The sequence below is a fragment of the Bubalus bubalis genome, chromosome 8 (assembly GCF_019923935.1).
Source record: "Bubalus bubalis isolate 160015118507 breed Murrah chromosome 8, NDDB_SH_1, whole genome shotgun sequence".
Taxonomy (NCBI): Eukaryota; Metazoa; Chordata; class Mammalia; order Artiodactyla; family Bovidae; genus Bubalus; species Bubalus bubalis.
This window is the reverse complement of record NC_059164.1, coordinates 65,823,267-65,936,367: the sequence shown is the minus strand read 5'-3', so window position 1 is coordinate 65,936,367 and position 113,101 is coordinate 65,823,267. Positions and strand designations below refer to the sequence as shown.

General features: G+C 40.3%; 1 protein-coding gene and 1 long non-coding RNA gene across 4 annotated transcripts; one reads left to right on the top strand and one right to left on the bottom strand.

Moving 5' to 3' along the window:
- The first annotated feature begins 633 nt into the window (after nt 1–633).
- On the top strand, nt 634–66,968 carry PLEKHA8 (pleckstrin homology domain containing A8). 3 transcript variants are annotated; one of them, XM_025291247.3, is made up of 15 exons: nt 634–1,072; nt 11,799–11,873; nt 24,792–24,908; nt 25,995–26,150; nt 27,706–27,830; nt 33,187–33,345; nt 34,412–34,452; nt 36,505–36,662; nt 38,932–39,091; nt 39,441–39,526; nt 43,060–43,118; nt 43,492–43,622; nt 44,271–44,341; nt 55,604–55,665; nt 61,135–66,968. In XM_025291247.3, exons 3-15 carry the CDS (start codon nt 24,887–24,889, stop codon nt 61,330–61,332), a joined length of 1,428 nt encoding a protein of 475 aa, XP_025147032.3. In that variant the 5' UTR covers nt 634–1,072; nt 11,799–11,873; nt 24,792–24,886; the 3' UTR covers nt 61,333–66,968. The 3 variants fall into 3 exon arrangements, 2 of the variants coding, with proteins under 2 accessions (XP_025147032.3, XP_006055723.3); XR_006552824.2 differs by lacking the exon at nt 11,799–11,873 and adding an exon at nt 44,778–44,814 and having other exon boundaries at nt 636–1,072; nt 61,135–61,187; XM_006055661.4 differs by lacking the exon at nt 11,799–11,873 and having other exon boundaries at nt 635–1,072.
- A 27,579-nt stretch (nt 66,969–94,547) lies between these two features.
- On the bottom strand, nt 94,548–109,158 carry LOC123334741. Its single transcript, XR_006552823.2, has 3 exons — nt 109,052–109,158; nt 108,792–108,923; nt 94,548–94,669 (listed from the first exon to the last, which is right to left on the bottom strand). It is a non-coding gene; the product is annotated as an uncharacterized LOC123334741 (long non-coding RNA).
- Nucleotides 109,159–113,101: the final 3,943 nt, after the last annotated feature.

Genomic DNA, 113,101 nt, shown 5'->3' with positions numbered 1-113,101 from the left:
ACTGTTTTGTAACCTGCTTTTACCACAGAATCTATAGTTAACATTTTCCTTAGTCAAATATCCTTAGCATTGAACTTTCTCACACTTTAATATGCATGGGAATCCCCCCTAGAGATCTTCAGGAGTTTGCGGCCTTGCATCAAGATCCTACAATTCAGACAAGCTCCCAGGTGCCTTCAGTGCGGCTGTACACGGACCACACTTCGTGCAGCGGGGGGTTTAGAGTTTAAAGATCTGTTTATGCTCCCTGGTCACTCACAGTGTTCTATAGTGAAATTCCCATCATCTCCTTACGCCCTATGGTTGGGTACCCCCTCAATATCCTTGAAGTGTGTTGGATCAATTAGCCTTGAAATAAGACAGACTCTGAAGACTAGAATCCAGCGGGCACCCTAAGGGGCCACGGTGGCTCCCAAACATCGGGAGGTGGAACCCATCTATGGTACCATAGAGTCAAGTCTGTGTTCCCCTTTGTCCCAGAGGCCTCCGGAGCTACTCCCTTCTCACCCTCCCTCTAGTCGCAAGCCTCCCCGCCCGGACTCATTTTCCCTGCGGGCCTCTTTCACTAGGTCAGCCACGCCGGCATCTCAGCTAAACTCCGGGGTGGATTTTGGGAACCGGCGCGCAGGCGGTGCACTGGGCATGCGCGAGCGGGCCCTGAGCCCGGTGGGTCGAGCACTCAGGTAGTGCGCCGTGGCGCGGGCAGCGACCGGCTACTTCACTCGCGACACTTTGGTGACTTCAGTCGCCCCTCGGACCCACCCAGTACCTTGGCCTCCTTGAGGACAGCGCGCCGCTTGCGGCGCCTGGGACCACCGGCCGGCCGCGCTCTCACGTGCGGAGGCCGCCGCAGTGACCCCGCCCCCGGGCCCAGGATGTGAGGCCGGCGGGGCGTCCCCGCACTGGGCCCGGGCGCCGGGAGTGACCGGCTCGGCAGCGCCGGGCGATGGCCCTGCTGCCGGTGCTCCTCGCCTCCTGGAGCCTGGAGCAGTGACGGGGCCGGCGGGCGAGGGCGAGGTGGCCGCGGGCGCCATGGAGGGGGTGCTGTATAAGTGGACCAACTATCTGAGCGGTGAGTAGGGGGCGTGCCAGGGTTCCTGTCCTTTGTCTGAGCCGAGGGAGGGCGGCGTCGGGACTCGCCTCTTGGGTGTCGGGGTCACGGTCTCTCCTGAGATCAGAGAGGCCTGCGTGGACTGGGAATGTTTCCCCACAGCAGTTCTCTGTCTCCCGTGCGGTACAGACACAGCCCCCTGTGGGGGCTGGGTGGGAGCGGCAGCTCTCCTCACTTCCGAATCCTGAGATTTGGGGTGACTTGAAAGGCACGATGCCCTCGGTGTCAGCGGGAGGGAAATGCTTATTCCGACTGTGGGGTCCTCTGGGAGTCTCGAATTCTGGCGAAGGAGCTGGTCTCGAGAAGGTTTCACATGAATGCGAGCAGAGGTCAAAGGTTCTTTTTCAAAGTCCCCATTACAAGCACTTTCCTTTTGTCACTTGCAGAGTTACCTGAGTGCAGACCAGGGTATCTGAGTCTCAGCCCCAAAGTATGCACGTTTTTGGTTTTCTCACCGAACATTTCTCTTTGTTTTACTCGGAAATGACCGTAAAATAGGATGCAAATATTAGCAACTCTTTTCTTGCCCCGCTGAACAGAACGGCTTAAAAATAGTACCCCACCCCCTTTTTCCAATTTGTGGAAGTACTTCATATCTTGAGAAGGTCATAACTATTTTTCAGCTGTGAATATGATTCAGAAGGAGCATTTTCATAAATGAGTATATAAATAAAAGCCTTCTGTGCGCTGGAAACTGTGCTAGGCACTTTTTTGAAATTAAACTTTTTATTATGGAAAATGAGGTAGGCAGGCTCTTACAGTTTTAACAGCAATGTATTTGAAATGAGAAATATTCCCAGTGATTCTTAAGTGGTGGAGGTGTATTTTCCCATCCTGTGGAGCCTAGGATTTTTTTTTTTTTTTAGGGTTGTAGTATGATTCTCTGGGGTGTTTTAAGGATGTTTGTGTCTGGGAGGATCAGTTGGCAGTAGTGACTTTGATGAGGTTATAAAGCACAGCTGAAAGTGCGCCTGTTGGTGGCACCCAGAATCTCTTCCCTATGCATAGTGTGATTACAAGTGAATTCTGTTTATTTTTCTTGTGATCATTAGTAGAAACTGAGTGAGAAGTGTTGTAGAAGACCTGCTGTTTGCTTCAGGGACCTTCATTTGATATATTAGATGTAGATACCTCATGACGGGGTTTGGCTGAATGTTAGGGAGGATGTTTGATCAAGTGATTTGCCTCAGAGGTATCTCTAAGCTCTGAGATGTAGGTTCTTATGCCCCTGAGTGAAATTAAGTCACTGGTCTTGGTTCTTTCACCCCTTTCCATAACACGTGCCTTTTAACTTATTTCTTTGATCCTCAGTGCTCTTTTTTTTTCCGTCTCCCTTTGCCCTCTTTTTTTCCCTCTCCTTTCTTGCTCTTCTCCTCCAAGTTTACCTCTTTTACCAAGTTTAGTCTGTTGTTACTGTACCTACTTCCTGCTCATGAAATGCCCTTTTCCCCCTGGCTGTCTTTATGTATCCTTCAAAAAAGCTAAATTTCTCTGGAAGGATCTTTGAAATCTTTATCATGTGGTGCCCGTACCATCTGTTCTCTTGGAAAAAGTCTACTTTTTTCTGCCCCAAGTGAGAGAAGTTAATTTTGTGAGTGATGCCATCATAGTGAAAGCCCTAAAGAAAAGAAACATTGGAGCCATTGCCGGTGGCTGGCTTTACATTATGCTGCTTGTTCCCCTGTCCCACAAGCCACCTCATTGTGGACACACTGTGCATAAAAGCCCATCACACCACGGGGGACTTTTCCTGGGTGTGTATGCGTGCGTGCGTGCGTGCGTGTGTGTGTGCGTGCGCGCTCAGTTGTGTCTTTGCAACCCCATAGACTGTAGCCTCCCAGGCTCCTCTCTCCATGGAATTTTTCAGGGAAGAATACTGGAGTGGGTTGCCATTTCCTACTCCAGAGGATCTCCCTGGTCCCAGGATCAAAACCGCATATCTCACTCACGTCTCCTGAATTAACAGGCAAATTCTTGACCACTGCGCTACCTGGGAAGCCTTCCTGAGGTATATTTAAAATTACCGTCCAGTGCATTCTGTTTCCTTAGGAGATACATTTACTCTGGAAAGGAATGGTAACAACCTGGGCGAAGCAAATGCATCCTAGTTTCTTTCCCTCGCCTGTGCAAGTTAGTCTCCCCAAAAGAGCATCCTGTGAGTGTTAATGACAAGTGCTAATGAAGACACCATTAATTTTCTTCTCTTGAAGCTTTTTTTTTAAAGTAACATTTTTTTTCTTATGGTTTTGCACACAGTAATTTAAAAATACATGTAATATCTGTCTAACTTTTTGTTCATTTTGAGTTTTTCTCCAAAGAGACTACTTAACCCATTTGTGTATTTCTGTCATGTCCACAGCTTGATACAGGATACCTTATGTCCAAATCTGAGTGGAGAATTAGCAAATCAGTTTATCAGCCAATCCTTCCAATCCTTGGAGGATGTTGTTAATTTCATTCACCAGCTGCTGTGTGCTGGGCCCTGTTCTGGGCATGGGGCAAGCAGTGTTAAGACAGACACTGTTCCTGCCTTTCTTAAACTTAGAGTCTGGTGGGGGAGACAGGCATTCATTGGATAAGTGGTTAGAAGCAGGTGCTCAAGTGTGTGTGATTTGAGAGGGGAGGAAGGGAGAGGCAAGTCTGGGTCATTGGGGAAGGCTTCTTTAGGGAACTATCTAAGCAGAGCCTGAAGGTTAAATAAAAGCTGGGTAGGTGGTGAGGCCAAGGCAGAGGTGCAGTTGGAGGCTGTAAGGAGAAACTTTTTAGGCACGGGAATATCAGTGTGAAGGCCGTAAAGCTGGATAAAGACTGGTGAGTTTAAGGAAAGAAGACCCAAAAGTCTGGAGAGTTGAAAAGAGGCTCCAACAAGACTGCAGAGATGGGAGGCAGGCCTGAAATTGCACAGCCTCATAGGCTGGGTTAAGCACTGCAGAGTGATTATTCACGCACGTGTGTGTTTGTGTGCTCACGTACATGTGTGAGTGTGCATGTGTAAGTAAGAAAGAAATGATGAAATTGTTTAAAAGCTTACTTTGGCTACATTTGTTGTATTTTGCCAAATACTATAGTTATTTTGTGAGCTTCTCTTGCCTCTTGAAACTGTTTAGGTTTCAATTACTGAAAGTTGTAAACATCCATCAAGACCTGAGAATAGCTGTATCTTAATGTACTGCTAAAATACAGAAAGAGAAAAGAAAAGTCTCTTTTACCTAATATAGTAGGCACACTCAAGTACCCTGTGCTCCATCAGAGAAAAGGAGAAAAGGAAAAGAAAAGGAGTGTCTGTGTATTTTCTCTAACATTATTGAGCTACCCAGTTTTAAGCAGCAGAACATTGGGTATTCTGGGATTTAGTGTCCAGCCCTATCTTCACATATTAGAGGATTAAACCAGAAATGGAAAAGGAATAGATTAAACATTTCACAAACATCTCTGTTGTATGAGACATAATGCTAGGCCACTGTGAGTTTGTTATTTGTATCTTTCAAGCCCTAAACGTTAGTCGAGGGGCATTATACCTGCTTGGTTATTCGTTAATGCTCCATAATAGAATGCTACTTGAGGAGTCAGAGAAACCTGAGGTCTGGTGCCAGCTCTGTCACTGCCAGGGGCAAAGTCACTTTATCACTCTGAGCTTTAATATCTTCCTCCATAAGAGTGATGAGATTTACCCATTAATAATTGTAACAAGAGTAAAAAGACTTCAACACTTCTGATGTTCCAGACACTATTCTAAACATTTTGCACAGATTAAGTTACTTAATCTTTGCAGCAATTGTAGGAAGCAGTTGACTTGATTATTTCCAGATGAAGACATTGAGGCACAGAAAGATGGGGGAAGGGACTGGCCCAAGGTTACAGAGTTAGTAAGTGCCTCCAGCGTCAGTGCTCCATTCATTACATAATACTTGCACAGGTCCTTCCTGCTTGGTCATTATATAATTCTAGCTGATTCATAATGTACCTATATTTAAAGTATGTTGGCCTGGAATAGCAGGCTCTATTTGGGAATGGGAGGTGGGGAGGAGTCTGGGAGCAAGGAGGACTGTGCCTGGTGTTGTGCACGTGTTTTGTCACTCAGAAATTTTCAGAACTGTGCTCTGAGCTTTCTGCTTTCAGTTTTAGTTCGCTTTCCTGCCCACTCAGCACACAGGAGGGCTGCTGTCATGAGCTCTAGCCAGCTGCAGGCTTCTTGGGCCCCTCCAGTGCGTTAGGGCACAAGCACATTGCAGTCCTGCATTCCAAAAATAACACAAGCTTGCATCACGCTCGCCAGATGATGGTCTGCGAAGGTGCTATAGTCTTGCTTATCCCCCCAGGTAGGAGGTGACGCTTGTCCATGTATGTTTGTGCTGGGTAGACAGTACTAAGGAGTTATCTGGAGTGTGAGTGATCCAGAGCATGGGCTCACAACCACTAGTCAACCTTTTTTGTTGTAATTATTTTAAAATATGTTTACCAAGATAGTAATTAATTAATCTATCGTGAATTTCACCCATTTAAAGTATACTCATCAGTGTTTTTTTTAATATATTCACAGAGTACAACCATCACCACAATCAGTTTTAAAACATTCGCCTTATCCTGAAGAGAAAACCCACTTGTGACCGTTCCCACCCCACCCCCTCTTGCCCTTGGCAGCCACCAAGGTTGTATACATTTGCCTGTCTTTATAAATTTTTGTCAATTCCAGACATTTCATATGAATGCAATAAATGCAATCGTACATGATGTGGTCTTCCTTTACCTAGCATAATGTTTTTTTGCTAGGTTCATCATTGTTGTGTCATGCATCAGTACTTTATTCCTTTTTGTTAAATAATATTCTACTATATGGAAATATCATTTTGATTATCTACTCATCCATTGATGAACATTTGGATTGCTCTTTTTTTTTGGTTAATATGAGTAATGGTGCTGTGAACATTTGTGTCAGATTTTTGTGTGGATGTGTTTTCATTTCTCTTGAACATTAATCAAAAGTAGAATTGTTGGATCATATGGTAACACTTTAATGGTTTGGGAAACTGCTGAACTTTTCCAAAGTGGCTTCTCCGTTTTATACTCTTGTTAGTAATGAAAGAAGGTTCTCATTTCTTCACATCCTCACCAATACTTGTTATTGTCTGTCTCATTATATCCATCCTAGTGAGTGTGAAGTGATCAGCGTGGTTTGATTTGCCTTTCCCCAGTGACTAATGATGTTACTCATCATTTCATGTGCTTATTTAGCCATTTGTGTATATCTTCTTTGGAGAAATGTCTATTCATATCCTTTGCCCATTTCTTAATTGGATTATTTATTTTTTCATTATGGAATTGTTAGGGTTCTTTATTCTAGATACAAGTTCCTTATCACATATATTATTTGCAAATATATTTTCCTGTTCTGTAGATTGTCTTTTACTTCCTTATGGTATCATTTGCAGCACATTTTTTAATTTTGATATTTATCAATTTTTTTGTTTATTGCCTGTGCTTTTAGTGTCAAATCTTAACACTTTGCCTAACCCTAGGTCCTATTTTTTTTTCTAGAAGTTTTTTTTTTTTTTAATAGTTTTAGCTCTTCTTAATCTCCATGAGCTTCAGCTTTGTGACAGCAAGAATAATAGCCATACTTGGTTTGTTATAAAGATGAAATGGATAGCATATATGAACCAGCCTGGTACATAGTTCACTTAAGGATAGGTTAATTGGATAGTAGTTTTGATTAATGATGTCAGGAAAAAATCAGTTTGTATTGCCTGTGTGAAAATTGTGGTTTCTCATGGTTTCTGAGAATATATGTATCCTGAATTCCTTAAATTGTTCTTTTGGAAGTTGGAGGGGTATAAATTATAAAGGAAAAGATTCAAATAAACCGTCAGAATTTTGGAATTGACTCTGCAGTCCTATGACAGTCATCCTTGCGGATGAATGATTATTGCAGATCACGCAATTCTGTGTACCACTTGTCTCTGTATTTAGCTCCCAGCGAAAATTAATCAATAATTTGTTAAGGAACATAAGAGATGTGAAACTGTTGCCTCACTAGCACTCTACCAGAAGCAATATCTGTCTTCCCCTTGATTTGGATGTGTGATGTGATTGGATATACTAAGAGTGACCCATGGAGTATTATGTGATTGAAGTGGTTTATGGATGGAAGAAGCCTGGGGCCCATTGTTCTCGGACTGTACTCTCAGTGTTTAATCCTTACCACTTCCTGTTACCCTTTTGTCTTATTTAGAATTGAGCAAAAAAGCTCAATTTTGCTTATCCCCCCAGGTAAACGGTGACACTTGTTCATATATGTTTTGCCTCCTCCAGGGGATCTTCCCAACCTCGAAATTGAACCCAGGTATTATGCATTGTAGGTGGATTCTTTACCATCTGAACCACCAGAGCAGCCCCAAGAAGATCGTGGTCTAGTGGAAATCTTTCTCAACTGTGAAAGTGCCCTTCCAGCTAAATTTGTGATTTTGCGCTTTAAGCTTTTATATGGTTATTCTGAGGCTGTGGCTTGACAGGCCTTAGAGGGAGGGACCACATTGCATGTAACGGGTCCTTTGGAATAGTTATATGTTACCGATCACTTTCAGGGAAAATTTCACAGAAGAGAAGGGACCAAAGGGTGGTGAAAATGCCCATCCAGCTAAATTTGTGATTTTGACCTTTAAGCTTTTATGTGGTTATTCTGAGGCTGTGGCTTGACAAGGCTTAGAGGGACCGCATTGCATATAACTGGTCCCTTGGTGTAGTTGGATGCAACCAATCACCCTCAGGGAAAGCGTCACAGAAAAGGAGGGACCAAAGTGTTGGTGGGATTGGCTTGGACAGGAGGACGTGTGAGAGAACAGAAGAGACCCTCAGTGAAGAAACCAGCAGGACTAAAAAGGAGGGTTCTTTTCTGGGAGCAGAAGGATATACTGGGGTGTTGTTAGTATTAGATTAGATTATTAAACCAAACCAAGCCTGAGAGTTTCAAATTGGTGTTGTAGGGAGTCTCTAGGGTATAGTAGAAAACTTGCCAATTTAAAATAACATTATGTGTCTTTACTGAAAGTAAACAAGAAATTAATAACAGGAAGATGTAGGAACTCCCCAAACATTAGGAAATTAAACAGTAATACATCAAAATAACTTATGGGTCAAAGAAGTCTCCAAGAAAATTAGAGGATATTTTCAATTTAAATTGAAAACATAACAGTGGTTGGTCAGGGGTAAAGGATTGGGGGAAGGGCTTGGCTAAAAACGAGTAGCACAAAATAATTTTAAGAGTAGGATAATGGAATTTTTCTGTATCTTGAGTTGTTAGAGGACTATGTGTTTATCGAAACACATAACTTAACCAAAGAATAAATTTCACTATGCATAAATTTTAAAATACTAAAAAATTTAAGTCTTTAATGGAGTGCAGTTTTTAATTAAAAAATTTTTTTTGAGTGATATGTTTGGATGAACTACTCATCACAAGACTGCTGAGTAAAAAATACGGGAAACGACGGTATGTTTTAGTCAGATGTATGTTTGACTCACAAGTAATCATTTGATTTGGATTTTAAAGAAATAAGGAGATCTCTAAAATTTTTGATTTAAAAATGATGGCTGTTATGAAATAAAAAAGGAATATATAGTTATAGTGCAGAATTAACTTGAGTTATACCCTTTTATGTCCAAATATAAGTGCATGTTTTTAAAGAAAAATTGTTCTAATTGAAAAAAATATATACCATTCATTGTTACTTGAACTGAAAAATGAATTGTGCAAATAATTACTGTTGATTAAACATAAAAAGCCATTTGCACTATGTGAGAAAAAACCAAGCTGATAACAGTTTTGCAATAATGATCTTCAAATTTTTAGTTTCTTTGAATGTTTTATAGTTTTCAGGGTATGAGTTTTACACTTCTTTTGTCAAGTTTATTCTTGTTTGTTCTTTTTGATACTATTATAAATGAAATTATTTTCCTAATTTTATTTTCAGATTGTTCATTGTAATCGTATAGAAATACACTTGATATATGTATATTGGCCTTAAATCTTGCAACTTTGCCAAACTCATTGTAATAGTTTTTAAAGTGATTCCTTTTTAAAATATATATATATATACACATACATACATACACACACACACATTAGCAGGTCTGAGAACAGAGGTAGATTTGTTTTTTCCTTTCCAGTCTGAATGATTTTTATGTAATTCTGTACCCTAATTGCCCTGGCTAGAACCTCCAATACAGTGTTGCTTAGAAGTAGTGAGAGTATCTTTGTCTTACTCCTGATTTCATGGGAAAAGCATATGGTCTTTGGTGGCTTAGACTGTGAAGAATCTGCTTGCAATGCAGGAGACCTGGGTTCAATCCCTGGGTCGGGAAGATCCCCTGGAGAAGGGAATGGCAACCTACTCCAGAATTCTTGCCCGAAGAATCCCATGAACAGAGGAGCCTGGTGGGCTACAGTCCATGTGATCACAGAATCAGACAAGACTGAGAGACTAACATAATGTTAGCCTTGGGTCTTTGTAGATGTCTTTATCAGGTTGAAGAAATTCCCATTATACCTAGTTTTTTTTAAAGAATTTTTATGAAAGAGTATTAAATTCTGTCAAGTATGTTTCCTACATTTAGTGAGATAATCATGTGATACCTTTTTAGAAATATTTTATTTACAAAAAAATCCAGCTCAGGTTTGAAGTAAGAAGTGGACTTCTATTATTCCATGTAACTGGAAAGTCCAGAAGTCTTGTTTGTAGGTATGACACAGTCTGACTGAGGTGTTCAAAAACTGTCATCTAGATTTGCTTCCTTTTCCTGACTCCCTCCTGTGCTTTCACCCCCTTTCCTTGTCCCGGTAAACCGTGTTTAGGTCCATGCGATGGCACAGTGCCTGCCAGCGGTGGCCCCAGGCAAACACCTTAGAGACCAAAGAGAAAGGAGAAATAGTCTCCATTTCTTTCCTCCTTTCCCCAGTCCCAGCAAAAGTCTCAGAATTATTTCTGCTTGGGCCACTTGCCTGTCTTGGAACATAGCTCTGAGGAAAGAGGATGTGAAGCTCTAGTTAAGCCTGAATCACATGCCCACCTTGGGGCTTGTCAGCCCCATTGAAACTACATGGATAGAGTGTAGAGAAGGGGGTTTTCAGTAACAGAAATGTAGGAGGTGGATGCCTGGTTGCCAAAAGTAAATGTCCACTTTACCTTCTACAGTGAAATAATCCAAGATAATACAAAATGTGTGAAATTGGCATTTAAATAACCCATCCCTGGCAGCAGTAGCTTGTAGGTTCTAAAACTTTTCCTACTTGCTGAAGTTTCTCAGCTAATCTTCCTAGCAGGGAGTATGGCTGACACAGCATTCCATCTCCAGAAGCGGATGGCAAAAAAAGGGAGTGGGGTTCCACGGAAGATAGTCTAATGGTAATTGAATGAATCAGGGGCTGGTCCAGACCCATAGTTTTTAACCGTTCTTTTGTTACCTTGAATATTTTATTATTTTCAAGTATATTAAACAGGGTTTTCCAGAGAAACAGAACCGTGTATTTCCATATGAGGAGTTTTATGATAGAAATTGGCTCATGCAGTTATGGAGACTGTAAAGTTCTAAGTCTGCTCTCTGCAAGCTGGAGAACTAGGAAGGCTGGTAACTCAATTCAGTCAGAGTTCACAGGCCTGAGAATTGAGGGTGGTGGTCACATCTCAGGTAGAGAGCAGGTTCACCCTTCCCCTGCCTTTCTGTACTGTTTAAGCCCTCATTAGATTGGATGCTGTCCACCTGCATTGGTGAGGGCAATCTTTACTCAGTCTGCTGCTGCTGGTAAGTCGCTTCAGTCTACTGATCCAAATGCTACTATCTCCCAGAGACCTCTTCACAGACACAACCACAAATAACGTTTTACCAGCAATCTGGACATCGGTAGGCCAGTCAAGCTGATATATAAAATTAATCATCACTGTAAACCAAGATAACAGCAGATTAATTTAAAGCAGGAAGTGGATTAATGGCCTCTTCATCATCCATGCCTCTTTTCTCATGCAGTTCATCTATCATTCCTAAGGTATATACGGGCTTCCCAAGACAGGACATCTTGAAAGAGTGTGTTCTCTACACTACTCTGGGCTCTCTATTTGTTATTTAGTTCCAGAGTCATATCTGACTCTTGCAGCCCCAGGGACTGTCACCTTCCAGGCTCCTCTGTCCGTAGGATTTCCCTGGCAAGAATACTAGAGTGGATTGCCATTTCCTTCTCCAGTGGATCTTCCTGACCCAGGGATTGAACCCAAGTCTATGCGTTGGCAGGCAGATTCTTTACTACTGAGCCACCCAGGGAAGCACGATTTCTCCATTGCTCTGCCATTAAGTCTTAGTAATGGGAATGAGACTTCTCTGGTATCCTAACATGCCTTCTGAAATTCTAGAAACTTTATGCTTTAAAGAAAAGTTTTTCTTGGTCATAGTTTTTCTAGTTACAAACTACAGAATAAAATAATTGAATCCCTTCTATTGTTGTTATAACTTTTCCTAGATAAATAGGGAACCTGTTACAGAGAAGGTATAGTTACAGTTACTGTTATCATTTACAAGCTACTTTTAAAATATACTGTAGCTGTGCTGTGTGTGTGTGTGTGTGTGTGTATTTGGGCTATTTAACAGTTTTCAAATTCCTGTAAGATAAACCTAGTCTATACCACATTTTTTCAATTTTTAGACATTTTTCACATTCCAACAGCTCTGAAGCCAGGAAGCATCTGGGAATGAGATCATGTCACTGCTTAATGGGCAGGTAATTCTTTAAGTTTTTTTTTTTTATTGAAGGAGAATTGCTTTACAGAATTTTGTTGTTTTCTGTCAAACCTCAACATGAATCAGCCATAGGTATACATATATCCCCTCTCTTTTGAACCTCCCTCCCATCTCCCACCCCAACCCACCCCTCTAAATTGATACAGAACCCCTGTTTGAGTTTCCTGAGCCATATAGCAAATTCCCACAGGCTATCTATTTTACACATGGTAATGTAAGTTTCCATGTTACTATTTCTGTACATCTCACCTTCTCCTTCCCTCTCCCCAGGTCTATAAGCCTGTTCTCTATGTCTGTTTCTCCATTGCTGCCCTGTAAATAAATTCTTCAGTACCATTTTTCTAGATTCTGTATATATGAGTTAGAATACGATATTTAGCTTTCTCTTTTTGACTCACTTCACTCTATACAGAAGGTTCTAGGTTCATCCACCTCATCAGAATTGACTCAAATGCATTCCTTTTTATGGCTGAGTAATATTCCATTGTGTATATGTAACACAACTTCTTTATCCATTCATCTGTCGATGGACATCTAGGTTGCTTCCATGTTCTAGCTATTATAAATAGACCTGCAGTGAACAATAGGATACATGTGTCTTTCAATTTTGGTTTCCTCAGGATATATACTTAGGAGTGGGATTGCTGGGTCATATGGTGGTTTTATTCCTAGTTTTTAATGAATCTCCATACCACCTTCCATAGTGGCTGTATCAACCAACAGTGCAAGAGCGTTCCCTTTTCTCCACACCCTCGCCAGCATTTATTGTTTGTAGACTTTTTGATTATGGCCATTCTGACCGGTGTGAGGTGATATCTCATTGTAGTTTAGATTTGCATTTCTCTAATAATGAGCAGTGTTGAGCATCTTTTTCATGTGTTTGTTAGCCATCTGTGTGTCTTCTCTGGAGAAATGTCTGTTTCAGTCTTTTTCCCACTTTTGATTGGGTTGTTTGTTTTTCTGTCAGTAGTTGTGTGAGCTGCTTCTGTATTTTGGAAATTAATCCTTTGTCAGTTGTTTCATTTGCTATTATTTTCTCCCATTCTGAGGGTTGTCTTTTCACCTTACTTATAGTTTCCTTTTCTGTGAAAAAGCTTTTAAGTTTAATCAGGTCCCACTTGTTTACTTTTGTTTTTATTTCTGTTACTCTAGGAGGTGGATCATAGAGGATATCATTTTGATTTATGTCAGTGAGTGTTCTGCCTATGTTCTCCTCAAAGAATTTTATAGTTTCTGGTCTTACATTTAGGTCTTTAATCCATTTTGAGTTTATCTTTGTGTGTGGTGTTAGGAAGTGTTCTAATTTCATTATTTTACATGTAGCTGTCCAGTTTTCCCAGCATGATTTATTGAAGAGGCTGTCTTTGCCCCATTGTATATTCTTGCCTCCTTTGTCAAAGATAAGGTACCCACAGGTGCATGGGTTTTTTTTTGGACTTTCTCTCTTGTTCCATTGGTCTATATTTCTGTTTTTGTGCCAGTACCATACTGTCTTGATGACTGTAGCTTTGTGGTATAATCTGAAGTCAGGAAGGTTGATTCCTCCAGCTCCATTCTTCTTTCTCAGGACTGCTTTGGCTATTCAGGGTCTTTTGTGTTTCCATATGAATTGTGAAATTCTTTGTTCTAGTTCTGTGAAAAATATCATTGGTAATTTGATAGGGATTGCATTGAATCTGTACACTGCATTTGGTAGTATTGTCATTTTCACAATATTGATTCTTCCTACCCAGGAACATGGGATATCTCTCCATCTGTTTATGTCATCTTTGATTTCTTTCATTGGTGTCTTATAATTTTCTGTGTACAGTTCTTTGGTCTCCTTAAGTAAGTTTATTCCTATTTAATTCTTTTTGTTGCAGTGGTGAATGGGATTGATTCCTTAATTTCTGTGTATGATTTTTCATTGTTGGTATATCGGAATACAAGTGATTTCTGTGTACTGATTTTGTATCCTGCAACTTTGCTAAATTCACTGATTAGTAATTTTCCGATACTATCTTAAGAGTTTTCTATGTACAGTATCATGTCATCTGCAAACAGTGAAAGCTTTACTTCTTCTTTTCCAATTTGGATTCCTTTATTTCTTTTTCTTCTCTGATTGCTGTAGCTAGGACTTCCAGAACTATGTTGAATAACAGTGGTGAAAGTGGGCACCCTTGTTTTGGTCCTGATCTTTTGTTCCTGGGGGAATGCTTTCAGTTTTTCACCACTGAGAATGTTTGCTGTAACCTTATCATATATGGCCTTTACTATGTGAAGGTAGGTTCCTTCTATGTCCATTTTTTAAAGACTTTTAATCCTAAATGGGTGCTGAATTTTGTAAAAGGCTTTTTCTGCATCTATTGAGATTATCATATGGTTTTTATCTTTCAATTTGTTAATATGGTATATTACATTGATTTTGCATATATTGAAGAATCCTCACATTCCTGGAATACACCCATCTTGATCATGATATATGAGTTTTTTATGTGTTGCTGAATTCTGTTGCTAAAATTTTGTTGAGGATTTTTGCATCTATATTCATCAGTGATATTGGCCTGTAGTTTTCATTTTTTGTGTTGTCTTTGTCTGGTTTTGATATCAGGGTGATGGTGGTCTCATAGAATGAGTTTGGAAATGTTCCTTCCTCTGCAATTTTTGAAAGAGTTTTAGAAGGACAGGCATTAGCTCTTCTCTGAATGTTTGATAGAAATCTGTGAAGCCATCTGGTCCTGAGCTTTTGTTTTTGAGGAGATGTTTGATCACAGCTTCAATATTAGTGCTTGTAATTGGGTTGTTCATGATTTTTATTTCTTCCTGGTTCAGTCTTGGAAGATTGAACTTTTCTAAGAATCTGTCCATTTCTTACAGGTTATCCATTTTTATTGCCATATAGTTGTTCATAATAGTCTCTTATAATTATTTGAATTTCTGCATTGTCTGTTGTAACCTCTCCTTTTTTATTTCTAATTTTGTTGATTTGAATCTTGTCTCTTTTTATCTTGATGAGTCTGGCTAAAGGCTTGTCAGTTTTATTTATCTTCTCAAAGAACCAGCTTTTAGTTTTTTTAATCTTTACTATTGTTTCTTTCATTTCTTTTTCATTTATTTCTGCTCAGATCTTTGTGACTTATTTCCTTCTACTAATTTTGGAGGTTTTTTGTTCTTCTTTTTCCAGTTGTTTTAGGTGTAAAGTTAGGTTGTCTATTCAATGTTTTTCTTGTTTCTTGAGGTAGGATTGTATTGCTATAAACTTCCCTCTTAGAACTGCTTTTGCTGCATCATAGGTTTTGAGTTGTTGTGTTTTCTTTGTCATTTGTTTCTAGAAATTTTTTGATTTCGCTTTTGATTTCTTCAGTATCCTGTTGGTTATTTAGAAACGTGTTGTTAAATCTCCATGTGTTTGTGTTTCTTACAGTTTTTTTTCTTGTAATTGATATCTAGTCTCATAGCATTGTGGTCGGAGAAGATGCTTGATACAATTTCAGTTTTCTTAAATTTACTGAGGTTTGATTTATGACCCAAAATGTGGTCTATCCTGGAGAATGTTTCATGTGCACTTGAGAAGAAGGTGTATTCTTTTGCACTTGGATGGAATGTCCTGAAGATATCAATGAGATCCATCTCATCTAATGTATCATTTAAGACTTGTATTTCCTTATTAATTTTCTGTTTTGATGATCTGTCCAAAGACAGGTGTGAGTGGGATATTAAAGTCTCCTACTATTATTGTGTTACTGTCAGTTTCTCCTTTTATGTCTGTTAGTGTTTGTCTTATGTATTGAGGTGCTCCTATATTGGGTGCATAGATATTTACAATTGTTATGTCTTCTCTTGGTTGATCCCTTGATCATTATGTAGTGTCCTTCCTTATCTCTTATAATCTTCTTTATTTTAAGGTCTATTTTGTCTGATATGAGGATTGCTATTCCAGCTTTCTTTTGCTTCCCATTTGCATGGAATATACTTTTCCATCCTCTCACTTTCAGTCTATGTGTGTCTTGAGGTCTGAAGTGGGTTTCTTGTAGACAGCATATATATGGGTCTTGTTTTTGTATCCATTCAGCCAGTCTGTATCTTTTGGTTGGAAGATTTAATCCATTTACATTTAAAGTAATTATTGATATATATGTTCCTATTGCCATTGTCTTAATTGTTTGGGGTTGATTTTGTAGATCTTTTTTCTTCTCTTGTATTTCTTGGCTATAGAAGTCCCTTTAATATTTGTTGTAAAACTGATTTAGTGGTACATGATGCTGTTAACTTTTGCTTGTCTGAAAAACTTTATTTCTCCATCAATTTTGAATGAGATCCTCGCTGGGTACCATAATCTTGGTTGTAGATTTTTCCTTTTTGATACTTTATATCCTGCCATTCCCTTCTGGCCTGCAGAGTTTCTCCTGAAAGATCAGCTGTTAAGCGTATGGGTTTTCCCTTGTATGTTACTTGTTGCTTCTCCTTGCTGCTTTTAATATTCTTTCTTTGTGTTTAGTCTTTGTTAGTTTGATTAATATGTGTCTTGGCGTGTTTCTCCTTGGGTTTATCCTGTATGGGACTCTTTGTGCCTCTTGGACTTGATTGACTATTTCCTTTTCCATGTTGGGGAAATTTTCAATGATTATTTCTTCAAAAATTTTCTTATACCCTTTCTTTTTCTCTCCTTCTTCTGGGACCCCTATAATTCTAATGTTGGTGTGTTTGATATTGCCCCAGATGTCTCTGAGACTATCCTCAGTTCTTTTTATTCTTTTTACTTTATTCTGCTCTTCAGAAGTTATTTCCACCATTTTATCTTCCAGCTCACTGATTTGTTCTTCTGCTTCAGATATTCTGCTATTGATTCCTTCTAGAATATTTTTAATTTCAGTAATTGTGTTGTTTGTCTCTGTATGTTTATTCTTTAATTCTTCTAGGCTTTTGTTAATTGATTCTTGCATTTTCTCCATTTTGTTTTCAAGGTTTTTGATCATCTTTACTATCATTGTTCTGAATTCTTTTTCAGGTAGTTTGCCTATTTCCTCTTCATTTATTTGGACTTCTGTGTTTCTAGTTTGTTCCTTCATTTGTGTAGCATTTCTCTGCCTTTTCATTATTATTTTTTTAATTAATTGTGCTTGAGGTTTCCTTTTCCCAGGCTTCAAGGTTGAATTCTTTCTTCCTTTTGGTTTCTGCCCTCCTAAGGTTGGTCAGTGGTTTGTGTGAGCTTCTTATCGGGTGAGATTTCTGCTGAGTTTTTGTTCGTTTTTCCTCTGATGTGCAAGGCTGAGTGAGGTGGTAATCCTGTCTGCTGATGATTGGGTTTGTATTTTGGTTTTGTTTATTGTATGGATGAGGCGTTCTGCACAGGGTGCTACTGGTGGTTGGGTGATGCAGGGTCTTGTATTCAAGTGGTTTCCTTTGTGTTAAGTTCTCACTATATGATTCTCCCTAGGGTTAGTTCTCTGGTAGTCTTGGTCTTGGAGTCAGTGTTCCCACTCCAAAGGCTCAGGGCTTGATCTCTGGTCAGGAACTAAGATTCCATAAGTGGTTTGTTATGGCATTAAGGGAGAGTAAAACAAATACCAAAAACAAAAAACCAAAGATGAACCCCAGACAAATGGCAGTTAGAAAATCAGGCAAATAATAATTAAAATAATGGAATGTACACATATACATATACACCCATGAGCAAAGTGAAAACAGTTAAAAAAAAAAAAAAAAGTATAGTAGATTGACCTGGCTAACAAAGTAAATAAAAAATTATATTTACTATTTAAGAACAAAACTAACTAAAGCACAGACTGGAAAACAAAACTAAAGCAAGGTGCCAAGTTGGTAATAAAGCAATGAAAATAAAACTAAAAAATATGTTGAGAGGAAAGGAAAGAAAGAAAGAATAGATATGCAACATTAAATAGAGGTAGACGAAGAGGATTTATATACATTAAAGATTAACTGCAAGAGGAAAAGAACAACAGGAAAGGCAAACAAAGGAGTAAATGTAGAAAAAATATAATAGGTTTTTCAAAAAAATTAAAGATTATAAAAAAGAAAAAATAATGGAAGAAGAAAGAAAAAAGGGGAAAATAAAGGAAAACTCCACAGAACTGCAAAAGCCCAATGTAGAGGCAGAGGCTTAGAGCAACAATAAAAAGTGTGACTGAATATATGCATGTACATATATACCCATAAACAAAATCAAAACAGTCCAACAAAAATAAAGTACAATAGACTGACCCGGCAAACAAAGGAAACCAAAAATTATATCTACCAGAAGAAAACTAACTTAAGCACAAACTGTAAAACACAACTAAAGCAAGGTGCCAATTGGGAATAAAGCAATGAAAATAAAACTAACAAATATGTTGAGAGGAAAGGAAAGAAAGAAAAGAAAGAATAGGTACGTGAAGTTAAACAGTGGTAGATGAAGAAGATTTATATACATTAAAGATTAAGTGCAAGGGAAAAAGAACAGTGGGAAAGACAAAGGAGTAAATGTAGAAAAAATACAATAGGTTTAAAAAATTAAAAATTAAAATTATAGAAAAGAAAAAAACAGAGAAAGAAAAAAAGGGAAATAAAGGAAAACTCCACAGAACTGCAAAAGCCCAATGTAGAGGCAGTGGTTTATAACAACAATAAAAAGTGTGACTGAATATACACATACATATACACCCATGAGCAAAATCAAAACAGTCCAACAAAAATAAAGTAGAATAGATTGACCTGGCGAACAAAGGAAATAAAAAATTATATCTACCAGAACAAAACTAACTAAAGCACAAACTGGAAAACAAAACTAGAGCAAGGAGCCAATTGGGGAATAAAGCAATGAAAATAAAACTAACAAATATGTTGAGAGGAAAGGAAAGAAGGAAACAATAGATATGCAAAGTTAAATAGGGGTAGATAAAGAAGATTGTATACATTAAAGATTAAGTGCAAGGGGGAGAGAACAGTAGGAAAAGCAAGCAAAGGAATAAATGTCTAAAAACTAATAATAGGTTTAAAAAATTAAAATTAAAGCAAGAGAGAAAACTCCACAGAACTACAAAAGCCCAACGTAGAGAAGCTTAATCATGCCAATGAAATCGACAACTGCAACAGGGCGGGGGTGGGAGTTTGGGGGAAGGAAAACAAGAAAAAAATCCAAAAGAATATACAGAGCAAGTCAAAACATAAGAATAATAAATGTTTTTCTTAAGTCACTGTGTCAGAATCCTTTCCCTCACTGGGAGTCACAGTCCACCTCACCTCCCTAGGATGTCCTCCAACACTGTGCTGATCTCTGGACCTGCTGTGGGGGCAGCTCAGATTCTAATCTGGTCCTGCTCCTGTGTGTTCTTGCCTCCAATGTCCACAGCTATGAGAACTAGCACGTTTTCTTTTGTGGGAGCTCACAATGATCTTTTATATATTCCAGAGACACAGAGTCTGCCTAGATGGTCATGTGGATTTAATCTGCAGCTTATACAGCTGGTGGGAAAGTTGGGTCTTCTTCCTTAGCCACACTGCCCCTGGGTTTCAATTGTGATTTTATTTCCACCTCTGCATGTGGGTCATCCACTGGGGTTTGCTCCTGAGGCTGCCCTGAAAGACTTGGGTTTGCCCCTGTGAGGGCCAGATGTGGAGGTGGTGCAGCTGCTTGGGTCACAGGGGTTCTGGCAGACCAGGTACTCAGGGGAGTTGGCAGCTAGGGCAGCAGAAAATATAGTGCTCTAGAAGGGTATGCAACCAGTATTGGGCAATATGCTCCAGTATTCTTGCCTGGAGAATCCCCTGCCCTGACAGGCCACAGTCTACAGGGTCACAAAGAGCTGGACTCGACCAAAGCGACCCTTCATGCATAGACTCAAGACTTTTTTTGCCTGTGGCAGCTCTGCCCCAGTGAGAGTTGAGCGTGCAGGTGGTGCAGCTGCTTGGCTTGCGGGGACCCTGACGGCACCAAGTGTGCAGAGACAGGGACTGCCTCCGCCGCAGGAGTTACGGCCCTATCAGAGTCTTTTTTTTGAGTCCCTTGTAGCTGGCGATAAGAAGGCGTCTTTGGCCAGTCTTTCTCCATAGCTGCTCCCATTCAGGCACTTAGAGGACTCCCGTGCCTGGGCTCCTTCTCTGTTCGGTGCGTCAGGCACATAGAGGGGACCCCTTGGCTGGGGTCCTAGTCTGTAGATTGGCGCGTCAGGCACTTAAAGGAGCACGCTGGGTGGCGCTCTGCTCTGTAGTTCAGTGCATAGGCCAGCCTCTCTATTGTTCAGCTGCGGATGCTGGCCTGTGGGGAGAGAGAGGCCGTGGTGATGGCTCCACCCGCTATGCGCAACTCAGCAATATCGCCTTGCTTCTATGGCTGCCAGGCTTTCCTCCACCGGCATTTCCCACCACAATCTCCTCCTTCATATCCCCTCGATCCGTCTCTCCGCAGTCAACATCAGCTCCTACCCTGGGGTCGCTCCACAGTCCCCAAGCCCCAGCTCCCAGCTGCTGTGCCTTCCAGAAGGCCCTCCTCCCTGTCCGCGGTAAGTATGGCTGCGGCAAGACTGTCTGATTCTCATTCCATTTAGGCCGCCGCGGATCAGCTGTTTCACTCTCAGCGTTAATGTTTCTCCTCTGACTCAGACAATTGCCCCCTGCTTCAGTTCCCCCACCTGCCGAGGGCAGGTCCAGTCCTACTAACTCGCCTGCTTTTCCCCCTAGTTCCTTCATCCTACCGAGTTTTGTGTGGGTCTATATATTCTTTCCCGCTGGTCAGGTACTCCTGTCTGCTCTCAGCTGGTGTTCTGCATGCACGTCTGTGTCTGAAGGTGTATTTCTGATGTATATGTGGAGAGAGAGGCACTCGACGTCCACCTACTCTTCTGCCATCTTTTTCTCCCTAAGTTTTTTTTTTTTTTAATTGAAGTATAGTTGATTTACAAGGTGTTAGTTTCTAGTATACAGCAAAATGATTCAGTTATATATATATAATATATATATACTTTTTCACATTATTTTCCATTATAGGTTGTTAGAAGACATTGCAAACAGTTCTCTATATGACACAGTAGGACCTTGCTGTTTATCTGTTTTCTATATAGTAATTTGTATCGGCTAATCCCAAACTCCTAATTTATCCCTTCCCCGCCCCCTTTCCCCTTTGATACCAAAAGTTTGTTTTCTATGTCTGTGAGTCTGTTTCTGTTTTGTAAGTAAGTTCATTCATTTCATATTTTAGATTTCACATGTAAGTGATATCATATGGCATTTGTCTTTCTCTGTCTGATTTACTTCACTTGGAATGATAATCTCTAGGTCCAACCATGTAGCTGCAAATGGCATTATTTCATCCTTTTTTATGCCTGAGTAGTATGCCACTGTGGAGAAGGAAATGGCAACCCACTCCAGTGTTCTTGCCTGGAGAATTCCATGGACAGAGAAGCCTGGTAGGCTGCAGTCCATGGGGTCACACAGAGTCGGACATGACTGAAGCGACTTGGCAGCAGCGGCAGCAGCAGTATGCCACTGTGTACGCGTACCACATCTTTATCCGTTCATCGGTCGATGGACGTTTAGGTTGCTTCCACGTCTTGGCTGTTGTAAGTAGTGCTGCTGTGAACATACGGGTGCATGTATTGTTTTGAATTAGAGTTTTTTCCAGATATATGCCCAGGAGTGGTTTTATTGGATCATATGGTAACTCTTATTTTTAATTTTTTAAGGAACCTCCATACTGTTTTCCATAGTGACTGTTCCAATTTACATGCCCACCAACCCAGTGTAACAAGAGTTCCTTTTCTCCACACCCTCTCCAGTCTACAGTTTATTATTTGTAGACTTTTTAATGGTGGCCATTAAAAAGGAGAGTGAAAAAGCTGGCTTAAAACTCAACATTCAGAAAACTAAGATCATGGCACCCGGTCCCATCACTTCCTGGCAAGTAGATGGGGAAACAATGGAAACAGTGACAGACCTTATTTTCTTGGGCTCCAAAATTATCGCAGATGGTGACTGCAGCCATGAAATTAAAAGACGCTTGCTCCTTGAAAGAAAAGCTGTGCCCAACCTAGACAGCATATTAAAAAGCAGAGACATTTCTTTGCCGACAAAGGTCTGTGTAGTCAAAGCTATGGTTTTTCCAGTAGTCATGTATGAATGTGAGAGTTGGACAAAAAAGAAAGCTGAGTGCCGAAGAATTGATGCTTTTAAACTGTGGTATTGGAGAAGACTCTTGAGAGTCCCTTGGACTGCAAGGAGATCCAACCAGTCCATCCTAAAGGAAATCAGTCCTGAATATTCATTGGAAGGACTGATCCTGAAGCTGAAACTCCAGTACTTTGGCCACCTGATGTGAAGAACTGACTCACTGGAAAAGACCCTGACTCTGGGAAAGATTGAGGGCAGGAGGAGAAGGGGACAACAGAGGATGAGATGGTTGGATGGCATCACTGACTCGATAGACATGAATTTGAGCAAGCTCTGGGAGTTGGTGATGGACAGGGAAGCCTGGCGTGCTGCAGTCCATAGGGTTGCAGAGAGTCGGACACGACTGAGCGACTGAACTGATTCCGACCAGTGTGAGGTGGTACCTCATTACTGTTTTGATTTGCATTTCTCTGATAATTAGCGATGTTGAGCATTTTTTCATGTGCCTTTTGTTCATCTATTATGTCTTCTTTGCAGAAATGCCTATTTAGGTCTTCTGCCCATTTTTTGATTGAGTTGTTTGGTTTTTGTTGTTGAGTTGTATGAGCTATTTGTATATTTTGGAAATTAAGCCTTGTCAGTCATATCATATGCAAATACTTCAGTTTATCTTAAAATTGATGGTATCTGATGGTTAATTTTTTGTGTCAACTACCTGGGCCATGGAGTGCCCAGACATTTGACTAATCATCATTCTGATTAGTTGTGTCTGAGGGTGTTTCTGGATGGGATTAACATTTGAATTGGTAAACATAGTAAAGTAGATTGCTTTTCCTAACGTGAATGGGTCCCATCCAAAGACCTAAATAGAACAAAAAGGAGCAAGGGGTAATAACTCTTCCTGCTTGACTGTTGAGCTGGAACTTTGGTCTTTTCCTGTTTTTTCACTCTCGCTGAAACATTGACTCTTCTTGGGTCTCAAGCCTCCTGACTTTGGACTGGAATTACAAGTTGGCTCTCCTGATTCTCTAGCTTGCTGACTGCAGGTGTTGGAATTTCTCAGGCTCTGTAAGGCATGAACAAATCCCTTATAATAAATTATGTGTAGATATGACTACATATTATTGGTTCTCTTTCTCTGGGGAATGAAGACTGATGTAGCTGAGGTCCGAAATTTGATAAAATATAATTGACGGTACGTTGAATTACCTCTACTTGAGAGTCATGGTGGGTTTGGAGAATGTTTCACACCAAACATAATCATGGAAGTTGAGTTTAAATGCAAAGATGCTGCTGTTCTATACCAGGATAGCTTTCTGGCAATGGAGAGTCAGGGTTTGGGAGTTGTTAGGCCAGGAGGGACAGTGTCAGAAAGACAGTTTTCTTCCCAGCTCTGTTGTATACTTCCTTTGTGACTTTACGTAGGTCACTTAATCTGTCTGGGATTGGTTTCCTTTTCTGTGAAAGAGCTGGTTGGACTAGGTGATTTCAAAATCCTTTTTCATTTCTTAGTCTTAGCAGTTGATTCTTCTGTTTCAGTGAGGGGAGATGCATAAGATGTAAATAATGACTTGCAGAGGGCTCCAGTATCACCAGTAATATCCAACTCCTAGAGTGCTGATTGATCAGTTTGATTTATTGAATTGTAATGTTTATGTCAAGAACAGTAGCTTTCAGGTTTGTTTGCATAGAATTTGAAACCAGGGCCAGGAAGCATCACTTTGTGAAACAAAATTTACAAGTTCATCCCAAGAGGTTTTCCATCCAATAATTGACTTGTGTGGGTGTTGAGTTAAGGCCTTGGGACTCCTGACATCCAGTAAAGGGTCTAGGTCCTTCCCTGTCAGTGGTTCCCTGACATTACTATTTTGACATCAATAGATGACTTACGTATGTACTTGGTGTGAACCTGTTCCCAATGGCCCATCAGGTGTGTACCTGAGCCGCCCTTGGGGCCCTGCCCAAAGTCCCTACCAACCTTCTCTCTGACTGTATCAGCTATAGAAGAGTCCAGTGAGAGAAATGTATCCTTAAAGGGCTGTGGCATTTCATAGAGAGAGGAAAAAAAAATCTGACAGAGGAGACTGACAAGGCTTATGCAAGAGATAGTCAGGGATGACATTTTAGGAAGAAGTCCAATTTGAGCGAACACTCTGAAGCAGGAATACAACAAGTGAGTTTGGTGTGACTAGAATATAGGTTGTGTAAGAGGACTAGATAAGACGTGAGTTTCCACTGAATACAATTTGTCCTCTGAAATTCTCTGAAGTAAAAATAGTTAAGCTTGTGAATGTTTTAAGATTATTCCATTTCAGTGGATCAAAACCAAATAGTAAATTAAAGTTATCTTTTCCTAGAAATCATATGACCCCAGGCAGGCCTGTTAGACAGCACTTTGTGTAATGTTGAAAGATCAGTTACAATCCTTTGTCTCATTTTTAGGTTCATAATAATTTTTCTTAACCAGAAGGGGAGAGAGCAAGTGTGTTAACAATAATGTTTGGAAAGCAATAATCTTTAATCTTAGAAAAACTAAAAACCAAAGATTACTAGTACTGTATTAGGGGGAAAAAGAAATAAAAATCATCAGTAATCCCATTACTTAGAGAATCATCACTATATTTATTGCTGCTCCTTCCAGACTTCTATGCAAAAATGAGATCGGATATACAGATCTCTTCTAGCTTCTTTTTTCCCTTAGAATTTTCCCCCAGAAGGTAATAAGTTCCTTGGAGCTGGAACCCAGCATCCTTTGTTAGGTCCTAGTCTGTGTCCTGGGAAGCAGTAATTGAGACCGTGCTCTTGCTTCTGTTTGCAGGTTGGCAGCCTCGGTGGTTCCTTCTCTGTGGAGGGATATTATCTTACTATGATTCTCCTGAAGATGCCTGGAAAGGTTGCAAAGGGAGCATCCAGATGGCAGTCTGTGAAATTCAAGGTGAGAAGCCAAGAGATTTGCAGGGTTTAATTTTCTGTTTCTCCCCCAAGATTAAAAAAAACAACAACATTGGTTTCTTAGGCCTTTCTGTGCTGCTTCCAAAGTATAGACAAAGATACGTTATGTTTCCCCCCTCAAAATAAACCTTGCAAGTAAGACCTAAAACTGCAGGCAGTTTTTACAAGAAGATTGGTTAAGAGGTAGTGAAAATAAGTGAGAGCAGTGTGTTTATTAATCACACGTCTAGTATCATTTCATAGTCTCCTGCTCACCTGGCACTTGAGGCAATTTTCTAACCTTGTGTTTTTATTGTAACATCAAAACACTTCTGTGTTTAAATCAGGACACATATCTACCTTCTCACCACCACGACCATACTCTAAACAAGCAAACACCTAACAGACTATAAACAGCCTTTACTTCTTGGTTTTAGGAATCTTAGGATGTGCTGGGAGGGTGTGGCTCAGAAACCGATTAGAACGGAATTAGGGGCACAGGACTTGGAGGGTGAAGGAGAGTGTGGCTTGCTTGTTTCTTCTTCTAAAGGCTCTAAGGGAATTGTCACATTTTTTACATAATGAGTGAAGGAAGGTAGAAAAGGAAAAGTACTGTGTTCTTGATTGCTTTCCAGTTGTTACATTTTTAATATGACACTTAAAGGAAGGTAGAAGAGTAAAAATACTCTGTTCAGTTGCTTTCCAGTAACCCAAGGAGATAAAGAGCACATCCTTACTTGTTTGCATCAAGCCTTTTTGGCTGCATAGCAGCATGCTTTACACACACACAGGCCAAAAGAGAGATTTTTCCTCTCTCTGCTTCTAAAAGATCCTGAGGAAATTTAAGTACTTCTTTTTTAGGCCAAAGTCTTGGGTGAGACCTTGGAGCCAATTGCAGAGTTTTCCTTCTTCATCAGCAGAGACCTCTAGGAAGAGATAAATAAACCAGGAGAAGTTGTGAGGGCTGGCATCCTCTTTTGGAAGAAGTCCTCAGTGACTGGCCCCCGTAAAGCTCAGAAGTTTGGGTAGAGTAGTGGCTACCCAGACAGGGCTCTTCTGGGTTTCTGACCTCCCTCTGCCTTGCTCCCAGTTCATTCTGTAGATAACACACGCATGGACCTGATCATCCCTGGGGAACAATATTTCTACCTGAAGGCCAGAAGTGTGGCTGAGAGACAGCGGTGGCTGGTAGCCTTGGGGTCAGCCAAGGCTTGCCTGACAGACAGTAGGACCCAGAAGGAAAAAGGCAAGTATTGATTGTCCTCTGGCTTGGGAACACTGGGAATCACCTGGTGGCATCTCTGGGTTCCCATATTTGTTAGCTTGCTTCTGACCACCTAGCCACAGCCAGCTTTTTATGTCATGCAAGTGCTGTACATCTCAGTGGAACTTAAACAATCTGTACCTGACCCTTCTCTCTTAGCATGTCGTAGTAGAAAGAGGGCAGGTTTTGGAGCCAGACACAACTGGGTTCAAATCATGGCTTTGTAGGGTACTGGCTTTGTGACCTTGGCATAGGACCTCTCATCTTCAGTTTCCTTATGTTTTAGAAAGAGGTAATTACCTACCTTACAAGAATTACCATGAGGATCAGTGATGATATAAAACTGCCTAGTACTTTGGCACAAAGTTGACCAAAAGTCAAGTAAAGGGTAGCTGAGCCAGAGAAGCCTTGGATCTGAGTGTTTGTTGCAGTAACACCCCACTTTCCCCTCCTTTTTCCTGGGGTGGATGGCTGCTTAATTGTCAGGTTCCTGCTGCTTAATGCTCATTAACTCAACATCATCAGGTCTCCTGAGTACCATGGCATAACTTTCTATATGTCCTAGGTCACGAGTGCCAGAGCTTACTGCCTGAGCTCTGCCTTCCGACCCTGTATCCCCGAGTGTACACCTGGAAAGATTGGTAGGAGAGAGAGGGGCCTCTGGGAAAAGTGTTTCAGGGACCTTTCTCGTGACACATAATGGCAGATGTGCTTCACTTTTCAGGTAGACACAGTAAGATGGCCTCTTGGTTGGTTTTAACGCTGAAATACTGGAGTGGGTAGCCTATTCCTTCTCTAGCAGATCTTCTAGATTCAGGAATCGAACTGGAGTCTCCTGCATTGCAGGCCGATTCTTTACCAGCTGAGCTACAAGGGAAGCCCTTTTAATGCTAAGTCAAAAGCAAATTCTTGACTCTGTGAGCTCTGACTCATAGCAGGTAGAATGTGCTGGCTTTTTCACAGAGAAGAAAACAGAGGCAGTAATGACTGTAGCCGAGCCCTCAGTGCTAGGGTGGGTGGAGTGCCGATCTAGTGAAGAAGCAGCAGGCGTGCAGAGGGCGCCATTTGCCTTTCCAGGCAGCGTGCTGGACCAGTCCTCTGACTCATGAGCTACCTTCTTAGTGGTAATTGCATGTTACAGACCACTACTTCCCAGTTTTGAGCACCATGTTAGCAGGCAGATAGCTGTGACCCCAGTTTACAGATAGAAAATCTGTGGCAGAACTGAGATCAAAACTCTGAACCTTTGACTCTGTTCCCAGTTCTGACACAGTTGAATCAGAGGTATATGTCTCCTTCTTCCTGTACTGGTGATTATTAAATATGTTGGGTCAAGAAATAATGTAGATTACTTCAGAAGGCTAGGAATCTCCTTTTTCTGTTTTTCTTGCTCCCATAACTTCAGTTATATAATATCTGTAGCCCATAATATAAACATCTGACTTTAAACATAGATTATATTTTATCTATGTAGTATACTAACTAGTATATCAGTTATTTATTCTGATAATTACATTTTCATCATTTTGTTATTTAGAGTTTGCTGAAAACACTGAAAACTTGAAAACCAAAATGTCAGAACTAAGACTCTACTGTGATCTTCTTGTTCAGCAAGTAGATAAAACGAAAGAAGTGACCACAACTGGTGTGTCCAGTTCTGAGGTAAAACACCGTTCGTCTTTGAAAAGTAGCACCAGATGTTGCTTACCGGTGATGCACATTCTTACATAATCCATACCTTGGAATGTACTGCTTTCCACAGGAAAAAAGTGATAGACTTAAACAGAGAAGAAATGTATGCATTTCAGCATATGGAAGCATATAGTTTTCCTTCCTGGGAAGAATTCAGGATTAATTGATAACATTTGGAACTTTTAACTTCAGTACTAATGTACTAGAATACGTGTCTTCTGAGTTTGCATAACTTTTAAAAATACAGCCTTACCTGTCTGACAGCACCGTTTCTGTGCTACTGGTATGGCCCCTAAGATGACAGCATCTTGTGTGTCTGTTATGCGTATCTGTTACCTCTGTTGAGACTGTAACAGGGTTTATTTCACCGGGGTAGACGTTCTGCTTTAGTATAGACTAGCGCTTTCAAAGATTGAGACACAGCTTTATTTCTCTCCATCATCAGCAAGGATTGAAATCTTTATCACTTATTAATGAAATTATTATTTTCTCATTCTAAAACATGTATTAAAAGATGTATCTGGTGTTAATCTATGTATTGAATGGTTCACATTAACCAGAGAGAGGTCTCTGCTCTGCTCTCAAAGAAGCTATCTGTGCCTACAAAAATGAAGAATCTGCAGATTATAATTAATAGTTTTAAATTACTTAGGTAATATAGCACTATGCTACTAATAGTATATGTGCTCTAAGTTTTTCTAATAAAAGTGTTTTAGCTCACTTTCATTCACTCTTTGGGGTGAGGGGAGCTCTGTTACTAATTCAGCATGTTGTGTACAAGACACTATGCTGAGGGAGGGCAACGGGAGGACCACCAAAACACTTCAGTCCTGCTTCTGGGATGTTAGAACCTAGAGCAGTGATTCTCCAGCCAGAGCAGTTTGCCCCTCAGGAGACATCGGGCCATGTCTGAGACAGTTTTGGTTGTCACTACTGAGGGAGTGCTGTTGGCATCTAAGGGAGGGAGGTCAGATGGCCAGATGCTGCTTGATATCTGGAAGGGACAGGAGAGCCACTCCCCCTCCATCTCCTCCTCCAATAATTAGCCAGCCCCAAATGCCAGTGGAGCCAAGGAAGAGAAGCCCTGGTCTAGAGGGAAAGGAGAAAGTGAATGCGGCAACTTTCAATTCAGAAGTGTTTATAGTAAGTGTTTGTATTAGTAGTAAGTGTTTATAGTAAGTGCCTCAGAAACTTGCTGATGAAACTGTGGCTATGGTATTGTGATTCATTGTTGTTGTTCAGTTGCGAAGTCATATCTGACTCTTTGCGATTCCATGGACTGCAGCCGGCCAAGCTCCTCAGTCCTTCCGTTATCTCCTGGAGTTTGCTCAAATTCATGTCCATTGAGTTGGTGACACTATCTCACCATCTCATCGTCTGCCACTTTGTTTTCCTTTTACCTTTAATCTTTCCCATCATCAGGGTCTTTTCAGGTGAGTCAGCTCTTTTACATCAGGTGGCCAAAGTATTGGAGCTTCAGCATCAGCCCTTCCAATGAATATTTAGAGTTCATTTCCTTTGAGATTAACTGGTTTGATATCCTCCTTGCAGTCCAAGGGGCTCTCAAGAGTCTTCTCCAGCACTACAATTTGAAGGCATTAATTCTGATGCCTTCAGCTTTCTTTATGGTCCAGCTTTCACATCTGTACATGACTACTGAAAAAACCATAGCTTTGACTATATGGACCTTTTTTGGCAAAGTGATGTCTCTGCTTTATAATACACTGTCTAGGTTTGTCATAGCTTTCCTTCCAAAGAGCAAGTGTCTTTGAATTTCATGGCTGCAGTCACCATCCACAGTGATTTTGGAGCCCAAAAAAGACAATTTGCCACTACTTCCACTTTCCCCCTTCTATTTGTCATAAGATGATAGGACTGGATGCCACGATGTTCATTTATGAATGTTGAGTTTTAAGCCAGCTTTTTCATGCTTCTCTTTCACCTTCACCCTCATCAAGAGGCTCTTTAGTTTCTCTTCACTTTCTGCTGTTAGAGTGGTATCATCTGCATATCTGAGGTTGTTGATGTTTGTCCTGGCAGTCTTGATTCCAGCTTGGATTCATCCACCTTGGCATTTCACATGATGTACTCTGTGTAGAAGTTAAATAAGCAGGATGACAATATACAGTCTTGTCTTAATCCTTTCCCAATTTGGAACCAGTTCTAACTGTTGCTTCTTGACCTGCATACAGGTTTCTCAGAACAGGTAAGGTGGTTTGGTATTCCAATCTCTAAAATTTTTCCAGTTTGTTGTACACAGTCAAAGACTTTAGTATAGTGATGCAAAAGTAGATGTTTTTCTGGAATTCCCTTGCTTTTCTCTATGTTCCATTGAATGTTAGCAATTTGATCTCTGGTTCCTCTGCCTTTTCTGAACCCAGCTTCTACATCTGGAAGTGCTTGTTTCTTATACTGCTGAAGCCTAGCTTGAAGGATTTTGAATATAACCTTACTAGCATGTGAAACGGAGAAGGAAAGCACCCCACTCCAGTACTCTTGCCTGGAAAATCCCATGGACGGAGGAGCCTGGAAGGCTGCAGTCCATGGGGTCGCTGAGGGTCGGACATGACTGAGCAACTTCACTTTCACTTTTCACTTTTATGCATTGGAGAAGGAAATGGCAACCCACTCCAGTGTTCTTGTCTGGAGAATCCCAGGGACAGGGGAGCCTGATGGGCTGCCTTCTATGGGGTTGCACAGAGTCAGACACGACTAAAGCGACTTAGCAGCAGCAGCAGCAGCAGCAGCAGCATGTGAAATGGGCACAACTGTATGGTAGTTTGGAGATTCTTTGGCATTGCTTTTCTTTGGGATTGGAGTGAAAACTGACTTGTGGCTCAGTTGATGAATCCACCTGCAATGCAGGAGACCTGGGTTTGGTCCCTGGGTTGGGAAGATCCCCTGGAGGAGGGCATGGCAACCCACTCCAGTTTTCTTGCCTGAAGAATCCCGATGAACAACAGAGCCTGGTGAGCTACAGTCCATGGGGTCGCAAAGAGTTAGACACAACTGAGCAACTAAGCACAGCACAGCACATAGCCACTGCTGAGTCTTCCAAATTTGCTGACATATTGAGTGCAGCACTTTCACAGCATCATCTTTTAGGATTTGAAATAGCTCAGCTGGAATTCCATCACCTCCACTAGCTTTGTTCATAGTAATGCTTCTCAAGGCCCACTTGACCCCACACTTTAGGATGTCTGGCTCTAGGTGAGTGACCGCACCTTCGTGGTTATCCAAGTTATTAAGATCTTTTTTGTACAGTTCATCTGTGTATTCTTGCCACCTCTTCTTAATCTCTTCTGCTTCTGTTAGGTCCTTACTATTTCTGTCCTTTATTGTGTCCATCCTTGCATCAAATGTTCCCTTGATATCTCCCATTTTCTTGAAGACATATTTGTCTTTCCTGGGTCTCCTGCATTGGCAGGTGGATTCTTTGCCACTGAGTAAACAGGGAAGCCCTATTGTGGTTTATAATAAGAAACGTATGTTTGGTCTTTGGTTTTTGGCACAGAGTTCCTAAAGTAACCATTGGAATTAACTGCGCTGCAAGTGATCAAGATGTCTTTTGTTATGTTAATAAGGCAGCTATTGAAAAGTGCCTAAAGGTGGAGGTTCTGGTTGACAGTAGACCCTACCAAGTAGAGTTGGAACTTTCTTTCCTACCCCCTCACCTCCTGGGAGGGGAGAGGGACTGCAGGTTGACCTCAGTCACCCTGGGCCAATGATTTAATCAATCGTGCCCATTTAATGAAACTTCAAAGCATGGAGTTTAGAAAGCTTTTGAGTTGGTAAATAGTGTTGACTGGGAGAGTGGCACAGTCAAGGGAGCATGGAAGCTCCAAGCCTGTTCCCACATGCCTTGTCTTGTGCATCTCTTCCATCTTGCTGTTCCTAAGTTATACCCTTGTATAATAAACCAGTGATCTAGTAAGTAAAATGTTTTTCTTAGTTCTGTGAGCTGCTCTGGTAAAGTAGTCAAACACAAGGAGGGGGTTGTTGGAATCTTCAGTCTATGCTAGGTCAGTCAGTAGCACAAGTGACACCCTGAACTTGCCATTGGTGTCTGAAGTGGGGGTAGGAAGCAATCTTGTAGGACTGAGCATGTAATCTGTGAGACCTGACACTACTTCCAGGTAAATTGTGTGGAACTGTAGGACACCTGGCTGGTGTCCCAAGAATTTCTTGGTGGTATGGAAAAAAAATCACACATTGTAATGGTATCTGAATCATAGTGGTTCATAACCATTAACATCTCACTTGTTAGAAATAATAAATTAAAGAAAATATAGGGGTCATGGTTAAAGAACAAAATTCAACTGAGTAAAATTTAAAGATCTTACTGGCTTTATTCAGCAGTTCATGAATTGAGCAGCATCCAGTCCATCCAGATAGAAAGGAGCGGTGAAGAGCTGTACCAGGCTAGAGATTTCTGTGGACCAAAGTGAGCAGGAACAAGGAAGTCATAGTGGATATTTCCTAAATGGTTAAAGCAAGGTTACTTTTCTTATATGGAGCAAAGGGAAGTCTTGGAGCCAGGTCAGTAACTTGCACTGAGCAGGCAAGCACTGATTGGTTGACCTAGGCCTGCTTTTTCTGGGAGGCCCAGCATAGAAATGTGGCTACATTTCTGGTTTGCTGATGTGAGGCTTAGCATGAGTGACTCCATCTTGGGCCAAATCTGATAGCTTTAACACCACTAAGATGTGTTTACCATACTCTCTAATCTAGGGGTGGCCTGTTTTCTGAACAACTTATTAGTATCAGTATCCAGTATCACCCTGAGAAAGTGAAATGACTTGGAGAAAAAAATGATTTGATGCTCAAAAGAATTCCAGTTGTAAAAACCTATTAGACTCATCTGTACTGAAAGCCAAAAAGCCCATTCTGAAAGCAAACAATGTCATAATTTGGTTTCTAATGCTTCTCTTCTGGAAGCTCTTTTTTTACTCAGAAAATGTTTCTCCATTGATCCCACTTGTCGTCAGTCCATGTGACTCTGGTGTCTGCCACCTCTTATAGACAAGAAACTCCATGCTGGCTCAGTGCCTGACATATTGCTGTCATATAGAAGTTGTTGCCTTCAGCTGGAGTGTTGGGTGAGCATGAAGGGCAGGCTGAGGGTAAGGCTTGCGTATGGATAATAGATAAATTAGACTTGTTTAGTCTTTTTCTTTTATAACTGGTACACATATTTGTCCAGCAAAATAGATGGGATTATTATTATTGTTGTTTTGTGGTGGATAAAACCTCTAAGACTATTCCGCAATTGAGCTCTTTCCTTTTTAGCAAAGTAAAGGCATCTTCCACCCTGGTTATTTCATAGGAGGGAATTGATGTGGGAACTCTGCTGAAATCAACCTGTAACACTTTTCTCAAGACTTTGGAAGAATGCATGCAGATTGCAAATGCAGCCTTCACTTCTGAGCTGCTCTACCGCACGCCTCCAGGGTCACCTCAGCTGGCCATGCTCAAGTCCAACAAGGTAACAGACCAGCTCAACTTGGCTGCAGCAGGGCCTAATGGAAAGTTAAGAAATTGATAGACTGAGCTGCTATGTAAGGAAGGCAACTGATGAGATCCCTTTGGCAACTATAGTGGACTTTGCTTTATGTGCACTTTTATATCTGCCCTCAGTCTCTCATATCCCCTCAGGTACTGTTGGCAGTTTTACCACCTAGACATGTCTGTCTCTCTCTCTCTGATGTAGCTGCCCTCTTTTCTCCAGCCTCCTTGTCCAGTGAGTCTTGTTGAGATTGGTGGTAACCTTGTAACTAACTGTCTTCTGCCTACTCTTCCAGGCAGTCTGCAGTATTTCTATTCATGCAGTGTAAATTGGACCACCTAAAACTTTGTGATTCCCTTGTTACCTACAGGTTAAAGTCAAAATGTCTTAGCTGCTTCCCACATCACCAACCTTTTTTTTTTTTTTTTTTTTTTTGTCATAACCAGGTTTAAACCTGTTAACTGTGTATAGCTCCCGCACTTCTTTGGGCCATTTCTCAGTACCAAGAATGCCCTTCTCACATGTCTTTCCCTGGTTAGCTTTTACTCATCCTTCAAAATTTAATCTCTTTCCCTGAATGCCTTAGTTGGGCGAAGAGTTCTTCCTCTACACGTACCCCTGTTTTAGCCTCAGTCTGTATTGAAATTACCTTGAGGGCAAGCACTCTGTACTGTGAATCTTTATACTTCCAGTGTTTGGTAAAACGCTGTGTCATAGTTTGGCATTTAATAATATTGCAATGAGTGTGATTGTAATTACAAGAAAGCCAAGCATTTCAATATCCAAGCATTTTAATATCGTATTTCGGTCCTTCAAAAGACCATTTTTCTTTTTCTTGGAAATTTGAGTACCCTTATTTGAATAACTGTGAAAGACTGGTTGGGTTCAGTGACTCCTTTCTTTTGGCAGGACCTAAAATGATTCCTCTTGAGTAGGGTAGTGTGTGTTATGATCATATTTACCACTCTCATATGGGATAAAACCCTAAATATATTCTATTGGGAGTTTTAACATGTGAACTTTCTTTTCTTTGCTTCTTTTAAAGATGAAACATCCTATTGTACCGATTCATAATTCATTGGAAAGGTACAGTAACAGTTTTTGTTTTTTATTCTTTCTAAAAATATAAAAATAAGGATATCGGTATTCCTTGTTTTTTTTTTTTTTAAATAATATTTTTATCATGTGGTGGTTTTTCTCATGGGTTGAGATGATACCAAGGGAAACAGTGTCTCTGATTTTCCTCTTTTGGGTGAGCCTGAAGCAATGCAAACTTTAATTCAGCACTGACTACTAGTGAAGAGGTTTGCATTTCCCCAGGATATGGATCTTATGTGTTTTGTCTAGTAACTTTTCATTTCTCTGGTGCCTGAGTGTTGGAACCTCCTCTCTTGTGGAGGAGCTGAGCATTGATTTAAATGTGTTTCCCTGGTAGCTCGGACGGTAAAGCATCTGCCTACAATGCGGGAGACCCAGGTTTGATCCCTGGGTCGGGAAGATCCCCTGGAGAAGGAAATGGCAACCCACTCCAGTATTCATGCCTGGAAAATCCCATGGACTGAGGAGCCTGGTGGGCTACAGTCCATGGGGTCGCAAAGAGTTGGACACAACTGCGCGACTTCACTTCACTTATCAGAAAAGACAGTGGTATTTTGTTTAAAAATAAAAAGATAGCTTTACAGGTTGGAAAAAGAATGTAATATAAAAATCTGAATTATTGGAAAAAAGTACATATTTACACAGTTGTGTTCCAGTTATTAAATAAGGTCTTTACTTGGTTATTATTTCATATAAGCATTTCCATATTTTGACATAGTCTGTGGATCTGTCTTTTCAAGTTTTAATTTAGTATTTCATCTCTTTATATACTCTTTGCTTCTTTAGTACAAAGATTGTTCCTCAGTTTGGTTAACAATTTTCTCTTGATCTAAATATTTCTACAAGGAACATTTTGTAGATTTTTTTTCTTTTGAAGTATTTCATCAATGGAGAAGGCAATGGCACCCCCCTCCAGTACGCTTGCCTGGAAAATCCCATGGACGGAGGAGCCTGGTAGGCTGCAGTCCATAGGGTCGCTAAGAGTCGGACACGACTGAGTGACTTCACTTTCACTTTTCACTTTCATGCATTGGGGGAGGAAATGGCAACCCACTCCAGTGTTCTTGCCTGGAGAATCCCAGGGACGGGGGAGCCTGGTGGGCTGTCATCTCTGGGGTCGCACAGAGTCGGACATGACTGAAGCGACTTAGCAGCATTTCATCAATATATACTCATATTTTTAATTACTGAGTTGAAATATAGTGTATTTTTTACAAAACAAATGGTTTTTCTGGAATCACCACATAGCTTGGACCTTTTCCCTTTATTCTTTTTTTCCCCCTTTAATTTTATTAGCATAATACTGGCAAGAATACTGGAGTGGATAGCCATTCCCTTCTCCAGGGGATCTTCCTAACCCAGGAGTCAAACCCCGGTTTCCTGCATCTGAGGAATTCTTTACCATCTGAGCCACCAGGGAAGCCCCCTAGAAGAAAGTGTCTTTGTTCTAATTTGGCTGAGTTCAGTTATTTATAAGGTGTTATGATTGTCCCTTAAACAGAATCAGCTATTTCACTTGCATGTTGAATAGCCTTTTCTGTTACCCTGAAGAGCAACAGAGTCTCAGGATGTATTGTGTCCTCCCAAGTTTTTTCTGTCTTCCTGGAACACAACTTGTGGCTTCTAGTCAGTTAATTGCTAGGCAAACAAATGGCAGTAGTCAGTGATTTGAGACCTGAGAATAGAAAAAACCTCCCAGGGAGAAGCTGAGGAAAGTGAGAGAAGTGTTAAATGTGGTACCTGTAGAAAAGTTGTTTGAAAACCAAAGAGCTGTCAGTGAATATTTCCTGTTGCTGGTGGGGAGCAGGAAGTTTGAGTAAGCTTAGGGTACATAAAGAGCCATTCAGCCTGGAGTCAGGCCTGCTCCAGTACAGGAGGGTGGGGTGAGAGATTTGGCTTGATTTCACAATTCTGTTTTTTAATCAGTGTTAAAAGAAATTGGTAATTGTGAACCCTTTCTTCCAACCCTCAGAATAAGATCATCTGTGCAGTGTATTTATAACCAAGTAATTGGACTTTTTTCCTTTTAAAAAATTTTAGGCAAATGGAGTTAAACAGTTGTGAAAATGGATCTTTAAATATGGAAATAAATGATGATGAAGAAATCCTAGTGAGAAACAAGAGCTCCTTATGTTTGAAACCTGCGGAGACAGATTGCAGCATATCAAGTGAGGAAAATACAGATGATAATGTAACAGGTAAAAACAAAAAAGATGTGAACCAAACTATTGACTGAAAGAATCGTGGAGGTTTGATTCATTATCCATGATGTGATCCTTGTTAGGGATTGACCTCAAGACAGTGTGCCAGGTAGCTCCTGAGGCAGATGTTGGTTAGATAACACAGGTCACATGACACATTCTGCCATCCTGTCTGACCCCCATGTTGAGAAAGCAGAGTGAAGAGGGATTTTCCCACTCACTGTTCTTAGCTGTGATGTTCATGGGCTTCAGTGAGCTGTAGCTGTCTGTGCTGACTTGTAGAGAGCATGAGTGTTAGAGCCTTCTCAGAATTTCAGTCCTTTGAACATAGACTATAATGTGAAACTCAAGGGTCTGCAACATTATGGAAATTCAGCTTTCCATGCTCCTGATTTCTGATGAGGCTTGAGGATGACAGAATTCACCAGCCACCATCAGATTTTCACCTGGCCTTTACTGTGTTCATCAAACCAAATTTCAAATTTAAGTAATAACCTGTAGTTGAAAATGCTGCCCTTTTGGATTTACTAATTTCATTGTCTCTAATCACTAAAACCAACTTCAGATCAGTCCATGACAACCATCTTAGAGCTTTTAATTGTGTTATAAGTAAGTATTAAATAGTTTGAAAATAAAATTTTTTAGAAAGTTTTCTCCTCATCTCCTCTGGTGAGTAGGGGAAAGAAAAGATGCATCTTTATAGCTGTTAATCTGCACCTAGCAGTCCATACATCACCGAAGTCTTATCCCTTGAGTAAATAATAAAGACAGGAGAATTTCAGTTAAGACAGTACTCTGGTTTATCTGACTCAGTAACTTTCTTCTAGGAACCTGTCCTCAGGGAATAGTCGATCTAAGGACAGGGATCTGTGGACAGGGAAGACCTCTATGATGTTATGGTCACTTCTCCTGATTCGTGAAAGTTGTGTTCTATACAGTTACTGCAGACCCCGAACTAGCAAATATTGAACCGTTGCTCCTGGGGGAAACACATGGTGAGGTTCTTGAAAGCTTCCCAGGTGACACTAGTGGGAAAGAACCCATCTGCCAGTGCAGGAGACGTAAGAGGCACGGGCTTGATCCCTGGGTCAGGAAGATCCCCTGCAGGAGGACATGGCAACCCTCTCCAGTTTTCTTGCCTGGAGAATCCCATGGACAGAGGAGCCTGGGGGGCTACAGTCTGTAGCATCTCAAAGAGTCAGACATGACTGAAATGACTCAGCACACACGCCAATGTATAAAATAGATAACTGAGAAAGCCCTACTGTATAGCACAAGGAATCTACTCAGTACTCTAATGGCCTATATGGGAAAAGAATCTAAAAAGAATGGATATATGTATATATAACTGATTCACTTTGCTTGTATGCCTGAAACTATCACAACATTGTAAATCAACTATACTCCAATAAAAATTTTAAAAAGAAAGAAAATAAAAACATATCCCTCCTCCCAAAGGGAAAAAAAAGACACTGTGTTTATATTGTTGACTCATTAACATTGAACCCCCAGCATAGCGCTATAACTCATGCCTGAACAAAGCTTATTTTATATAAGCTTATATATTAAATAACATGTGTTTTTCCATAAGGCACATCACAGCCTTCTTATGCTTAGAACACTAGAAAGCACTACCCTTGGAGGTAATCAACAATGAACAAATCAACAATGAAATGCACACAAAATCAACAATGAAATGCACACAAATGCAAAAAACATGGCACTACATAAACACATCTGTGTACAGTATGAAAGGTTAGATAAGAAGGCAGTAGCACCTTGTTTAGCCTCAGCTGGGAACATGTGTGTGAGGTGACTCAATTTTTTTTTACCACTCTGCACATATCTAGAATGACTGCAAGAATGCCATAAGCATTGATTTTAGTATTACAAATAAACTTCAACAGGCAAGCAAATCTGCAAAGATAGAATACACTAATAATGAGGCTCAACTCTATTTACAATACTAAAATTTTAGAAACCACCTAAATGCCCTTCACATAAGCATGATGCAGTATTATATGATCATTAAAATCATGTTTTGAAATGTATTGAGTGATAATGAAAATATTTATATCAGTGAAAAGCAGCTGGATGACAATTTACATATATTTAAACCCAATTTTGTGTGTGATGTGTAATATTTCACTCACTGATTTTTCTTTCTTTACACTTTTCTGTGTTAGAAATGTTCAACAATGAATATGTATATATATTAAACTTTGTAATAAATAAAGGTTACTAATAGGTATCTTCTACTATATAGTCCAGGGTGAAATGATGAAGGAAGTTGGAGAGGAAAGCCTGGGAAATCATGACAGCAACTTGGCACAGCCTGAATTGTACTCCACAAGCAGCTCTCCAGAATCCCATTGGGAAGAAGACCAAGAAGTCATCCCAACTTTCTTTAGTACCATGAACACCAGGTATTCTCTACTCTTTCAAATCACTGACACTTGGATACCAGTCTTCCTCCAGAATAGAGATTGTGGTGTACCACATGTCTGCTTTATTGTTCAGCTTGTGTGAAGCAGTGGATAAGAAGGAATTGGATTGCAAGAATATATGCTGTCAATAAGTTTTAGCTTGCATTATCTTTGGAAAGTGATTTTATTAGACTGTGTTATAATAGGAAAACAATCACTGGGTCGTGTTTGTGAATAAGGCTAAATGATTTATTCTCAGAGGGGCAGCTGTTTTCATGACTACTTCTGAACTGCAGAGTATGCTAATGTATTTTTAATCTTTCCTCCTTTGTATCACTAAATTGTTTAGCTTTAGTGACATTGAACTTCTGGAAGACAGTGGCATTCCCACAGAAGCATTCTTAGCATCATGTTATGCTGTGGTTCCAGTATTAGGTAAGATTGCTAGATTTGCCTTAAATTCATTAGTCTCTGGAATCTGTTTCAATGAAGTTATTTTGTAGTAAAAATACATGGAACTATGTGTACAGTTAGATGACCCTTCTTATCTACCTCTTCATATCACCAGCCACATAGTTAAAACTGTGTGACCTTAAGCATCATCACATATTTCCATTTCATTTCTGATTATGATTAATAATGATCCCAGAGGTGTGTAATGAAAAAAGGGAATTCTGTTTTCTAGAAATCGTATTTAAGAGCAAAAGTGAAAGTATTAGTAGTTGAGGAATAGATATTCAGATCCACTGGTAGTATGAAAATGGACACGAATTTGAACAAACTCTGGGAGATAGTGGAGGACAGAGGAGCCTAGCATGCTGCAGTCCATGGGGTCCCAAAGAGTCAGACACAGCTTAGCAAGTGAACAACAATAGCAACACTATGAAAAACCATTTTACCACCTAAAACTTTTTTTTCAGATTAAAAACATTACATATATAACTTTAAGTTTAAATTCCATTGACTTTTTATAGAGCCAGTAATACCAGGAATTGCTACTGTGTTAAAGTTTGCTGTAGAATCCATTTAACTATGTATCTCTTTTTTAAGTCAAGGTTTATTTTGCATAGAACTTAACTGTTATGATTTAATGAGTTTTGACAAACACATCTACTGGTGTAATCCACTCCTCTGTCAAGACAGAATATGCTTTCATTATCCCAGAATGTCCCCTATTCCAGTCAGTCCCCAAACTGTAAGTGAGCCCAAGGCAACCGTACTGCTTTCTGTCACTGTGGATTAGTTTTGTGTGTTATAAGATTTCAAATAAGTGGACTCGTGTTATGTACTCTTGCGGGACACTCTCGATGTAAAGTTTTCATATTTGTTGTTACGTTTATTAGTAACTCATTCCTTTTTATTGCTGAATAGTGTTCCATTAAGGGAGTATACCCCAGTTTGTTTATTCAGTCTTCTACTGATAGACATTTGGATAATTTCTTATTTGGGGCTTTGTTGCTGTGGTTTAGTCTCTTAAGTCATATCTGACTCTTTTATGACCCCAGGGACTGTGGCCTGCCAGGCTCCTCTGGCCATGGAATTTCCCAAGGCAGTAAAACTGGAGTGGGTTGCCATTTCCTTCTCCAGGGGATCTTTCTGATCCAGGGATCAAACCCATGTTTTCTGCACTGACAGGTGGATTCTTAACCACTGAGCCACCAGAGAAGCCCCTGTTTGGGCCTATTATAAGTGAAATTGCTCTTAATATTTTTGTGTCTGTGGGCACATGTTTTCATTTTTCTTAATAACTTAGAGTGAATTGCCGATTCATAGGGTTTATACCTCTAATTTCGTAGAGTGGTTGTGCCGTTGCACACTTCTGACAGCAATGTATGAGTCTTCTGGGTGCTTCGCATCCTCACTAGCACTTGATGGTGTCAGTATGTTTGGTTTTTGCCGTTCCTGTGAGTGTTCAGTGCTATCCTGTTGTGCCTTTAATTTTTATTTCCCCAATGACTAATGATGTTGAGCACTTTTTCATGTATCAACCATTATTGTCTCTTCCTTCGTGAAGTCTGTTCATATCTTTAATTTATTTTTAAAAGTTGGTTAGTTTTCTTATTGAGTTGTAAGAGTTCTTTGTGTGTTCTGAATATGTTTCATTGTAGGCATTCTCATTATGAATATTTCCCCCCAGACTGTGACTTGCTTGCTTCTTTTTTTAATGATTTCTTTTGAAGAGTGGAGTTTTTAATTTTCATTAAATCGATTTATTTTATTTCTTTTATAGTTAGTACTTGCAGTATCCTAAGAAATCTTTGCTTATCCCCAGAGTCATGAAAATACTCTTCGGTGTTGTCTTCTACACTCTTTATTTTTTGTGTTTACATCTGTGATCCATCTTGAAATTAGTTTTCTATGTGGTGTGAGGTAAGGGTTGAGATTCCTTTTTTTCTTTTCCTTTACCTTGTTGTTCAAGAACCATTTTTTTGTTGTTGTTGTAAAATCATCTTTTCCCTTTTATGTTACTTGGCAGTTTTTTGAAAATCAGTTGACCCCATAAGTGTGGATCTGTTTCTGGACTCTCTTCTGTTTCAATAATCTGTTTTTCGTTACCCTAGAATTACAGTATCTTAATTACTGTGCCTCAGTTGTAAGGCTTGAAATCAGATAATGTAAATCATCTTCTTCAAGATGTTTGGCAATTCTAGGTCCTTTGAATGTCCATATGAATTTTAGCTTTTCAGTTTCTATTAAAAAGTCTGTTGGGATTCAGTTGAATCTGTAACCAGTTACTAGGAAATTGATACCTCAAACAACACTGAGTCTTCAATGAACGTGTCTTCTATAAATGTGCCGTATCTATTTACTTAAGTCTTTATTTTTCACAGCAATGTTTTGTATAGTGTAAAGGTCTTACACGTCTTTTGAAGCCACCTAACTAGCTCAGTCAGTAGGGCATGAGACTCTTACACATCTTTTGTTATGAATAGATTTTAAAAGTTTTATGTTTCTTTATGCTATCAGGAGAAGTATATCATTTTCTAATTGTTCATTAATAGCATACAGATATAGCTGAGTTGTATATTGAGTAGTATTTTTATAATCATGAATGAGTTAGTTTTACAAAATGTATTTTCTGTATTTTTTGAAATTATCATTTTTTCCTGTAGTTAATGTAATAAATTACATTGTTTGGATGAATTTAAGCTTGCTATCTTGCTGTTTCTACCATCTTGGCTACTTATTTTGTATTTGTCTCATATATTTTTCCTTGTGTACTCCTTTCTTGATTTCTAGCCAATTAGTCAGTTGTTTTTTCATATTCTATTTTACTTCCTCTTTTAGCTTTTTAGCTACCTTTGTTCCTGCCTTTCTTTTGGATGAGTCAAGTATTTTAGAATTTTATTACATTTTGTCTTTTTAGCTGTACTCTTTGTGTTATTTTTTTTTCTTTTAATTTGCTCTTCCAACAAAAATATTTAAGCTACTATATATAATTTAAAATTTTCTAGCAGGCATATTAAATTTGTAAAGCAAAACAGATAAAGCTAATTTTAATAATGTATTTTATCTAACTTGATATATACAATGTATCATCTGAACTTGGACTCAGTATAGAAGAATCATTAATGAGCCCTTTTTTTTTTTATTTTGATACTAAGTCTTTGAAGTCTGATACATTTATACTTACTGCACATTTCAGTTTGGAATAGGTACATTGATTGCCAGGTGCTCAATAGCCACATATCTGCTGGCTACCATATTGGACAGTGCAGCCCTAAGGATTACAATATACATTCTCAACTTACAAGATTATCCTCACGGGCCCGTAAGGCCTCATTGTATTTACTCACTTAAGAGCAGTATAGTAGAAAAAAGTAATGACAGTGTCCCAAAAATCTTTGAAGCTTATGTTTAGAAAATGATTTAAAAGCAAAAAATGAAAGTTGGGGTGTTATCCATTAAGTTTATTTTCCACTTGAAAAAATACCTTTTTCAGTGATATTCTCAATTTTTTCTTCTAGACAAACTTGGCCCTACGGTGTTTGCTCCTGTTAAGATGGATCTAGTTGGAAATATTAAAGTGAGTATACTAGCTTGTCTCTGAAGACTTTATTTGGAGGGAGTAGTTGCATGAAATTGTATTCAAAAACAAATGGTTGTTGAGTTTATACTCAGGTCGAAAAGCATAGGCCAGCTATAAGAGCCTTTCTCACAGGAAAAAAAAAATTCTTTAAAAACAGTACCTTAAAACCCTCAAACTAACTATTTAAATCTGGGTTAAACCCAATAAGAATTCTCAAACAAATGAAACAGATTACTTGGAAAACATAAAGAAGAAGGTAATAGAGGCTTAATTTATTTTAATTTCTTAGAGGCCTGCTTAACAAACTTCAGTAAACAGACTTGCTTGATAGCTTTAGCACTTTTAACTTATGTCTCTGCTTTTCCTGCAGAAAGTAAACCAGAAGTATATCACCAACAAAGAAGAGTTTACCACACTCCAGAAGATTGTGCTACACGAAGTGGAGGCCGATGTAGCCCAGGTTAGGAACTCAGCTACGGAAGCCCTCCTGTGGCTGAAGAGGTGAGGTGGCCGGGGTGGGGCAGCAGGTGAAATCTAGTCAAGTTGAAATGTTACCTGCAATAAAATTGTTAGGTGAAGGAGGCTACTTCTAAGTGAAGGCTGTAATGCAGTTGTACAGAAGGCCTGATGAATAGAACACCAACTTTTTTTTTTTGCCTCTGTCTTGATAGTGATAAAACATTGTTCATATTAATAGAATATATAAGATAGGAATCATAAAGGACAGTAAAGCTGATTCATTTGTCTTTAAGTCAGTGGATCACAAACTGTAGCAGCATCAGAATCACCTGGAGAGCTTATTGAAAAAAACAGAGATTGCCCCACTCAAAACCCACAGTTTCTGATTCAGCAAGTCTGGAGTGGGGCCCTGAAATGTGCATTACTGGCTAGTTTCCAGGTGATGCTGAAGCTGCTGGTCTTGGGACCACATTTTGAAAACCACTGTTTAGGTATTTCAGATAAGAATGATCTAGAGCAAGCTAAAGGGAAATTACAGGGAAGAAACAGAAAGGACAGCCATGTGACTTGATCTGTTTATTGCTGTGCCCAAGATACTGTTGAAAAAGAAGCTTATGTCTGCCATTTTTTCATACCCATTCAATATAAGTGACCTTTGGAAATATTGTTTCCTCCTCTTTTTTGTTTTAGAGGTCTCAAATTTTTGAAAGGATTTTTGACTGAAGTGAAAAATGGAGAAAAGGACATCCAGACAGCCCTGAGTAAGTGTTCTTTACATTTTGATTGATTAACTGAACTGGATGTGGAATGGAGACCCCTGGAGGAGGAGACAGGGTGTGCTTTTCAAGATTTGATTTTGTTTCTTTTCTATTTCATTATTATTGTTTCTTATGTGCTTTGTTAAAAAAGAACCCATGAGATGGTGACCTGCTAATTTACATCTAATTTATTAAAAATCAGTTTATCTTAAAGAAGAGCTAAATTAATAGAGAGCCATCTTTTAATAGGAAAACCTAATATTTTAAAGAAGTCAGTTCTTCTTAAATAAATCCTTATGTGTCATGAGCCCTACATAATTTTCCCAGGCTTTCCTGCTTGGAAACTTGCTGATGTGCCATGAAACAATATAAAGCTGATATTTCTGTAATGTATAAAAAATTTATATAACTTAATCCTAACATCAGTCTGTTTTTACAGGTCAGGTTATAGAAATTCTGAAAGATTAAAAGACTTGGTAAGACCAGAAGGGATCTGGAGCAGGGTCACTTTGGGGTTGCTGTCTCCAGGGTCTTCAGTTTTCCCACAGAATGTCTTCTCCACCATCCCTGAGCTACCTGCATTTTGGGGCTTCTCATTCATCCTTGAATTTCAAAGACAGTATCAATTATATTGTCCACTGTGTGTCCTGATTTCAGTACTAAAAGTATATTCACCATGACAATTAGGACCCCCTAACCAGTATCTATCAAATTTTATGACTTTGTGGGGTGATAAAGATCATGGACTTTCTGGATAGTGTTGTGCCCTCAGGCAATTTACTTTTCTATGCCTCAGCTTCCTCATCTATAAAATGGGAATGATGATTTGATTTCCCTAATAAGATTATTGTAAAGATTAAGTAGGTTTATGCATATGAAAAGATTAGAAATTTGGCATATAGTAAGCATTTGAAAGTGAAAGTGAAGTCTCTCAGTCCTGTCCGACTCTTTGGGACCCCGTGGACTGTAGCCTACCAGGCTCCTCCGTCCATGGGATTTTCTAGGCAAGAATACTGGAGTGGGCTGCCATTTTCTTCTTCAGGGGATCTTCCCAACCCAGGGATCGAACCTGGGTCTCCAGCATTGCAGACAGGTGCTTTACCATCTGAGCCACCAGGGAAGCCCAGTAAGCACTTACAGAGGTTAACTCTATTGCTGTTTATATTCTCATCATCATGATATATGCACAGTTAATAACCTACCAGAAAATGGGGCTTATTTGTCCCAAATCAGAAATGGAAAGTTTACAAAGCTCAGTTGCTAAGCCCTAAATTTCCCTCCAGACTGACTTCTTAGTATGGAAATTTCACACTGGAAGGAAGATGCCACCACCTCCACCTGCAAGAAAATGCAGATGATACGGGGTTCAGCACTGGGTGCCTGGTGGTGCACTCTGCTTGTCACAGGATGCTACTGCTTTGTGATTGTTGGCTGTGTGAGGGGCAGTGCGGGATGCTGATCTCATTACCCCTCTGCTGGAGCTAGGATAGAGGAGAACCCAGCTGCTTACCTTGGAGGTCGAGAGGAAGTTGAAGATACACCATTTCTGCCTTGCCCCATCCCTGTTTTTCCCCTACCTTTTACTTTATTTGGAGACTGAGCCCAGAGATGTTGACTTCGTGAAGAGAGAGGAGACTTGAAGGGTAAATGCTGCTTCAAAGCCGAAATAATCACAGCCAGTCTCAACTTTTCCTTCTTTCTCTTCCCTGCTGGATTACTTTTAGTGCAAAGGAAAGGGGGACTATAAACTTGGAGATTTTCATCCTGATGCTTAGGATTATTTCAGAGGTTTTCATGATTTAAATCATCTTTGCTTACAGGGATTCCTAGTTTCCTGCTGCTGTTCAACGTGGAGGGAGAAAACTCCCCTAACCGCCCCCTCCCTTCTGAACACAGACACAACAAGCTTTGTACAAACAAATAGAGCTTTATAAGAAATGTTACACATTAACTACTCAGAACCAATAGGCTCCTTGATGCATATTTCTTCTAGACTAATGGCTTCTTTTTTTTTCATTTTGAAATAATAGCCCTTATAAGTAGAACCTTTGTCTAAAATGAGGTGGTTTGGGTATATAGGTTAAAGAGTGGGTATGTGTAATTTATATGACATATATAAGCACATTAGTGTACATTTTTTCATTCTAAAATTGAATTTGAGTTATTGTAATAACAGCTACCATTTATAGAGCACTCAGTGTTGGCATGACACAAGGTTCTCTATAAACATCTTATTTAATCTGAGTACTCCCCTTTTACAGTGATAAACTAAACTTTGGAGAAGATAAGTACTTTCCCTAGGGTCTCAGATCCAGATCAGTGGATCTCAGAATGGTCCAAGGACAGCAGCATCTGAAAACTTATTAGAATTGCAGACTACTGGGTCCCACCTGACATCTGCTGACTCAGAAACTCCTGAGATGGGACCCAACAGTGCGTGTGATCCCAAGTCATTTAAGTGATTCTAATCCATGCTACAATTTGAAACCCATTCATCCAGAGCTGGAATGTTGAAGCTTACTTGTTGCTAGGCTACATTTGGTTATTTGGGAATTTTTACTGCCTCTAAATGATTATTAAATAAGCAGGAGTAAAAGTACTGAAATTAGTTACCCATAGTATCAGTTAATTTTGCCTCCTTTTCATGATAATGGACTGGTTATCCAATGCCTGAACATTTTTCCTTACCTAGGAACAGCAGGACAATTAGTGGGGATAAATTAAGGATAAACCTTGATGACACTCCCAAATTTGAAATCCATTGCTTGAGACAGGTTTTGAGGTAAATGCTCATAAAACTTGCATAGTCTTAATGGCTTATAATATGTAAAAGTTGGAAATGACAAAATGAAAGTAGTGACGTCTATTAACTTTCTGGAAAATGCATGTATAGTCATTGTATTGCTGCAGTTCTATGACCTAGAATGAGTTTTCAGCATCTGGAAGGAGGCCATCAGTTTTACACTGCCTCCTTTTGCATTTGAGCCATCTCTTGGATCCCCCATAATGATGATCAGAGTGGAATGTTTTGGGTGGTCTCATGCCAAGAGCTGTTCTGAACTTCAGTGTCCTCTGATATTTTCTAGAGATCATTCTAAGGAAAGAGTTGGGTACACAAAGCAAATGTGTTTAATGATCCACCTTGTAGCTGAGCCCCTCCATTCACAGATGCCACATCAAAAAGAGGCTTCAGAAAGCATCCTTGTAAGTGAAAGGAAGAAAAGTTGCTCTGCCATTTCATGCACCATTGTACTAAATGTTATATGCTCTGCACTACTCCCTCAGCAGGATAGCATATTGCCACATCCCTCACCTCCGAATGATTTCATAAATGTCAGATAAACATTAACCTAACCAAGATCTCTAGCACAGAATAGGAAAAAAAAATTAAAGGATACTCAGTTATACAGTTAATATAAAAGGCTTTCACAAATAAGGAGAGCTATACAAGAGAGAGAAAATCAGAACTTGTAATTAGATATTTGACATCAAATCGTAACTTGTTCTAACTGTTCTGAAAGTATGGGACATGTGAATGAAGTCATGCCATCTTCAGAACTATTCACAGCATGTGCTCTAATGGCAGAACTGGCTTACAGTACAAGTTTTCATCTCCATGGTGCCTGAAGGTAACAAAGGAAATCTTTGGGTACTTGTTTCATCTCTGTCAACTGGTTATTGAGTTAGCTTTTCTCCACACTATTCATTTTGCCTGAAACTTAGTCACTGTAAAGAATTTGGGGGTTTTCCTAGTAGTAGGTCTTTTGGTGTGTGTGCTCAATTGCGTTCAACTCTTTGCGACCCTGTGGCCTGTAGCCAGCCAGGCTCCTCTGTCCCTGGAATTTTCCAGGTGAGAATACTGGAGCAGGTTGCCATTTCCTACTCCAGGATGTCTTTCCAACCCAGGGATCGAACCATGACTCCTATGTCTTCTGCTTGGCAAGCGGATTCTTTACTGCTGTGCCACCTGGAAAGCCCATTTAAATTATATCGAATATTTATCATTTGGCCAAATATATAAACACAATTCCACCTACTACCTCATGACCCCATTACTTCCAGAGAAGATCTTCATCCAGAATTTGTAGTTTATTATTATATAATAAATGTTTTTATACATTTACTATATATTTATGTATCCATAAACAGTATCTATAATGCATGTTTTAAACTCACATACATGGTGTCACATTATACACACTATTCCTTTTTCACTCGGTATATTCAGATTTATTTACTGCTTATTCACTTTCAAAACTTTCTTCGTTCATGATTCTTGTCTGAGGACTTCCTGATTTAGCTCATTTGCAGAACTGAGATAATTCATGTTTCCTAAGCTCAGTGAATGATTGCTTTCACGCTTCCTGCCTTTACTTGTCTGCTTCTCAAGCTCTATCTTAAAATTTGGATTTTTATTTCTCCTTTGTCCTCTGTACAACCCAAAGTAACTTTGTAAGTCCTTACTAGTTATAGATAAATAAACACTCTCATGCATTCTGTTTCTGGACAGAATAGCTGTCCATCAGCAGTAATGGAAAGGTTGTTGGTACTCAGATGCTGTAATAGGTTGAGGCATCATTTCTAAATACTTCGTAGAAAGGTTTTGACTAACCATTAAAAAAAATCAGATCAGTGTTGTTTCCATAAATAGAATAAGGTTCCGATTTTTTTCAATATATGGCTGGGAAAAGGCACATTTTTCATTTTCATTATTTTGTTTTATCACAAAAAATAAACATCAGTTTTGTCAGAATGCTTTAATGTGACAGGAATGCCCTAAGTTCTCATTGCTTTTAGTTTTGTGACCTTGGGCAGGTAACTATCCCTCTGGGTCTTCTGTTTTTTTCATCCATAAAAAAAAAAGAATTGGGCAAGGTGATTGTCAGTGAGTGCTTCCTACTCAGAAATTTTGATTCGGTTTCTAAGGAACTGACACATTTAAAAGAACTGGAAGAAGGGAATCATTTATGTCTTTCAGAGGCCAAAAATACTTGAAGATTATAGAACATGCATTATGATAATGAATGGGTAGTTCAGTGAAGATTAATGCATTTCATTTTCTAATCTTCTCTAGGTAACCAAAATAGGTCAGGCTTATAGACTTCATCCTAATTTAATGCATCCTCACGTGGCAGGGATATGTGCAGCCCTAGAAGTCACCTAAGGACTTTGGTCAAGTCTTTTTCTTTTATGAGTTTTATTTGTTGGTTTTCAGTTGCAGAAGTGGTCTTCCTAGGCCTGTTTTCAGGACCCAGCTGAAATTCTCTGCTTCCCTCTTCTCCTGTTAGACTGCCTGGCCAGTGTTTTGCCCAGTGGAACTCTTCTCTTGGCAAGATGCAGGCACAGCAAAGAACAGCTGCCTCCTCTAGAAGGACCAGGTGGGATACAGAGAGAGTGCTGCTGGAGAAGCTCTCTCTTCCTTAGACCAGGCTGCCCCTCTTACTTGGACTCACCACATCCTTGTTTTCTTGCTTTCCCATAGAAGGGGCCGTGAAGAAAGGTTTCTGGGCCTTTTTGAGTAGTTGCCTTCACTGGCAAAGGGTGGGAAAGGTATAAAGCCCCTGAGTTGGAGAAGTACTGAATCCAGAGCCCTTGTAAACAAGCAGTGGCTGCCAGGTGAGCTCTGGAGCTGAAGGCTCAAAGGCCAGGACAGGAGGCACCTGTGTTTGCTACGTACTGTAAAGAAATGTGAGTTTCTTTTTACTTCCCCACCACAATTCCAAATTAGAATGATCGTGACTATTAGTAGAAGAAAGTAATACTATCTGTATAGGAAAGAAGACTTAAAAGAATATACCTCTAGAATGCCCTATGTGGTTATCTCTGGGAGGCATGATTATATATCTCTTTAGTTCTTCCCTTTTTACATTTTCCATATTTTTAACAATGAACACATTATTTTTGAAATCAGAAAAAAAAAAAAGGTAGTAAGTTTTATACCTTTTTAAACTACTACTGTGCCTCAGATGGGAAGTTCAGAACCCTTGACATGGCATTAAAAGTTCCTCCCAGTTTGGTCCCATCCTCAGTATCTGCAGCCCTAGTGAATGGTTCTCCCTTCCTGCCACCATCTCCATGTAGCTTCCTCCATCTGCAACTCCAGCCACCACCCTCCTCTCTGCCCTAGCCAGCCTTTGAGAGTCCTCTGGAGAATTCTCTCTGTCCATATGCTCCCAGGCTGGATTCACCGCTCTCCTTTCCTGTAGTACTAGATACAGATGTCTGTTACAGCAGTTGGCAGTTTACATAATAATGATTTGTTAAACGCCGGTTCTCTTAAAAGCCCATGAACTTCCTGAGGATAGGGGACTGAGTTTAAATCTCCCGGAGATCCATGCTGCCTTGCACAGTAAAGGGCATGCGATAGGCGCACACTAAGTTCTTATTGATGGAGCAGCTGTTCCGTTGTGACTGTCCGTGAGCAGATTGTAATGGCACTGAAATTATCTACTAATTTCTAATGGTATTTAATACCTTACATTGATGAGGAGCACAAGAAATACAGTTTTCCCACTATACCTCTGTGACTCACCTCTGGATGTTTTCCATGGACCTGTACACTATCTTACCAGTTCAGATGGCTCCGTAGATGGTTGGAAAGTTGATTTTCTTGCTGATTTACCCCAGAGGCTGTGCCTAGTATTTCCTGCCCATCTGCACCTGTACGCTTTGTCCGCTAACAGCCCTTTCTTCACTAAGGTCTTATGTACCATCTAAAATGTCTCTGATAACATCTGTCCCCTTAGAGAATCAGATAGGGGACTTACATTGAAGTGTGACTTACATTGAAGACTTGTATCTTTGACAATGCCCTAGCCTACTCAGACTCTTCTCCTAAGAAAAAAATTGAATTTACTCTTGATTTCTCCTTTAGGCTCTCTCTAAGAGCTCTTTCTACACTTGAATTTACTGATTTTTTATCATTTCTGCTTTAGCTTTGCAATACTGGATGCTGGCATTTCAACCCATTCCTAAAACTTTAGATAGCCAGGGAAATCTGCTGTTAGAATTCAAATGTACAGTCTTATTTCATAGAAAATATAATGTATTTTATGCAATCTTGAATTGTGTAAAATTGTAGTAAGGTATGCCAAAATCCCTTTTGAATGAATGAAAAGGGAACATAAAGATGGGCACAGTAAAGGACAGAAATGGTATGGACGTAACAGAAGCAGAAGATATTATGAAAAGGTGGCAAGAATACACAGAAGAACTGTACAAAAAAGATCTTAATGACCCAGATAACCACAATGGTGTGGTCACTCACCTAGAGCCAGACACCCTGGAGTCCGAAATCAAGTGGACCTTAGGAAGCATCACTATGAACAAAGCTTGTGGAGGTGATGGAATTCCAGCTGAGTTATTTCAAGTCCTAAAAGATGATGCTGTGAAAGTGCTGCAGTCAGTATGACAGAAAATTTGGAAAGCTCAGCAGTGGCCACAGGACTGGAAAAGGTCAGTTTTCATTCCAATCCCAAAGAAAGGCAATGCCAAACAATGCTCAAACTACCTTACAATTGCACTTATCTCACACGCCAGTAAAGCGATGCTCAAAATTCTCCAAGCCAGACTTCAGCAGTACGTGAACCAAGAACTTCCAGATGTTCAAGCTGGATTTAGAAAAGGCAGAGCAACCAGAGGTCAAATTGCCAACATCTGTAGTATCATTGAAAAAGCAAGAGTTCCAGAAATACATATGCTTCTACTTTATTGACTACGCTAAAGGTTTTGACTGTGGATCACAACAAACTGGAAAATTCAAGAGATGGGAATACCAGACCATCTGACCTGTCTCCTGAGAAATCTGCATGCAGGTCAAGAAGCAACAGTTAGATCCAGACATAGAACAACAGGCTGGTTCCAAATTGAGAAAGGAGTACGTCAAGGCTGTCACCCTGCTTATTTAACGTATATGCAGAGTACATCATGTGAAATGCTAGGTTGGATGAAGCACAAGCTGGAATCAAGATTACCAGGAGAAATATCAATAACCTCAAATATGCAGATGACACCACCCTTATGGCAGAAAGCGAAGAGGGACTGAAGAACCTCTTGATGAAAGTGAAAGAGGAGAGTGAAAAAGTTGGCTTAAAGCTCAACATTCAAAAACAAAGATTGTGGCATCCGGTCCCATCACTTCATAGCAAATAGATGGGTAACCAGTGGAAATAGTTCAGTTTAGTTCAGTGGCTCAGTCGTGTCCAACTCTTTGCGACCCCATGGACTGCAGCACGCCAGGCCTCCCTGCCCATCACCAACTCCTGGAGTTTACCCAAACTCATGTCCATTGAGTCGGTGATGCCATCCAGTCATCTCATCCTCTTTTATCCCCTTCACCTCCTGCCCTCAATCTTTCCCAGCATTGGGGTCTTTTCCAATGAGTCAGCTCTTCACATCAGGTAGCCAAAGTATTGGAGTTTCAGCTTCAACATCAGTCCTTCCAGTGAACACCCAGGACTGATCTCCTTTAGGATGGACTGGTTGGATCTCCTTGCAGTCCAAGGGACTCTCAAGAGTCTTCTCCAACACCACAATTCAAAAGCATCAATTTTTCGGTGCTCAGTTTTCTTTACAGTCCAACTCTCACATCCATACATGACTATTGGAAAAACCATAGCCTTGACTAGACAGACCTTTGTTGGCAAAGTAATGTCTCTGCTTTTTAATATGCTGTCTGGATTGGTCATAACTTTGCTTCCAAGGAGTTAAGTGTCTTTTAATTTCATGGCTGTGGTCACCATCTGCAGTGATTTTGGAGCCCCCCAAAATAAAGTCAGCCACTTTCCACTGTTTCCCCATCTATTTGCCATGAAGTGATAGGACTGGATGCCATGATCTTAGTTTTCTGAATGTTGAGCTTTAAGCCAAATTTTTCGCTTTCCTCTTTCACTCTCATCAAGCGGCTCTTTAGTTCTTCGCTTTCTCCCATAAGGGTGGTGTCATCTGCATATCTGAGGTTATTGATATTTCTCCTGGTGATCTTGATTCCAGCTTGTGCTTCATCCAGCCCAGCATTTCTCATGATGTACTTACTCTGCATATAAGGTAAATAAGCAGGGTGGCAATATACAGCCTTGACATACTGTTTGTTCAGTTTTAACTGTTGCTTCTTGACCTGCATATAGGTTTCTCAAGAGGCAAGTCAGGTGATGTGATATGCCCATCTCTTTCAGAATTTTCCACAGTTTATTGTGATCTACACAGTCAAAGGCTTTGGCATAGTCAATAAAGCAGAAATAGATGGAAATAGTGGCAGACTTTATTTTCTTGGGGTCCAAAATCACTGCAGATGGTGAGTATAGCCATGAAATTAAAAGACCCTTGCTCCTTGAAATAAAAGCTATGACCAACCTAGACAGTGTATTGAAAAGCAGAGACATTACTTTGCTGACAAAGCTTCATCTAGTCAAAGCTATGAGTTTTCCAGTAGTCATGTATGGATATGAGAGTTAGACTATAAAGAAAGCTAAGCACTGAAGAATTGATGTGTTTAAACTGTGGTGTTGGAGGAGACTCTTGAGAGTCCCTTGGACTGGAAGGAGATCCAACCAGTCCATCCTAAAGGAAATCAGTCCTGAATATTCATTGGAAGGACTGATCCTGAAGCTGAAACTCCAATACTTTGGCCACCTGATGTGGAGAACTGACCTAGTGGAAAAGACCCTGATGCTGGGAAAGATTGAAGGCAGGAGGAGAAGGGGACGACAGAGAATCAGATGGTTGGATGGCATCACCGACTTGATGGACGTGAGTTTGAGCAAGCTCCAGGAGTTGGTGATGGACAGGGAAGCCTGGCATGCTGCAGTGCATGGGATTGCAAAGAGTCGGACATGAATGAGAGATTGAACTGAACTGATCCTAAAAGTATTAATGAAGCCTCACCCAAATTTTAATAATAAACATTGACAAGAATTACATCATTTCAAAGCTAGAGGGCTCAAATTAATTGTAAACTGTGTTTAAGCTTGCAGCCGTGCGGCCTGGCTGTGTTGCTCAGTAAAATGCAGATACCTGATGTCATTCGGCAGTTCTGTGAGCCACACTGTGTTTTGCTGCATAGGAACTTGTGGTTGTGGTCTTGGTGTCTAGGTCTTTTTTGTTGTTGTTGTCATTATTTTAACCTCTGCTCTTGTTACAATTTAAAATGTCTTTGTATCCTATTATAGTGTCACCCAAGCATTGATTAAATGGCGGTGGTGCTTGTACTAGTGCTGAAACTAGCCCATGAAAACAAACAAGTTTGGAATAAAATGTAGATGTGGTAAGACATGATAAAGAAGGCCAAACAGCCCCCATGATATTCTGCACTATAATTTAGGAATGTGAGGACTCTGTAGACCACTAAAGATGATGCTTAAAAAATAAAATGGAGCATTGAAATAAAAATGCACTGTGGTGATATAGAGCTGTGCCTCCTGAGAGAATGTTTATTCCTGTAGAAAAATCAGTTTTCAGTTTGGAATATATTGAATTATTCAAAGCCTTCAGGAACATATCCCTTGCATAAAATGCAGTCATCTTGTTCTTGAGATTATTTTTTGTAATTAAAATTATTACATAGAAGTTTTTTAATCTCCTAAAACTCATTGGGAAAAAAAAATAGGTTTTTATCTTTAAAGTCTAGAATATGAATTGACTTTTATTAATAAGCCTCACCGGTTACTTTATATCTAGCTTAATAATTTCAAGCTGTTCTTTCCATAATCATTTTCAAAGTTCTAGCTTTAACACTGTATATCCAGGGTTGTGGGACATCTAGGACTAACATTTGACATCCCAGAATAGAATGTTAGAATTGAAGAGAACCTTAGAGAAAATTTTACAAAGAGGAAGAGATGGTTAAAGAGGTTGGCTGAGGGACTGGCTCAGGGTCACACAACATTTCAAAGAACTGCATTTTTCTATTTTTATAGTGAATTTTAAATTATATTCTCCATATGACAATATCCTTTTCTCCCTTTTTACTTCACTCTATGTATTGAATTTTCCAACCATAATAATAAGCCACCGTTCAGCTATATTGACACAGGGTAAGAGTGGAAATATCAATTTTTTTTTTTCAATTTTTCTTTTAAAAAAAATCTCTGGAGGCTTGTTTTTCCTACTCAGGACTTTTGGAGTATATAATCTTGTAATTAAGCTTTTTTCCCTCAGTTTTTAATACCTATAGGAATATGCTGCTATGTACATTAGAAAGGACATGATGCAAATAACACATCAAATTCTGATGAAATTGTTCCTCATGGACTTTTTCTTCTTTTCAAGATAATGCATATGGTAAAACATTGCGGCAGCACCATGGCTGGGTCGTTCGAGGAGTTTTTGCGGTAAGTAAGCCTTCTGCCTCCTGATGTTCTGATGGTCACAGCAAGGTGTTTTGTTTCGCTTTGTGTGTGTGTGGTGTTTCTGTTTGCTTTGTTTTTGAGAATAAGAACAAAATGTTGCTTATTTCATTGAAATCTGTAAGTCTGTTGTGTGGAAATGTTGGCAATAAACAGTAAGAAAAGACTTAGAGTGTGCTTCACCTTATCTAGTTCCAGGGACCCTGAGATTTGTCTCAGAAGTGGCTGCCTTTCAGATGAGGTAGTAAAGAGTGTCAGTGTAGACTAGAGATCACGTTCTGAGGGGAAACCAGGGGTGGTTTCAAGCCCATAGCTCCCTCTGCTGCCTGTCAGGGTCAGGCCTGTTAATTCTCAGATTTTAATTAGTCTTTTTTCCTCAACTGAATTGTATCTTTGAATATTAACTGACCTGGGTTGCCAGTGGCTAGAACTGGAAACCTTTTCTTCCCCAATTATTTCCCTTGTGGAAGTGTTTGTATTTGTGTGTGTTGGCTCCTGTTCCCTATTATTCCTTCCTTCCTTGCATGACCTGGGAAGAACACACACCTGAGAATCATAGTTCTCAGGTGGACAGATCAGTTCACCTGCTTTGTAAAATAGCTGGAGCAGATGGCCCCTTTCTGTCAGCAGTAATATTCTGTAATTCTACCGTCGGACGAGAGGTCAGCCATAGTCATGTGCAGCCATGAAAAGGCTGAATCTCATGTCGTGGTACAATAGGAAATGTCAGAGGATTGAAAATAGCTTGCAGATGAAGTCTGTTACTAATTTGCCTAAGTAAGAACTGTTCAGGTCATGATTTCTTAGGAGACTGGTAAAGAAAGTGGGAAGAATTTATGGAAGAAACCAAATTTTAGTGAAAATGAAACATTTTACTGTTCACTGGACTAGGAGCCAGACCAGTTGCAGCCACAAACTGCTCACATTTACCTTCAGTGGATGTTTAATAACGTAATAATAGCTTCTGTGTGGCTGTTGTACACTTAACCATGTATCAGACACTGTGCCACGTACTTCTGTGTTCATTATCTTTGGGAATCCTTAGGATTAGCTCCCACTGTTTTACAAGTTCAGAACTGTTCATTTCAGTCCCAAAGTAAGGCAGTGGCAGAGCCCAGGTCTAAACCCAGATCTGTCTCCAAGTCTGGTGCTCATCCCACACATCACAGCTCTCCACAATGAAGACAGAATAATTGAGAAACTGCTAGTGAGAAATTAGGCAAAAGATGCTGCTCCATTCATCAATCTCCCTGAGTAAATACTATGATTGCCTGCAGGTGTCTGATGCCCAAGTTCCCTTGGTGAGATGAAAAGCAGGGAAACATTGAGTTGCCTCATTTATAAGAAAAATAAATGTAGTTTTGTTTTATTTTTTATTCCAGTAGAGAGGGCAGAGTTTAATCCTGAAATATTGATGATCCAAGAGACATTGCCAATAAGCATGAAGCTATAGCAGAAAATTTATCATGAGCATAAGTGTTTGAAAGGACATTTTAACTTACAGCATTTTTCTAAATAATTTATATTATTTAGTAATTTAGTAATTAATCTAATTTAGTAATTTAGATTCATTGTAAAAATAAAATGTATAGAAAAATAGAAAGGGTAAAACTTAAAATTGTCCAGTCTCACTGCCCTATAATAACCATCTTCAACATTTTTGTGTTTTGCCTTCTTTGCTCTTATTTTCATTTATTTAACATATTCTTTTCAATGTTGTTCTATTTCATTGTGTATATTTATATAAATATCTATTAATAGATATTTATATTTTTATGTTTATTTTATGTGTATAATTATCTTAATTTTGTATACTTACTCTGTATATGCATGTAAGTTTTTTTGACACTTAACTGGTTGTATAGTTTTGTATTGTTTTTCTCCACTTTTTTAGTTTTTATATTTTCTAGTTGTATTGAGGAATAATTGACATATGTTACTGTATGTTTAAGGCACACAGCATGGTGGTTTGATTTAAATGTATTGTAAAATGATTACCACAATAGGTTCAGCTAAATCCATCTTATATAAATACAATAAAAAGAAAGGAAAAAGGAAAAATTTTTCTCCTTGTGATGTGAATTCTTAGAATTTACTCTTTTCACACGTTTGCTCTATATCCAGCAGCAGTATTAGCTGTAGTTGTCCCCACTTATTTTTAGGGATTGCCTAATATTTCCCCCAGTATAGAGGTACCGTAATTTATTTGTTCCAAACCTTTGTGTTGGAAATTTCAGTTGCTTCTAAGTTTGTTTTTACAGATGAAACAGCATCTGTTTTTATGCATTTTTGACTAAAACAGTTATTTCCTCAAAATGGGTTCCTGGAAGAAGAATAGCTGTGTCTAATGCAAAGAACTGAAACCCCAACTTAGAGCACTTACCGTGCACTGGATATTGTTTTAGGCACTTTACTTACGTAAAGTTATTAATCTCATAACTCTGAAGTGGCTTCTCCTATTTTCCCTGCTTATAAACAAAACCTGAAACACATGGGTGTGAGGTAATAACACCCAAAGTTACAGGAAAAGAGCATTTGGAAGACTCTTGATGTTACTGCCAAGAGTTTTTTAATTTGCTGATTTTTAAGAAAATAGATTCTGCTGAGCATTTGGTAACAGCATTATTAATAGAGGAGCTTCCTTTCAGTCTCTCTCCTGTTATTCTCCAAGTCATCCCTACTTCGGGAAGTTTATTGAGTTTTCTAATGTCCTGATTAAAATCATCAGGGACAGATCTAACTAATCTTGGTTGCTCAGGGAAATATCTTTTACACTCACCGAATCTGACTTACTTAACAGCCAAATATTGGACTTTTATCTTCAAATGGTTATGGTCTATGGAGCTGATGCCTAGTCTAGGCTCTGTCTCTTTCTGTGGCTCTCTGTTTTGGCTTCCGCTTCAGTTGAGTTCTGTCATTGTTTCCCAAATAGACTCAGCTGCATCATTGTTCCCTAGGAACCTTTGAGAAAGGCATTGTTGTGGGCTCCACTCTGGAGAAACTTTAAACATTTTTTATTTTATGTAAATATACGTACGTAGTTTTATTTTGCTTTTTATCACAGAGTCCAAAAAGGTTATATAACAAAAAAGGCAGTTTGTTCCATACTTCCCAGACTCTCTAAAAGAGGCTGCAACTTTCAAATGCTTTGGCTATTTCTTCCAATACTTCTGTAATTCTAAAACTATTTACTCTTCTCTGTGGCCCCATCCATTTTAATTAATGTTGATTTCTGTTATAGATTAGAGTTTGCCACCTCAGACCTTACTGCCACTACCTCCCCTCCCCTGCCTCTACTTTCCCTGTATAATTATATCACAAGTCAACATGATGATGATGAGCCAAAATTCTATGACTTTTTTTGTTCTTTCTTATATGAGTTTTATATTTTTCTCTGTACCATGAATTCTCTCACATCATCATCATTTTGAACTTACAAATGTATTGGATTATCTGTATTTTTTTCAGAACTTTCTAAACTCTTATTCCAGTCTGATTTGTTGTACTGCTGTTGTCCTAGAACTTTTGTTCATAAATTTCCCTATACTGAGTCCCCACCTCACCTTAATTTTATTTCCCAAGTCCTGTGACTTCCTATTTCTTGATCTAATCCCTTTTTTTTTTGATGATATCCAAACTCTAGTAGCTTCCTAAAAAAAAGAGTGCAAGGGAACTAAATTTTTGAGTTCTTGCATGCCTGAAATTGTCTTTATTCTGCCCCTTTTTCCTAGAGTGTTGCTTTGGCTGGTGTAGAATTCTAAAGTGAAAGTTGCTCAGTCGTGTCCAACTCTTTGTGACCCCGTGAACTGTAGCCCACCAGGCTCCTCTGTCCATGGGATTCTCCAGGCAGAAATAGTGGAGTGGGTAGCCATTCCCTTCTCCAGGAGATCTTCCCAACCCAGAGGTTGAACCCGGGTCTCCTGCATTGCAGGCAGATTCTTTACCATGAACCACCAGAATTCAAGGTTAAGAGTAATTTTCTCTCAGAACTTTGAAGGCAGTCCTCTGATGTCCTCCAGCTTCCAGTGTTACTACTATAAAACCTGTAAAATCTAATGTGTGTAAACCACTCCTCACCTCCTCCTAGATGCTTTTAGGATCTATTCTTTATCCCCACCTTGTAAAATTTCACCATGTTTGCCTTTGGGTCTTTATCATTCGTTTTGCTAAGCATTTGACTAGGTCTTTAAATCTGGAGACTCATATCCTTCTGTTCTGGGAGATTTTCTCTCATGATATTTTTGGGCAGTTGCTTTTCCTCCATCCTCTGCTGTCCCTTATACCCCTACCATTATTTGAGTGTTTATGATGTGCCAGGTAGTGGAGTAAACGCATCCTGCATTCCCATTAATCCCTCAGACAAGGAAAGTGCTACCAGTCGTCATCTGCGGACAAGGAGACTGAGGTTCTAATTTAGTCCCCTTGCTTAAATTCCTCAAGCTAACCTGTAAAAGAGTTGGAATTCAAGTCCAGGTCTCCTCACCTAGTGGCTGTGCTTTAACCACTGCATAATGCCAGTCACTCTCCAGTTGCAGAAAGGGAGAGGGTTGATTCTCAAAGATTTTCAATATAAGGAAGCTCAAGAAAGCAACTGCAAGATTTTTTTTACAATCTATTGAAGATTTTAAAAGCCTCCAGCGAGCTCAGGGGAGCCAAAACTAGTAGATGCCAGAGAACAGATTTCAGGATGCTTAGGGAACAGTTGGCCTGCAGAGAGAGGGGAGCTGTAAGGAGCTTAGGAAATCTTTCCTCGGGGAAGCAGTGTGGTTGGTGGTATGGTTGAAAAAGCGGAGAGATGATCCTAAGTTCAGATCCTGGCCCTGGCACTCATTAGCTGTGTGATTTCCATATGTAAAATAAAGGATATAGATTGTACAGAGTTCTTACAAAGATTAGCTGGGATAAAATACGTTAAAGCATCAGCATGCAAGCAAACCATAAATGTTAACCCCCTTCATTTTTAGAAAATGTTCACAAATACAAAGGAAATCTCTACATAAAGGTGAATGGGACATAGGTAAAGTGTGTGGAGATGAGATATAAACAGGATGGTGAGCTGCTCCACCAGGCTGGCCATGTGCCAACAAAGACTGTGCAAGCAGCATGCGTGCAAGTCATTCTTAGCACTCCACGGGAAGAGTCTAGATCACTGTGAATGAGAAAGTTTGAGCTTTTCTCAAACTGTTCTCCTCTCACCATTCCCTGACTTGATGGGATTATTCGTCCTCAAGATAGCCCAAGAAGATATGTGCTTCTTCAAACATTAAAGTGATTTGGTTCTTGAAACATAATTGAAGAGTCCATGAACTGAAAGAATGCATGCCTGTTTTTTCACTCTTGCTCGCCTCAGCTCTGTGTATATGTGTGACTGTGTGCACACATGTGTTTGTGCATGAGTATAATGTGCAAGAGAGCATGTCATGGTGCAGCTTTTCACGAGCAATTCTTTTGCAGTTAGCTCTGAGGGCAGCTCCATCCTATGAAGATTTTGTGGCTGCATTAACCATTAAGGAAGGCGACCACCAGAAGGCAGCTTTCAGTGTTGGGATGCAGAGGGACCTCAGCCTTTACCTCCCCGCCATGGAGAAGCAGCTGGCGATACTGGACACTTTATACGAGGTCCACGGACTGGAGTCTGACGAGGTGGTATGACATCTGCAGGGTAGCGCTGCCTCCTCACTTCAGGGAATAAAGTTTGCTAAAGTGTTTTGTTGCCCGACTTAAATTTCCAGCAGCAGCTCCAGCCCTCTCCAATCTCTTACTTGGGGAATGGAGAGGGGAAGGAAAAGCCTAGTGCTTTTATATATAATTTTTTCAATGCTGTATGTTTTGTGTGTTTAAAAATCAAGGTGCTATATATTTAGTTCAAAAGGCCTCATGGAAAACCAAATTGTAGCTGTTATATAGATGTGAACAGCAAGTTATAAGAGCAGATTTGACAATGAATTTGTTAGTATTATGTTTTGTTTTTAGCTTTTAGTTTTAATGGGCCACCCAAACCCAAGCTGAAAATGAGCAATTTTCTGTATCAAGGACTATAACTCATAGCCATTATTTCAGTCAACTTAGAATTAGTCTAAAATTTTCAAGGAGTTAAGCCCCTCTGTTGAAGCTATTGAAAATGTAGAGTTTGCTATTCCTAGATGTTCTGCAGAGAATTCTCTTCTCTGTGGCTCCGTGGGCCAGAAGAACCTGTGTATTCAGCACAACCAGTACACTGGTGTGACCAAGCAGTGCCATCTCTGAAGAGATGAGTGGTGTGGCCTTGCCCCGAGCCAGAGGATAGTATGGGAGAGGTGGGTGGGTCATATGAGATGACCCCTGTGCAGTACACACCCTTCGCCACCTACTTTCCCCTGCATCATCTCAGTTGGACATCACAGCAAAACCATGGTATTCAGGGATTATTATTAAGCTTCATAAGTAAGGTTTAGAGGTCAAGGGATAGGCTCAGTCACACAGCCGCTAAATGGAGGAACCACGTGATTTCCATGTGTGACCTGGACCACCTTTACGTCAAAATTACATGGAAAGCTTGTTTGAAAATTAAATTCCCAGGCCTTACCTTGACCTGAAGAACCAGAATTGTGGGAGTAGGACTCAGGATAATAAACCTTGAGTTTGAATAAATTGTACAAGGTATTCTTGTGCAACAGGGTTGAAGAACTATGAGGTTAAATTCTAGTTTATGGAATTCCCAGTCTTCTGCATGGACTATATGTTGTATCCTTTCTTGGAAAGAGGAGGAGGCTATCATTGAAGTGAAGTAGTTAAAAGGAGAGTGAGAAGTGGAGCGAGTTTACTCAGCAGCTTTCTTGACCGAACATGCAGACCTTGGTGTTGTCCCCGGGGGCCACAGTTCCGAATGTGCTCTCTGACCAGTTTTGGCTTAATCACCAATGGTGCAGAGCAAGCCAGATGCAGCTGCTTATCTGTCTCAAGAGCTTTGGGACCATGTTTAAAAGTGGGATTTTTAAGTCTTTCATTAAACAACCCGAAGAGTGTGACGTGTTGCCAGGAATGTGGCCTCAGTCCCTCAGTAAGTCAGCCTGCCAGGAGTGGGTGTGGGAGAGAGGCCACGGGTGCCTTCTGTGCCAGAGGCTACTCGCTTAAAGTCACTGGAAGGAAAGGTCCAGCACAAGCTAGCTCCCCAGCTGAAAGTGGTGTTCCTTTGAGGGGCCCAGGGGATGCTGCTCCGAGGGCAAAGAGAACCCTCTCCTTGGGTGAGAGGTTGCTGTGGGGAAGGGTACTGATTTGGTCTTTTTGTCTGTCTTTAAACAAACGAGTGGGCATTTAACATAGCTCAGATTATTGAATTGGGTACTCTGCACAATAAGGACTTGTGGAAAATGCTTAAACTTTAGAAAAACAGTATCGGATATTTTAAGGCTGGAGAGAGAAACAGTGCTGAAGTGACACTGATTCTTTCATATCTTGGCACTTGCTGTTGGCAGCTGCCAAGGCGTGTGTGTTGTCTCCTTCACTCCCACAAGTAATTAGTCGCATCTCCTTCTCTGGCTAGTGTGGGCATGATGGCAGGACTCGGGGATAATTTAGACTTCCTGCCCTTCACAGAGCCTCATAAAGGGAAGGAAAAAGCCACCTGCCTTTGCTTTACGTTGAGTGAATGCACATCAGCTATTGTGCCATCAGATGGGGAGGCTACCTGGAGACTGTAAGTGTTGTGAAACATGACCGTTTTGAGCAAATGCTGGTGCTTCCTGTCACCTCAGGTGAACTGCTGTGGTCCCTGACAGAGGTGGGCTCACGGAATATACCTCAGATTTTCCACCAAGGCTCTGAATACACGCAAAAAGAAAGCTGCTCAACATAACCATTTCACATTTATATAGGTACTGCCTTGGTATATATGACCCAGTTTTCTGGAGAAGATTTCATATTATCTGGGATCTTTGATCAGAGAAGCTTGAGTAACTTGAATAAGTCACATTATCTACTCAACACTTTTCCAGCCCTGCAGAAAGGGGGTAATGTTTTTTAATAGATATTTTCCTTACTGGAGCATGTTAAGTTTACCTGAGATGCGTAAAGCTCTGGAAATTGAACTATCATCATACTAGATGATAAATTCAATTTGACCTGAAGCTTGGCACAGTCAGAGCTTTATCCTGGAACTACACTATTTGCTTCTCCATTTTACTTAAAATCACAATTTGTGCTAATTTGCATTTACTATCTAAGAAGAGGACAAAGAGAAAAGAGAGTTAAGGCTTTCTCTCCAGAATCCTCCCAAGATTCCTGGGGCTTCCAAGCTTTCTTTCATTCTGACAGAGGAGATAGGAAAATGGTATTATGTTTGTTGGTGGAGTAATCACCTTGCTCAAACATTTTTAGGATTCCCTTTCTAGATTAACCTTTAGAGAGATCTTGAATTAAAATAAAAGGTAATGTGTCTTCTAGGTATCATTAGAAGCTAATAAGTAGCATTTGAACAATCTCTCACAAGGTACTTTGATACATATAATTTCATTCATGTCTATACTTCTTCCCACGGTAGAAGCCAGGCCTTACACTTAGGAGGGATTAACGTGTGTTTGTCTAACTGAACAAAACAAAATCCTTTAAATGATGGCAATTTTTTGTCCTTTGAAAGCAAATTTGATTCATTATATCTAATCTTGGCAAAAATGCTAAGTTAGAGGGGGTACCTTTTGGGGAAGAAACCACCTTGTGTCTATGAAGTGCAGATGATTTTCTCATCACCTCTTGATCCAGCTCTACTGGAAGTTTAGAAGTGGGGCTCTTGGAATGTTGAGCACATCTATGCCCAGGAAATTGACTTTGAAAGGCAGCATTTGTTAGGATGTTTAAGTAGTGACTTCAGGGGCCTTGTCATCATTATTTGTGTGTCATTCTGAATATAAATGCTCCCCAAATGTCATATTCCATGATGAGGGATATCTGAACTCCATAATTCAGTCCTGCTGCTTCTCTCTCCTTTTCTAATTGTTGTGAATAGTACCCTCATCAGAGTACCAGATCCATCCCTTTTTAAACTGTTTTGCTCCATTCCTCAGCAGCAGCTTTCTAGCACATATGTGGAGCATCTGGCACAGGCCTAGCCAGGGTCAGGTGCCCAGCCTATGAGCATTCTCTCTTAGTCTGCAAGAGCTTCTTAAAGAACCCCTGTCCCAATGTATAGCTGTGAAGCAGGTGACCATATGGTGTGTACCATCTAGGAAAAGTGATATGTTGTTAGATAAATGCTACTGGAAAGATTTGCAGTCTTCTCTTTTTGATTATTAATTACACACACACACACGCACACATATATCCATCCCTAAAGTTAATGCTTTTAGTTTTCTATTTTCGGAAAAGTGTTTTTAAGTAGGAAAAGCTTGTGGTAGGGACCAATAAATAAATTACACTTTTCTTTATTAAATTTGAAGTAAACTAAAAGAGCTGAAGCAAGAGATATCTTATTAAAGAAACCAAATCTGATGGTGAGAAATCAGAAGAAATGTCATTTAAGTCAGTAAGGAAAGTCAGAGGGTTATGAGCAATACAAGATATGATTTTGGGAGCTTTCTGGAAGAAAACTGTTCTTAGGTTTTTTCCCTACTAAATGACCGTGTACTGTAGAAGTTGGTTCCATGATGGTACATTTCTGAATCACTTGCTTCTGATTTTAGTTTTGTTTTTTTTATAATTATTCAGCTTTCCTGTCCTCATGTTTGATTTCTTTTTTTTTTTAAGTGAACCTTTAAAATTTTTTTTAGATTTAGAATTCATGGGTACAGTACATTCTAAGCCATTGTTCTGTTAGCTGAGCTCACGTGTTTTGTCTTGGAATGCCTGACTTCCATGCTCTTTGTGATCTGGTGGAGTCTGTACATGAGCTTCAGTGTCAACAGCAACCCACGTCCCTATGACATGCATGTAGAGTACTTTACCTGGAAACACGCTCTGCTTCCGGGCAGCCCTTCATTTTCTGCAGTTGCTTACTCAGGGGTTCATAATAATGACATAAAAATCCCCACTAGCTGTCTAATAGTATTTTAAGACTGCTTATCTATTAATAGGGTGTAAGGGTCCTTTGAGCAATTCCATGAGCATACTGTTCACTGGACCTCCTCTGGAAATGCCCCTAGACCTGTCCTGGCACAGGCAGTAGCCTGCGTACAGAGGCCATTCGCATGATTTCTCATCGCGCTGCTGCCTCAGGGCACTTGGAAGTGGCCCTCAGCGGTACAGTTGGCACAGCATCGATCCTTCTTCTGCACTGTTTCTGTATAACGTTTCATTTCAAAAGGAAAAACATAGCACTACTCTGCGGAGCAGAAGTTTCCAAATTCTTTGGTTACCCTTTTTAATCAGTTCCCTTTCAGAGTGAACACATGTTCTCAGCTACACTATGTGAGAACACAAGAGAGAGACCTTGCTTGTTCTAAGCACGAGACTTTCTATTTTATGTATTTTAAAGTCTGATCATATTTCCTCCCAGACTTTGTAAACAGAAACCACTCTGGGATGGTTGGTACCCCTAGCAAAGCTGATCTCATCCACAGATTCCCACATATCTGTGGCTATTTATAGGTGTATCATGGAGTCAGTTGTGACAAGAAGGGTGATCTGGAAGTAATTCTGTTGCCTCCCAGAAGGCTAATGAGCCAGTCTCGTGGCATGTTTGATGCATGAGTCCCCGGTGTCATGACAGTTTCACTAGAATGTCAGTAAGCAGCCCAACTACCTCATGTGAAATTGGCTGTGGACAATCTGTGTCAGATGAGACATGTGTTAAGGTTGATTTAATCTGGTTAATAGAATGGACAACATAATGTCTCTGTAAAGAAGAAACACATTAGACCAGATGCCAAAGGCTACTATGTACATAGATTTCCTTGGATTGCTTTTTAAAGTCAGTGTTTTAATTCTGCCCCCAGTATTCTCATCTCAGTTGGTTGTGATTTCATGGATCCATGCACTTTGAATATCTGTCACATGCAGTCCTATGTTACTTGTTCTTGTCCTTCAACATTTTGAATGAGCATCATAATGACAGTGGAAAGCAAGTGACTGGTGGTTTGTTGATTCCTTAATTTTAATGGACATTTACTTAGAATATAATGTGTTGGAGCCTTTAAGGATCAACTGGATAAATGAGAATTTCATGTTTAGGTTTCATGTAAAACTGTCCAAGTTCATACTCTGTATTTTGTGGGAAGGGGGAACAAGGGAGGGATTTACTTTTTTTGCAAAAGTATTTGAAAACATTTGTCAGATTTTATATTCATTAGTTATAATAAACTTATTTTTCAAGTATTTTATCAGGTGCTTCTCTGGAAGATTTTTGTGTGGGGTTTTGTTTAGTGAATATACCAGTAATAAGTATCATTTACTGGAACACATACTACTTGCCGGGCATCATCCCAAGCTCTTTACAGATATTAATACACTTAATCCTCCTAATCAGCCTTTAGGGCCAGTACCGTTATTAACCTGAAGTTACAGATGAGAAAACTGAGGCACAGTTGGGGAAGCCCCTGGTCTTAGATCCCACAGCTGATGAGTAGAGCCAGGCTACACACTCAGGCAGCCTACCTCCAAAATCTTTATAACAAACCACTTAGACCTAAACAAAAAATAGTTTTGAAGCATCAAATGGCCACTACAGTGGCATTGCCCAGGGTATTCTAAGCAGGCCAGAAAGACCAGCTGCTGTCACAGGTGGCTGTGTTCTTCAGCCTGGTTTAATTCTGTTTTCAGAGAAACCACAAATGCAGACCAAAGAGATGAATTTGCTGTGCAAAATGTTTGAGTTGCTGTTTGGTTAATTAGTTTACATGCAAAGCAGATACTTCTTTTTGTCTAAATCAGTTGGTGCTAAGGTAAGGTTGCACTTGTCAGGTTTTCACTCTCATATACTTGCTGGTGGATGTTAGGATGCCTGCAGATAGATAGGTGCATGTGGCTGGCATTGGAGTGCAACCCTGTCCACACCACCTTCTCAGGGAAGCTTCCCGCCTGTGCCCACTTGAGGCCTCCTCTCCAGCCACCTCTTTACATGAACTGGGCTGTTTAGAATTGGGACAGGGAGGTTTGAAGGCAGAGAGAGAGAAACCAGCGAAGTGTGGTAGTGTTGGAGCAAAAGGGTCCTGTGGAGTCTGAGCTGGGGTGGCCATGTTGGGTCACGTGGAAGAGAAGGGAGAAGAGAAGGCCAGTGGGGAAGGAAAGGATGATGCAGGCACACTAGAAGCAGGGACGAGGAATTAGGTAGTCACCAGGCACCAGCAAAACTTTCCTGAAGGCCAGCTTTCCCTTTCCCACTTCTAGCTCCTGCCCCAGAAGTCCTCCCCTTGAGAACTGTGTGGCTTTACAATAAGACCCCAGCCCTTTTGCTTACACTGCTTTTAGCAGGTGTATCTAAAAGCACGTGTGTGTCTTTGTTCCACACCGAATATGGGCAAATCCACAAAAACCCAAGTAACATACATTGAAGATCCACCACCACTATCATTATTTTCACAGTGTAAAGTGGAAATGCCCATCCAGACCTGAAGTCAGTTTATGTGGGTTCTGCTTATTCCAAGTTATGTGAAATTCCCCTACAAAACTCCAGGAGCCTTTTTGTAATAGCTTTGTTCTTATCATAAGCATCAGTTCTGCCAAAGATGGTGGTATAACCAGGTGACCACCTCCTGCCTTCTCCCATACCTGCTGGGAGTAGAATGCTCAGAGAGTGTGAAGAATCAACTGCTCCACGCTGGGGTACTTGGAAACCATGAAAATACAAGCTTCCTGGAGGATGAACCAAGGTGGGTTCAAGAGACCATGTTTGGACATCTGTCCTTATTTCTAGCAGACAGGGGAGTAAAGCTGCTTTGTGCTAATTTTAGGAACCAGCCGAGGAAAAGCAGCAACTGCTGCTTCCTATTCTTCCTGAACCTACGAATATGGGTACGTTTTTCTACCTGTTGTATTACCTTCTGGAAGAACATGAATACACTTACAAGATCTATGCTTCGTGGCTGCAGTGGGGAAACTCAAAGAGCAACAAGGAAGAGAACCATCCTACAGTTAATATTTTTATTCTCACATTCTCATGGGCAGCTTAGAGATGTCCAAGACCCTTTTTGTGAGCATACATACACATGCGTCTGTATCCATTCACACAGACACATCTTGACCCTCGTCATCACCATCGTTCCAGAAGCACACAGTGGAGAGGTGCGTTTGGAGCAGGGATGGCTTGCTTTGATAAGAATTGATGAGTGTTGATGGTCTGACATCAGCATTGAGACCACAGTGAATGGTTTACTCCGTAAACACATTTCCTTCCTCAGAGAACAGGGCTGTCACTTATGCAAACACTGAGGGTGACCACTGTGAGGGCTTTTTGCTTTGACTTGACAGTCCAAGTTGTTGTTGAAAAGTTTTTGGATGTTTTAAGGGTCAGACCCTGGTTCAGAGGCCTTCATAAGATCACCTTAGACATTCCCCTGACCTTTGTTGACCTTCATTGACCAAATCTCTTCCCCTGGCTTTTGTAAGTCACTGGGGGAGATGGATGATTCTCTGCCTGCTGCTGCTACTGCTAAGTCACTTCAGTCGTGTCCAACTCTGTGCAACCCCGTAGATGGCAGCCTACCAGGCTCCCCCGTCCCTGGGATTCTCCAGGCAAGAACACTGGAGTGGGTTGCCATTTCCTTCTCCAGTGCATGGAAGTGAAAAGTGAAAGTGAAATCACTCAGTCATGTCCGACTCTTCGCGACCCCATAGACTGCAGCCCACCAGGCTCCTCCGTCCATGGGATTTTCCAGGCAAGATTACTGGAGTAGGGTGCCATTGCCTTCTCCGGATTCTCTGCCTAGTTCCTCCTAATTTAGACCTAGCTCATTTCCCTTGCTAAACTAACTCATCTCCAGGCTTCAGAGAGCAGCCTCCATGCAGACAGCCCTGAAATTACACTTCAGGTGCAGGGCGCTCACATGGATTGTGGCTTTGGAGCTCCTATCCAGACGCACCTACCTCCTGATCATCAACCCTTAGATATCCTATGTTCATCTGAAACCTCAGTTCCAAATGTAGTTGCTCCTTAAGCTTTGTCATCTAAGTCAGTGACACCACCATTATTCTAGTCTCTGAGGCAAGAAATTGAAACACCCTAAACTCCTCCCTCACTTCTTGACTCAATTTGTTACTCCCAGTGGCTACAGCCTTGATCTCTGAATTCTGTGCTCTTTCAACCTGTTATTGTCTTCCAAACCTGATCCTTGATGACTCCATGCCGTGGTTCAGGTTCCTTTACAGATTTGAAATGCCCTTTCCCCTTCCTGAAAACCCAGATTGAGTCTCTTCAGAAACTATCCAGACACAATAAATCCCAACCATCAATTTCACCTCTAAACACATCCTGCACTTCTAGACAATACTGCATAAATTAGAACTTGAAAAGGATAGGAAGTGTGACTACATGGGAACTGGACTAATTACTATTATAGACACCTCCCTCACCGAAGCATGACCTTCACGTTCTTCACAATAGTGTGCCCAGCGCCCAACCGTGCCTTCCTGTCCATGGGGGACCCAGAGCTGTCTTAGCAGTCGGGCCTCACCTGCAGTGGTACTCCCTGTTTTCTCCAGGTGTGTTAGTTCTGTTATCCAGTTGGATAAAAATATTTTGAACCGAAGTCATACACATATCTTCAATTCCTTCTGCTTCCTTGGCTGCTCACATAATACTCTGACCACTCAGAGTATAAATAATTTATGTTTTTTAAAAATATTTTGCCTTTGTTAATACAGGTATAAAATGTTTTGTAACTGGTACTTATGTGTATCAAATTATGAACAATCAGAAGGCAAAATCTGGCTCATAGTTCTCAACCTTGTTTAGTCCTTCCATCTGAATCATTAAAAAGAATTTAAAAACAAATAACTAAAAACACTGATATACAGGCCCCTCCCAGACCACATAAATCAATCTGTGGAATGCAGCCTTTCACTTGTGTTGCTAAAACCTCCCCAATGATTCTAATAGGCAGCCAAATGGAGAACTCCAGAACTGCTGGTTTAGGCCTTTAAAATTGTGCTTTGGGGTCTTTTAGGATAAATAAGGCCAGATCACAGAACCTCCATCCCCTAAAGCCTAACAAAATGAACTACCAAAATAAAAATTTAACCAGTAAAAAATTTCATCAGCGATGAAACGAAAGGAGCCCCATCTTGTCACTATGCCCTAAACTTCGAAATATAATTGCCAAAGAAAAAGACCAAGTTTTCTGGCAAGAATGAGAAGAGTTCCTGATGCTGCCTCTATTGGGGAAATTTGCAAAATCCAGAATTTTCCTTAAAATCTCAGATTTTGGAAAGAAGATTGGAGAGTTGGGCACATCCTCTGAGTGGGGCTAGTCTGTGTGTGTGTGTGTGTTTAGGGAGAGGGGGTTTTGCTGAGGAAAGATGGGTGAACAAGAGACAGGAGCAAGCAGCCCATTCCTAATTTAAGGAAAAACCCACATCCCAAGGGTCTTTTGTCTCCCATGATAGAGTAGTTCTCTCTCTTCTCCATTTGGAGTTCATGGTGCTGCAGGACTTACTGTAACCAGCAGAGGGCAGAGCAGAGCCCAGCTCCTCCAACAAAAGCCTGTATACACAGCTCTTCCTCCCTCCCCCATACAGATGCACACGGATAGGCAGGGCTCGGGTTTGGCTGGTACACACTGGTGTGACTGTGCTGACTATTATAATATCAAGATGCTTCTATACCAGGAAGTAAATAACCACTATCTGAAGTGTCTCAGCTTTGACTCCAGCTCTTCTCATGAGAACCATCCAACTCCAGACCACCCCACAGTCTACTATCTAAAGGGGCAACGTGGTCTAACAAGGCCCCTGCTGCAGAACTGTGGTCAACCTCTTTCCTGCTTATTCAATGTCTATGTCATGCTAGTTATGAAATATTTTTAATATCATCCATGCAGAAAAGTAGATAGCACACAAGCACATGGGAAGAGAAAGAGTTGTCAAATGAGATGGAAATATGCCAAGTAGAATACACCAACACTGTGTCAGAGCAAATAAATGGTCTGAACAGACCTGCCTACCTTAAGCATGAGCATATGTAAATAAAATGACCTGGTAACCACATAAATATGCTACAGGCAGCACAGGCAACAGAGTGGGGAGCAGAGGAAACTAATAAGAAAGAATTTACCTAAGAAACACAAGTTCCTACAGGTGTATTGTATTCTCAAAGAACATGAATTCAGTAAAATGGTTCAGTCGCTCAGTTGTGTCTGACTCTTTGCAACTCCATGGACTGCAGCACGCCAGGCTTCCCTGTCCTTCACCATCTCCCGGAGCTTGCTCAAACTCATGTCCATCAAGTTGGTGATGCCATCCAATCATCTCATCCCTTTTCCTGCCTTCAATCTTTCCCAGCATCAGGGTCTTTTCCAATGAGTCAGTTCTTCGCATCAGATGGCCAAAGTACTGGAGCTTCAGCATTAGTCCTTTCAATGAATATTCAGGACTGATCTCCTTTAGGATGGACTGGTTTGATCTCTTTGCAGTCCAAGAGACTCTCAAGAGTCTTCTCCAACACCACAGTTCAAAAGCATCAGTGCTCAGCTGTATGGTCCAACTCTCAAAATATATACATGACCACTGGAAAAACCATAGCTTTGACTAGATGGACCTTTGTTGGCAAAGTAATGTCTCTGCTTTTCAATATGCTGTCTAGGTTGGTTATAGCTTTGCTGCCAAGGAGCAAGTGTCTTTTAATTTCATGGCTGCAGTCACCATCTGCAGTGATTTTGGAGCCCAAGAAAATAAAGTCTGCCACTGTTTCCATTGGTTCCCCATTTATTTGCCATGATGTGATGGGACCGGAATGTTGAGTTTTAAGCCAGCTTTTCCACTCTCCTCTTTCACCTTCATCAAGAGGCTCTTTAGTTCCTCTTTGCTTTCTGCCATAAGGGTGGTGTAATCTGCATATCTGAGGTTATTGATATTTCTCCTGGCAATCTTGATTCCAGCTTATGCTTCATCCAGCCTGACATTTTGCATGATGAACTCTGCATATAAGTTAAATAAGCAGGGTGACAATATACGGCCTTGATGTACTACTCCTTTCCCAACTTGGCACCAGTCCATTGCTCCATGTCTGGTTCTAACTGTTGCTTCTTGACCTGCATACAGATTTCTCAAGAATGAGATAAAAAGTCAGATTACAGAGCTAAGGAAACAACTTGGCCAAAATAGCATTATTATAGAACATATAAATAAATTAGAAATAGCAAAAAACATGGTTGAAAATGGAATTGGTAGCGTGCAAGAAAAGGCTTGAGATGATTTCAAGTGAATGAAGAATTTAAAAAATAAAGATTAATTCCTGAGTGGACAATTATAGAAAGACAAAGATACTCGAACATTAATGCCCAAAAAAAGAAACTGAAAAATTCACTGAAAGATAAATAAGACAAATTTTTTCCTGAAATGAAGGAATGAATCTTCAGATCGAAAAACTACACTATATTCTAGAGAATCTTAGAGAAAGCACTTGACCCCTAAAACATAGCTTGATGAAATTAATGAACATCAAGAATGAAGAAAGAATTCTTCGCTGACTAGGAAGGAAATCCAAAGGGTCTCAAACTTCTTTACTGCCAGATTTAGTGGCTGGAAGCAGTGGAGAAATGTTTCCAAAGTTCTGAGTGGAGAAAAAAGAGTGACTTGGTATAATTTTTAATTTATTTTTTTAAGTGAAGTATTTACAGTGTTGTGTTCATTTCTGCTATATAGCACAGTGGCTCAATTATTCTTGTATACATTCTTTTTTGTATTATTTTCCATATGGTTTATCCCAGGGTATTGAATATAGTTCCCTCTGCTACGCAGTAGGACCTTGTTTATCTATCCTGTATGTAATAGCTTGCATCTGCTAACCCCAGACTTGCATCTGCTAGTCCCTCCCCCACATCCCTTCCCTCTTAGCAACCACAAGTCTGTTCTCTGATGTCTCTGGGTCTGTTTCTGTTTCCTAGATAGGTTCATTTGTGTCATAGTTTAGATTCCAGCTGTAAGTGATGTCATGTGGTATTTGTCTTTCTCTTTCTGATTAGCTTCACTTACTATGATAAACTCTAGTTGTATCCATGTTGCTGTAAATGGCATTATTTCATTCTTTTTTTTATAGCTGAGTAATATTCCATTATATCTGTGTACCACATCTTTATCCTTTCATCTGTCTATGGACATTTAGGTTGTTTCCGTGTCTTAGCTATTGTGAATAGTGCTTCTATGAACACAGGGGCGCAAGTATCTTTTTGCTGCTGCTGTGGCTAAGTCGCTTCAGTCGTGTCCGACTCTGTGCAACCCCATAGACGGCAGCCCACCAAGCTCCTCTGTCCCTGGGATTCTCCAGGCAGGAATACTGGAGTGGGTTGCCAGGTCCTTCTTCAATGCATGCATGCATGCTAAGTCGCTTCAGTCTCATCCAACTCTGTGTGACCCCATGGACAGCAGCCCACTAGGCTCGTCTGTCCACAGAATTCTCTAGGCAAGAATCCTGGAGTGGGTTGCCATTTCCTTCTCCATGTATCTTTTTGAATTACAGTTTTATCTAGATTTATGCCCAGGAGTGGGATTGTTGGATCATATGATAGTTCTATTTTTAGTTTTCTGAGGATTAAGTGTATTATTGCCAACCAAGTTGTCAAATCAAATACTCTTAAGCATGCAGGAACTCAAAGAATGTGATACCCATGAGCCCTTTTTATAGGGTATATATCTATGTTTATAAACATGTCCTCTATTTTCTGTAAAATCTGTATCTGTGTTAAAAAAAAAAGTCAGGAATGATATTTAACTAAAGTTAATGATGGTTAGTTTTACATAGGTACTGATTTAGTTTTATTTTTTTCTTTATAGTTTATTATATTGCTTTTGTTTGATAACTATGCTATCCTTTTATTTTAAAAATAGGGGGCAGGAGGCCTATTCTAAAATAAGACTTATACAATCTAAAGCGTTGTATAATGCGGGTGGACCCCTGGTATATGCTGCTCCTTATACATCATTTGCTTTGTAACTCCAAGCAAGGAACTTTAAATTTTTCACTTAATCACCACACTTCCTTTTTTCCCACTGGTTATTTTTCATGTGTAAGCTGCTGTTTCTTTACTCACATATTACTCATCTAAATATCCCATCTTATATAACTCCTGAGTGTTATATTCTTTGGGGCTAAGGGGGGAAAAATGGAATAGCAGGATGGTACCTACTGACTTGCCCAGTGCATCTGAAACATGAAAAAATAGAAAAAGAAGCCATTTGGAGTAGCTGACAGTCATCTTACAGGAGAAAGCCAAAAAGACTCAGCAACTTGGGAATTTTGCACATGAATTGGCTGCAGTCCATTGGAGATGCTGAAAGATTTCTTTCTTTGTGCTTCTGAGCTTGGAAATAAAATGTCAACCCTTTCTCTGCCCAAGTGAAATTGCTGGGCAGCAGAGCTATAGTTCAGTATTAGCTTGTGCTGATCAAATTCAGCTGCCAGGGATGGCAGATGGGAGAATGCAGCAGTCACCTGTCTTCAGTAAGCATTTGTTTTCAGAACCATTCAACATTATGTTAGTGGAAATTCATGAGAGCCTGATAGTCTACTATGGCTTGTGTGAGAGCAGGACCCTTTTAGAAAACCTCAAATCCTTGACTTGATTAGGATAGAAAGATAATCACTAGATTATAGAACTGGAAGACTCCTTCACCCGTAGTGGTCATAATCACTACCCCAAAAGGTTGTTATCAGGATCAAATCAGGAATTGTGCATAATGTCAGGTCGCACAGTGTCTAGGTGCAGGTAAGAGCTCCAAAAATGGTGGTGGAAGATAGTAATAGTTGTTATTATTCCTGTTTCAACAGGAGGTAGAACTTTAAAGGCCATCATGGAACTTCCCTGGCGGCCCTGTGGCTAAGACTCTATGCTCCCAATGCTTCAGGCACCCAGGTTCAATCTGTGGTCAGGGAACTAGATCCTGCATGCTGCAACTAAGATCTGGTACAGCCAAATAAATATTAAAAAGAAAAAAAAGGTCATCATGCCTGGAGTTTTCCTGGCCAAATACACCTTTTCTTCCTTGGGCCACTTGTCCCTGCCGTCACAGAGGATCCAGTGCTGCCTCTAGGGCAGGTCCCCTCCCTGCAGTGAATGTCTCGCCACTTTCAAAAAGGAGACCTTCACCTATTTCCGTTTCCATGGAGACCGTGGCATATCCTCCTGCTAGCCTGAGCTCTAGAGCCAGCTGTGATGCTTCATAGCTATATCCCGGTTGGAGGATTCTGGAAGAACTCACAGGGCATTAGGGTGGACCTGACACTTTGTATAGGATATTCCCCCTCCCCCCAGAGGACATCTAATATATTTTTCTGCCCTAATCTCCTCTCCCTTTGCTCTGGAACACTTATTTCTTTGAGTGACAGCTCCTTCACTACTGTGAGTTCTGCTTGGGCCCACAATCACAGTACCCAGCCCTCTGGCCACAGCAGAGTCATGTGGTCCAGAACGGGCCCATTGTGGGACTTCTCTAGGACAATGTATTTGGACACTTGGAGAGAGTATCCCTGTTATGGACTGCATGTTTGTGTCCCCCCAAGTTTATATATTGAAACCCCTAACCCCCAGTGGGATAATATTAGGAGGTGGGGTGTTTGGAAGATAATTAAGGTTAGATTACATCATGAGGGTGGGGCCCTCATGATAGGATGGGTGCTCTTATGAAAGGAAGACAAGGAGTCTCTGCCATGACCAAGAAAGCCCATGGTGGAAGGGGACCCCCACCAAGAATCAACCAGGCTACCCCCCTGATCTCTGATTAACAGCCTCCAGAACTGGGAAAAATAAGCGCCTGTTGTTTAAGCCAGAGTATGGCATTTTGGAATAGCAGTCCCAGCTGACTAAGACATCCGTTTTTTCTAGGGTTACCAACCTGGGGTGGCAGAAGACTGACTTATTGGCAGCCTGCCTCCTTTGGCTGTGTGGAGGCCTGTGACAGGAGGGGATGGGGGCAGCAGAGAGCTGAGGATGGCCACACAGATGGTAGACAGCAAGAAGATGCGGACAGACGCTGCTGAGTGCTGGGTCAGACGAGGTCTGGGGCCATCTCTGCCAGCCCTACAAATCAACATACAAATCATCACTTCCCCTTTCATTTAGAGCTAACTGGAGTTGGGGTTCTGTCACTTGTAACTGTGGGAGGCCTAAGAAATTTTCAAATGAGTCCAAGACTTTGGCTAGATGACCATATTCTCTCTCAGTGCTTTTAGCCTCCACATAATACATGGACGTTATCTTTTGTGGTTAATAGAAGGAAAATGAGCAATGTGCTTAAAATGAGGGCCAGTCGGAGGTTCGATTAAGTCATACCTATTTTGTTCTGCAGCAGCACCAGCATGCTGGGCTGAGTTTTTGCTTTCTGTTAGCCTTTACTTCCTTCCTCAATTACAAGCAATGAATTTTTGTGTACCACTCAGAGAAGGCAATGGCACCCCACTCCAGTACTCTTGCCTGGAAAATCCCATGGACAGAGGAGCCTGGTAGACTGCAGTCCATGGGGTCGTTAAGGGTTGGACATGACTGAGTGACTTCACTTTCACTTTCAGAACTGTGCCAAGTATTTCATACAAAGTATCTCATTTAACCCTCAGAATAACTGGGAGGTACGTGCTAAATCTTTTGCCACCTGATGCAAAGAACTGACTCAGTGGTAAAGACCCTGATGCTGGGAAAGACTGAAGGCAGGAGGAGAAGGGGACAATAAAGGATGAGATGGTTGGATGGCATCACTGACTCAATAGACACCAATTTGAGCAAGCTCCAGGAGTTGGTAATGGACAGGGAAGCCTGGCGTGCTGCCGTCCATGGGGTCACAAACAGTCAGACATGACCGAGTGACTGAACTGAACTGAATGTGCCCAATCGCTTTAGTCGTGTCCGACTCTTTGCGACACCATGCACTGTAGCCCGCCAGACTCCTCTGTCCTTGGGATTCTCCAGGCAAGAATACTGGAGTGGGTTGCCATTTCCTTCTTCATGGGATCTTCCTAATCCAAGGATCGAATCCGCTCTCTTCAGTCTCCTTGCATTGCAGGCAGGCCAGTTCTTTACCACTAGTGCCACCTGCGAAGCCCTAACTAGGAAGTACATGCTATTATTTTTAACACCATTTATATATGAGGAAACAGGCTTAGAAATGCAGCTCCATCTGTCCAGGGAGCATGTGTGTGAGAGGTGGAACTGAGCTGTGAAGCCCAGACAGGCGGACTCTAGAGCCCACATCCTGGGTGCTCAGTGACTGATGTCTTTTACAGAAGACACCTAAAGTTGGATCCCAGCTCTGCCGCACCCTGCTGTGAGGCTCTGCACAAGTTACCTTTTCTGAGTTTCACTTTCTCCTCTGTAAACCAAGAGAATGATGGGACACTCCCTGCTTTTGAGCTCCTTGGAGGGATTCAGTGAGGCAGCATATGACAATCCCCTGGTATGTTGCCTTACTCACCTGGACAGGTACAAGCTTGTAGGTGTTTTCATTGTGGCCCACGTTTGAATCTCCTGAACATGTGGTGGGAACTCACGTTTTGGGCACATCCTTCTGTACCCTTACCTTCCTGAGCATGAAGATGGAGACTGCATGGGACTGGAATGGACAGATCTGGATTCTCATTCTGCTCTTGTAATTTATTCTCTGGGTCATTTAACCTTTTGAATCTTTTGTTTCCTCATCTTTGAGACTGATATGGTGTTGTTATGAGGAGTATGTATGATGAACATATTTATAACACTGTGCCCAGCACATGACAAGACTAGTTAAGTGGTGGTGGTAGAGTGGTTAGAGAGGTACCTGTTTCTAACAGGTACTTACTTCCTTCTCAGCTCACTCCAGCTGCCCGTGGACACAAAGGAAATAAAATTTTCATGAAGGACATCTTTTGACTGTCCATAAATGTCTTCACTTAAGGCTTTTTCTTTTAAGTTCCTTTTAGTTATTTGTTTTGATCTGCTAAATATTCAGGACTGCGAGGAGAGGAAATTTCTTTTAAAAGAAACATTTTAAATATCTTATGTTTTAGAAAATAAGATGTTTAGTCACACACCAAAACTAAGATCTGTCTAACAGAGCCTCTTGCTGGTCCCTTCGTTGTAAAACTGACTTCTTTTGGCAGAAGTGTCTCCACAGCCAGGCAAGAAGCATGCAAACAAATGTGAGCCTGTGGTGTGCAGGACACTGTGACAGGTGCCTTGCAGACATACAGATGAATCAGATCCACACCCTGCTCCCCAGGAATTTTCAATTGAGGAATGGAGATAAGACATGTTCTTGAATTACTATGTTACAAATCAGAGTGTAATACAAGCTCTACAAAAAGTATAAACAAAATGCTTTATGATCCCAGAGGGGAGAGTGTGTCCTTTTAGTTGAGGGCACTTCACAAAGGCTCCCTAGAGAATATGGAAATGAAGTGGGAGCGTAAGGAATGTTGTGCCAGTTAGCACTCTTGGTTGCAAGTGACCACTGTCAATCAACTCAACTTCGTTGACACTTGTAGAAAACTATATCTATTTACAAAATAAAAGTTCAAGTACACATGGAACATTCACCAAGCTAAACCATGGACTAACCATAAAACAAGTTTAAAGTCACTGACTTAAAGATTCTGCGAAAACGGGAATGGCAACAGTGTAAGTTTTCAGTCTCTGTATTTCCACATAAAAGCAGAAGAGCAAGAGACCAAATTCAAAATTTCATGAACGTCTTTTACTACAAAACTAGGTATAATAGTTCCCTGGAACAAGAGCAAATTACTTGTTGGTTTCAAACAACAGAAATGTATCCTCTCAGTTCTGGAGGCTAGGAGTCCGAAATGGAGATGTCAGCATGGTCATGCTCCCTCTGAAGGCTCTAAGGAAGAATCTTTCTTTACCTGAGCTTCTGGTTGTTGTTGTTCAGTCACTAAATCATGTCCGACTCTTTGCAGCCCCATGGACTACAGCATGCCAGGCTCTGCTCTTTACCATCTCCCAGAGCTTGTTCAAACTCATTTGAACATTGAGTCCATTGAGTTGGTGATGCCTTCCAACCACCTCACCCTCTGTTACCCCCTGCTCCTCCTGCCTGCAGTCTTTCCCAGAATCAGGGTCTTTTGCAATGAATCAGTTCTTCACATTAGGTGGCCAAAGTATTGGAGCTTCAGCTTCAGCATCAGTCCTTCCCATGAATTTCAGGGTTGATTTTCTTTAGGATTGACTGGTTTGAACTCCTTGCAGTCCAAGGGATTCTCAAGAGTCTTCTCTAAAATCACAGTTCTAAAGCATCAGTTCTTCAGTGTTCAGCCTTCTCTATGGTGCAACTCTCACATCCATATATGACTACTGGAAAAAACATAGTTTTGTCTAGACAGAACTTTGTTGACAAAGTGATGTCTCTGCTTGTTAATATGCTATCTGGTTGTCATAGCTTTTCTTCCAAGGAGCAAGGGTCTTTTAATTTCGTGGCTGTAGTCACCGTCTGCAGTGATTTTGGAGCCCAAGAAGATGAAATCTGTCACTGTTTCCACTTTTCCCCATCTATTTGCCATGAAGTGCTGGGACAGGATGCCGTAATCTTAGTTTTTTGAATGTTGAGTTTTAAGCCAAGTTTTTCACTTTCCTCTTGCACCCTCATCAAGAGGCTCTTCTGTTCCTCTTCACTTTCTGCCATTCCTCTTCGCTTTCTTCTTGTGGTTGTCAGCAATCTTGGTGTTTCTTGGTTTGTTGCAGCGTAACGCCAATATTTGCCTTTATCTTTACATGACTGTCTTCTTCTTGGATCTCCAAATATCTCTTCCTGATAATAATACCAGTCATTGGATTTAGGGCCCATCCTAACTTTGTATAACCTCATCTTGATTATATCGACAAAGGCCCTATTTTCAGATAGGGTCAAATTAACAGCTGCCCAGAATTAAGATTTAAACCTATGATTTGGAGGGACATGGGCTTCCCTGGTGGCTCAGCAATGCAGGAGACCTGGGTTTGATCCCTGGGTTGGGAAGATTCCCCTGGAGAAGGCCATTATTCTGGCCAGGAGAATTCCATGGACAGGGGAGCCTGACAGGCTACAGTCCATGGGATAGCAAAGAGTCGGACACAACTGAGCGACTTTCACTTTTTCACTTTTGGAGGGACACAATTCAACCTATAACACTAGGTGGCATTATACCTAACAGTATGAAGAGTGAGTACCCTCCACCCCTCAAAGATCAGGAAGAAGGTAAGGATGTTTGCTGTCATTATTGCTTCGTTATTGAAGTCGAGGTTCTAGCCAGTGCAGTAAGGCGACAAAAGTAATAAAAGGTATACGGATTGAAAAGAGAAGTAAAACCTCTTATTTGCAAATAATTTATATAGAAAACCCTAAGGACTCTACACAGACAACTAGAGCTAATAGCTGAATATATGATGTTTGTAGGATACAAGATCAATGTAGGAATATAAGCTGTATTTCTATATACTAGCAAAAAACAATTGGAAAATTAAATTTAAGAAACAGTGCCATTTAAAATCAGATGACTCAGTGGTTAAGAATCCATCTCCAATGCAGGAGATGCAAGAGATGTGGGTTCAATTCCTGGGTTAGGAAGATCCCCTGGAGAAGGAAATGGCTACCCACTCCAGTATTCTTGCCTGGAGAATTCTGTGGACAGAGGAGCCTGGTGGGCTACAATCCGTGGGGCCACAAAGAGTCGAATGCAACTGAGCGCATGAGCCACATACCATTTAAAATATCATAAAATAATCAAGAATAAATTTAATAAAATGTCTAAAACCTCTACATTGACAACTATAAAAAAAACTGAGACAAGATACAGAAGACTTAAATTTTAAATGTTATACCATGTTTATGGGCTAGAAGACGATGCTTCCAACAAGTGTGTATGTGTGTTTCACAGCAGAAAGCACTTTTTTGACATGAGCCGGGGTTCCTGAAATTCAACTCAATTCATTTCAGTTATGATCCTGTCTACCTAGAGAAAACATCAAATTTTTTTGAAAAAAATTTGAAAACAAATAAAGAAATACAAATGTCTAAAAAAAGATGAGGGTTGGTGGGCATGCATTCATAGGTTTGCTGGATATTCAGGGTTCTTCTCTGGATATTGCTTATTCATACTAATCATTTTTCTCTTAGGTTGTTATCTGCTATTTTTAATGCTTACTATATTGGTCATATGAGTAGCAAATATTTTCTTGGTTAGTAGCTTGTCTTTTCATGTTGTATCTCATGCCTTTTGTTATAAAATAAGTTTTTAATTTTAACATAATCAAATATATCATCTTCCTCTATGATTAGTGTTTGTTGTATTTGGTTTAGAAAATAATTCTGCATACAGATAACAACAGAACATCGTTGATAGTTTTTCACCTTTAAGCCTTTAAAACCATTTGGAAATTGTGTATGGAGTGAATGTTGTTGTTGTTATTCAGTTGCTAAGGTGTGTCTGACTCTTTGCAACCCCGTGGACTGCAGCACTCTGGGCTTCCCTGTCCTCCACTATCTCCCAGAGTTTGCTCGAATTCATGACCATTGAGCCAGTGATGCTATGTAACCATCTCATCTTCTGTCACCCCCTTCTCTTCCTGTCCTCAATCTTTCAGCATCAAGGTCTTTTCCAGTGAGTTGGCTCTTCGCATCAGGTGGCCAAAATATTGGAGCTTCTTATGGTTTGGATAATGTTATCTTTTCCTTGTGGATAGCCACTTGTCTCAGTGTCATTGGGGTTATCCTTTTCCTATCATTTAAATGCCACCACTGTCATATACAAATGAGTTTAATACTAGACTCTGTTCTATTCCATGTGCTTAATTGTCTCTCTCTGGACCAATATCACACTGTTCTCTAAAGAAAGTGATGATGTCTATTTGAATCAGTTCCCTCCACTAGACACACACACACACATCTTATGTTTCCTCTTAAGAAGAGTTTTGGCTATTCTTCATCTTTTAATCTTTTGTATGAATTTAAGGATCATCTTCTCAAGTTCTGAAAAATATCTTGTTAGAATTTTTATTGTGATCATACTGAATTGATTAGACTGATCTGGGGGAAAAATTGGTGTTACTACAAAGTTGCATTTTCCCATCAATAAATATGTTTCTATCTATTTAGGTATTCTACTATGTTCTTCAATGAAGTTTTATAATTTTATTGATAAAAATCTTGCCCATCATTTGTGATATTTATTCCTACTACTTTATATTTTAGAGTTTCCATTGAAAAAAATATTTTTTTAATTACTTTTTTTTCATTTTTGTTACTGGTGAACATCAGTGTTACTGATTTTACATATTTGTTTTATCTTCAACAATCTTGATAAACCCTATTTCTAGTAGTTTGTAGATTCTTTTGTATTTCTTAGTTTCTCCTTTTCAACCATCATAATTTTTATTTCTTTTTCTTGTGTTATCACAAGAAAAAAGAATTTCACGCTAGTGAAAAACCCCAGTGCAATGTTGAGTAGAGGTGGTGATAGAACAAAACTTCACTGTGTTCCTGATCTGAAAGGGAATGCTTTCAGCATTTCACAATTATTTATAATTTTTGCTGTGTAATTTTGAAAATTGCCATAATTTTTGTAGCTACTATTTACCAGGCTAAGAAATTTGCTTTCTACTCTAGTTTGCTATTAATTGTGAAACAAGGTTAAATATTGTCAAAAATTTTCTACATTTATTGAGACGATCATATGGTTTTCTCCTTTAACCAGGTAATATGATAAATCCTCTTAATAGACTTTCTCATTTTAACCATTTTGCATCCCTAAGATGAATCATATTTGGTAATGATATATATTTAATAAGCTTTTTGGATTCATATGACTAACATTTTATTCAGGATTTTTGCATCTATCTTTAAAAGTGAGATTAGATTGGATTCTCATACTGTCCTTATCTGATTTTGCCATCAGAATTATTTTACTTCATACAATGAGATGGGCAGTGTTTCCTCATTTTATATTCACTGGAACAATTTGTTTAAGAAAACAATGATCTGTTCTTTGAAGTTTGGGTCTGAATGGTAAAATCTTCTGGGCTTAATGGGCTATTTTATTTTTTCTTTCTTCCTTCCTTTCTTTGTTTTAAGAGAGGAAGGTGGATTTTAAAATTCCTGGTTCAAGTTATAAATCTAACCCTAAATTATATGTCCCCCTGAGTGGTTTTATTAAGTTGTATTTTTCTAAGAAACCATGCATTTTGTGTATATTTTCAATTGACTGTGAATGGCAAGTACAGCTGTGCAAAAGGAACCCTGAGAGCTTACTCTGGGCAGATTGGACAAGAAGCCAGGACTGTCCCCACCTTCTCTTAGAGGGAGGGAGTCACACCCAAAATCAGCTTCCCAGAGGATCACTAGCTTGCTTCTTTGGCAGGAGCAGCTGCAACTGCCCACGGCCTCCACCTTCACCCCCAGGTCTCCAGGTGGTGGGCAACTGGCTTTCTCAGCAGCTGCCACAATCATCAAGCACTTGAACCCAGATCACTCTGCCAAGAGTCTGTTTCCCTCCCACTGACAAGCACATCACTCAGGTCCTAACATGACTCTCCATGCGGTGATGGACAGATAGTGAAGCACGTTTCTCATCCCTTCTTGCTGACCCTTGTGTTGTAGGTTCCCCCGAGTAGGCTTGTTCCTCATCTCAAAATGTGTCACATTATGGAATTCATCCTGGGCCCAGAGACCTGACAAATGATGACAGTGAAGGAGCCTACCTTGCATAGCACCGGTACCCAATTTTTCTTAATATTAGGATTACATCTCCACTGTTTATAGTTTATATGCCAAGTATCACTCTTCATTATTTATTTATGCCTCCTCTACATGCCCCTCCATATCTCTAGATCAAGTGCACTAAAGGATCTACTTTACTTTTATTTTGGAATAATTTCGGATTTATAGAAAAGTTGCAAAGATAATACAGAATTCCTGTATTACTATCACCCATCATCCCTAATGTTAGTACAAAGATTATTTAGATTTTACCATTTTTTTCCAAAATGTTTCTTTTCTGTTCCAGGATCCAATCCAGGATCTTACTCTCATCTTATTTAGTTTTTCAAAATGTAATCTAACTGAGTAAAATTTACATCAGTTCAGTTCAGTTGCTCAGTTGTGTCCATCTCATTGCAACCCCATGGACTGCAACACACCAGGCTTTCCTGTCCATTACCAACTCCCGGAGATTGTTCAAACTCACGTCCATTAAGTCGGTAATGTCATCCAACCATCTCATCCTCTGTCGTCCCCTTCTCCTCCTGCCTTCAATCTTTCCCAGCATCAGGGTCTTTTCCAAGGAGTCAGCTCTTCGCATCAGGTGGCCAAAGGATTGGAGTTTCAGCCTCAGCATCAATCCTTCCAAAGAATGTTCAAGACTGATTTCCTTTAGGTTGGACTGGTTGGATCTCCTTGCAGTCCAAGGGACTCTCAAGAGTCTTCTCCAACACCACAGTTCAAAAGCATCAAGTCTTCGGCACTCAGCTTTCTTTTTAGTCCAGCTCTCTCATTCATACATGACCACGGGAAAAATCATAGCCTTGACTAGACATCTAGATGTCTCTGCTTTTTAATATGCTGTCTAGGTTGGTTATAACTTTCCTTCCAAGGAGTGAGCGTCTTTTAATTTCATGGCGGCAGTCACCATCTGCAGTGATTTTGGAGCCCCAGAAAATAAAGTCAGCCACTGTTTCCATTGTTTCCCCATCTATTTGCCATGAAGTGCACAACTGGGACTTCCCTGGCAGACCAGTGGTTAAGACTCTGTTCTTCCAATGCCGGGGGCTCAGGTTCAATCCCTGGTTGGGGAACTAAGATCCTACATGCTGTGTGGTATGGCAAAAAAAAAAAAAAAATAGTGCACAATTAAATGGTTTTGATCACATTTACAGAGTTATGCAGTTCTCACCTTAATCTAATTTTAAAATACTTTCATAACCCTGAAAAGTAACCCTGTGCTCATTAAGCAATCATTCCCCATTCCTCCCTCCTACAGCCCTAGGCAGCAAGTAATCTTTTTGTCTCCATGGATTTCCCATTCTGAATCTTTCATATAAACAGAATTATACAATATGTGGTCATAAGACTAGCTTCTTTCACTTAGCCATGTTTTTGAGATTCATCTACATTATACTACATATCAGTACTTCATTTTGCTTTATTGCTGAAAAGTATTATATGGATATGCCACATTTTGTTTATCCATTCACCAGTTGATGGGCATTTGGATTGTTTCCATTTTGGGGCTGTTATGAATATTCGTATGCCAGTTTTTGTGTGGCTATATGTTTTCATTTCTCTTGGATATATATCTAGGAGCAGAATTGCTTTGTCAGATAACTAAATTGAGGTCACTCAGTCATGTCTGATTCTTTGTGACCCCATGGACTGTAGCCTATGACGCTCCTCCATCCATGGGATTTTCCAGGTAAGAGTACTGGAGTGGGTTGCCAGTTTCCTTCTCCAGAGAAGATCTTCCCAACCCAGGGATCGAACCTGGGTCTCCCACATTGTAGGCAGACACTTTACCATCTGAGCCACCAGGGAAGTCGTATAATTGGTAACTCTAAATTTAACCTTTGGAGGAACTGTCAAACTGTTTCTGAAAGTGGTTGCATCATTTTATAATCTACCAGCCATGAACAAAGTTTCCAGTTTCTCCACATCTTCACCAATATTTGTTATTATTTTTTTATTACTATAACCATCTTAGTGGGTGTGAAGTGGTATTTCACCATTTTGATTTGCATTTCCCTAATGGCTAATGATGTTGAGCATCTTTTCATGTACTTACTGGCTATTTGTATATCTTCACTAGAGAAGTATCTATTCAAATCCTTTGCCCAGTTTTAACTGAATTATTTATTTTCATATTACTGAGTTGTAAGAATTATTTATATATTCTGAGTATGTCTTTTTTTTTGAGACATGATTTTCAAGGGTTTTCTTATAGTCTGTGGATTGTCTTTTCACTTTTTTGGTTTTATCATTTAAAACAGAATTATTTGATTTTGATGAAGTCCAACTTATCAAAATTTTTATTTTATTACTTGTGCTTTTGTATTGTATCTAAGTCATAGTGTAAGATTGTGAAGATTTACTCTTATGCCTTCTTCTAAAAACTTTATATTTTTAGATCTCTGATCCATTTTGAGTTATTCTTTATATATAATGTAAGACAGGGGTCCACTTCATCATTTTTCATGTGGATTTCTTGTTGCCCCAGCACTATTTGTGGAAAAAACTATTCTTTACCCATTGATTTTCTCAGCATGTTTGTTAAAAGTTCATTAACCATTAATATAACAGTTTATTAATGCCACACTATCTTGATTTGCATAGTTTTGTAGTAAATTTTGAAACTGGAAAGAGTAAGTCCTCCACCTTCACTATTTTTCAAGATTGCTTTGGTTATTCAGTGTCATCTTACTTTAACTTTTTTAAAACAACTTTTGGTTTTGTGGTTTTTCCTATTGTTTCTTCGTTTTCTATTTCATTCAGTTCTGTTTCGATTTTTCGGAGAAGGCAATGGCACCCCACTCCAGTACTCTTGCTTGGAAAATCCCATGGACGGAGGAGCCTGTTAGGCTGCAATCCATGGGGTTGCTAAGAGTCGGACACGACTGAGTGACTTCACTTACACTTTTCACTTTCATGCACTGGAGAAGGAAATGGCAACCCACTCCAGTGTTCTTGCCTGGAGAATCCTGGGGATGGGGAGCCTGGTGGGCTGCCGTCTATGGGGTCGCACAGAGTCGGACACGACTGAAGTGACTTAGCATAGCTTTTACTTTTTGGAGTTTGTCATATTTTATAACTGGACAAAGGACATTTGTCTTATTCCTTTTGGGGCTTTCTTTCTTTCTAATTTATACAGTTAAGACATAAGTGACTCAAGTTCTACTTTGGCTGCACCCCACATTTTTATTATGTGTTGTTGTCATTGTTTTTTAGTGATAAATATATACTTATTTCCCTTAAAGTTTCTTTTTTAAAAATGTTTTCTGAGGGTTTATCTTGTTATTAATAACTAATTTCAAATTGTAGTACATTGTAGTAAGAAAAACTTGATTTTTTTGGTGTATACTGAGCCATGTAAATTGTATTATTCAAATCTTCCATATTCTATTTTTGTCTGCCACAGTCTGCATGTGATTTTTACCTTTTTACCCTGTCATTTTGTTAATTATACTATATTATTTGGTGCATAGAACATCAGAGCTGTTGAATATTCCTTGTGAATGGTTCATGTTTCCATTTTGCAGTGACCTGTTCATCTCAAAAAAAATTTTTTTTTAATTTCAAAGTCTTTTTTGTCTAATATTAACATAATTACTTTCTTCTGGCCTCTGTTGTTGCTACTGAGTAATGTGCTATCAATTTTTTTAATGTATATTTGCCTGGGTTTTTTTTTTTTTTGGCCATTTCGTTATTTTTAGTCTTTCAGAATTATTAGATTTTAAGTATGCCTGTTATGAACAGTATATGGCTGAGCTTTTCTGACTGATATATGAGTCTATTTTTAAATTCATGGATTTAGTATATATGCATTTAGAATATATATTATATATACTGATGCCATATATGACTGTGTGTCTATATCTACTTTCATCTCTATTATATATGTAGATAGTGATATAGTTTGATAGGCAGTCTTTTAAGCAGTTTACATATATTAACACATTTAATCCTCACAATACCCCATTGATATAAGTACCATTAATATTCCCACTTTACAGATGAGGGAACTGAGGCACAGAAATATTGTGACTCACCCCAGTTGACATAAGGATTATGGAAAGTAAATTGAACATTACAGAGGAGATAATCCTGGAAATTCTAAGAGGCAGACAGGGTCAAAAGATGGAAAGCATTCTTGAGAGACCAGGGTTTTTAGCTCCTAGTAATCAAGAAATCAAGCAAATAGGTGGTACCATTCAACTGATGAATGATAGAGCTGAGATGTCAACCAGCAATTTAGCTCCACATTCTGTGCTCATAACTATCATGCAAAGTGCCTTTCATAGGACCTAGTTTTCTTTTTTTTTTTTTTTTTCCCTTTTGGTGTTTTAGTTACATTGTTTAAGCCTTTACGACTTCCCAGAGTGATCATGTTACATTCTCTTTCAAATTGCCTCTCTTCTATGTACAGTTTTAGAGAACCTCTTGGTGCTGTTGACTCTTCAGTCTGTTGACTGTCCTGGAGGACTTTGTCCTTCTGCATTTCATCATTTTTGTTCCTGAGCTCATCTTTAGCAATACCAGTTTTTCTGTGAGAATCCCCTGGGTTTAGAGTGTATCCTTCAAAAGCTATTTTGCTTTTGCTACAGAGAGATCACCATACCTGGACCAACTTTTCGGTCATTTAATCACTTTGGAGGTCATTTACCATCACAGTTCCTGGATCATCTGCAAATTTGGTGGTGGTGGTTTAGTCGCTACGACATGTCTGATTCTTTGCAACCCATGAACTGTAGCCCACCAGACTCCTGTGTCCATGGCATTTCCTGGGCAAGAATATTGGAGTAGGTTGTCATTTCCTTGTCCAGGGGACCTTCCCAACCCAAGGATCGAACCCGCATTTCCTGAATTGCAAGCAGATTCTTTACTAAGTCTCCAGGGAAGCCCCTCTGCAAATTTACACCTCTGAATTTGAGGTAAAAACAAACCTGGAGATTTTGTTTTTCAAGTGGACATTTTCCCCACCCAGGCAGAGACATACAAATACGTTTTTGTGTCTGTGCCAGTGGACTGATATTTTTCCTAAATGCTCTTACAGTGAGCGTACAACCCTTTAAAAACTGCTTTACTCAGGTTCTGGGACCTAATCCCAGTTTGCAGCAGCCTCTCACATCCTTGCCACACTATCCTATTTCTTACTGACGCACTTGGCCCTTCCCTTCTTTCTTACCAGTTCACTCACATATTTAAATAATTTTTGCTATATTTCATCAAGCATTTCTATGTGGCAGGAGAACTTTCAGGTTATCGTTTCCTCTCATGAGAATTGGAAGTCCCATTTCACCCTTTTAAAAAGTATGATATTAATTATTTTCTCTTGATAAGAATAATGAAAAATTTGAGACATGTTAAAGAGTTAGGAGGAAAACGTAAACTACTCATGATATCACTACCTGGAAGTGATCACTGTTTATTGCTTCCATTTTTCATTCTTATATGTGTCCAGATGCATGTAGTTATATGTATGTTTACATCTGTTCATGGGTGTTCGTCTGCTTACTACTTTTTCCACCTGTATTATATTTTTATTATATCATTAAAATTCATTAAATTTACTTTTCTGTACCCCATGACCTAGAAATAACAAAGGGAGTACTTACTCTAAGAGCCCTACAATCCTAACTAACTGATAGATGCCTTACATTTAAAGCAAGACAGAGTTGTGTCTCTCCCATAGAGCTGATTTTCACTGACTATTCTAAATAAGCTGATTATATTGTCTGGTCTCCAATTTGCTGCACCTAAATCTTACATGCCCCCTCCCTCCATTGTAGTTTTCTTGTTAGAAAATTGCTGTCTTAGTGAAGCTTGGAATTCTGAAGTGGTCCCCCAACACAGTTGCTATCTAAGGGCTAGGAGAGAACAGAATTTAACTGCAGGTTTCTCCAGGGGCCAGGGTATAAAGATGGTTAGAAACCAAAGTTGGGGAATCACAAGCATGCGTGGTGGAATGGCATTCCTCTTCTCTCTTTCTAAAAGCAGTCTGGCTTCAGGAGAATGGGCGTTGTGTTTCCAGTAGTCTTGCAAATGCAGGTCTAACTTTGGCACAGCCTTTCCATCTGCCCACCAGTATCCATGCCCCAGTTGACACAAGGATTGTGGAAAGCAGATGGAACATTGCAAAGGAGATAATCCTGGAAATTCAAACAGGCAGACAGGGTCAAAGAATGGAAAGCATTCTTGGGAGGCCAGCATTTCCAGCTCACAGTAATCAAGGAGTCAACTCAAACCCTTGAAGCCTGACAAACCCTTGAAGGCTGAAAAAATGTGCATTTCCTGTAAGTTACTCCTTGGCCCTCCTCAGTTAAGTCACCACTATATATATATATATACTGTCTCAGCCAAATGGATTTGAGTTCCAAATTAGGCTCTTGAAACTCAGAGTAGTTCCAAGTTTAGTTCAGTTCAGTCGCTCAGTCATGTTCGACCTCTTTGCGACTCCATGGACTGCAACATGCCAGGCCTCCCTGTCCATCACCAACTCCCGGAGTTCACCCAAACTCATGCCCATTGAGTCGATGATGCCATCTAACCATCTCATCCTCTGTCATCCCCTTCTCCTGCCTTGAATCTTTCCTAGCATCAGGGTCTTTCCCAATGAATCAGCTCTTCACATCAGGTGGCCAAAGTATTGGAGTTTCAGCTTCAACATCAGTCCTTCCAATGAACACTCAGGACTGATCTCCTTTAGGATGGACTGGTTGGATCTCCTTGCAGTCCAAGGGGCTCTCAAGAGTCTTCTCCAACACCACAGTTCAAAAGCATCAATTCTTCTGCGCTTAGCTTTCTTTATGGTCCAACTCTCACATCCATACATGACTATTGGAAAAACCATAGCCTTGACTAGACAGACCTTTGTTGGCAAAGTAATGCCTCTCTGCTTTTTAATATGCTGTCTGGATTGGTCATAACTTTGTTTCCAAGGAGAAAGCGTCTTTTAATTTCATGGCTGCAGTCACCATCTGCAGTGATTTTGGAGCCCAAAACCATAAAGTCAGCCACTGTTTCCACTGTTTCCTCATCTATTTGCCATGAAGTGATGGGACTGGATGCCATGATCTTAGTTTTCTTAATGTTGAGCTTTAAGCCAAATTTTTCACTCTCCTCTTTCTCTTTCATCAAGAGGCTCTTTAGTTCTTCTTCACTTTCTGCCATAAGGGTGGTGTCCTCTGCATATCTGAGGTTATTGATATTTTTCCCGGCAATCTTGATTCCAGCTTGTGCTTCATCCAGCTCAGCATTTCTCATGATGTACTCTGCATAGAAGTTAAATAAGCAGGGTGACAATATACAGCCTTGATGTACTCCTTTTCCTATTTGGAACCAGTCTGTTGTTCCATGTCCAGTTCTAACTGTTGCTTCCTGACCTGCATACAGATTTCTCAAGAGGCAGGTCAGGTGGTCTGGTATTCCCATCTCTTTCAGAATTTTCCACAGTTTATTGTGATCCATATAGTCAAAGGCTTTGGCACAGTCAATAAAGCAGAAATAGATGTTTTTCTGGAACTCTCTTGCTATTTCAATGATCCGGCGGATGTTGGCAATTTGATCTCTGGTTCCTCTGCCTTTTCTAAAACCAGCTTGAACATCTGGAAGTTCATGGTTCACTTATTGCTGAAGCCTGGCTTGGAGAATTTTGAGCATTACTTTACTAGCGCGTGAGATGAGTACAATTGTGTGGTAGTTTGAGCATTCCTTGGCATTGGTTTTCTTTGGGATTGGGATGAAAACTGACCTTTTTCAGTCCTGTGGCCACTGCTGAGTTTTCCAAATTTGCTGGCATGTTGAGTGCAGCACTTTCACAGCATCATCTTTTAGGATTTGAAATAGCTCAACTGGAATTCCATCACCTCCACTAGCTTTGTTCATAGTGATGCTTCCTAAGGCCCACTTGACTTCACATTCCAGGATGTCTGGCTCTAGGTGAGTGATCACACCATAGTGATTATCTGGGTTTTGAAGATCTTTTTTGTACAGTTCTTCTGTGTATTCTTGCCACCTCTTTTTAATATCTTCTGCTTCTGTTAGGTCCATACCATTTCTGGCCTTTATTGAGCCCATCTTTGCATGAATTTTTCCCTTGGTATCTTTAATTTTCTTGAAGAGATCTCTATAGTCTTTCCCATTCTATTGTTTTCCTCTATTTCTTTGCATTGACCACTGAGGAAGGCTTTCTTATCTCTCCTTGCTATTCTTTGGAACTCTGCATTCAAATGGGTATATCTTTCCTTTTCTCCTTTGTTTTTTGCTTCTCTTCTTTTCACAGCTATTTGTAAGGCCTCCTCAGACAGCCATTTTGCTTTTTTGCGTTTCTTTTTCTTGGGGATGGTCTTATTTCCTGTCTCCTGTACAATGTTACAAACCTCCATCCATAGTTCATCAGGCACTCTGTCTATCAGATGTAGTCCCTTAAATCTATTTCTCACTTCCACTGTATAGTCATAAGGGACTTGATTTAGGTCATACCTGAATGGTCTAGTGGTTTTCCTACTTTCTTCAATTTAAGCCTGAATTTGGCAATAAGGAGTTCATGGTCTGAGCCACAGTCAGCTCCCAGTCTTGTTTCTGCTGACTGTATAGAGCTTCTCCATCTTTGGCTGCAAAGAATAGAATCAATCTGATTTCGGTGTTGAGCATCTAGTGATGTCCATGTGTAGAGTCTTCTCTTGTGTTGTTGGAAGAGAGTGTTTGCTATGACCAATGTGTTCTCTTGGCAAAACTATGTTAGCCTTTGCCCTGCTTCATTCCGTATTCCAAGGCCATATTTGCCTATTACTCCAGGTGTTTCTTGATGTCCTACTTTTGCATTCTAGTCCCCTATAATGAAAAGGGCATCTTTTCTGGGTGTTAGTTCTAAAAGGTCTTCTAGGTCTTCATAGAACCATTCAACTTCAGCTTCTTCAGCGTTACTGAAGGCATAGACTTGGATTACCATGATACTGAATGGTTTGCCTTGGAAATGAACAGAGATCATTCTGTCGTTTTTGAGATTGCATCCAAGTACTGCATTTCGGACTCTTTTGTTGACTATGATGGTTACTCCATTTCTTCTGAGGGATTCCTGCCCTCAGTAGTAGATATAATGGTTATCTGAGTTAAATTCACCCATTCCAGTTCATTTTAGTTCGCTGATTCCTAAAATGTTGACATTCACTTTTGCCATCTCATTTGACCACTTCCAATTAGCCTTGATTCATGGACCTAACATTCCAGGTTCCTATGCAATATTGCTCTTTACAGCATCGGACCTTGCTTCCATCACCAGTCACATCCATGACTGGGTGTTGTTTTTACTTTGGCTCCGTCTCTTCATTCTTTCTGGAGTTATTTCTCCACCAATCTCCAGTAGCATATTGGGCACCTACCAACCTGGGGAGTTCATCTTTCAGTGTCCTATCTTTTTGCCTTTTCATACTGTTCATGGGGTTCTCAAGGCAAAATACTGAAGTGGTTTGCCATTCCCTTCTCCAGTGGACCACATTCTGTCAGAACTCTCCACCATGACCTGTCCATATTGGGTGGTCCTACACGGCATGGCTTAGTTTCATTGAGTTAGACAAGGCTGTAGTCTATGTGATTAGATTTGTTAGTTTTCTGTGATTGTGGTTTCACTCTGCCTGCCCTCTCTCAGTGTCTACCATCTTACTGGGGTTTCTCTAACCTTGTACGTGGGGTATCTCCTCTCGGCTGCTCGCCACTCCAGTGCTGCTCATTTATAGTAGAAACAATGGTCTTAAAATCCAGCACTTTTGATTTACAGCAGCCAGGATTTTTGAGAGAAAAAGGAATTTGAAGTTTCAAAAGACTCTTCCCCTCAAAAGATCAGTGCACAAAGTTTATGTTTTAAACAAGGTATTAGAAAGAAATGAGAAGAATAACGAAAAGGCTCTACTTCCTGCAGATTAAAGATCGCTGAGATTTTGTCAAATATATCTTTTTTTATTTAAAAAAGATATAAAAAGATTTAGATGCCAGTGAGTTCTTAAAAGGGGCACAAAAATCTCTGGTAGTGAGCAAAGAGCTGTCAGAGGGCTTTCGTGAAAATCAGGTAGTTGGAGAGTGGTTGCAAGGACATGATGACCCTGGAGCAGATGGAATGCCTCTCTCCAGGGGGGTCAGCATGGGCTATATGCCTCCTCTGAGGGCAAGAAGGATGCTGAAGAAGTCTGGAGATGACATGCTGGTGAAAGGAACTGCCCCCCTGCCAAAAAAAAAAAAAAAAAAAACACCGCTGAAATGACTGAGTTTACCTGGAGCTGAACTTGATTGCTTTTCTGCTGCTGGGTGGAATTGAAAACTGAAATGTAATTTTATCACAGAAAAATAAGTTTCAGTCACTTATGTGTTAAGAGTTTTGTGGCCTATGAAAATCTTGCCCACCAAACTCCGAGAAGCAACATGAGAAATTTGTTGTAAGTCTATAGGAAAGTGTCTCATGGAATCCAAGAGAAAAACGTGTGAGCTAGGTTCATAAAAGACTATAACCAAGTATTGGAAACTCTCTTCTCGGCTCTCATTGCTGCTGCTTATGCACACCCGTTTCCATCTTCTCTGAGGATCAACTGTGTGTATTTCCCCATCCATATGCCAGAATATAGTGGCGTCGAGATCCTAAATTATGTGACACAGTTCTAGCCACATACAGATTCTAACTTTGTCTCTTAGTCTCAATTCCAAATTCTTACACAAGAATCTGATTGGCCCACTTTAATCCCATGTCTGTCTCCCTCAGTTGAGTTGGCAGTGACCTGAAAAGCCATGGCCTACGGCACAAACATGACTGCTATGGTCCTCATCCTGTTCCAGGGCATGGTCCTCAGGGAGTTGGAAACGGCCATGAGCTGGGAAGACAAGATGATGACTCATTCACTGTGAGGCTTATGCCTTGCTTCTGCCATTTAAAACGTAAGAGGATTAATATCTATAAATCCCTACTTCTAAATGAAGACAAAGAGAACTAGCATTATTAAACTTCTCTCCCAGATACTAGACACTGTAGTAAAGTTAACCAGGTTATCCTAACTTGTCCTATAAACAACCTAAGATATGGGCATTTTAATTTCCATCTTTACAAATAAGGAAATTGGTGTTTGCAGAGGTTAAATCTCGGCGCTTGTAAGGGGCAGAGCTCAGATCTGAACCCAGACAGAACCAGTGCTGCAGGAGAGGAGAGAGCTATTAAGATTGAGATAATGTCTGAAAGCAGCACGTTACATTCTCAGCTATGGTAAATTGCCTGGGACAGGATCTTGCGTGGAGCAAGTGCTCAGAATTAAAAGTCTCATTAATAAGAGCACCTGACTCTTCAATTACAGTGGCAGTCTTACCATCATGAAGTGTTTGGCTCACATTAATCCACCAAACACCTCTACGAAGTGGGCACCCATCTGCTTTAAGGGGTTTCTGCCAAGACACGTTGTATGAAAAATGAAAAAGGAGATTAAAACAGCTGCCTATACCGATTTTAACTGTGATTGACCTTCAGCCACCGTTTGGTGGATGGATCAGAGAGCTTTTAAAGCTTCCTGCGCTGCTTCATGTTGAGGTGTGAATTTGTCAGCTTAGGGGCCTGTTGTCATAGTGTCTTTAGAATCTGTCCATGTGCTCTGATCTTCTGACCTCCCAAAGCTAAATATAACTCTTTATGATTGGTGCTGAGCTCACACAAAGTCCAGACTGTAAATGTTTGCCAAATGAAATATTTGTCAACAGGTAATGATTAATCACCTACTGTATACTCAGCCCTGAGAATATTAAATCTCTAAGACACAATCCATGCCTCTGAGACGCACAATTTTTTCTGTGCAATCAAAAACCCAAGACCTTAGTAATTAGGGAAAAGCAACTCTAAACCACCTTGAGATCTGTCTTCATACTCACCAGGTTAGCTATAGTCAAAAGACAGAGGGGCAAGATGTGGAGAAATCATAATCCTCGCACACTGCTGGGGGGAACGTGAAATGGTGCAGCCGCTATGGAAACAGCATGGCAGTTTCTTAATAAGTTAAACATAGAATTATCATATGACCCAGCAATTCCATTCCTGGGTGTATACCCAAAAGAATTGAAAACAGGTGTTCAAACAAGCGCTCATAAGCAAGTATTCACAGCAGCACTATTCACAATAGCCAAAATGTAGAGACAACCCAAATGTCCATCAGCTGATGAGTGGATGAACAAAATGGGGTATATCTGTGTGTGTGTATGTGTGTGTGTGTGTGTGTGTTAAGTCTTGTCCAACTCTTTGTGACCCCATGGACTGTAGCCCGCCAGGCTTCTCTGTCCATGGAATTTTTCAGGCAACAATACTGGAGTGGGTTGCCATTTCCTCCTCCAGGGAATTTTCCCAAATGAAGGACAGAACCCATGTCTCTTGAGTCTCCTGCACTGGCAAGCAGATTCTTTACCACTGCACCACCTGGGAAGACTAGCATATCTGTATAATGGAATACTATTTAGTAATAGAAAGTGATTAAGTGCTGATGAAACATTGGATCCATACTAAATGGAAGAAGCCAGACCTGAAAGACCACACATATCGTATGATTCCATATTTATGAAAAGCCTAGGTTTCTCTATGTATGTAATATATGCGTGCATGCTAAATCACTTCAGTCATGTCTCACTCTTTGCAACCCTATGGACTGTAGCCCTCCAAGCTTCTCTGTCCATGGGATTTTCCAGGCAAGAATACTGGAGTCGATTGCCATTTCCTTATCTAATATGTAATATATATTTACATATATATAACTGTAAGAACTATGACCAGAGATGAGCATATCAATATGAAATGGCTTGTGATTCCACCTGGCATTCTGTCAGATGGCCTTTCTTCTAAGAGGTGGAGTGAAAACATACTAGCCTGGGAGCAGCTATCAGAAATTGGCCCATCTGGTTTCCTAACTGAGTTCAGAAAGCAAATACCACCGGATTCGTATACTGATCTATCAGTATCCTCATTGCTGTGTATATATAAATCATACAAGATCCTAAAACTATATATGTATGTATTAAACTTTTGGTTACACTTCCCACTGTTTTTCTCCCCCTATTGTGTTTTTTAAATGGTGTTACTGTGGCTCATGTTCAGGGTCTTATACTCTGAATCCATCCCCTTCCAAGAAGTTTTGTAAAATCATGTTCATCTATCTAAAAGTCGTATAGTTGTGAAGTTCTTTTTACCTGTTTAAAAAGTATTGAGATATAGTTGACTTGTAACATTGTATTAGTTTTCAGCATACAACATGATTATTTGGGCTTCCCCAGTGGCTCAGCAGTAAAGAATCTGTCTGCAATGCAGGAGACATGGGTTCGATCCCCGGGTCAAAAGATCCCCTGGAGCAAGGCAGGGCAACTCTTCTCCAGTATTCTTGCCTGGAGAATCCCATAGACAGAGGAGCCTGGTGGGCTACAGTCCATAGGGTTGCAAAGAGTCAGACACGACTGAAGCAACTGAGCATGATGGCACAGCACATAATTATTTGATTTCTATATATGTAAGTATTAGGAAATGATCACCTCAATAAGTCTAGTTAATATCCTTCACCACACATAGCTACAATTTTTGTGTGTGTAACAAGTACTTTTAAGATCTTCTCTCTTGACAACTTTTAAATATACAGTATTGTTAACTGTAGCCCTTGTGCTGTACATCTCCAGGACTTATATTATAACTGGAAGTTTGTACTTTTGACCACACTTTTACCCATCACACTCACTCCCTGCCCCCCATCCACGTCTGGCAACCACCAATCTGCTCTCAGTATCTATGAGCCATTTTATTTATTTATTTATTTTATTCTTCATATTGGTGAAGTTCTTTTTACCCCTTTAAAAATTATTGAGATACAATTGACTTGTAACATTATATTAGTGTTCAGTGTACAACTTAATTATTTGGGCATCCCCAGTGGCTCCATGTGGAGAAGGCAATGGCACCCCACTCCAGTACTCTTGCCTGGAAAATCCCATGGATGGAGGAGCCTGGTGGGCTGCAGTCCATGGGGTCGCTGAGTCAGACATGACAGCGACTTCACTTTCACTTTTCACTTTCATGCATTGGAGAAGGAAATGGCAACCCACTCCAGTGTTCTTGCCTGGAGAATCCCAGGGACGGCGGAGCCTTGTAGGCTGCTGTCTATGGGGTCGCACAGAGTCAGACACGACTGATGCGACTTAGCAGCAGCAGCAGCAGTGGCTCCATGGGCTTTCCTTGTAGTTCAGTTGGTAAATAATCTGCCCACAGTGCAGGAGACTTGAGTTCAATCCCTGGGTTGGGAAGATCCCCTGGAAAAGGAAATGGCAACCCAATCTAGTATACTTGCCTGGAGAATCCCATGGATCGAGGAGCATGGCAGGCTACAGTCCATGGGGTCACAAGAGTTGGACACGACTTAGTGACCAAATCACCACCACCAGTGGCTCCATAGTGAGATACTATGGAATTTGTCTTTCTCTATCTGACTTATTTCGCATAGCATGATGCCCTCGGGGTATATCCATGTTGTCACAGATGGCAAAATTTCCCTTTTCATGGTTGAATAATATTCCATTGTGTGTATATGTGTATGGCATTTTCTTTTCCCATTCATCTATTGGTGAACACCTCGATTGCCTCTATGTCTTATCTACTACAAATAATGTTACAATGAACATGAGGGTTCATATATCTTTTCAAGGTAGTGTTTTTTTTTCCTTCACATAAATAGTCCCAAATGGAGTTGCAGGATCATATGATAGTTCTATTTTTAATTTTTAAAGGGACTTGCATGTGGTTTTCCTCAGTGGCTGCACCATTTTACATTTCCACCTACACAGCACAAAAGTTCCTTTTTCTCCACATCTTCTCCAACATTTGCTTTTTCTTCTTTTTTCTAACAATAGTACCTTGCACTGATCTGTATTTAAAAATTACCCTAAATGTTGAAATATGTACATTTTGGGGTGTCTTCCCAGTTTAATGGGCTTCTGTGGTAGCTCAGCTGATAAAGAATCCACCTGCAGTGCAGGAGACCCAGGTTCAATTCCTGGGTTGGTAAGATCCCCTGGAGAAGGGATAGGCCACCCACTCCAGTATTCTTGCCTGGAGAATGCCCATGGACAAAGGAGCCTGAGGGCTACAGTCCATGGGGTCCCAAAGAGTCAGACATGACTCAGTAACTCTAAATGTTGAAATAGGTACATTTTGGGGTGTCTTCCCAGTTTAATACTCCCATTTCATTGAGAGCATCTCTATCTCCATGAGACAGCCATGTTCAGGATTGATGACCATGCTTTTCTGGGGCCATAAATAGATACCTAACCTGAGGTGAGGCAATCAGACCAGAGTGGGACTTGGGGATGACTGACTATGCCTTTTAGCTGGAAAGAGGGTTATGGAAAATGAAGAGCAGAAACTGCTATCACAGAAAACCATTCTCATCCACATGCCAAGAGAAACAAAGAAAGTAGATATTTATAGAGAAAAACTGATTTTTGAATTGATGTGAGTAATGAAGGAAAAAGGGGGAAAATAGTCTGGCTAGAGAGAGAAAGAGGGAGGTAGGCAGGGAGTGTGAAAGACACACACAGAGAAAAAAAAACAATAGTTCTTGTTAGTATTCTAGTTCCTTGTTCTTGGTTTTCATGATGTCCATTCCTGTCCTTGGGTTCTGTGAGACACCCTGAATTTTTGTATAAAGTTCTCCTGATTTTTTTTTTCTTTTTTGCCTAAGATAGCTTGAATGAGTTTCTGTTGTATTGACTAAGACTACTAGAACTACTTCTCCATCTTGTTTTGAGCCCCTGAACAAACAAATAAACTTTGACTCTTTCTGAATTAAACACATTTAAAGGCATTTATATCTGTAATCATCTAATCCAAACCGTTCATTTTATACAACAAAACATTGGTGTCCAAGGAAGTGAAATCCCCTGCTCAAGGTCTCACAGTTAGGAGATGGCAGAGCCAGAAACAAAACCAAGGTCTTTGAATATCAGCCTAGTGTTCTTTCTGCTAAACAAGGCTACCTCTTCATGAAAACAGTTAGCATCATGCTTGGGGCAAAGAACGCCTGCTCCCTATTCTGAATGATCACTGGCATAGTCAGTTGGTCCAGGCTGAACATTTGAAGTATCCCAGACCTCTGGAGTGAGCTATGAGCTCCAGCTATTGGCGCAGAGATGAGCTCCTGCCCAAAGGAGAGATACCTAGGGACTTTTCAGGGAGAATAATCAGATACTTAGAGAAAAAGGGATGATCTGAATCTCCATTTTCTGAGCTCTAATACACTAGGGATCATGTGAGCTTAGTGCTTCTAGGGATTTTCTTTTTAGCACGAGAAGACATACAGCTCTGAAAAACAAAGCCAGCTCAGAGGAAAACAGAACCAAGAGATGAAAAGAGACAGATGCCCAATGACTTTATTTGAGTAGCTAGAGTCAACCATGCCAAAGTTTTCAGCTCCTAAATTCTCAGTTACCTGACCCAGTGTGTTTCCTCTCTGCTTAAGCTAGTTTGGCTTTGCTGATACCTATAGCCAAGTAAGTTAGAATACCAAAATGTTGACTACTAACCACAGTTTAATTTTATATACTTTGCTTCTTATTGTCATATACTACAGAGAGGATACATCTTTGGGTCATTATAAAGGGAAGTTAACTTTTGTGATTTAAAATTTAATTAATATGAGTTATTGAGACATCCCTGGTAGTCCAGTGCTCCCTAGTCAGGGAACTAAGAGCCTGCATGCCACACAACATGCCAAAATCAATAAATAAATGAGTTATTGAGGCTACACTAGGAACAATAGTGACAAATTAATACAAGTGTATATGTGCTTTTTAAAAATTGAGGTATAGTTGATTTATAATAGTACAAGTCACAGATGTATAACACAGTGATTCACAATTTTTAAAGGTTATACTCCATTTAGAGTTATTATAAAATTTTGACTATATTCCCTGTGCTGTACAATACATACTTATAGCTTACTTATTTTATACATGGTACGCTGTACCTCTTAGCCCCCTATCCCTATCTTGCCCTTCCACTCTTTCCTCTGCCCACTGATGGTAGCCACTAATTTGTTCTCTTATCTGTGAGTCTGTTTCTTTTGTGTTATGTTAACTAGCTTGTTTATTTTTTAGCTTCCACATATAAATAATATCATTACAGTATTTGTCTTTGTCTGACTTATCTCACTAAGAATAATACCCACTAGGCCCATCCATGTTGCTACAAATGGCAAAATTTCATTCTTTTTCGTGGTTGAGTAGTAGTCCATCACCTTTATCCATTCATGTGTTGATGGACACTTAGGTTGCTTCCATATCTTGGCAATTGTAAATAATGCTGCTATGAACATTGGGGTGCTTGTATCTTTTTTTTGAGTTAGTGTTTTTGTTTCCTTCAGATATATATGCAGGCGTGGAGTGCTAGGTCATATGGTAGTTCTGGTTTTAGTGTTTTTGAAGAACTTCCATAATGTCGGTGACTGCACCAATTTACTTTCCTCCCAGCAGTATTCTAGGGTTCCCTTTTCTCCACATCCTCACCAACATTTGTTATTTGTAGAGTTTTTAATGGTAACCATTCTGATGGATGTGAGGTGATATCTCATTGTGGTTTTGATTGGCATTCCTCTGATGGTATATGATATTGAGCAGTTTTTCATGTGCCTGTTGGCCATCCGTATGTCTTTTTAACAATTTTATTCGTCCGGCTGGGCTGTGTTGAGTCTTGTACACGGGCTCTTTGTTGCAGCACATGGGCTCAGCTGCCCCATGGCATGGGGATCTTAGTTCCCTGCAGGCATGTGCATGCTCAACCATGTCTGACTCTGCACTCCAAGGACTGTAGCCCACCAGGCTCCTCTGTCTATGGGGATTCTCCAGGCAAGAATACTGGAGAATGGGTTACCATTTCCTCCTCCAGGGGATCTTCCTGACCCAGGGATTGAATCTGAATCTCCTATGTCTCCTGCATGACAGGTGGATTCTTTACTGCTGAGCCACCAGGAAAACCCTTATTTCCCTGACCAGAGATCAAACCCTTCCCCCTTGCACTGTGAGGTGGATTCTTAACCAGTGGACCACCAGGGAAGTCCCTATCTGTATGTCTTATTTGCAAAAATATCTATTCAGGTCTTCTGTCCATTTTTAGATCAGGTTGTTTTTCAATGTTAGGTTGTATGAGTTGTTTATATATTTGGGTTATACGTATTGGTCATATCATTTGCAAATACTTTCACCTACTCAGTAGATTGTCTTTTCATTTTGTCAATGGATTCCTTTGCTGTGCAAATGGTTTTATGTTTAATTAGGTCCCATTTTTAAAATTTTGATTTTATTTCCTTTGCCTTATGTGACAAGTTGAAAAACATTGCTACAAATTATGTCAAAGAATGTTATACCTATGTTTCCTTCTAGGCATTTCATGGTTTCTGGTCTCACATTTAGATCTGTAACCCATTTTTAGTTTATTTTTGTATATGTTGTTAGAAACTATTCTAATTTTGTTCTTTTATGTCTAGAAGTCCAGTTTTTCCAGCACCACTTATTGAAGAGACTGTTTTTTCTCCATTGTATGTTCTTGTCTCCGTTCTTATAACTTAATTGACCAAAAGTATGTGGGTTGAACACAGTATATCTTTCCATCTGCTTGTGTCATCTTCAATTTCTTTCATTAGTGTCTTACAGTTTTCCAAGTACAGATCTTTTACCTCCTTAGGCAGGTTTATTCTTAGATATTTTATTTTTTTTGATGCAGTTGTAAATGAGATTGTTTCCCTAATTTCTCTTTTTGATAGTTCTCTGTTAGTGTGTAAAAATGCAAAAGATTTCTGTATATTGATTTTGTATCCTAAAACTCTACTAAATTCATTGGTGAGCTCTAGTAGTTCTTTTGGTGGAGTATTTAGGATTTTCCATGTATAGTATCATGTCATCTGCTTTTTGCAATTTGTATTCCTTTTATTTCTTTCTTGTCTCATTACTGTAACTAGGACTTCTAATACTATGTTAAATAAAAATGGTAGGAGTGGGTATCCTTGTCTTGTTCCTGATCTTAGAAGAAATCCTTTCAGCTTTTCACCATTGAGTATGATGTTAACGGTGGGCTTGGCATACATGACCTTTACTGTGTTGAGGTATGTTCCCTCTGGGGCTCCCAAGTGGCTCAGTAGTAAAGAACACGCCTGCCAATGCAGGAGACATGGGTTCAGTTGCTGGGTCAGGAATATCCCCTGGAGAAGGAAATGGCAACCTACTCTAGTATTCTTGCCTGGGAAATCCTGTGGACAGAGAAGCCTGGAGGGCTACAGTCCATGGGGTTGCAAAAGAGTCAGACATGACTTAGTGACTAAAACAACAATGATTTTTCCTCTATGCCCACTTTCTAGAGAGTTTCTATCATAAATTGATGTACAACTATCAGTTCAGTTCAGTCGCTCAGTGTTGTCCAGCTCTTTGCAACCCCATGAACCATAGCACACCAGGCCTCCCTGTCCATCACCAGCTCCTGGAGTCCACCCAAACCCATGTCCATTGAGTCGGTGATGCTGTCCAACCATCTCATCCTCTGTCGTCCCCTTCTCCTCCTGTACAACTATAAGTGTGCTTTTGTTTTCCAAGGAAAATGAATAAATTTAAATTTATCCTAAGGTAATACTCCAGTGGTCAGGTATGGATGTGAGAGTTGGACTGTGAAGAAAGCTGAGCACTGAAGAATTGATGCTTTTGAACTGTGGTGTTGGAGAAGACTCTTGAGAATCCCTTGGACTGCAAGGAGATCCAACCAGTCCATTCTAAAGGAGATCAGCCCTGGGTGTTCTTTGGAAGGAATGATGCTAAAGCTGAAACTCCAGTACTTTGGCCACCTCATGCAAAGAGTTGACTCATTGGAAAAGACTATGATGCTGGGAGGGATTGGGGGCAGGAGGAAGAGGGGATGACAGAGGATGAGATGGCTGGATGGCATCACTGACTCGATGGACGTGAGTTTGAGTGAACTCTGGGAGTTGGTGATGGACAGGGAGGCCTGGCGTGCTGTGATTCATGGGGTCACAAAGAGTCAGACATGACTGAGCAACTGAACTGAACTGAACTGAACTGAAGGTAATACTTCTTGGAGTTTTTTTGTTAGGTTCTGGACCCCTTTACACTCACAATTTATTGAGGACTCCAAAGACATTCTGTTTATGTGGGGTATAATTATCAACATTTACTGTATTGAAAGTGGAAGTGAAAATCACCCAGTCGTGTCCAACTCTTTATGACCCCATGGACTGTAGCCCACCAGGCTCCTCTGTCCATGGTTTTCTTCAAGCAAGAATACTGGAGTGGATTTCCATTTCCTTCTCCAGGGGACCTTCCAGACCCAGGGATCAAACCTGGGCCTCCTGCATTGCAGGCAGATTCTTTACTATCTGAGCTCCCAGGGAAACCCATTAAAAGTGGAAACTAAGAAGTTTTTTTTTTTTTTTAATTAAAAGTGGAAACTGAAAACTTTCAAAAATATATACTGATTCATTTGCCAATAGCCATGATTAGTGCATTGTAGGTTAATATAGATAACATCTTAGTGTTATAATAAAATTAGTTTTGACCCTGTAAGCCCTGAAGATGTATTCTAAAGTAAAATGTTAGATTGTTTCAGAATAGGAAAAAGGATAGTGAAGGACAAAACTTGGCAAGTACATTTTATTTGCCTTAGTTTATAATACTTGCGTCTGAAAAGTAGCTCTGTAATGTGTTGAAATCTTAGCAAAGTTTGCCCAATTTTGGTAAGCTTGTTGCCTTGATTTACTGAGTAGTGCCTCAGCCTACAGCCTAAAAGGTTATCATTATCTGCTTTGTAACCTGCCTGGGTAGCAAAGATTCTGGGTGTTACTAGAATAATTTCCTGTGCTTTATGTTGACTTTTCTATATCCTTGATTATTTAAGGAAGAAAAAGAATCAAGGTTCTTCACTTGTGAAAGAGCATAGACTTTTTAAAAAATCCTGTTACCATCTATGTTTATTTTTCAGTGCTTTATCTTGACTCTAATTAAATAGGTAATCAATTATTGTTTCCTAGGCATCCATGATCCCATCTTAAGTATCCAAATATCTTCTGAAAAGTTTTTTTTATTTTCACTTTCCCAAAAATATTACCTGTAGATGGCAGAGATTTTAAATAGTTATGTTTAATTTAAAGTTGCTGCTGCTAAGTCGCTTCAGTCATGTCCGACTCTGTGTGACCCCATAGACAGCAGCCCACCAGGCTCCCCCGTCCCTGGGATTCTCCAGGCAAGAACACTGGAGTGGGTTGCCATTTCCTTCTCCAATGCATGAAAATGAAAAGTGAAAGTGAAGTTGCTCAGTCGTGTCTGACTCTTCGCAACCCCACGGACTGCAGCCCACCAGGCTCCTCCGTCCATGGGATTTTCCAGGCAAGGGTACTGGAGTGGGGTGCCATTGCCTTCTCGAATTTATAGCTAGTAATCTTCAAATGCTAAAGTTCTGAGGAAGGGGTGCCTACTACTAATACAACCCACAAGGAAATTTGGTTGTTCATTTACCTCAATTATGATTACACATACTCTGGAATCATTTACTCCACCTTATTTTGTGTATATCATTCTTTAGAATGATTTTTCTTGGCTTCTGTTTTTCCCGTTCCTGCTGTCTGTTGAATTGGTGGGCTTTCTTTGGTCCCCATTTTCCAGTCTATCTGTTTGGAAGTTTCTCTTTATGGCAGAACCTGCTAGATGTCTCTGCCATAGCCATTTTCCCTTTTTTCCTTAGCAGTAAAACTGGGAAATAAACCTTGCTGAGAAACTGCATTTCTGAGTTTCTCTCATAGATAGAAGGGACACAGTATGTGAGAAGTTGGTTGCTTGGAACATCTGGGAAGGCTCATTGAAAGGGTAATGACAGGGGCTTCCCCGGTGGTCCACTGGTTGGGAATCTGCCTGCCAATGCAGCAGACATGGGTTTGATCCCTGGTCCGGGAAGATCCCACATGCCACAGGGCAGCTGAGCCCATGCACCACAACTACTGAAGTCCCCATGCCGTAGAGCCCACGTTCTGTGACAAGAGAAGTCTCTGCAATGAGAAGCCCACACAGCACAACTAGAGAAAGCCAGAATGGCAATGAAGACCCAGCACAGCCGAACATAAACTAATTAATAAATTTAAAAAGGAAAAGAGGAATGACAGTTGGCCTATGTCCCTTTATTCTTTCTTCCTTTATCCTGCTTGGAATGTGGGTATGACAACTGAACTCCAGAAACCATCATGCACCCTGAGGCAACTTTAAGGATGGAAGCTACACCCCAGGAGAGTAGGGCAGAAAGAGCCTGAGCCCCAGTGACAAGGAGTGGCCAAATCTGCCCTTACCTGCCCACCTCCAGGTTTTATTCATATGAAATAAAGACCAATTCTGATCTTATTCTAGTCACTTTAGTCAAGATTTTTATTATTAGCTGAATGCAATTTCTAACTGATTCACCTGAAATTTTTAAACATGTATACTTAATGTAACAAGATCTAAACTTAATCAGTACCTCTATATACATTATAGACCAAGGACCACTACTATCAGAACTTTGGATATGTTGTCATTTCTCACTTTTTAGAAAGCTTCTTGCTGATCTTTGCAGCATCTTCCCCTACCACACACACACTCACATATTTATTTTCTGATTCTTACAAGTTCAACAAGGTATGTACCCTTACCCCATTTTCACAGAAGAAGAAATTGCGGTTCACAGGCATTAGGTAACCTTTCCAAGGTCACATAATTAAAAAGTGGCAAAGTCTTTCTAACACCCAAACTTTTCGATTGTGTCAGAAATCTTGAAAAGTAAAAGTGTTAGTAGCTCAGTTGTGTCTGACTTTGTGATCCCACACACTGTAGCCCGTGAGGCTCCTCTGTCCATGGGATTCTCCAGGCAAGAACACTGGAGTGGGTAGCCATTCCCTTCTCCAGGGTATCCCCAACCCAGGGATCAAACCTGGGTCTCCTGCATTGCAGGCAAATTATTTGCCATCTGAGCCTCCAGGGAAGTCACAAATCTTAGCTGTATTCTTTCATCAACTACTTTGCTGGCATTGTAGCTGAGGACAAGCATACCCTCTGACTGGGGGAAGGCTGGAGTAAAGCAAGCTATGCTATTACCCAGATCATCATATCTTACTAAATGGACATAAATAAGAGATCAGTCTGCTAATTTAAGGACAGCAGCTTCTGGTTTGGCCAATTTCCAGGATACAGGACTTCCCAGAGGGAAATCTACAGCCTTGTAGGAGTTCTCCAGTAATGCTCTTGGGACACCTTGCTAGAGAATGAGCTAATACAACTAGGTCCTAATAAGCCTCAGCAGGCAAACAAAATAAAGTCAAGACTATAATCATGATCAGAAAGGGAAAAGAAAATAATATTAAAACAACCATTTTGCCACCATAAAATCTGTGTTTCTCTTTCAGAGCCACCAAAGAGATATCACTGAAAAGGACATTTTGTGTGCTGTAAGGAAAGAAGGCAATGAAAATGTTTAGAAGCAAGGAACTTGAGAAACTATTTTAGTTGAGAGTAAGGGCAAGGACAGGGAGTGACTGAACAAAACAGAATACGGAGGTGTCTTAAATGAATTTAAAAAAATAAAATAGAAACAATTTCTTTTCCTTTGACATATGTAGAAGGAAAATGCTTATCAGATGAATCTGATCAGATAGACATGCTTTGAAAACAAATGTAGCCAAATTATGTAACCCAGAGCTTCCTCAAGTTCTAGATGCAAAGCTTTTAGAGGAATAACAAAAAAGAAAAGATTTTGTAGAAATTCAGATCGGCAGATTCAGAAACACAATTTGGAATGAATTTTTCTGGCCAGAGGGCAAGAATGCAGAAGAAAATCCTTCTCCTCAGGTTTATGGAGTATTTGGGTCACAATGACCCATTTATATAAATTTTTAATTTTTGCTGATTTTTCAATGTAATTTTTTTCCAAACTCCAGTTACAATGAAACGTGAACTTTGACATGGGCTGAACTCAAGAGACTACCCTCTGTTTATATTCCCCATCCCACCGTCCAGGTGTTACCTCTCTTGAGTGTATTGGGAAGGCACACAGATGGCTCTCATCCCTCTTTTATTTTTAATTGTTTTACAGTTGTTTTGTTGGTTTCTGCCTCACAACAATGTGAATCAGCCGTAAGTATACACATATCTCCTCCCTCCTGAGCCTCCCTCCCTCTCATCCCTCTTATGTTGACGTCTTGGGGGTTTTGTCTCCAGATCCCGGGGTCCTCTCGCCTCTCCCATCACTGCTGTGACGCATCACATACCCCTCTACTGACCGTCACCTCCTGGAGCTTGACGTCCGCTGGGCCTCTTGATAAAATGCGACTCCCTTGAGTTCACAGCGTGAATGCGGAACCAGCCACGCTTCCCGTTCTGCCTTATTCCTCATACTGCATAACCACGAGGCTCTGTGGATGAAGCAGATTTACCAGATGGTAGGGTTAGTTAAATGGACTTACAATGTGGGAGTAAATAAAAGGTACAATTATATATTCAAGTCAGCATTGCTCGCACTAGAATAAAAGCCACAGAGGACCTGGGAACGGGGGTGGGTGGAAGAGTTGGCTTGAGTAGGAGAATCTAGGGTGGGTTTTGCAGTTCTGAATCGGGTTCCTGAGAACTCCCAGCCAACGTGGAGTTTGAAGATGCCTTCTCTCCTTAACAACATCTCTGAAAGACAGTGCTTCAACAGGAGAAAAGTCTAGATTCATATATAAGGAGAGAAAGATTTCTCTAAATGCAATGAAGCCTGCACAACTCTCTGCCCACTAATGGAGCTAAGTTTAATTCTCCTTCTACTTCTGAATAATGACCAAAGGCAAAACAGGAAAGGGGACTCAGCAGTCCCTGATGTTCCTTCATTCCTGGGCTACACAAAAGACCTGGCTGAAGTTCTGGAATGACCACTGCCCTGTATCTGGAGCCCATATACATCTCTACATGGGATGCCTCACAGGACTCTCCAAGCAGTAGGGAAGCAGAGTGACTTGTCTTCCTATCTAAGAAACTGACTTAGCTGCCTTATGGGAATCAAGGTCCAAGCAACTTCTGAAGATTCACTTTGCAGGACTAATTTCCACTGCTTTTATGTGATACCTCTTTCCCTTAAAGGTGCAAGACTTCTCTCTCTAAATCTGTGGTTCTAAAATAGGGGTGATTTTGGCTTCCAGGGAACATTTAACAATGTCTGGAGACATTTTGGGGGCTTCCCTGATGGCTCAGTGGGTAAAGAATCCGCCTACAATGCAGGAAATGCAGGTTCGATTCCTGGGTTGGGAAGATTCCCTGAAGGAAGAAATGGCAGCCCATTCCAGTATTCTTGCCAGGAGAATCCCATGGACAAAGGAGCCTGGCAGCCTACAGTCCAAAGTGTCACAAAGAGTCAGACATGACTGAGCAATTAAGACATTTTTGGTTGTCACAGCGTCAGAGAGGAGTGGGGGAAATGCTGCTGGCATCTAGTGGGTAGATGCCAGGGATGCCACTAAACATCCTACAGTGCAAAAGATAACTCCCTACAAGAAAGAAATATCCAGCTCCAAATACCAGTAGTGCTGCTATCTGCTCCAAATGCTTAGGGAAAAAATGAGATTTCACATTATCTGTGACCAGAACTCATCATGCTACCATTCTCATGTCACTCCTGAATTTTACTTTTAAAATTCATCAGCTGATCTTCCTACAAATCATTCCCAAGAAGTAGGTTAAGAGTAATCATGGCATTTACTGAGTTCATACTATGTGCCAGGTTCTGGGAAAAGGACTTTATATACTTTATCTCTTTTTTGTCACCATTTTTCAGAAGAGAAAACTGAGGTTCAGGGCAATTAAGTTGTAGATGTACACGAAGCTTAAATTCACTGAGGTGGGAATCAATGCAGAGCTCAAGTTTCTGATCTTTAACTCAATGCCTTTCTATGAAAAACAACAGTGTGCATTCAATTTATTGAACAATTCCTTTATACTCAGAATTCTATCTTTCATCATAAGAATTTTTCATCTTCTAACAAAAAGTATTTGTTAAATACATAAAACTCTGTACTTATGGCCATCCATCACTTGGAGCAAACTTGATAGATGGATTTTGAAACACATATTTGTAAAACTCCCTTCTTTCCCCAAAGAAGAAAACCTATGTCTTTTATATATTTTAGTCTCAAATTTAAAGAATCTCTATCTTGGGGTGTCTGTATTTAAAAGAAAAAAGCAACATTTTGTAACATTCATAACAGCAGATTGAATTTTCTTATTCATGTGCCTGTCTCCTTCTCTGTCCTGTGTATTCCTTTTCTACTGCTGCAGAACAAATTAAAACAAACTTAGCAACTTAAGACAATACCTATTAATTATCACACAGTTCTGTAAGTCAGAAGTTCTGCAAGTCCGAAATCAGTTACGCATAGCCGAGGCATAACTGACTTCACTGCTCAGGCTCTCCCGAGGCTGAAATCATGGAATCAAGTCAGGCTAAATTCTCCTCTGGAGGCTCTGCAGAAAATTGACTTTTAAGCTCACTAAGGTCACTGCAGTTGTGAGACTAAAGTCTCACTTGCTGGCTGATGGTCAGGGATTGACCATCTACACTCCTCTCCAGTGAAGCAGCTCCCTCCATCATCAAAGCTGTTAGGAACGAATATCACTTGATGATGAATCTGCTTCATGGTTTGAATCTCCAAGAAAAGCCCAGTCCCCTGTAAGGGCCCATGTTATTACATGAGGCCCACCAAGGACAATCTCCCCATCTTGAGGTCTATTGATTTGACTCCTTAGTTACACGAGCAGAATCCCTCACAGCAGTACCTAGATTCATGTTTGTTTGAATAACTGGGAGAACATCTATATATAGCAGGAATCTTGGTTTACAAGGAATCTTGAAGGTCATCTTAGAACCCTACCCTAGTTCACAGTCTGTAAACTCCTTTATGGCAAAATCTGGGTCTTGTGCATCTGTCTGGTACTCAAGAGATGCTCCATGAGTGTTCACTGAACTGAATTGTTTTAAAGGGATTGAGAAATTACTGAAGTCATGAAATTGTTACATATAAGCGTTAATTTTCAGGTAAGGACAACTCCCATCAGGAAAAAGATCAAATAAGATGCAATACCCAGGTAGCCTTTAGGGTGATCTCTATCATGACCTCTTCCTCCATCAAAAGATTAAGTGGACTTTCTACTTTCACTATGGGAATGCAGCTTTGATTTCATTAAGGGAAGTCAAGGGGAAAAGAATTCCTATCCCAGAAATGGCAAGAGAAACAACTTTCCAGAATCGGATCAATTCTGTTGAGTAAAGGGTGTTTTCAGTGGGTTCAAGGTGTCATGAGCTTCCCTTGCCTAGTCTGCTAGCACTTTGAGAGTGGAATTACCTATTTATATTAAAAAAACTAAGAACGTGGCATCTGGTCCCATCACTTCATGGCAGATAGATGGGGAAACAATGGAAACAGTAGCAGATTTTATTTTCTTGTGTTCCAAAATCACTGCAGATGGTGACTGCAGTCATGAAATTCAAAAATGCTTGTTCCTTGGAAAATAAGCTATGACAAACCTAGACAGCATATTAAAAAGCAGAGACATCACTTTCCCAACAAAGGTCTGTATAGTTAAAGCTATGGTTTTTCCAGTAGTCATGTATGGATTTGAGAGTTGGACCAAAAAGAAAGCTGAGTGTGAAAGAATTGATGCTTTCAAACTGTGGTGCTGGGTAAGACTCTTGAGAGTCCCTTGGAGATCAAACCAGTTGATCCTAAAGAAACTCAACCCTGAATATTCATTGGAAGGACTGATGCTGAAACTCCAATACTTTGGCCACCTGATGTGAAGAGCTGACTCATTAGAAAAGACCCTAATGCTGGGAAAGATTAAGGGCAGGAGGAAAAGAGGGCGATAGAGGGTGAGATGGTTGGATGGCATCACAGAATCAATGGACATGAGTTTCAGCAAACTCCTGGAGATAGTGCAGGCCAGGGAAGCCTGACATGCTGCAGTCCATGGGGTCACAAAGAGTCAGATACTAGCGACTGAACAACAACAACACATTTATATCCCTAGAACTAGCATGGTGCTTGCTTCAGAAGACCAACTTTAAAGATAAAAGCTGACTGAATGTTTGTATTATGGAATGAATGCTATTTGGCCTGTCTCTGCTAGTAGTCACTTCCTGTGGGCCAGGGCTCTATCCAAAGCATTTTCTGCAATCCAGCAATGTCTGTCTGGTCCCGGCAGCCACTGAACATTCAACAGGTGCAATGGTTAGACCTTGTTTTAAAATGTACTTTCTCCTCTCCTAAATTGGCAGTTGGTCATTTTCGATTTTACAGTATGAATTTAAGGTGATTACTATTCAATCTAGATTTGTTGTTGTTCAGTCTCTCAGTCGTGTCCGACTCATTGCGACCCCATTGCAGCACACCAGGCTTCCCTGTCTTTTACCATCTCCCGGAGCTTGCTCAAACTCATGTCCATTGAATCGGGGATCCCATCCAACCATCTCGTCCTCTGTTGTTTCCTTCTCCTCGTGCCTTCAGTCTAGACTTATAAGGCTTATTTTTAGAAATACTCAGCTTTATGTTAAAGCCAAAAAACA

What these genes read in the sequence shown, in the direction of transcription:
- PLEKHA8 (XM_006055661.4), top strand. Translation starts at nt 1,033, where the DNA reads ATGGAGGGGGTGCTGTATAAGTGGACCAACTATCTGAGCG. An exon ending in GTGGACCAACTATCTGAGCG is followed by an intron (nt 1,073 to 24,791) that starts GTGAGTAGGGGG and finishes TTCTGTTTGCAG; the next exon opens with GTTGGCAGCCTCGGTGGTTC. An exon ending in TTTAGTACCATGAACACCAG is followed by an intron (nt 39,092 to 39,440) that starts GTATTCTCTACT and finishes TAAATTGTTTAG; the next exon opens with CTTTAGTGACATTGAACTTC.